The sequence below is a fragment of the Mus musculus genome, chromosome 15 (genome assembly GCF_000001635.26).
Source record: "Mus musculus strain C57BL/6J chromosome 15, GRCm38.p6 C57BL/6J".
NCBI lineage: Eukaryota > Metazoa > Chordata > Mammalia > Rodentia > Muridae > Mus > Mus musculus.
In genome coordinates this window covers 99,388,945-99,495,450 of record NC_000081.6, presented here as the reverse complement: position 1 = coordinate 99,495,450, position 106,506 = coordinate 99,388,945, and the positions used below count along the sequence as shown (strand labels likewise).

Here is a 106,506-nt window from a genome sequence, read left to right as displayed (position 1 = left end):
AAGTTGGGAGGAAAGGGTTTATTCAGCTTACACTTCCACACTGTTGTTCATCACCAAGGAAGTCAGAACAGGAACTCACACAGGATAGGAACTTGGAGGCAGGAGCTGATGCAGAGGCCATGGAGGGATGCTGCTTACTGGCTTGCTTCCCCTGGCTTGCTCAGCTTGCTTTCTTATAGAACCCAAGACTACCAGCTCAGGGTTGGCACCACCCACAATGGGTTGGGTCCTCCCCCCTTGATCACTAATTGAGAAAATGCCTTACAGCTGGATCTCATAGAGGTATTTCCTCACCTGAAGCTCCTTTCTCTGTGATAACTCCAGCTTGTGTCAAGTTGACGCACAAAACTAGCCAGCACAAGAGGGAATGCTGGACTCTCATGCTTCCTCCAGCCAGCATGAGCCCTACAGCCTCCCCAACTCGTCCCTAGACCGCCAGAGTTTCATTAGCTTCCTGAGGCTACAGTAACAGATGGTCATGAACTGAGAAGCTGAAAACAACTGAAATAGTCTATTCCACCACGGTTGCCGAGACCCAAGCCTTGCTCGCTCCCTTGGGAGGCTGTGACGACTGATGGTTTTCTTCAGCATCCTGTGGAACCTTCCAGTCTCTGCCTGCTTCAGCACGTGGGCTCTTCCCTGCTTCTCCTCCTTCCTTTACAGAGCAAGGCTGTGTCTGGACCTCCAGCCTGCAGCACACCTGGCAGGATGGGCTCATTCCCAGATCCTTATTCTGGTAAAAGATCCAACTTTCATGTACAGGTATGGGGGGTTAGGACTTGGACATATCCAAGTGGCCCACTGCTCAGCCCGCTCCATGAGCCAATCCCCTCTGGAAGCAGCTGCTGATTTCACACAACCCTCTCCACACAGCTGAGAGAACCTTCATTCCCATTGCTAGGTCCCCACTGAGGCTGGACAAATTCCACAACCTGACCCAACTCACATACAACCATTCATCTCTACTCAAGGATGTGTCTACTCCCAGAAAATCCATTTGCCAACTTCAAGACTATGCCCCACCCCTACCCCACCCCCACCCCACAGATGACCAAGACACAGTCCCAGCTCTCTCCAGTCTTCTCTTTGCTTGGACAAAACCCTGTCAAAAAAAGCCAGCCTTTTCTGTCCCTTCCTGTAGCACTTCTAGTGCCTTTGTCTGGCTTCTTCTATTTCTTGAGCCATTATATAAGAAGTCTGAGTGCCCTGGGCCCAGACTTCTTATATAATGCTGGAGAGACCATGGGTGGGTACAGTCTTCCTGCCGTGCCCACCAAGGTGGCAAGCCACATGAGGGAGGAATCCACCCTGGAAGTGGTCACTCTAACTTCAGCTTCTCCTGGCTCCAGGCACTTGAGACTTCCAGGTTGAGGTCCACCAACCTGGAACTCATGTGAACAAGACTGAGTCCCATCTAAATTCCTAATCCACGGATCCTATGAGCACAGTTAAGTGGCATGGTTTTGTGGCAGTAAATATGAAGTTATTTGCCAGGCAATGACAGAAACATAGACTGTGGCCTGGAAGTGGTGAACCTTCATACTCAGAAAACAAACAAACAAAGGCATTGGGAAGAGAGATACCTAAGGGGCTCCCTAAACTGTCCGGAAAAGCTAAAGGACCTGAGCAGGCCTGATACACCAGCCCTGGGGATGGAGATAGGTGGATTTAGGAGCCACTGGCTGGCCAGCCTAGCAGAAATGGTAAGGTAATAAGGGAGAAAGACACACAGCAGTGGTTCTCAATGGTAAGGGAATCAGGGAGACAGACAGACAGCAGTCCTTTTCAACCCATGGCTCATGGCTCCTTTGGAGGTCAGATATCAGATATCATCCTGTATATCAGATGTTTGCATTGTGATTTGTAACAGTAGCACAATTACAGTTATGAAGTAGCAATAAAATAACTTTGTGGTTGGGTGGGGTCAGCACAGCATGAAGAACTGTGTTAAAGGGTCACAGTGTTAGGAGGGTTGAGGACCCCTGCCCTAGAGGATGACATCCAATGTCCTGCTTAGGCCTATACATGTGCAGACATCTGCACACACGTGTTCACACACACGTACCATACTCACATACACACATCACACACACTCTCTCACACACACTCACACATATACATTCCCCCACTCACGTACATATGATCACTCACACACAGGCACTCTAGGCAATGGCTAGCTGCCTCGTGTACTTGGAGGGCTCCGTAGAGGGGAGCGGGGGAGTCCTAGACCCACAGAAAAGGCAGGCTGTGATGAAGGACCTAACACGCCCGAGGGAACTCAGTCCTGCAGGCAGGAGGCACACCAAGGGTGGGCAAGCAGAGGAGTAATGAAGTCAGATCTCTGTCTGGGAGACAACTCTGTGAGACAATGTATTCTCTGGCTAGAAATCACATTTCTAGGTGTTTATTCTAAATAAATAATTTCCGAAAAGGAACAGGGTTGTTCACAGAAATATTGTTCATCGGAGTAAAACTTGGGGAAAATAAATATTAAATAATGAAGGACTGTTTAACAAATCGTGGTGTGCATTCTATTAAATATTTAGCAGCCACAAAAGGTGACAAAAATGGGTAAACATTTACACAGAGGTTTTTTTTTTTTATTTGAATATGAAATATCTCCCAGAGGTTCCTGTGTTAAAAACTTGTTTCCCCGGTGGTGGTGATAAATTTTGGGGGATTGCAAGAGGTTTTGAGGTCAGGTCTAGATGCAGAAATTAGGAGCTTGCGCGTGCATTGCCGGACTGTGTCAGGAAGGACGTCTAGTCTGAGTCCTACTGAGTTGATTTCTCATGGCTGAAGTCCTTTCTGTCTACAGCCCCATCAGCATCCTGGCCTTTTGAGCTCCCAGATCACCCATGAAGCCCCATTACAGAATTCTAAGACGACCCGACCTCTTCCATTTCCCCTCTGCTTCCTTCTTGCCTGCCACCAGGTGGGTTGCTCTGCCATGGGCTCTCACTACGGAGCTCTGCCCTACTCGGGCTCACGGTAATGGGACCAGCTGACCACCGGGCAAAGCCACTGACACAGTGTGTGAAATACTGCCTTCCTGTCTTGAGCAGTTTGATGCCGGGTATTTGGCCACAGTGACAAAAAGATCTAGCACTGAAAATCGACAGTGGTAGTAAAAATATTTCTCTGAGGGCACAACCACGTGGATCCTAAGCCTTTAAGGTAATTTTGCAGAAGGGATTTGGTAAAGCTTAACCAGGCTCAAAGAAAGCAGTGAATGAGAGCTGGCAAGGGCAAAGGGGAAAACTGACGCGGAACCCAGTGCAGGAGGCCCCGAAACATCTACAGAGAAGGAAAGGTCCCATCCAGGCCGCCGGAAGCACCCCTGGAATTACTCTGCTTACTGGGAGCAAACTGGACATCCTGGCACTCACTACTGGTGGGCACGTGAGGCGGTTTGTATTTGGGCTGAAAGTGCTTTCCTGAAGTTAGAAGCTTCCGGAAGTTAAACGTGTCCTTGGCCCTTGGCTTAAGGCTCTTTCCCTCAAGTGTGACTATAACTTCCTCATCACAGGATAATAAAAAGATCTTTGCAGAATCTTGAAAAGCCCACAGATCCAAGGAGCCCTCTGTGCACCACGCAAGAAGATCCATCATAAAGTCCTGAAGAGGGGCTGGAGAGATGGCTCAGCGGGTAAGAGCACTGACTGCTCTTCCAAAGGTCCTGAGTTCAAATCCCAGGTGGCTTACAACCATCTGTAATGAGATCTGATGCCCTCTTCTGGTGTGTCTGAAGACAGCTGCAGTGTACTTACATAAAATAATAAATAAATATTTAAAAAATAAATAAAAATAAAGTCCTGAATCTGACAATCACACTGATGCTGAGCCTGTTAGGCAAAGACTGCAACAGGCCAGAGATGAAGAAAGTCAGGCAGTGGCAGCAGCAGCCACCAAATCAGAGCAGAGAAGGGGGCTGCGGGCAAGAGACCTGCAGAGATCGGGAAAGGAAAGGTGCCTGTGTATTCAAGGAGCAGAGGGAGAGGCTGCAGCTACCTAGAAACCAGCAGCAGAGAAGAAACCTGCCACGGAAGGAAGCTGCATAAACTATTAGACACAGTCTATTTGAATATAAACCTGACGAAAGAAAAAAAGTGTGTGACGTTGGTTCTAAAGAAGTGTGCAATGGCTGAACAGATGGGGACCATTTAAAAGAAACTAAGGCTAGGCAGTGGTGGCCCAAGCCTTTAATCCCGGCACTTGGGAGACAGAGGCAGGCAGATATCTGTGAGTTTGAGGCTAGCCTGGTCTACAGAGTAAGATCCAGGACAGCCAGGGCTACACAGAAAAACCCTGTCACAAACAAACAAATAAGTAGATAAAAAATAAACTAAATATTTCCCATTTGGACTGCTTTTTCAGGACTGCAGAAGGCAAAAGTTACAGGATCATGGAAGCCTCCACCTATATTTCAAAGGAAGTCATGTAGTGCTGAGGGTGGAGCCAGGAAGCTCTCTAGTGTCCTATTACTTTTTTCCCCTACATTCTACTACTTTGGTTTTTTTGTCTTTTCTCTTCTTTCTCTCTTCCTTTCTTTTCTTTTCTTTTCTTTCTTTCTTTCTTTCTTTCTTTCTTTCTTCCTTCCTTCCTTTTTTTTTAAGACAGGGTTTCTCTGTATAGTCTTAGTATGACTTAGTTTCTCTGTATAGAACTCAGTATGTAGACCAGGCTGGCCTTGAACTCAGAGATCCACCTGTCTCTGCCTCTTCAGTGCTAGGATTAACTGCCCTGCTTTTTTTTTTTTTTTTTTTTTGGAGATAGGCTTTCATTCTGTGGCCCAGGTCAGCTTGAACTCACACTCCTCTCAGCTCTGTCTCCTGAGTGTGGGGATTACAGACACATGCTTGCAGACATTTCCTTCTGCTAAAAGGCTTCGTTGATAGACAGCATGTGTGTATACATGCATACAACATGTATGTGTTGACTCACATACCAGGTACTTCCCTCATTTAAGGTGCACTTGCCGGTGTTTTTTGGTATATCCAAAACCTGATGCAGCCATGATCCCTCCATCGTGCTTCCCCAGCCACTGACAGCCACGTGTTTAATGTTCTGCATTCACAGGTTTACTTTATAGCCCAGGCTGTCCTTGACCTTACGAGATAGCCAAGGATAACCTGGAATTGCTGATGCTTTTGTGTCTGTCTCTCCAGTGTTAGGGTTACAGGTGTTGCCAACACTTCCAGTTTTATGCAGCACTAAGAACTGACCAGGAGCATCCTGAATGCTAAGAAGGAACGCTACCAATGGAACTACGTTTTCACCTAGAAATTTCCTTAGTTTGTATATTTCATGAACTATTCTACAGCATGAATCTACTATGTTTTAAAAATCAATTGAGAGACATTTGGGTTGTCACTTTTTTGTTGTTGTTGTTGTTGTTGTTTTGAGACAGGGTTTCTCTGTGTAGCCCTGGCTGTCCTGGAACTCACTTTGTAGACCAGGCTGGCCTCGAACTCAAAAATCTGCCTGCTTCTGCCTCCCAAGTGCTGGGATTAAAGGCGTGTGCCACCACCGCCCGGCGGGTTGTCACTTTTTTATAGGTAATATCATTATAAATATTCTTGTACATTGTTGATGTGGAAATATTTTCATTTCCTTTAGAATTATACTTAGTGTGGGCTACAGAGATGGCTCAGGGGTTAAGAGCACTAGGGTTCGATTCACAATCTTCACACGGTGGCTCACAACCGTCTGTAACTTCAGGTCCCGAGAACCAGGTCAATGACACCTTCTGACCTCTTGGGTACCAAGTGTGTAAGTGTTCACAGGCACTCAGGCAGGCAAAACACCCATCCATGTGAGATAAAAATACAAGTCCTAGAAATGAACTTTGCTGAGTCAAATGTTGGATCCTCAAGTGGCTCCAGAATGAATGAGATGATGGGAGAGACAAGGAAGTGACAGACTGACAGACAGGAACCGGGATCAGGTGGACCAGGCTCTTGGGTGTTTATTATACAGAGTTGAACAGGAAGGTGGTGTCACTGTCTATAGTTGAACCAAAATGTGGAGTTTTGTTGTGGATAGCCCTGGGGTTGCTTGTATTTTTATGCTAATTCCACTCTCCTGGGAGGGGGTGCAAATGAGGAAAGAGTCACATACACAGGTGACTTCTAAGGAGCCAATCACTGGGCAAGTAGGTGGGACTTCCAGGTTGGACAAAGGAAGAGAGGAAGCAGGAGAGAGTTAGGGCCTTTTGGACAGGGATAGAATGAGGGGAAAATGTAATTATGAGTGTCTCCGAGTTTCAACAGTGGATCTGTCAGGATTTGCCAGGAGGGTTTAGATTTAATAAGGCTTACAAGATTAGGATGTTAGTTGTTGCACCCAGTGATTGAGTTACCGTTGTTTCTGAACTAACATTGTGTTGCATTTTTCTTCACACAGAGGCTCATCTGGGTTCAAGAGGGAAAGGCACAGCGGCAAAGTGTGGGTTTGCCTGAGATGCACCACAAAGGCTGTGGGTGATTTGAAGCATGGGGCTGGCATGGTAGCAACCCACCAGTAGGAACTTAGTGAGCTGGGTAGAGTGATTTTGGAGCTCTGAGTCAGAGAATCTCCCGAGATAAAAACAGGTCGGCCATTGCCCACCAGTGCATGGCCTGCCAGGCCACTAGGCCATAGAGTTGCACTAGTACAGAAACGTGTCGGTTATTCTTAATATTTCCAACAGGGTTTATGGAATACAGCTGGATCAAAGAGGCATTTTCAGCTGATCTCAGTAGGAGTTTCTGCAGGGAAGCCATCTTCAGGCCATAAACAACTGTAGGAGGGCGGAGAACACTGCAGAGGACATTTGCTGCACACACTATCCATATCCGACTTGATACTTCCCTCTGGACCTCACCCCAGATGGGTGGGGGTGGGGTTGCTAATTCCCCTTGAGTCTAGGGCTAGGGTTCATGACGCAGTTGGCCCACATCAACAGCACACATTCCTTCAGAATGTCACACACTTGGGGCATCCTCCGCTCAGGCCCAAGTGTGTCTATGTTTAACCTTTTGAAGAGGTTCTGAGAAGTGTTGCACGCTTCCAAAGCGGCAGGACTAACTTAGACCCCTACCAACACCAAATTCTAATTTCCCCTCCATTCTGCCTCAGCCGCTCTGGCAGGGTGAAGAGGTGCCTCACTGTGGATTCTCATTCACTAATAATATTTATTTTAGGTTTGCAAATAACTCTCTCCACAGATTATTCCTTATCACAAAATAGAAAATTATAACATGACAGCGACTAGATTCTCCCATACTCACAAATAGAAGTTAATATCACAAACAGTCACACAAGCTGATGCCACGTACCTTCTGATCTATGTGCTGAAAAGGACACAGTAAAAACAACTGCAAGCCAGTGTGCACTGAACACCTGTCATCCATCGCCTCAGATGCACGGGCAGGAAGACCGTGAGTTCTAGATGGGCAATGTGAAGATGCCCTCTTTCAAAGAACCAAGGATTGGGAGCAGGGCTTTTCTAACATACTCATCTCTACTAGGTTCACTCTCCAGCACTGAAAAAACAAGCAAACAATTCCACCAGCACATGCAAAGCCTGAGTCTCATGAGAAAACATTAGACATAACCAAATGAAGGATACTCTGTCAACTGATTGGCTCATAGTCCCAAAGATGTTCTAGAAGTAGACCAGTCTGAAACCCTGTCTATTTTGGGTGCTATCTTCAAAGAAGAATACACCCAGAGTTCCATTTGAATGATATTAAAGGCTTAATTTGTTTAATGTTTACTGAATACACACGTTCTATATCTGCTTACCAACAGGGAAAAACGTAGAGGGGATATATATTAAAATGTTAATTCTGAAGACTGGAGAGAGTGCCCCACAGTAAAGAGCTTACAAGGAGGCCTGAATCCACATAAAGGAGACAGGTGTTACACAGCTGCAGGCTTGTGAGTCTAGTGCCAAGGGTGGCGCAGGCAGAGACAGATGGACTCTGAGGGTCATCAGCCCAGTGAGAAAACCTGGCTTAAAAAAATCAAAGAAGACAGCTGGGTGGTGGTGGCGCACACCTTTAGTCCCAGCACTTGAGAGGTCTTACACGCGTTCGCGACCGGCCAGGAAGAACGCAACAAACCGGAATCTTCTGCGGCAAAAGCTTTATTGCTTACATCTTCAGGAGCAAGAGAGCAAGAGCAAGAATGGCACAACCCCGTCCCTTTTAAGGAGAATTATCCTCTGCCTAGGACGTGTCACTCCCTGATTGGCTGCAGCCCATCAGCCGAGTTGTTGTCACGGGGAAGGCAGAGCACATGGAGTGGAGAACTACCCTTGGCACATGCGCAGATTATTTGTTTACCACTTAGAACACAGGATGTCAGCGCCATCTTGCAACGGCGAATGTGAGGGCAGCTCCCCACAGGGAGGCAGAGGCAGGTGGATTTCTGAGTTCGAGGCCAGCCTGGTCTACAGAGTTGAGTTCCAGGACAGCCAGGGCTACACAGAGAAACCCTGTCTAGGAAAACAAAAACAAAACAAAAATCAAAGAGGACAAGGCCGGAGAGGTGTGGTGGCTCAGAGCATTGACAGCTCTTCCTGATTACTGGGATTTGATTTCCAGCAACTGTGTGGTGGCTGACAATGGTCTGTAGCCCCAGTCCTGTGGGATTCAATGCCCTCTTCTTGCCTCTAATGATACAGCTACCAGGCATGCATGTGGTGCATAGACACACATACAGGTAAAATATCCCTAAGCATAAAACAATCTAAAAGAAACCAATGTAGGCAGCACCTGAGGGTGGTCTCCAATCTCCACATGCATGTGCACACACTTGTACACACGCACACGCACACACACACACACACACACACCTATGATTGTCTGCAGAAAGTGGATAAGACTAGGTGTTTTCTGTAGACTACGAAGTTTCCTATACTGAATTCACAATTTTTACTAAAGGATTTATTAATGTTTTTATACCAAATAATTATATAGCTTGTATAATAAAGTACACTGTGAAGAGAAGTTTAAAAATTATATAAATACACCTGGGTGTGGTGGTTCAGGCCATTAGTTTTAGTAATAGGAAGTTAAAACACATTGTTTTCAAGGCCAGCCTCGGCTACACAGTGAGTTCCAGGTCAACCAAGATTAAAAAGCAACCACCTAACCCCTGCCCCTCACTGCCATATACACAGACATTCACTTGCTGTGTTATCCAAGCTGGTTTCAAATTCTGGGGCTCCAATGATCTTCTGCCCAAAACTCTTGAGTAGTTGGGAGCAAGATGTGTGCTCCCATGCTGAGAACCCATTCCGTTGAATTAAATGTGGTTAAATAAAACCTAGCTGCAGGTTCGATACCCACCTCAATAGTTTATGTTCCCAAATGAAAGTCACACACTCAGATTTTACATTTTAACATACCTTAAATGGCACAATAGCTAGGCCACTGCCTTACCTCCATGCTGTTAATCTACCTCCTGCTGATAACCCCAAGTTATTACTTACTAATTCTGTGTTCTATCTTGGCAGCCCCGGAAAAAAACTGGGCAGTACTCTAGGCCACACTCTCCTGGCTCCTTCACATGGTGGCCATGCCTCTCTGTCTTCCACTCTTCTTAGGCATGGCATCTCTCCTCTTCTTCACACCCTTCTCAGCATGGCAGATCTCCTCCTTCTCCCTCTCCTTCTGGTCTCAAGCCTGGGAATCCTAAAATCCCGCCTCTGTCTGTCCTCCCCAGCTATTGGCTGTTGGCATCTTTATTTACCAATCAGAACTACCTGGGGGGCAGGTTCCCAGAAGCTATACACAGACCCTCTCACACAGTTTTGGGGGAGGGGGTGACATAATTAGCATTCGTAATACAAGCAGCTACACCATTCCTTTTGTGCATATTTTTAAAAATGCATCCTACTGCAGGTATGCAATGTCGTCTTGGGATACAGAAAACCTTGTCCAAACCCTCTCCTCAAAAACCCATCCACTCATTTAGGTGCCGTATCCATAGCTACCAGATACTGAGGACACTGGATATGGTCACACTCTTTGATGAGTTCATGAGAAATTAAAAATCCTAATATTGTGTAACAGAGGCAGTGACAAACAGGTATCTAGATAAAAGGAAGGTGCTTTGGCTTACATGTGATCTGAGGATGTCCCTCAGAGATCCGTGTTCTAGAGGCCTCGGCTCCAGCATCGCGGTGTTGAATCAGCCTTAAAGACCTTAAAGATGCAGTCTACGGTGGTGTGGCTGTGGAGGGTCTGCTCTTAGAGGAATCTGACGTGATACGACTCCCTCAACATTAGGCTGAGCCAGGCGTGGTACTGCTCTATAATCCCAGCACTTGAAAGACAGAGGCAGGTGGATCTCAGTGAGTGTGGAGGTCAACCTGGTCTACATAGCAAGTACAGGGCAGCCAGAGCTACAGAGTGAGACACTGTCTCAAACGCTAGAAAGATAAAAGAATAGGTTGCTATAGAGTCCGCTCAGCAGCTCAGCTATCCTTCGCTTCCTGTTTGGCCGGGTGGAGTCCCTTTCATGATGCCATGCAGTGATGAAATCAGAGAGCCCTCAGCAGAGTGCAGAAAACGCTGGCACCATGACCTTAACCCTCCAAACTATCAGCTAAATCAATTGTCCTTATCAATTGCCCAGCTGCTGGTATTAGAAATACTAAAAAAAAAATGTATTTAAAGGAAAGTGTTAGTTAAGTCTTCACGAAAGAGGACATATTGGGGAAGGTGTTGTGAGCAGAGGTGGGGGATGGGGGGGGGGAATACATGGATATATTCCGGGCACAGGGAACACAATATGTGTGAGGCCACGGGCGTCCCCTTCAGTGCGGTCAGGAAACTGAATGGTTCAGTCTGGCTAGAACATGGATATGATCGGGTTAGAGTCATGGAACCAGTGAAAAACGCAGAAGTCATCTGAGGCTTCACTACTCAAAAGCATGAGTAGGGCGGTGAGCTCTACGGAAATGGGGAAGCTCTGGCCTCCTCGATCCACAGTACAACAAGAGGTCAGGTGATTCACCTGCACATAAGCCTAGTTTAAGAACTTGGGCTTTATTCTGGATGTGCCACAGAACCTCTGAGGGGCGTGACAGTTTGCTCTGTCTTCTTCCCTTAGTGTCCAGGCAGGTGGTTCCTCATTTCTCTTCTCTCTGACCTCCAGGATCCAGTCCTCCGTGTTTCTCCATCAGTGCCTCTCTATCACCCTCCGACCTCCAGACTCTAATCCTCCTCATCTCCCCATCAGTGCCTGTCTATCACCCTCCGACCTTCAGACTCTACTGTATATCCTCTTCTGCCAGGCTACTTCCTAGGGTTGAGGGATATGGCTGGGCAGTTAAGAGCGCTGGCTGTTTTTCCGGAGAGCAAGGTACCATCTGTAATTAGTCTGAGACGGTCTGATACCTTCTTCGGGGCTCCTCGGGCACACACAAGGTACATACACACATGGGTACAAAATGCTCACATACATTAAACGAACAAGCAAAGCAAGTCTGAGGCCAGTCAGGGTAAGGAGACGACCCTGTCTTGTAAAAACAAACAAAAGAGAATGTCAAAATATTTCTCCGAGTGTCTGTGCCATGACATTTTCCCCAACGACGGGTATTTTCTCACCATCCATACCACTCAAAGCTGTTACTGTTGACGTTTCTTCATTTTCCCTGTCTTAACTGATCGGTAGGATCGTTTCGAGGAGATCTTAATTTTATATTTCCCCCCAGAATAATATGTCTAAAACCTTTCCATGTGTATCTGACTTAGTATATCCTCTTCAACGAGCTGTCTCCCAATCTTTTGTAATATTTTAGCTAGTTTTATTAGAATTTTTACTTTAGAGTTTCAAGAATTTTTTTATTTTAGATGGCAGTCCTTTTGAGAGATGTGGCTTGCAAATACTTTCTCCCTGCTTGTAGCTTATCCTTTTTATTCTCTTAATGAAGTTTTCCTCGGCTGAGGACTGTGCAGGAGGAATGTCATATGGCTTTAGAAACTCCTGGAATGTGGCTGACCTATTAGCACAGTCACGATAGGTGTGCCTCAGCGCAGAACGACCCCGAGGACCAAGTGTCTTGAGGACTTCGTGCTGTTATGGAGTTCTGCTCTGCTCGCTGCCTCACATCCCTCTTAATCTAAGAACTGTAGGGAAACTCTAAGGAGCTTCCAGCCCCTCACCGGGCAGCATCTCCAGCACTCACAACATTAATGCTTGATCTCTCAGGCATTGCTGCTGGAGCAGGTTAATGATTCTATCAACACCCTAGAAAAGAATTTAGAGATGTAGATTGTCAGCAATGACCACCATCCTTAGAAAGCATTTGGAAAAATAAAATATTTGTGAAACTAGGTTAAGATATTTTTACTAGTGCCTCTGATGTAGAAAATCTTTTTTCTTTCTTGTTTTTTTTTTTTTAAGATTTTATTTATTTTATGTATGTGAGTACACTGTCGCTGTCTTCAGACACACCAGAAGAGCACATTGGATCCCATTACAGATGGTTGTGAAACACCATGTGGTTTCTGGGATTTGAACTCAGGACCTCTGGAAGAGCAGTCAGTGCACTTAACCACTGAGCCATCTCTCCAGCCCCTGATGTAGAAAATCTTAGGGAACAATTCTGAAGTTCAAAAAGGCACATTCTTATTAGTTAAGTCAGGGACATTTTAAGGTCAGGGAACAAGAACAATGGCAGCACTGGCTGACATGACTCTCTGAGGCTGGATTGGTAATTTTTTTTATTACATATTTTCCTCAATTACATTTCCAATGCTATCCCAAAAGTCCCCCATACCCTCCCCCCCACTTCCCTACCCACCCATTCCCATTTTTTTGGCCCTGGCGTTCCCCTGTACTGGGGCATATAAAGTTTGCGTGTCCAATGGGCCTCTCTTTCCAGTGATGGCCGACTAGTCCATCTTTTGATACTGGATTGGTGATTGATTTCTTATATATTTCTTATATATATATATATTTTTTTTGCCCTCAGCTTCCTGATGTGACTTAATAAGAATTTCTGATGCGAAGATGTGAATTTTGAAGATTTAAAATAGATATGACGGATTCTTATATAAAAGTTTAGATTTGTGAAAGTTTAAATTTGCGATTTCCTTTAAGATTCTCATAAGATTACTTTTAAAGATAAATAATAAAACAATTATTCCTTCCTTTGTAACTGCACATTGCTGCCTGCCAGTAAGAGAACCTGGCTGAGAAAACTGTCCGGTTTGCTCACGCCTTGTTAATCTATAACAAGTTGCTTAGCTGTGAATGTATGTAGGCTCTGGGGAATAATTTGTTTTCTTTACCTGTACTACATAATGCTATTTTTTTGTGAAGGTATTGGGAAACACATTGTTATTTCACAATCATTCACTAGAAGAAAACTAGAATGTAATTATATTGTAATCTTATACTGCTTGAAAGACTTTGGTGGGATATATAAGCTACAGGAGAAAATAAATAAAGCTATCAGAGCTCTGTTCCTTCCAAGTATATTTGTATATATGTTCAAACCTTGTTCCGTCCATTAAATATGTTTGTATGTAAAGTTTGTGTGAGACTGTTGGAACTGTTTCATCCATCAAATTTGTGTGTATGTGTGTATGTATGTATGGTGTATGTATGTGTTTATGCTTGTGTGGGTTTTGTTGGAGCTTGCTCCATCCACCAAATATGTGTATATACGTGTACACGTGTATATATGTATCTGTGTGTATGTGTGAAATGCTTGGAGCCTGCTTGTTGGAACTCTGTTCCATTCACCTAGCAGGTATGTGTGCATATATGTGTGTGTGTGTGTGTGTGTGTGTGTGTGTGTGTGTGTGTGTATGCATGTGTGAAATGCTTGGGAGCCTACTTGCTGGAGCATTGCTCCATCCATTCAATGTGAGAATGTGTGTATGTCTACCAGCCTGCATGTATATATGAATGTATGTATGTGTGCATGCATGCATGTGTTTGCATTTATGAAGTTATTGATTGAAATCTGCCTTTTGCTTCATCTATTCTGTGTGTCTATGTGTGTGTGTGGGGGTATGTGTGTGTATGTGTGTGTGTGTGTGTGTGTGTGTGTGTGTGTATGAATTTTCTCTTTCCTTTTCTTTCTCACCAGCCTCTAAGAGTTAACAGAGTTCAGAGGGAGTTCTTCTCTGGCTACAGGGAGTGCCAGCCTCAGTGAATCAAGCTTTGTTCCCCCCGAGAAAAGTCTGCTGAGTAATTTCTCTAATCTCTGACTGCCTCTGAAAAGCAGGAGCCTCCATCAGCATCTGGACCGACCCCCATCAGCTGCTCTCAGAACTGCCCCCCAAGGACACTGCTCCTCCATACCTGCCTTGGTCTTTGGTATCCTAGACATATTTTTTAAAACATTTCTCAAAGTAAAATTTGCTTCATTTTGGTGAATTCCCATTCACTGATTTCCTTGCTGTTTAGACAGGGCCTCACCATGTAGACCAGGCTGGCCTGGAACTGAGATGGCTCATCTCTGCCTCCTACATGCTGGGATTAAAGGTGTGTGCCACCACGCCTGGCCTGCCTTTTTATTTTGTGAATCATGTTTTGTTTTACATATTACACTCATATTCTTTTTTTTTTCTTTTTTGGTTTTCAAGTCAGGGTTTTTCTGTGTACCCTTGGCTGTCCTGGAAATCACTCTGTAGACCAGGCTGGCCTTGAACTCACAAGATCCATCTGCCTTGACTCTGCCTCCTGAGTGCTAGGATCAAAGGCGTGCACTCCTATTTGTATTCTATTCTTGATCCAAGTAATCAGTTTGTATCTGTGGGTGCTCATGTGTATGTGCAGGTGGGCAGGAATATGTGTGCATGCGTGTGGAGGTCAGAGGTCAACTTCAGGTGTTGTTCCTCAGAACCCTAGGTGGCCTGGAACTCACAAAAGATCCTCCTGATCCGCCTGCCTCCCCAGGCCTGGGATTAAAGACACAAACCAGCACACCTACCATCATCTTGAGGTTTGAAACAGGGACTCACCCTTGAACATCCAGACCTCTTATTTGTCTGGACTAGCGGGCCAGCAAGCCCCAGGGAGCCTTCTGTCTCTGCCTCTCCAGGGCTGCGATGATAAGTGGGTACCACTGTACTTCATTTCAATATTTGTTTAAGTGTTGGGAGATTTAGGTTGAATTTCTCTCGTCTCCTCTTCCTCCTTCATGTTCTTTTTTTTTTTTTAAGATTTATTTATTATTATATGTAAGTACACTGTAGCTGTCTTCAGACACACCAGAAGAGGGCATCAGATCTCATTATAGATGGTTGTGAGCCACCATGTGGTTGCTGGGATTTGAACTCAGGACCTTCGGAAGAGCAGTCATTGCTCTTAACCACTGAGCCCCCTCCTTCACGTTCTTCCTCCTCTTTGTGTCTCTTGACATCTAGTTGCTCAAGCGCCATGTATTGAGAGGATTTGAAAATGTAACCCCTAGACTCAGAATGCTTGAATGCCTGGTCCTAGTTGATGTACTGTTTGGGAAGGATTAGGGAGTGTGTTGTGGCCTTGTTGGAAGAGGTGTGTTGCTGGGGGTGGGCTGTGAGGTTTAAAAGTTCCACACAAGGCCGGGTCTCTCTCTTTCTCTTTCTGTCTCTCCTCTCTGTCTGTCTGTCTCTCTGTCTCTTTATTTCTCCTCTGTCTGTGTGTATCTCTCTCTCTGTCTCTCCTATTTGTCTGTCTGTCTCTATCTCTGTCTCTCTCTGTCTATCTCTCTGTCTGTCTGTGTGTGTGTGTGTCTGCCTCTCTCTGTCTCTCCTGTCTGTTTGTCTGTCTGTCTCTCTGCCTAATGCCTGTGAATCAGGATGTGATGCCCTCAGCTACTTCTCCAGCACCATGGCTACAGCCTGCTACCACACTCCCCACCATGAAGATCATGGAGTAATCCTCTGAAACTATAAGCCAGTGCCAAGTCAATGATCTCCTCTGTAGGTTGCTTTGGTCATGGTGTCAGTTCACAACAATAGAACAGTGACTAAGACAGAAATAATCCTTCTATGTTTAAGATACATCTATTCCCTACATACCAAAGTGGCTGTTGCCACAGATTCCCCCCAAGCCCAGGGAGATTCTGCAGCATAGATTGTGTTGCTTGGTTTTCACTTGGGATGTCTTAAATGTCGTAAACAGATGCCCTCTTGGTCAGCTGGGTAGGGTGCCGACTTGCTTACTTCCTACCCCTCAACACAAACGTCTTTAGGGGACCTTTGATCACCCAAACCACAACAACCCATAATGTTTACACACACGTGTGAGGTACAACCCTATCTCACTATATGTGTATGATGCTGCTCTGTGTTGAAAATATTCCAAATGTTCTCGGAGCTTAGAAATGCACGACCAAGTGCTGCTAGTCACAGGCATCCTACTTCCAAAGAACATGAGAACATCCGACTGCAGCTGTGTACTCGTTAGCCAGCTCTTCCCCACCCCCTCCTCCCTGGTACAATTTCTGGCTTTTGTTGGCTACTAGTCTGCTCTCTGCTTCTGTGATCAACTCTTTATCCTTCAGTGTAATCAGGGCTGGAACAAATGACATTACATGATCCTTCTCAGACCGAATAATAATCCCATATGGACATAAGCCACACTTTCTTTGTTCACTCACTGATGGACACCTAAATATATGGAATCAAATTAGGGGTGCTTGTTGATTCCATAAGTTGAACACCACCATATATATATGTATGTGTATATGTATGTGTGTGTATATATATATATATATATATACATATATATATATATATGTGTGTGTGTGTGTGTGTGTGTATATGGCATTTTATATGTGTGTGTGTTTCACTATATATATTTTACTATGTATATTTCACCATATAAATTTTGCTATATATATTTTGCTATTTATATATTTTAATATATATGCATATATAAAAACACTGCTGCAGTAAATATGAGAGTGCAGATGTCTTTTTTTTTTTTTTTTTTTTCGAGACAGGGTTTCTCTGTGTAGCCCTGGCTGTCCTGGAACTCACTTTGCAGATCAGGCTGGCCTCGAACTCAGAAATCTGCCTGCCTCTGCCTCCCAAATGCTGGGATTAAAGGCGTGCGCCACCACCACTACCACCACCAACACCCTCCCCTCCCACACACGATGTCTCTTTAACATTCTGATTCCCATATATCTATATGTAGATATGTAGATATGTAGATATACATATGCAACACGGTGGTTCTACTTCCTGTTTGTGACAGAGTCCTGCTATCTTGCCCACACTGGCCTCACACTCACAGTGACCACCATGCTGGGATTTATGAAGCACCTCACCTGGATGAGAATTATATTATTATTTATTTTAAGACAGGATCTCACTATGTAGTCCTGGCTGCACTGGAACTCAGTCTGAAGACCAGGCTGACCTCAAACTCACAGATTTCCTCCTGCCTCTGACTCCCTAGTGTTGGGATTAAAAAGTGTAGACCACCACATCAGACTGAGAATTCTATTTTTAAACTATTTAAAAAATTACCTTTTTTTGAAAACGTATGTGCATGTGTGCATGTGTGTGTCACAGCCTGTGTGTGCAAGTCAGAGACAACCTGTGCAGTTAGATCTCTCCTCCCACACCATGTTGGTCCTGGGGCTCAAACTGAGTTGACTGGGCTCAGAGGCAAGCACCTCAATACTTGCTGAACCCTCTCATTGGCCCCATTCCTAACATTTTGAGCAACCTCTACACAGTTTTCCTTTATGGTGGTGATCCCTCACACTCCCACCAAGAGAGTGAGAGGTGCTGCTTCATCTAAACGGTGCTCAGTGTGTGTCCCGTGAAGGGCAAAACAGGATTCCTGTGTGGCTAGTGAAGCTCAAGCTTCGAAGTTTGTATCATCTGAGAACCTTCCAGGAGTCCAGCGATGCTCCAAAACCCACTGGGTTTTATAAGATTTCAGAAAGCGCTGTTTTGTGGTAGCTGGTTACGGCAGCTCTTACCCCTCGCTCAAGTGTCTCCCAGAGTTGGATGGCACAGTAGTGGCCATGGGTGTTCCCAGCATCCAATGAAGGTCAGCCGGATTGGAAATGCCCTCCACAGGGCTGTTAACACAGCATCTAGTCACAGGCGCAGTCACTACTCAGTGCACGTGTGTAGAAACACTTTCCTGTGTATTCGTATCCACCCATCATGTGAATCACCTGGGGCTGTGGCCTGTATGTACACATCTAGGTCAGATTAGAGCATTAAACGTGTCCAACAGCACCTAGGACTGGAAGTCTGTGGGAGTGAAGAAGAGTCAAGGTTTTAGCATACACAAAGCCAGAATCTGGTCTGAAGAAACATTTTCCAATCGCCAGCCACGTAAAGTTATTAACAGAGAGTTCCCTTGCATACTGACGTCAATGAAAGCAAGTTTATCCTATTGACAGTATAGCACATATAATTATAATAGCACTGTGTGTGTGTGTGTGTGTGTGTGTGTGTATCCGCATGTGTGCGCTGAACACCCAGGGTCTAATAATTGGTGAGCTATGCTCACCCCTAAGCTATATCCCCAACCCTTTTACTTAAGTTTGGTTTAATTGTTTAAAGATAGAAGAGGGTACAGATTTTGTCTGACCCATGTGGGGAATTCTGCCCTTGGTTCAGAACGAGTGCAGGGAAACAAGCAAAGCTGGGTGGTGGCGCACACCTTTAACCCCAGAACGCAGGAGGCAGAAGCAGGCAGAGCTCTGTGAGCTTGAGGCCAGCCTGGTCTACAGAGCAAGTTCCAGGACAGCCAGGGCTACACAGAGAAACCCTGTTACAGAGCAAGTTCCGGGACAGCCAGGGCTACACAGAGAGACCCTGTTACAGAGCAAGTTCCGGGACAGCCAGGGCTACACAGAGAAACCCTGTTACAGAGCAAGTTCCGGGACAGCCTGGGCTACACAGAGAGACCCTGTCTTGAATGGGGTGGGGAAGAAGAATGAAAAAGAAAAGAAAAAAATTGAAACAAATCAAGCAGAGATCAAAATATAAAAGTAAAACTTGGGAAGAAAAAAATAGGACCTTTCTTTTCAGTTGGACATGACCTATATTACCTATTATAATCCTATCATGTGGGAGGTGGAGGCAGGAAGATCAAGAGTTCAAAGCCATTCTCTGCTACATAGGAAGTCCAAGAACAACCAGGACTACTGCACGATCTTGTCAAAAAGTTAAGCCAAAACACATTTGTGGAGGTGGGGGGGGGGGGTGGTGTCCCTAGAGACCTGTTGGAACCCTGTCGGTCCTTGTATAGATGCTTCAGTCTCTTATAAAGTTTAGCAAATTTTTGGCTTAGTAAGCTGGGAGGTCTCCATAAAATGGGCTGGTCAGAACACAGTGCCATGGGTTGATTCTAACAGGCTGGGCTCTCCTTACCTCTAAACCGAACTTACTGCTTAGGCCATGTGGTGGTTTGAATAAAAATGGCCCCCATAGGCTCATATGTCTGAATAGTCACCAGAGGGTGGGACTCTTTGAAAGGATTAGGAGGTGTGGCCTTGTAGGAGGAAGTTTGTCACCTGAGGTGGGTTTTGAGGTTTCAGAAGCCCAGGCTAAGCCTGGACTCTCTTTTTGCCTATGGATCAGGGTCTAGCTCTCAGCTACTGCTTCCCACCATGATGATAATGGACTAAACCTCTGAAACTGTAGCAAGCCTCCAATTATTTTTTTAATGAGTTGCCATGGTTACCTGTCTCTCCACAGCAATAGAACAGAGACTAAGGGAGGCTGACTCCTCAGTCTCTCTCCTCACCAGCTTTCCCCACCCCAGACCACATTTAAAAAGCTTTTAAAGTATTACTATTTCCTAGCGTGTGTACACGTGTGTAGAGTCCAGAGGCGGATGGCAGGCATCTTCTTCGATCATTTCCCACCTTATCTTTTGAGACAGAATCTCTCAGTGGGCCTGGAGCACACACCAACGCAGCTAGGCTGGCTAGCCGGCAAACTTCAGAGATCTGCTAGTCTGGGATTACAGGCATACACCATTACACCCTGCTTTTTATGTGGGTGTTTGGGATCCGAACTCAGGTCCACGAGCTTACCCAGCAAGCATTTCCTGATTGAACCATTTTTACAGAGTTCGGCCCACTTTTGGTCTTAAGTTTATCTCAACACATCTCTTTCAATTTAACTCTGTTCTCCCATTTTCTTTCTTCCCCCAAACAGATACGGCTTAGTCACTTGCATCTTGTACAGTTTTCATTCAACAAGTATTTACTGAACAACCGTGCGCCAGGATTTATGATAAATATAGGAGGTTCACAGCTGAAAAGTATCAATGTAGCAACTCCATCCTCTGGAATGAAGTCTATAGTTACTATGTCTGTCGGTCCCCTTGTGGCACCTTAAGTGTTCTAGAGCTTCCAGCTACGTTTTCTAAACCAGGCTCAAGTTCCTGTGTCAGTGCATTGTTGTGTGACCCCGTCACAGGCCCCACACACACACATACTCCCCAGACAAGGAATCCCCCTTCCTTACAGCTCACTTTGTGTATCTGAAAAGAAAGAAACTTGGACCAACTTCACTTTCAAGACCCCCACAAACTCCTTGCTTTGGTCAGTGGCCCAAGGTTCAACTCAAGTTGGGCAAGTCCGTTAAGTAAGAGGGGACGATCACGGCCTCCAATAGGATACCGAAAGCCCCGACTAGGCACTGGGGTCTTCTCACCTACCTAAACTCACCTTCTTTCAGACCTCTACCCTAGGCGCATGCGCGCTGGCGCTGCGCTCGCCCCCTCCCTCCGCGGGCTCCAGACTTCCGGTTCCGCCCCAACCGAGGGACAGAGCGTGATGGCCGCAGACGGGACATTGTCAAGAGGGGGCGTTGGAGAGGCTGTGGAGGAAGAGCATCCGGGGGCTCTGGAACCCGGGGCCGCCCCGTTCGGAAATTTCCCTCATTATTCCCGCTTCCACCCTCCCGAGCAAAGGCTCCGCCTTCTGCCCCCGGAGCTTCTTCGGCAGCTCTTCCCTCCCGAGGGTCCCGAGAAGAGGCCGATCCTAGGGCTCGACGTGGGGTGTAACTCCGGGGTGAGTGACGCGGCAGGGATCGGAGCGCCGGGAGCCCAGCGATGGTCAGCCTCCGCGTCCTCCGTGGTGCTGGCCTGGGCGTGGCATCAAAACTCAAAGCCCAGAGTGGGCTTTTAAAGTATAGCCTTGACAGACACGTGCACGTCCCAGCCCTCCCTTTGGGGCCCCACGGCCGAGTGAGGAATTTTGAGCAATCCACAACTCATTCCAAAAATTCCCGCCAGACCGCTGGGGAGGAGGACCGTCTGATCTGGACTTCCGGCGTTTGCCTCCTCTCTTGCTTTGCTGGTCTTCTTGGCTGGGGAACGGGGATCCCCTTCCCTTCCCCCCCCCAAAAAATCTGGGAATCCTGATTCCTAAAAGATAAGAGCCAGGGTGACGTAATCACGGCTGAAACTTAAGGCTGTAGATATACAGTGCAAGACAGACCTGGAGCCAGATCCTTATTTACTTGTGCTAACAGAGTACAACGGTGAACAGTAGAGAGGGATCAAGAAAGAAAATAGATCATCCGGCCAGAGGAGGAAGCCTTAACCACCTTTCCCACCGCAGAGTGTTTTCAGACATGTAATGATTAGAGTCAAACCGCAGCAAAAATAAGGAAATAACAGTCTCGCCTATTTGTAGCTAGTTAGTGGATGTCCCAGTGAAGCGGGCAGTTTTATCCAACATTACAAATGGTTAGGACCCTCCGCCATTCGCTCCACATTCCATCACCAGAGTCCAGGGATAGACCTTTTGCCCACGTGTAATTCTAGCTCTCAGAAGACAAGCATTCCCACAAGTCTGAAGCTAGCCTAGGCTACTAAGACCATGTTTCCAAAAACGACAAAAAAGAGACATTGGTGGGTGGTGAAGACCTTTGAGGGTCTCAGTTGAGGAGAGCTTTTGGTTATAGACTACAGTAACCAGCTGGGTGTGTGTCCCTGTAAACGTGTCACCGTGGTATAGGAAACCAGCAGAAAAACAGAAAAGAAAAACATTTTTAAAAAAAAGATTTTAAAATTGTAAACAGTATATACAGAGCCACAGTAGAAAGGACACGGTTGCAATTGACTAAGGCAGTTGTTCTCAAGTTTACTTTTGAACATTTATTTATTTACGCATTTATCCACTCATTTTTGTTTTACACAAGTTCTCTCTGCCCTCAATATGGAGACCATGCCGGCCTCAAAAACAGAGTCCGATAGGAGGGAAGCAAATCAGGGTAGGAGGAAATTTAGTGGCGTGGTGTGGGTCCTTGTGCCTTCAACTGTGACTTTGAACAAAGTTAGTGTGACTGTGCAGTTTGTTAGACACACAGAATCTCAGCCTACCCCACCCCCACCCCCGTCTACTTAGCCAGCATCTGTATTTTAAGATGACCCCGGAGGTAACTTGTGTATTGTTAAGTTAGAAGGGGTTCTAGGAACTCAGCTCCATTCTTCAGAGCGCTGTTCTTTCAGAGGACCTAAGTTCCATTCCCAGCATCCTTGAGGGCAGCTCACAACCACCTGGAACTCTAATTTCAGCAGAGCAGAAGTCCTCTTCTGGCCCCTCTGGGCATCCGTACACATATTAGCATGTGTAAGCACTAAGACTCATGCATACACATACAAAAGATAATTTTTAAAAATAGTTAGAAAAGCCTGGTTTGAATAAAAGGAACTTTATGTAGCCGAAGTCTTATTATTAGTGTCCATGTGACTTTAGCTAACTAAGTAAATAACCTTGATCCATAATTTTTAAAATGTGGAGTTTAATGTGAATTATTCCATACTTTCATGAAAGTACATAAAACATAAGTCTGTACTGTACAAGTTATAAGGCAAACACCGTTGTGATCACTCTCATCGTCAGCCCCCAAAAACCTTTATATGTCGTTTCCTATTTTAAAAGCCCCTTTCACCCACAGGCAACAGTTAGCCTGTTATTGTCTTGCTTTTGTTTATATAATTCTCATTTTCTTTTTAAATTTATTTTTAAATTTATTTTTTAAATTTATTTTTATTTTTTTAAATCTTACTCATTTTCTAACCCTAAACAATATGGTTTAATTTTCCCACTTTGGGATTTTGTATAAAGGAAAACTTGTCTGACAGTAATACCAGCATTTGGGAGGCTGAAGCTGGGAGATCCCAAACTGTTAAGAGACCAGTCTGGTCTACATAGACTTATTTAAAAAACAAAAACAAAAAACAAAAAAGGAGGAAACTTGCCATCTACTTGATTTTCCTCTTCAGCAGTATGTCTTTGAAAGTTTTTGGTTTTTTTTTTTGTTGTTGTTTTTTGAGACAGAGTTTGTCTGTGTAGTCCTGGAACTCACTCTGTAGACCAGGCTGGCCTCGAACTCAGAAATCCGCCTGCCTCTGCCTCCCAAGTGCTGGGATTAAAGGCGTGTGCCACCACTACTTGGGTGTATCAAGCCAAGCTCCTCAGTTTTATGCTGTTATTGCTAATACCCCGTTGCCATGAATGAATGACTCGTTCACACTTGAACAGCCGAGTGGTTCCCGCCATGTGTGTTCTTCACCCGCGTGAGAAGTTGCAGAGGTGACAGAGACTGCACAAAACCACGTGTTTGAATTAGTTACAGTTAGAGGGAAGAGGTGGTGTCTCGTTTGAGAGTCAGAAGCGTGCTAAGATGGGTGGCCAGATCAGATCATCACACTCCCGGCTAGAAAGACTCACAGAGACTTTTAAGAGTGGTGGCTTCAAAGGCAGAGGCGGTTTCAGGAGGCGGTGCAAGCTCACACGGTAGAGGCAAGGCCGGGTGAGAGCTTCCTAGAGCCCAGACTTTGCCGACTCCGAGAAAACAGGTTTTTACCAGGTACTGCTTTATTCCCCAGCTTCCCGACGAGGGACACCACTCACACTTCCGGAGTACTTTCCTTTGGATATGAGACACCCAGAAAGGGATAATGAATAGAATATGCCAATATATTGTTTAAGCTGGGAAACACTGCCCTGAGCTCTTTGCTGGCCTTTGTCATATCGTTTGGTTTATAACTTTCAACTGTACAACTCAATCTGTTGTCAGGGTCAGGGTCCAGGTAGCCAGGCACGGGTAGGGAAATCAGGAGTTCAGGGCTATCCTCGGCTACATGAGTTTGAGTTGAGCCACTTAAGACTGATTTAAAAAGAAAGGAAGGAAGGAAGGAAGAAAAAGAAAAGGTAAAAACTGAATGTAGGGTACAGGGTGGGTGCATTATAGCTCGCAGCCCCTAGGGGGCGCTAAGAGTCTGCTCATGAAAAAAAATATCCTCTCTAGATTATTATGTTAAGAGCCTCACTTCCGGTACAGGCAGAGGTCAGTGGCGGTCTCAAAGGATGAGAGGTTTCTTTTCCACGCACTGTTAGAGAGCTGCAATGACAAGGCTCTTTTGGATTCCTCTAGGATCTGAGTGTGGCTCTGTACAAACATTTCCTTTCCCCTCGCGATGGGGAGACCTGCTCCGGTGCATCCAGAGAACTCCGCATCCTCTGCTGTGATATAGATCCAGTCCTTGTGGAGAGGGCTGAAAGAGACTGTCCCTTCCCTGAGGCTTTGACCTTTATCACCCTGGACATCATGGATCAAGAGAGCAGGAAGGTTCCCTTGAGTTCTTTCTTGAGCCAGTTTGGGCGTTCCGTTTTTGACATGGTCTTCTGCATGTCAGTAACCATGTGGATTCATCTGAACCACGGGGACCGTGGTCTGTGCGAGTTCCTGGCCCACGTCTCCTCTCTCTGCAGCTACCTCCTCGTGGAGCCACAACCCTGGAAGTGTTACCGGGCAGCTGCAAGGCGCCTGCGCAAGCTGGGACTCCACAGTTTTGATCACTTCCGCTCGCTGGCCATCCGAGGTGACATGGCCAAGCAGATCGTGCGGATCTTGACGCAGGACCACGGGATGGAGTTAGCGTGCTGTTTCGGCAACACCAGTTGGGACCGAAGCCTTCTGCTCTTCAGAGCAAAGCACACCCACGAGACTCAGGCAATCCCCGAATCGTCAACAAAAGAGACACGGACAGATTAAGATTCCGAAGGCCACGGGACACACACCAGTAAAGAGATACCGTGGAGCTTTAACACGGAGAATCGAGTTTGGATCCCAGAGACATCAGGCAGCCTTGAGACCTGGCAGGGGCTTTTGGCAAAGTGTCTGAAGCAAGCGGCTGAAAGGCACAGTCCGTGTTCCCTGTTGTTTGGAATAGCTCCCACGGGAATGAGTTCGCGGGACAGTGAACGAGGCAGCTGGACGGAGAGTATGTTCTTGAGGAGTGAAACTGCTCTTTGGGAAGTTGATTTGTTTCCTGAGAAGCATTAGGGTATCGGGTGTGCTCGGCAGCGAGTCTAACACCAAACCTCATCTCCAGCTCTAAGGGGTTATTTATTAAAAAAAGAAAGAACGAAAAAGGCTGTGTCGTTTCTTTGCTCTCCTTAAAATCTGATCTGGTTTCTTCTGGCATTTTCTGGGGATACAGGACCTGCCTTGAGGTAAAGCCTCACAATGAGATCTTCGTGTATAATGAGGTGCTGGCCTGGCTACAGGAAATGGCCAGTCAAGCAGATATCTAGAGCCAGACAGGCCTTGGCACAGTACTTACAGATACTAGAAGCTGGGCGTAGTGGTGGATGCCTGTAATCTAGGCACTTGGCAGGCAGGGGCAGGAGGATCAGGAGTTTAAGGCCAGCCTGGGCTACATGAGTCCCTGTCTTTAAATAAAATAAAATAGAAAGTAATGACAACAGATATTTATGGCTTGGGTAAAGCTTAATCGCAGAGTATTTACCAAATTCTTGCAAAATTTGATCCCTAGTCTTCTCATCCCCCACAATAAAGTAAAATTTAAATTATGAACCCTGAGGTAGATAGCAATTTGGGTCTGCAGTACAGCTCAGTAATCTCATTTTCCTTCTCTCTTTCCCCCTCCCCCTCTCTGATTTTCAGGGACTAAGGATCAGGCACAGGGCTGGACCCTGCAGACACTCTGCAATCACTCTGCCAGTGGGCTGCATCCCCAGCCTGATTCTATTGTGTTTTCCTTTTTATGATTTTTGGGGACTTTTTGTTTATTTGTTTGTCTTTTAAGACAAGGTATCTATGTAGCCTTGGCTGTCTTAGTTTATATATTTCCTGTGTATTTTGTTTTGCCTGTATGAATATCTATGCTCCATGTGCATGCAGTTCCCAAAGAGACCAGAAGAGGGCATCAGATTCCCTGGGACCGGAGTTAACAGATGGCTGTGAGTCACTACCACGTGGGTTCTTGTACTCCTGATCCTTCAAGAGCAGCCAGTGCTGTTGGCTACTGAGCCATCTCTCCAGCCCGCATGCTGGCCATTTTTAAGTATACAGTCCTATGGCATTAAGTACATTCACAGTGAAGGTCCTGTTTTTAGCAAGCATCTTGATTCTGACACAAGTGGACGAGACAATACTTTTGACAGCTTAGGATTCTGTCTAGCCTCCTGGAGAAAGGCCTTCTATTTCTGATCATTTCATGTATCTACACCCTACTGGCTCCTAAATATACTGGTAGCCCACTCCCAGGGTTCTGGGCCAATATTTTCCTGTTCTGTAATCATAATTCCCTCTGAAGTAGTTATTAGGCATCTTAATGATATATCACCTCACATCCCAAAAGCAAACTAACCCCACTTCCACGCCTAACCTCGGCCCCACTGTGGCATTTATTTATTGCACACCCTAGGAACTTCAGTTGGCATCTTTACACTCCCCATGCTGAAAGAGGCGCAAAGCCCAGCAAATCCTTCAGTAGCGTGTAAATCCCGTTCACAGCGTCCATCTGTCTGTCCGTGTGGCGGTACTTCCTTCTGATCTGTCTCTTGCCTGCCCTCACGCATACTTTTACAACCGAGACAGCGCCCTCCCCTTCCTAAGCCCAGAAGAGCTGAAGGATAAGCAAGAACTTTATGGAAGAATGCATTAACCAAGAACAAGGGTGCTGTTACTTGGTGACGGTGCTCGGTCAACACGGCACAGGCCGAAACCGCGTGCTTAGTTAAGACAGACAGGAGAACCGCAAAAAAAAAATGCAAATCTTACTGAATTACCTTTTTTTTTCCCCCAGGATAAGGAAGTGTTGCCATGTTCAGTTTGAGGGCCACCAAACATTTTAAATCAGGGTTAGGAGACAGTGGGAATGGAAGGATGGGAAAAGAGGCCAGCGTTGGGCGGTCTCAGATTGATTGCAGTGGGAGACAGAGCTAAGTCTCCATGTTCTCTGCACCTTGTGGCTCTGCCCAGCTCTCTTCACCCTTCACCAAGGCTGTGCAGCGGCTATATTTAACACCATGACAGGCTGTATAACTGACTCCCTCATACCATCCCGACAGCAGAAGGGGCTTTGACGATGTAATTAAAGATCCTGAGACAGGGCGGGTAGCTGGGATCTCTTTTAAAAGGGAGGCAGAAGGAGATCTAGCCACAGTAGTTGTAGTAACAGAAGTTTGGATGGTAACGAGGAAGGACTGCAAACTGAGGAATGCAGACAAGGGAACACATCCCTCCTGATTCTCTAGAAGGCACTCAGCACAGATACTGTAATCCTCCGTTTCTGGCTGGGATTGTAAACGTAAGCTACATTGTTTCAAAGCAAGCTAGTGATTTGTTACAGAGAGAAAACAGTACTCATAGGAGCTGCTTACTGCAGGACTGGCTCAAAAGGTCTCAAATGGAGCCAGGTCCAAACAACTGTTTTGGTTTTGGCTTTGTTTCTGTAGCCCTGGCTGTCCTGGAACTGACTTTAGGCCAGACTGGACCCCAACCCACAGAGATCCACTCCACTGCTTCTGCCTCCAGAGCGCTGGGATTAAAAGCATGTGCCACCATGCGCAGATGTCCCAAACAACCCAATGGCAGAAAATGGCCCCAGTGACCAAAGGATATGCAGGGGCTACACCTCCACACGTGCAATTGAGAACAAGTCAACCATGAAAGCCTTCAGGTCTGAGTCCAACCTGTTTGCTAGTGGCGAGCTACTGAATAGTTGGGTAGGAGGAACCATTTGTTGAACTTCATTACAGTCCGTGTGGCTGCCAGAAGAAAATGTGCAATTAGGGGGGGCTGGAGAGATGGCTCAGGGGTTAAGAGCACCGACTGCTCTTCCAAAGGTCCTAAGTTCAAATCCCAGCAACCACATGGTGGCTCACAACCATCTGTAACGAAATTGGATGCCTCTTCTGGAGTGTCTAAGACAGCTATAGTGTACTTACATATAATAAATAAATAATATTTTTAAAAATGTGCAATTAGTGCTCATAAAGATGAGGCCCTGGAACCAAGTAGACAGTGACTGTTCAATCCCCCAGGAGAGCCTCGAAGACCATGACAATGTCATCTTTATGTCAAACCAGCATAACTAAGGCCCCTGCACCAAGTACATTGAACCTTTTTAGGGCTCACGACAGACAGAGAAAATGAGCCTGGATATACTTTAACATTTACAAAATCATGAGCTGGGTGTGACCTCAGCACTTGGGAGGCTGAGTCTGGGGACAGCATGAGCTCCAGGCCAGCCCACACTGTGTCCATCCAGACCCTGTATCCAAAAGCAGATGCCGGCTAACAGGATCACAGAGCTTCAGAAAGGGAAACCCGTCCCCTGCAGCGCACACAGGAAGGAGACTCTCAGGGGATGCGAGGTGAGACGGTACTGAAAGGACGTGGAGTGGTGGGCAAGGGACAGTCCCCGTGAGCCTGGAGGAAGGGACCATGTGGCCAGAGCCCACGGCACAGAACACTCAGGATGCGCTCCTAACGGGCAGGCGTCAGAACAGAAGCAACTGGAAAGTTTGGAGTCCTGTCCACACAAGAAAATACTCAGAAGCCACAGGCAGAAAGCAATGTATCTGACTAAAGAGGGAGAGAACAATTTCATGAGAACCAGCTAAAATTATTTTAAATAACGCCGTTAATCCCAGCACTGGGAGGCAGAGGCAGGTGGATCTGTGTGAGTTCAGGGACAGCCTGTTTTACATAATGAGTTCCAGGACAGCTAGGACTACATAGAGAGACTTGTCTCAAAATGTTTAAAAAAAGGGGAGGAGGGGAGATCCTGAGATCAGTTCCCAGCAACCACATGGTGGCTCACAACCATCTGTGATGCCCTCTTCTGGTGGGTGTATCTGAAGACAACTAGAGTGTACTCATATACATAAAATAATGACGGGAAGGAGGGAGGGAGAAAGAAAGGAGAGAGAACAGAAAGGCAGCTCAACTCTGGGGGTGATGTTTATTTTGAGGCAGGGCCTTGTGACCTTGACCTTATTGGCAACCCTCCTGCTTCCTTCTCCCAGATGCTAAGGTTACAGTGTGAACTGCAAAGCCCGACTGGAAGCCTGCTCAATCTCGTTAATGACGTCACAAATAAAAACCGAGTCCATCTTTGGATTAGAACAGTGCTGACAGGCTTCTAGAGTGTGTTGTTGTCTCTTACCTGATGATAAGGAGGCTGGGGAGACGGCTCAGGGATTTAAGAGCACTGGCTGCCCTTCTGGGGTCCTACGTTCAAGTCCCGGCACAAGCATGGTGGCTCACAACCATCTATACCCAGGGGTTCCAATGTCCTCTTGTGATGTGCAAGACGTATATGCAAGCAAACATCTATTTACATAAAACACATTAAAAATAAATATTAAAAACAAAAACAACACTGCAACAACTAGTGGCCCATATACTTGGGAGGCAAAGGCAGGTAGATTCCTCTGAGCTTGAGTCTAACCTGGTCTACGTAGAGTTCCCAGCCTCCAAGATAAGAATGGTAAGCTGCTGCTGCTGGTCAGGCAGTGGTGGTGCACGCCTTTAATCCCAGCATTTGGGAGGCAGAGGCAGGCAGATCTCTGAGTTTGAGGCCAGCCTGGTCTACAGAGTTAGTTCCAGGACAGCCAGGGCTACACAGAAAAACCATGTCTCGAAAACCAAAAAGGAAAAAGAAAAAAGAAAACTAAAACTTCTACTTTTGGTTGGATGTGGTGCACGCCCATAATCTCAGCACTCGGAAGACTAAGGAGGCTTTCAAATTTGTGGACTGCAGGACAGCCTGGGCTACATAGCCAGAGCCTATGTCAAAGAGGAATGGAAGAGAAAAGGTCCTGTTTGGTTTTTTGTTTTGTTTTGTTTTGTTTTGTTTTGTTTTGTTTTAAGAGTAGACAACTGCAGTGCTCAGGAGGTGGGGCAGTGGCTCCAGGGCTAGCCTGAGCTACACAGTGAGATTCTAGCTCAAAAAACAAACTAGGGCAGACAAGCCAGCTCAGCAAGCCACCAAGCCTAATAGCCCGAGTCTGAGCCCCAGAACTCAAAGAGAACTAACTCCTGAAAGCGCCCTCATAGCCACACATGCTTGATCTGAAACACAATGGCATGTGCAACTCCGTTACAATAAACAGATAAATATAAGGAAAAAATTGAGAAGAATATACACATTCACAGTAATAAGCAAAAAATAAACAAATAAAAATAAAAGAATAAAAGCACCCATAGAAGCAAGTTCAGTCACGTCAAAGAATCAAAGGGTAAAGCCGGTCGGTGGTTGCCTTTAATCCCAGCACTTGGGAGGCGGAGGCAGGCGGATCTCTGAGTTCGAGGCCAGCCTGGTCTACAGAGTAAGTTCCAGGACAGCCAGGGCAGAAATCCAGGGACATAGAAAACCTGTTTTGAAAAACCAAAAAGAAAAAAGAATCAAAGGGTAAGATAGTTCATTGCTGGGGATGGGAAATGCAAGTAGATCCTAAAAGGTTTGTTTTAAAGTATACACGCTCATTTTTATTGCATGTATGTGTACAGGTGTGGGTGTCAGCGTGCACACAAGGCTAGAGGTTGATGTCGGGTGGCGTCTTCAATCACCTCACCTTATTTTTAAAATATTATTATAATTGCACAGTGTGTGTGTGAATGCACTGTGTGAATGCAGTGTGTGTGTGTGTGTGTGTTTGTGTGAGTACAGTGTGTGTGAGCACTGTATGTGAGTGTAGTTTATGTAAGTGTAGTGTGTGAGAGTGTGTATGAGCACTGTATGAGTGTAGTGTGTGTGTGAGCAGTGTATGAGTGCAGTGTGTTTGTGACTTCAGTGTGTGTGTGTGAATGCAGATGTGTGTGCACCATACAGAAGGACAACTCTCGGGCGTCAGTCTCCTTCCACTGTGGTTCCTGGTATCAGACTCAGGTCATCCAGCCTTCGTGGCAGTAGCATTTCCTGCTAAGCCATCTTGCTGGCCTTCATTTTTCTAGGAAGGGTTTCTCACTGAGCCTGGGGCCCACTGGTCAGTTAGACTATCTGACGGCAAGCCCCAGGGGTCCTTCTGGGCCCGTCCCTGCCTCTGCCTCCCCAGCACAAGCTGCCTCACACAGCCAACTTTTTCTGTGGGTACCGGGCATCCAACCTCAGGTCCTCATGCTGACTGAGAGAAATCCCCACCCCTATGTGCACTGTGTGTTTGTGTGTGTGTGTGTGTGTGTGCATGTGTGTGTGTGTGTCATAGTGTGAGTTCAGATGGGGTGTACGCAAACACAGTATATATATGTGTACATGTGCACATGGGGCTGGGGGAGGTGGGAAGCGCTTATGGTGGCCAGAGATTGACATCAAGCGTCTTCCTCTATCGCTCCATCTTATCTTTGGAGACACAGTCTGCCATTGAATCTGGACCACACTGACTGACTAGGCTGGTCAGTGAGGTCCAGGGGCCCCTCCGTGCACACTGCTGGGTTACAGATGTGCTTTTTTTCTTTCCTTTCCTTTTCTTTTTACATGGGTGCTAGTGACCTTAACTGCAGCCCTCGTATGCATGGCAGTTTACTGACTGAACCATCTCCCCGGCCCGGCGTGCACGTACTTCTAAAAGATTAAATTTAAACAATTTTCTAAATTAAGCCATGCCTCCCCATAGCTGACTAAAACGGCTCTTGTGGATATCCAATTGCCTTGTACATCTACATCTGCCTAGTCTTTTCCCTAACCACACAGCCAAGATTCTCGAAAGATCTGAGCGCTTTCTGACTCCATTACTTACTGTGTACGTCTTTCTCAACCGTTCAGAATCTGGTTTTGCCAGTCTCCCGTGACGTGTGGCTAAAGTCAACAAGAACGATTGTCCTGACCCAGCTTCTGGCTCACTGGAAACTGGCTGGTCCTTGGACATCTGGCTCGGACTCTGGCGATGGCATTCCTCTGGAGCCCCCTGTCGAATGCTTGTACTCCACGGGGTTCTGTTCCAGCACCCCCTCTCCTCCTGCACGACTTCCTCCACCCTGGCTCAGTTACCCCCAGTTTTAATGACTCATAGATTCCATTAGTCCAAATCCTCTCTCGAACCTCAAAAGTATGTATCCAAAAGCCTACATTACTGTTTCCAATCTTTTTTTTTTTTAATTATTTTTTATGGGTATGAGTGTTTGAGCTGTGTACTACATGCCTGCCTGGTGCCTGCAGGGCCAGAAGAGGGAGTCGGATCCCCTGAAACTGGAGTCACAGGTAGTAGTGAGCGCCCGTCAAACCTGAATCCTCGAGAAAAGCATATATTCATTGTCCACAACGCTGGGTAACATAAAGCCAGTTCATCCTTCCACACCATCCCTTCCCCATCCCTGCCAGCCTCCTCTCCCCCAGCCTCTCTCCCGCTTTCATCACATGCATCTTAGCATCCTAACCTTTCCACGTCTTGGAACGCAGAGGAAATGGTGGGATTCTCTAGGCTGGATGATGCACTACAGTATATATAGACAGGATTGTCCTAAGGATTGAGGTTAACATGCAGTGTATCTGTAGCCTCTCCTGAGGAACAGCAGCAACTGGGAAGGGAGCACTAGGAAGGGAGCACTGGGAAGGGAGCACTAAGAAGGGAGCACTGGGAAGGGAGCACTAGGAAGGGGGAACTGCAAAGGAAGCACTCAATGTGGATAGGCAATTTCCAGTAGGGTACCTTCTGGCCATTTCTGTTTGTTTGTTTGTTTGTTTTCAAGATAGGGTTTCTCTGTGTAGCCCTGGGTGTCCTGGAACTCACTTTGTAGACCAGGCTGGCCTTGAACTCAGAAATCCGCCTGCCTCTGCCTCCCAAGTGCTGGGATTTAAAGGTGTGCGCCACCATGCCCAGCTGGGCTTTTTTTTTTTTTAAAAAAAAAAAAAAGATTCATTTACTTATTTTACATATGTGAGTACCTGTAGCTGTCTTCAGACACACCAGAAGAGGGCATCGGATCCCATTACAGATGGTTGAGAGCCACCATGTGGTTGCTGGGAACTGAACCTAGGACCTCTGGAAGAGCAGTCAGTGCTCCTAATCATGGAGCCATCTCTCCAGCCCCACTTCTGGGCATTTCAGTGCCAACCTGTTTGGAAGCAAGCAGGCCATCTAAACCTCTTCTTCCCCAGCATCTTTTATGTCAGTGAGCAGCCCTCCTGGCTGCAAAGTCTGCCATTTAAAGGTCTTGGCCTCCTCTCTGCGTCCCTCCCCTTCTAACCCCAAGGTCCATTGCTTCTACAGCTATGTATGCCATTTTCTTTGTTTGGTGTTTGGTTCTTGGTTTATGGCGACATGGTATCTCTATTATGTAGCTCTGGCTGACCTGAAACTCAGAATGTAGACCAGGCTGGTCTCGAACTCCCAGAGATCCTTCCCAAGAGGTGAGATAAAGGCATGCAGCACATACCCAGCCTGCCATATTTTCTGTGTCTCTAATACCCATCACTCCTCTCACAGTCCTGCCCCAGACCACTCACTTTCCCTCCTTTTCCCCAATTATTATAAATCTTTCTGCCTGGTGGCCCTGACTTCAGTCTGTCCAGACTGTGACAACAGCGATCTTTCCAAAATACAGCTCTGAAGCCAAGTGTACTGGCGCACACCTTTGATCCAAGCGCTGGGAGGCAGGCAGATCTCTCCGAGTTCAAGGACAGCCTCAACCCATAGGTCATGACCCCTTTGGGGGTTAAATGTCCCTTTCACAGGGGTCACATATCAAATATTCTGTATAGCAGATATTTACATTACAATCCATAACAGTAGCAAAATTACAGCTACAAAGTAGCAATGAAAATAATTTTATGTTCCTCACCGGAGCATGAGGAACTGTACTAAAGGGATCGCAGCATCAGGAAGGCTTTGAACCCCTGTCATAGGGAACTCCAGGCCAGCCAGGGCTACACAATGAGACCCAGTCTCAAAAACAAAACACAAAATATTAGCCTGATTATGCATCCTACCAGCTCTACCCCAACCCTCACCTAAAACCACACAAGAGTCTGCTTTGCTCTTAGGATACTTCTCACATTGGTACGTCTGCAAGTCATCCCTACTACTTAGCCTGGTACCATATGCTCAATGCCTGGCATAGAAAAAAACGTGCAGTAAAAATTTGGGGGACTAAGCCCAGGACCTCATACATACTAGGCAAGTACTCTCCCACTGAGCAATATCCCCATCTCTTTATTTACTTTTTATTTTGAGATAGGGTCTCATTTAATTACCTAAACTGACATTTGAACTCACTCTGTAACTCAGGCAGGCCTTGAATTTGTGATCTTCCTGAGTAGCAGGGTCCTTAAGCCTGGACCATTAGGTCCAACAAGAAGAAGGGGGAGGAGGAGGAGGAGGAGGAGGAGGAGGAGGAGGAGAAGGAGGAGAAGAAGAAGAAGAAGAAGAAGAAGAAGAAGAAGAAAAGGAGGAGGAGGAGGAGGAGGAGGAGGAGGAGAAAAGAAAAAAATAATTAAAAGATGTGAGCAGATCCATCATATCTTACCAGTGAGAGATTTCAAAGTACATTGGCAATGCTTATTCCTGTTGAGAAAATTAACTGAGCACTAGCCAGCACCTTTCTCCTTCTTAGTAGGAGTAGTAATATCTAGACTGTGTCCTGAAGTTGACCCAACCTAAAAAAAATAGGCAGGTTAGGGTATTCTGAGAAGCTAGTTGACAACCCAACTATCTCTTAATTCCAGGAGTTCTAAACTTGGCCATCTTCTCAGCCAGCACGGCAGCAAAGTGATTCAACGCCAACCTCTGAAGAGGGAAGACACCCAGCGCTAAATGGTCAACCACACAGCATTAAAGCAGAGAATGTGGGAAGGCAGCTGAGTACCCTGATGCCATTGCAGAGGACCAGGGTTAAGTCTCAGCACTCACAAGGTGGCTCACAATCACCCATTATTCAGTTCCGGGAGATCTGAATTCAAATGCCACTGTGAGTAGTGAGGGCGTGGCTTTCTAGGGTCATCATCACTATATACGCAGTTATGCCACACCATCACACGGGTGTGTAAACAGCAGTCTACAGCCCCAGCCCCCAAGAAGTCTTAGCTCATCTTATTACAAACAAGGGAAGGATGTCATTAGTGATGCAGACTAAGAATGGAGAATAATCAATCTTGGGGCTTCAGACTTTTAATAAATTGATTAGTAAAACCGAGTCAAAACGTAGCAAGCCTCACCCAAGAAAATAACCGTGGAGCGCTGCTACAGCTTCACAGCTGAAGCCTGAAGCCTATCAAAATAGCAAGTGCTCCAGGGCCAGCCAGGAGGGCAAGGCCATGGACAAATGCTCTGTCTGTGCCTACTAAATAAGGGTGAGCACATGAAAGAGACAAAACAAAACATAAAACAAACACTCTAAGCCGGGCAATGGCGCGCACCTTCAATCCCAGCACTCAGGAGAGAGGCAAAGGCAGGTAGATCTCTGAGTTCGAGGCCAGCATGGTCTAGAGAGAATTCCAGTACACTCAGTCTCGATCAACCAACCAACCAAACAAACAAACAAAACAAAACAAAACAAAAACCCAACCAATCTAGATGTCATTTGCTTCCAAAAATTCAGTCACCTGCAAAACATTTAAAATAGTTAGAAATACCTGACGGACTTAAGATTTCCATCCCAAGACGCAAGAACCGCAGATACATCATTTGTGTTGGGCTTCAAAACCCTTTGAGGGGAGATTGTGTCTAATTATTGTTATCCCCCCGGGGTCAGCACATTAATCCCTATTCCGTAAATACGGGATGACTGGCCAAGGATTAATCAGTCCTGTAGTGTCCAAAGGCACCCTCAAAGAACATCAAGAAACAAGATGAAGAGGGAGTGGAAGGCTGTGGATTTGGCTCGGCACCAGAGTGCATGCTTGGTGTGTGCATGCATGCTCTAGGCCTGGTGGCACACCTGCGGTCCTGACACCCAGTACATGACACCTGTGTCCTGACACTGGGGGGCAGAGCGTTGGAAGTCTGCCTGAATTGCACAGCGAGACCGGAGGTGGTGGTGGTGGTGGTGGTTGTTGTTGTTGTTGTTGTTGTTGTTGTTGTTGTTGTTGTTCTTCTTCTTCTTCTTCTTCTTCTGTTGTTGTTGTTTAATCCAAAATGACTCCCTTATATAAATGCTCATTCTGTTTTCCAGATAAAACCTCTTGCATTGCCCCCCCCCCCCTACAAAAGAGGATTTGCTTGCTATCCCACTCTGGTAATTAGCTTCTTGCCAATCACTTGTCTTTATTCCTGCCTGGGTCCTACTCAAGTTCTCCATCTTTAGACTCCCACTCTAAAATGCCTTCTTCAGAGAGGACCCCTTAAATGCATCCCAGCCAACCTGACCACCCTACATTCTTGTAGGGCACCCGTTCTTTTACTGGACTAATTTTGCTTTAAGTCTCATTTGTACACCTAAGAGAGAAGCAATATTAATAAAATATACAAAGTGTCCAAAGATACCTCTGAATTCCCCTGTGTGCGCATCCAGGCCAGTTAATACAGTGCATATAGCTGAGGATTATAAGGTATCCACCGAAGGGCAAGGAAGTGTTTAAGGACCAAAATGGAGACAGAAGCTATAGGATCATGACAAGTTCAAGGTCAGCCAGGCCTATATCATGAGTTCCTGGCTAGCCAGAGTTAGAGATCCTGTCTCAACCAATCAGTAACAACAAACAGACCAAGGACAACCGTACTGAGCTCTTAAGTTGCAAAGGCCTGCAAGAGTTAGCTTGTTTCCTCCCGGTTAGTGAAGTGACTGGACTGTACTTTCTTCTTCCCTGACAGAAAGTAGCTAAAAACCAACCACAGTCTCTTTTTTCTGCACTACAGATCTACCTGCCTCTGCCTCACAAGTGCGAGGATTTCTCATGAGCAACCACGCCTGGGTCTGCCTTGCTTCTTAAACCAGCACTGCTTTCTACACATGTGCCTGTTCCTCGCTTCCAGTTTCCAGATTTCTGGGAGGTCCCCGACCTAGAGATGGAAAAGAGAGGCGGGTGCATTTCAGGCCAAGGAGACACTCAAGCCTCTTCCTGTAGATTTGCACCTAACACGTATGCAGCAAATTACAAACACGCTCTCAACCACATACACGTGCACGCCCAGACCCACGGAAGCAGACGCGCATGCCCGTGGGCCCGCGCAAACCTACTTAGTTTTCTCTGTTCTAAATGCCCCGGCTCCAGTCCCACTCGGCCGGGCCTGGCATCCCGATCCCCAGCACCAGGAGCACCGGGAGCACCGCGAAGGCTTTGCAGGTCAGCTCCGGCCTGAGGAAGAGTGTTTCTCCGCAGGGGGGAGGGGAGGGGAGGCCCTGCCCACTCGGGCGGAAGCGGCGCGCGCCGGCCGGGCAGACTTAGCTCTCGTCCTGGGAACATCTGGATAGAGCTGGGAGGGGCAGGCACCCAGGCTGAGCGTGGATTGGCTGAGCGGGAGGAGGGAGGCGGGGTCTGGGCGAGGGGCGGGGCTCATTGGCCCCTTTAAAGCCTTGACATCAAGAGGTGGCTCCGGTACCCCCCTTTTCCTGCACCCCCCTCGCCCTCCCGCCCCCGAGATGCGGCCATGGACCCTGTGGACCAAGCCAGTCGAGCTCAGCACCTGATTTCGGTAAGTTCAGGCCTGTTTGGCATTTAACGGGCTGAGAGGTGGGGGGCCGCACGCCCCGGGTGGGGGCCGCGGAGTGTGGAGTGAAAGGCTCTCGTGGCAGCTTTGGCTGGAAGGGGCAGCGAGCGAGGCTTCCGGCCCACACCTCGACGCCTGCCGGTCCCTCGCGCTGCACTCTCCCAGGAGGGGTCCTGTTGTGACTTTGTCCACCCCCCCACCCCACCCCCTCCCGCCCCCTGCGCCATCCTCGCGCACACTCGGTGGCCCCGGAAGGGAAACTTTCGGGAGTGGGGGGATGTTCCGGTGGCGGGTGTCCCTCCCTCTTTGAAAGCACTGACCTTGCCCCCACTGCGCATCCCACCCTCCCCGTATCCCACGGTCCCGGTAGCGTTTAGCGGTGCTGGGTTGCGGAGGGAGGGGGCTCTCCCCAAAGCGCAGGCGCAGACTGCAGCCCGGGGCACCCCTTCGCACTCCTTCCAGTCCCTGTGGCCCGGGGCTGTAGGGCGTGGGGGAGGCGGGGAAAGGCGGAGTGACCGGGTCTTGGGAACCACCCTGCTGAGGCTCTGAGGGGCTGTGGGAAGAAGGGAACCCGACAACCTGCATGCTGAATAGAGGCTGAGCGAAGGAGATGGGTTGGGCTGGAGTAAGGGACAGGGCAGCCCCGACTGAAAAGGTTTCTGGGTTTGGGCTGGGGTGCTGAAAAGAATGCAGAGAATTTATTTGTGCCTGACATTCCCTTGGTTTAGCAGGCCCAGGAGAGCGGCAGTTGGGACCCCAACTCCCTCTTTTTATATCCTGGGCGGAAGGCCCCTCTTGTCTCTCTAGCCTTGGCGCTGTCCCAAGGGCACAGAAGGCCTTCATCTCCTAAGCCTGGTTTTCCAGAGGGCTCACATGAACCCACCCAGCCTGCCCAACAGCTGCTTTTTAAAGACCGCCTTCCTCAGGAGCTGGAGGTTTTAGGCTTGAAGGCTTCCTTAGGTTTGGAGGCAATCTTTGATTTCCCTCTCCGCCAACTCTCCCGTTCTCCAGTGGGCCCTCCTGCTTAAACACAATTGTCAGCCAGAGGAAGTGGTTGGAGACAGAGGCCGGCAATCAGGACTGGTTTGAGGAACCATGGGGAAGGAGTCTCTCACTATTGTGTGCTCAGGCCTCTGAGGGGAAGTGAGCATTGTACAATTGCTTTGTTGTAGACCCTCTTCAATCTTACAGGACCCCCCCCCCTCCCAATCTGGCCTGAAAACCTGGCTCTCAGATTTTTAAAACCCATCCCTAGTGTGTGAGCAGAGTTCCTTGTATTCCCACATAGATTGTTTGGTTTTGTTTCCAGCACCTGTGGTCTACCTAAGGTGTCTTTGGCTGTACAGTATTCTCCAGCTCTAGCCTTTGGAAGAGTCGGGCTTCAGAGAAGGGATGCACTCCACCACATGGCAGAGAATATTCGTGTATGTGCACTGAGTTGCTGTCAGGATGGCCAGAGTCAAGAGCCCTGGGCCCTGGTCTTGCAGCCTGCGCTGTGACCTTGAGCAAGATGGTTTGCTTCTATTGAGCATAGTTTCCTTCATCTTCAGAGCTCAGCAGTAGGACCAGAAAGATCTAAACCTCCCATACACACACACACATACACACACACACACACACACACACACACACACACACAAACATGCACAGAGGTGGTGACTCGAGGGGTGAGGGGTGAAGGGTCCTCCAGCAGGCTGGCTCTGTTAAGAGAGCTAAACTGCTGGGCTACAGTTTATTAGGGTTAGCATTTTGGATTGAGAAAAACAGAACTTTGTTCCGCCCGTGAATAGGCCTTTTCTGCTCACCCCGGTGCCTTGGGGTATGAACTCCTGCTGGCTCAGGTTCGGCCCACCCATCAAGGTGAGACATCATGACTGGGCCAGTCTTTGAGTTGGGTCTTTGGGGAGGGTTTGAGAGAGGAGGAGGCAGCCAAGGGCCAGCAGGGTAGGCAGATTCCCAGCAGACAGTTTGCATCTCAGCTGTTGGGACTTGTTTTAGGATCCAAGCCAGGGAGGCCAGCACATTCATCCACCCTCTTGTGGGAAGAAGGCAAGGAGGGCCCCACTGCTGTTGCCCATCCTACCTGCTGTCTCCACACACTGCACCTCTGTACCTCCAAGCAACAGGGGGAAGCTGCCCCTGCCCTGCTTTGCCCAGCCCCCTTACCTCTGAGGTAGGGCTTTCTCGGGACTCTAGTGCTCCAGGTCAGGGCTTGCTTCCCAGCCCAAGAACCAAACAGCTCCATGTTCTCATTTGTTTTCGTCCTTGGGCTCCCAGATGAAGGAGATGGTGGTACTTAAAGAGGCTCCGGGATGTGAGGCACATTCTCCTGCAATGTCCTTCACTCTCAGCTTCCCTAGGTCCGGGGAGCCCTTTAGCCCCAGCCCTGCCAGCCTGTGTGAGTGAAGCATCAACAGAGGGCTTGTAGGTGAAACCCTAAGAAACCTCCCTCACTGGTGTGAAGCCCTCTAAATGGATAGTGGAAACTCCCAGGGAAGTCAGTTTCCCAGAAAGCAGTTATTGGTGGAGTCCCTGTGAGAGCAAAGGGTGCAGCTGTTGCTAGGCAGAAACAGCAATTCCATCTTGAGGAATGGCTCTGAGGCGGGCAGCCCGAGGCCCTGTGAAGGAGAAAGGACAACCTGAGTGAAGGGTGAGGGGCTCTGGTGTGTAGACACAGAGTCCCCAGAGCTGTATCTATCTCTCAGAGCAGGATCTCCTCACCCCTGCGGCCCCTCCCCCAAGTACCTTTGCTACCCCTGTCTGCCGTGACAGCCCCTTGCCTGAACCTGGCAAGCTCCTCCAGCCTGTCTGGCTGCAATAATGGACTGATTGGATTTTCTATACTTGTAGTTTGGGTTTGGTAGGTTGTTGGTGGTGGTGTTTTTTTTTTTTTTTTTTGATTGAACATGCAAATTTATGTAAATCAACCCAAGATCTGCCACTGCATCAAAACAACATAGAGCTTCCACGGGCTGGAAGGAATCCGAGAGAAAATCTAGTCTGGAGGCCCACCTTCAAGTCAAAATGGGGAAACTGGCCAGGCGATGGTGGTGCATGCCTTTAACCCCACCACTCTGGAGGCAGAGGCAGGCAGATCTCTGAGTTCAAAGCCAACCTGGTCTATGGAGTGAGTTTCAGGAGAGCTGGGGCTACACAGAGAAACCCTGTCTTGAAAAACAGAAAGAAAGGGGGTGGGGTGGGGGTGGGGGGAACGGGAAAACTGAGCTGGGCATAGTGGCTCGTGCCCTTAATCCCAGCATTTAGATTTAGGAGTCAGAGGCAGGTGGATGTCTGTGAGTATGAGGCCAGCCTGGTCTACATAGCCAACCAAAGCTACATTGTGAGACTCTGTCTTGACAGCATGCCCCTCCCCTCCACACACACAAATGAGGAAACTGGCAGTCAGGTAGGATGTGATTCAGGTGGTGGTGAGGATCCTACGTGGGAGTCCAGCCTCTGGTCTCTGCCTTCACATGGCTACTTTCTGCCTCAGTTTCTCATTCACGAGAAACCCGATTGTGTTCACAGCAGAGAAAGCCAGTTCTTGAGCCCAGGTAGCTGTAGAGTGTTGGGCTAGGGTTCTCCAAGTGCTCTCTCTGGTCAGCTTTCTCACTGCCAATGGAACTTGTAATGCCCTAGACGCTGTGCTGGAGCACCAGAAGGGAAGAAGGTTTCCTGGGAAATGCAGATTTGTTCCCAGCATCGACACAGTGCCAGGCACACAGTAGGACTGTACCTGCAGCATCTTGTTATCTGCATTCCTAGTTTGAGTTCTCGCTGCTTCTCTCCCTGGGTAAAAGTGGGAAAGATCCACTGTAGGTCTCTGCCTGCCCTCTTGAACATCACGCTGTCTGGGGATCCTCTGCAGTGTCCCACAGTAGTAACCAGACGGGCCTGGCTGTGGGAAGGATTTCATTATCTGAAAGCAGTTAGTTATTGGTGGAGTCCCTGTGAGAGCAAAGGCGGCAGCTGTTGCTAGGCAGAAGTGACAATCCCATCTTGAAGAATGGCTCTGAGGTGGGCCAGCCTGAGGCCGTGTGGAGAGAGGACAGACAAGGTAGATAGGTGTCACAATAGGCTTGATCCCAAGAAATGGTCTTCAGTGACATATTTCTTTTCCCCGTGCTGGGGATTGAACAAATGGCAGGCCCTGAACTAGTTCGGAGTCTCCCCACTTCCTGACAGGCACTTGCTCAGGTCCCCACACCCAGCTGCAAGTTGCGCACTCCCTGACACTCCAGTGCAGCCTCTTATACTGTGCTTGTGATGTGGCGTTATCTTACCTGTGGTCTCTGAGTGCATTCTAGGCATGGCCCAGGCAGCCCTTGGCCCTGTATTCCTGGAGAGTAGAGCAGGGACTCAAAGGTCCCAGTTCCCTACCAGGGCTGTTCACCTGGTCCTGCAGCGGCCTCGTGGGGTAGCTTGGGACACACATGGGGGAGGGGGGCTGTCTTTACCTTCTTCCCAGCCCACATTTGGAATGAATGCATCTGCCTTTCACATCTTCCCAAACTGCAGGGGTGGAACTGTTACCTCCAGTTCCCGACTGCCTCCCCAGCCGCTCTCCGCACCAGGACCTGGCCTCCACGGGAGCCAGATCCTTCTCCCTGGGCCTCAGTTTCCCAGCCAGTCCTCATGAATTAATAACACATCATCATTGGGGTGTGGCACCTGCTCCATAATTACCATTTTTCTCAGCTCTGGGAGTTGCACAGATGAAAGAAGCCTGAGGAGGCCAGGCTGTTATTAAGGTGAATTATCATCGCTGTCATTACTGATTTCTTAAAAACCCAGTAGGTGCTTACAAGAACCCAGTTAGGCACAGCACCCTGAGTCTGGTGCTGCTGGTCCTTGAGCTCTGTGAGTTTGGCAGTACTCAACTGAGCCTTTTTATTTAAAAAGGAAAAATTACAGGGCCAGTGTTGCAGACCAGTAGTCAAGAGCCTGAAAGGCCCTGGGTTCCATCTCAAACACACTTCAAACAAAACAAAACAAACAAAACAAAACAAAAGGCTCTTTTGGAAGGGGGTCGGATCCCATGCTGCTGTTTGTACTGTAGCCTGCAGGGCTTGGGGCGCTGTCCTGGGCTTCAGGAGCTAAGTTTCCAAAGGCTGGTTCACTTCACACCAGCTGGGTTGATACAGGGGCTGTCATTGGTCCTTGTGTGCAGAGATCTGTTGGGACACCTCCTAGAACCTGCCTACAGCAACTCCAGACATTTCCAGAAGTCGGTGTCCACCTTGTCCTCACCTGTATCCCCACCTGACTCTCAGGCATCTTCCCAGGACCCGCTTTCCATCTCTTAGCTCCCAAGCGGTGTGTAGCCTGAGGGGTGGTCTGCTTTCCCACTGTTGACTACACTCTGCTGCCTCTCCAAGGGTCTACACCAGTGGTTCTCAACCTGTGGGTCGAACAACACATTCCGAAAACACGGATATATATTTACATTACCTTTCATAAGGACTGGAGAGATGGTTCAGCGGTGAAGAGCACTGGCTGCTCTTCCAGAGGTCCTGAGTTCAAATCCCAGCAACCACGTGTTGGCTCACAGTATCAAAGTTAACAGTTATGAAGTAGCAACAAAAATAGCTTGATGGTTAGGGGCCTCCAGAGCATGGGGAACTGTATTAAAGGGTCACAGCCTTAGGAAGGGTAAAACCACTATTCCCCATGAACACAGCACTTACTAAAGCAGAACTAGGTCTCGCCAGTTTCTGGGAAATGGTGCTGCTGTTTCCACACCAGACTGGGGGTATAAAAGCCTCCTCTCTCCCCAAGGGAAGCAAGGAAGCAAGGCATTGGTGTCTATGGTCAAAGTCCCCCCACAAACCACCTCATCTGCTCCTGGGATGTTTCCTCTACCTATTCTCACAGGACTATAGATGGACACAGCTGAGAGAAGCTTTAGAACAAGCATAGCTAGGCAGTGTGATGGTACAGGCCGGTGATTCCAGCTGGACTGTCTCAAAAGGACACTTACTGTGTAACCCAGAATGGCTTCAGTTTTGGAGTAATTCTTCTTTAGCCTCCGAAGCTACTCTCTGCCTAAATTATTTCTGGAGTGCTGGTGACTGGACCCCAAGGCCTTAAGAACACATCCCAGACAAGGTTTTGAGCCACGTCCAGAGAATCCTTGAGACAGGGTCCCTCCATGTTGCCCTGCCTGTCCTGTAACTCTGTAGGCTGTGCTGTCCTCAAACTCAAGAGATCTGGCTGCCTCTGCCTCCCTCCCAAATGCTGGGATTAAAGGCATGCGCCCAACCTCAGACTCCTTCTAACATTTCATAAGTTATTTTAGCCAGGCATGGTGACATATGTCATTATTCTCAAAAGAAGAAGAAGAAGAAGAAGAAGAAGAAGAGGAGGAGGAGGAGGAGGAGGAGGAGGAGGAGGAAGAAGAGGAGGAAGAGGAGGAAGAGGAGGAGGAAGAAGAAGAAGGAGAAAGAAATATTATAGCAAGTGTCTTCCTCCTCCTCCTCCTCTTCTTTCTTGTCCTCTCCTTCCTCTTCTTCCTCTTCCTCTCCCTCCTCCTCCTCCTTCTCTTCCCCCTTCTTTTTTCCTCTTTTGAGGAAGGACCCACCTCACTGTAGAGCCAGCCAGTCTAGCCTGATCTGGAAATAGAACTGTCCTGCCTCAACTTTCCAAGTGTTAGCTGATCGCCATGTGTCGCCATGCTTGCCCCTGGCGTTTCTTCATACAAATTCTCTTTCCTCCCTCTTTCTAAAAGACAATGCCACCTGTACTGTCCATCTTACCTGTTGGCAACCCAAGTGTTGGAGAGATTTCCCAAGCCTCAGGCTTCAGGCTGCTGTAGTAAAACCCCACACACTTCAGATGTTAGCAGCAACAGACAATAACTCCAGACAGCTCCAGAAGCTGAGGAGACCAAGGCCAAGCCTGTGACACATTCACTGTCTTGCGAGGGACTGACAGATTTCAGGTTCAAAGACAAAGCTCACTCATTGTACTCTCCTGTGCTAGAAGGTGTCAAGAGGTTTCTCTAGGAGTTACACAGATGAGAGGGGAAGGTCTGAGGGGCTGGGCTCTCTCTCTCTCTCTCTCTCTCACTCTCTCTCTCTCTCTCTCTCCCTCCTAAGCATTGAAGTTGCAGGCATGAGTGACCATAATCAGCTTGTGGACTCTTTTTTTTTTTCTTTAGCATTTATTTATTTTATGTATGTATGTATACACTGTATGTATACTTTATGTATGTATACACTGTAGCTGTCTTCAGACACACCAGAAGAGGGTATTGGATCTCATTGCAGATGGCTGTGAGCCACCGTGTGGTTGCTGGGAATTGAACTCGGGACCTCTGGAAGAGCAGTCAGTGCTCTTAACCACTGAGCTATCTCCCCAGCCCCAGGACTTTGTGGCCTCTTTTTTTATAAGGGCACTTATTTCATCCCAAAGGGCGCTGCCCCTGACCGCATCACTCTTCAGTGAGCCTGACTCGTTTACTATCATGTTGAAAGTGAGCATTTCACAGGGAGTGGCTCACAGATATTCCAGCCACAGCATCTGTCTCAGGTTCCAGTACTGGAGTGCAAAGCCCTGTCAGAATTCATTCTCCAAATGCTGCTCCTCCCTCAGATGCCAGAATCCATGCCCAACCCAGCTGCTGGGGAGTTTCTAAGCTCTGCAAGGCCACTCGTGAAGCAAGCAGATATTTTGGAACTTCCTATCCAGAAAGTCCGAATTTATCAAACAGTTGTAAATAGCAAGCGCAGCTGAGATAAGGGCTGCAGAGAGAGGCCCAGGCAGCCTTGATGCGATTGTCACACCCTGCACCGAATTATGATACTGTACCCATAAGTCATTACAAATCCATGTCAGCTTTAAAGAAAACACAGGTACTTGAGGAGTGGGCACTCACAGGGCCTGCCCCCAGCTTGGTGTGCATTCACTCGAGCGAGCCGAGGCGCGTGCTGAGCTGTGTGGCTGGGCACTGCTGGAATAGGGCTGCTGGCCAAGGCTGAAGACAGGCACCACGTGGGCTACAGTGCTGGCTTCCACAGCCTGGCTTAGTAGTTCAGTTCTCTCTGCTTCCCAAGTGTGGGGATGTCCCAGGCCCTTGAGTTCTTCTGTGTCCAAGGCAAAGACTGCCCCTTCTCTGACAGATGGTGCTAAAGGTGCCTCCTTCCCTTTTTCCCACCCTGGGCTGTACCTTATGTTTCCTCAGCCCTGGGCCCATGCTCTGCCAAAGCTGAAACCTGCTTCCCCTCTCTGCGTCTGGAGGGAAGTTTGGGGGGGGGGTGCTTGCTTCTCATTTCCTGTGTAGACAGCACCTCACTTCCTGTGCCCCCTCCCCAGAAGAAGGCTAACACTCTTGGCTCTGCAGTCCCTTCCTCTCCTCCCCCACGGCTTTCCTGGAAAGCCTTCAGGCCTTGAGAACAGCAACATCAAAGGAGATGGCTAGTTCCCAAGGGCACCATGAGTGCTGCACAGACCACACCACCACCCTCTGTAGCCGGGAGGCTCTAACCATTTGTAGATCTCTCCATGATACCGTCTGTCCTTCTGTGCCCTGCTGGCAGAGATGTCAACTCGCGCTTACTCCCATTTTACAGAGAATAAAATTGAGGCCCAGAGGAGTTGATAGACTTTCTCAGTCTCTCCTCAGGTCAGGCTCTAGCCAGAATCAGAATCTAGAGATCACACTTCCATCTGTAGGCTGAAGGGGAAAAGCCCCAGAGAGGAAGCTGGTGAAGTAGATCTGCTGCCTCTCCCAGTTCGGAGCCGGCCACTTAGGAGGACATCTGGGCTTGCCCTGCTGGAGCTGCCTGAGGACGAGGCTGACCAGAGCCTGTTCCTGTTAGAAGAGATCTAGGTACAAAGCTTGGAGGAGCAGGTCCTGGGGTCAAGTGTGGGGAGCTGGAGGGGTACCTGGCTGCTTCCCTGGGACTGCGCGTGAGCCTGGGCCAGCCTCCTCGGAGCAGCCATCCTGGCTTCTGTCATCTATCTAAGCAGTGACCCTTGTTTGTTCCACCAGTCAGCTCTGCCGTGTATCACCTCCAGGGCCTCCGACTTTCCTGAAAGCCCCAGCATGTCTCTGATTACACCAGTATCTCCCCTCACCCCATTTTTATATGTTTGGTGTGTGTGCGCACATACATGCGGGCATGCACATGGCCTGCCTATCACTCTCTGCCTTCATTCCTTGAGACATATTCTCTCACTAAACCTGAAGCTCACTGGTTCTGGCTAGTCTGACTGGCCAGTGAGCTCCTGGGATCTCCCTGCCCCTGCTTTCCCAATGCTGGAGTCACGAGCAGAGGCGGCCATGCCTGGTTTATGTGTGTCTTGGGGATACAAACACAGATAGTGTCTACCCTAGATCAGAACATGAAAAATACTCACCTTTCGATACCCTTGGGTCTGTCTGTGCTGAATCTTTCTGTTTGCACATGCACCCAAAATTTCCTGCCTCCTTCCTTCTGTATGTGCACTTCTGTATGTACACTTCTGTATGTGCACTTCTGTATGTGCACGTCTGTATGTGCACGTCTGTATGTGCACTTCTGTATGTGCACGTCTGTATGTGCACTTCTGTATGTGCACGTCTGTATGTGCACTGCTGTATGTGCACGTCTGTATGTGCACTTCTGTATGTGCACTTCTGTATGTGTACTTCTGTATGTGCACTTCTGTATGTGCACTTCTGTATGTGCACTTCTGTCCCTGGAAACTAATCAGGTGTAAGTCACAATTTCATTTGCTTGCTTGCTTGCTTGCTTGTTTGGTTTGGTTTTTGGTTTCTTTGAGATAAGAGTTTCTCTGTGTAGCCCTGGTTCTCCTGGAACTTGCTCCGTAGACCAAGCTGGCTTTAAACTCAGAGATCCACCAGTCTTTGCCTACAATGTGCTAGGATTATAGGCATACGCCACCACCTCCTGGTTTACAATGTATTTGCTATTGTTTGGGTTTTGTTATTGTTGTTGTAATAGGGATTAAATCTAGGGCCTTACCAAGTTACCCAGGGTAGCCATAAACTCTTTGCAGGTCAGAACAGCCTTGAACTTCAAATCCTCCTGCCTCATCCTCCTGAATAGTTGAAATTACAGGACTGTGCCAGCAGGCCCAGCCAGCCTAACTAACATGATGGTTTGGTATGTTTTCAGATTTGCTAAGTCAAGCTGACTAGCATATATGTTGCCTCTCATGTAACTGAAATTTTGTGTACCTCAACCCGGGTGGTCCCACCAGAAAACCCTAGCCCCTGGTAACTGCCGTTTTGTTCTGAACTCTATGGAGTCCACCTTTTCCAATGTCACACATGAAGGAGAGTGCTTTACTCACCTGTTTATTTACCCTGACTCCTCCTCCTGGCTGTTGTGTATGGTGTGCAGTTAACTCAGGCACAGGTAGTCCTTGGCCAATCATTTCATGTCCTTTGGCTGCAGGCTCAGAATAGGATTGCTCGGACATAGGTTATTACTACTTTAATATTTTGACGAGCTTTGAACTGCTTCCGGTAAGTGAGACATCATCTATAACCCCGCCAGCCGTATCCCCCCTTCCGTGTGTTGCCAGCACTTGCCGGCTTTCACCCTTTCATAGAGCTGTTACAGCAGGTGGGTGGTGATCTCTTATTGTGGTTTGGATTTCTATTTCCCTGATGGTTAGTGATGGTGAGTAATATTTATACATTTACTGGCCATTTGCACATCTTTTGAGAAAAGTCGTTTTAGGCTGTCTTTTTTTTTTTTCAAGACAGAGTTTCTCTGTAGCTCTGGCTGTACTGAAACTTACTCTACAGATTAGGCTGGTCTTGAACTCAGAGTTCTGCCTGCCTCTGCTTCATGAACACTGGCCCCTTAACTTTTTGTTAAAGTTTAAACTCTTTTTCATGAGTTTACGAGGTTTGAACTTGTGGAGGGTAAGTGGTTGAGACAGAGTCTCACTGGGTGTCCTGACTGGCCTGGAATGCACAGGGATCCACTTGCCTTTTTTTTTTTTTTTTTTTTTTTTTTTTTTAGATTTATTTATTTATTATATGTAAGTACACTGTAGCTGTCTTCAGACACTCCATAAGAGGGAGTGTCAGATCTTGTTACAGATGGTTGTGAACCACCATGTGGTTGCTGGGATTTGAACTCTGGACCTTCGGAAGAGCAGTCGGGTGCTCTTACCCACTGAGCCATCTCACCAGCCCCCGCCTTTTTTTTTTTTAACTTTTAAAAATAATTTAGTTATGTTATGTGCATTGGTGTTTTGCCTGCATGTGTGTCTGTGGTGGGTGTTGGAACCTGGAGTTACAGGGAGCTGTGAGCTGCCATGTGGGTGCTGGTAGGATGTGAGGAAGTGAATACATTCTGTCATTTCATCTTCTAAAAATTGTTCTGCTTAAAGAAAAATATACACGTGGTAACTTGCTACTCTGTCTTTTAAGAACACACACACGCTGGGCGTGGTGTCGCACGCCTTTAATCCCAGCACTCGGGAGGCAGAGGCAGGTGGATTTCTGAGTTCGAGGCCAGCCTGATCTACAGAGTGAGTTCCAGGACAGCCAGGGCTATACAGAGAAACCTTGTCTTGAAAAATTAAAAAGAAAGAAAGGAAGGAAGGACGGAAGGAAGAAAGAGAGAAAGAAAGACCGCAGCCCTCAGACTTTGTTGGTGAAATGGTAACTGTTTCAGCTTTGGAAGGCAGTCTGGTGCTTCCTTGAACAACTGGAAGTAGGTCACATGATCCCTCAGTCCTACTCATAGATCCCTAAGAGAATTGAAGACATGCAGCTTTCCACAAACGTGCCCATAGATGATATGATTGTAATAGCCCCAAGGTGCAGACAGCCTGAGTGTATACCTTCAGGGAGCGGATAAACAGATGTGGGCTGTGCACACAGGCTTAGCCGTGAAGAATGATCAGTAATAAAGCTTACAACACGGTGAACTCTGAACAGACTGTAAGGGGGTGAAAGGAGCCAGTCACAGGAGGCCACTTACTGTGTGATTCCATTCAAACAAAACGTCCAGAATAAAGAAACATACGAAGACAGAAGCTACACAGTGGTCCCTTGGGCTAGCTGGGTGGAAGCTGCTAAGGAAAAGGCAGGAGTAAACGATCTAAGATTGATGCGATTGGCCATTTAGCTGAGTATAGTGAGATCCAATGAATTGTCTGAGTTCCTCTGTATCTTGTAGATGTGCTTTAAGACCAGGTCTCAGGTATCCCAAGCTGGCCTTCAGCGTGAGAGCCTCTCACCTGCGCCTGAGCATGCTCAGATGGTGTGACACCATACCCAGCGTATGCACTTTAATCAGGTGGGTTGTACAGGATGGGGATTCTGCTCTGAATCTTGCTGAAGTAAGTGCAGGTAGAAGGAATTCCTGGAGCCGAGAGAGGCCAGCGAAGACTGGGAAGTGTGGCTTGGATTTACTGCTGTGGCAGTGACCTGCCACTTGGGACAGGAATAAGGAAGGGGTGAGAACTAAGCCCTCTATCCATATAAGTTTCGTCCTTTAGGGTTTTTTGGTTTTAATTAATTCTTCGTGAATTTTACCTCTTATACCCCAATCCCACTCGTCTCTCCATCCCTTCATATCCACCCTCCACTCCACCCTTGCAATCTCCCCCCAACCAAAGAAAACAAAAATAAAAACAAAAACAAAACAAAGAAGAAAAGAAAATATCTCTCAGTGGAAGCTGCAGTGTATCACAGTGTGTCACAGTGTCACCCTTTTCCCAAAGGCTCCAGCAGTGCATAGATGGGGTGTATGTTGGGTTGGTCAACTCAAAACCCCGGGTCTGGGCCTAGGTGGAAGTGAGTTGGTCAGCCCGACAGCTCTCCTACACCTGAGTCTCCAGGGCCAGCTCTCCTGACTTGCAAGGGCCAGGGCTCTCACGCCTGAGGGCGGCTCCTTTGGGGTTTTTCTATTTTGTATTGTTTGCTTTATGCTTGTTTTCTTTTGTTTTTCTTTTTTTAAAAGATTTATTTATTTATTATATGTAAGTACACTGTAGCTGTCTTCAGACACCCTAGAAGAGGGCATCAGATCTCATACAAATGGTTGTGAGCCACCATGTGGTTGCTGGGATTTGAACTCAGGACCTTCGGAGGAGGAGTCAGTGCTCTTAACCGCTGAGCCATCTTTCCAGCCCCTTGTTTTTCTTCGTTTTTGAGACCCTTGGTGATGTGTGAAAAAACTTTCTGGGGAGACACAACACATACATATACTCACTCTAGATAGGGAACCCAGATTAGACCCAGGTATGGATAACACCAAAGTCCAACTTGGTGAACCGTTCCGTTTTATTGAAGTTACTTACAGGAGCAGAAATGACTGAGAGGTGGCTTCATCACCAAAGGGATGAGTGCGAGTGACCGCTGACACAGCTGGGAACCTGGAGCTCGCTGCTCAGCAGGCTGCAGAGTGTCCTTTCCAGGTGCTCTGAGGGTTTTAAACCTTGCCAAGCAACTCTGCTGGCCTCAGAAGTCCTCTCTGTAGCTTTTCTCCTCTGAGAGTCTTCATCACAGTGCAGTTTTCTTGGTCTGAGAGGGACCCTCAACTCTTACTTCACACTCTGCCGACAAGGGGCCTAGTAAATCCGGTCAGTTTTAGGGACTTCCGGAAGCTATTGTGAGTTGCTCACCTTCCTGTTTAAGGAATTTCCCTGCAGACTGGAATGTTTCAGCCTCACAGGAACTACCACATCTTAAAATTGCATGAGAAGTTTTTGAGCGGATGCTTAGCATGCTCGAGGCTCTGAGAGTAACTCCTAGCACATAAAAAAAGTGAATGGGAGAAATGCCTTCAGAAGGTAGATACCAAAACCAGGCAGGGATGTGTCAGTCATAACGAACTGGCCTGGGCAGGGAAGAGACAGCTCGCTGCTCTAACGGGTGATGAGCAGGGATGGAAGATTTGATTTTATGGCTCATTTTGAGACAGTGTCTCACCATGTAGTCCTGGCTGGCCTGGAACTCAGTATGCAGACCAGGCTGGCCTCGAGCTCATAGAGATCCACCTGCCTCTGCCTCTGCCTCTGCCTCTGTGCTGAGTGCTGAGATTAAAAATGTGTGCACCTAAGCCTGGTGAGAAGATTCTTATAGGGGAAAAGCCAGCAGCTGGAATCTCCCTCTGGGGAGATGGGATGGGTAGCTGAGCGGGAATCGTGGTTTCAAGATTGGAGAAGTAGCTCTGGCCAGAGGCCTTGATGGAGAGCCGGTGGGACCCATGGCACAAGTGACCCCTGAGTTGACACAGAAAAAGTGAGAAAAGTAGGTAAACAAAAGCTGGGGACAGGAGTGAGTGTCCGTCCTTTGTCTTTCCCTCTCCCATTCCCTGCAGAAAGGATATGCCAGAGGACCTGGGGGTCTCCGGCCACCAGCTATGGTGGCTCTTCAAAACTGGGTTCCATCTGGGCTTGGCTTGTGCTTCCCTGGAATCTCACAGCTAGGGAAGTGGGAAAGTAGAATATGGAGTTCAGGCTAGCCTCAGCTACTGAAGATGATAGATAGATAGATAGATAGATAGATAGATAGATAGATAGATAGATTAATTGATTATAGATGGTAGATAGATACATAGATACATAAATGGATGATAAAGATAGATACATAAACATATGGATTATAAAGATAGATTGATTATAGATAGATGATAGATAGACACATAGATAGATGATAGATAGATAGATAGATAGATAGATAGATAGATAGATAGAACCATAGATAGATTATAGATAGATGATAGACACATAGGTAGATGGATGATAAAGACATAGGTGATAGATAGATAGATAGATAGAACCATAGATAGGTTATAGATAGATGATGGATAGATACATAGATGGATGATAAAGATAGGTAGATAGGTAGTAGATAGATAGATGGATAAATGATAGGTGATAGATAGATGGAGGATAGATGGATTGATAAGCAGAAAGAGTGTAACTTCTCGGTTGGATTAGCCATCTTTCCCACCTGTAGGTAGTGCTAACAGTGATAAACTGAACTTTCCCTCTCGGCTCTGGATGGCTGTTCTGGACGGGATCCTCTGACTGTACAGTAGCGTGGTTGGTAGAGGGTTCATCCCTTGGCCTGATCCCGGGACTGCAAAAACAAAACTAAAAGCTAACCAAGCGTGATTCTCAACCAAGCATGATTCTCCAGCCTTTTGATATATGATCTCTATGCTTTCTTTCTAGGGAAAGATTTATTTAGTCTGTATTTTCATAGGCTTCAAACCATTGCTTTAGGCCTGTGGCAAGACAGAAACGTGGTAGCCAGGAAGCCACAGGAAAGAGGCCTCTATGCCCTCTGGCTACCCTTCCTATGCTGTGTTAGAACTGAGAGTTTAAAATGTTTATTCTGTTCACTTAAAGGTCAATGAGATGGCTTATCCTGGTAAAGGCATTTGACACTGAGCCTGACAGCATCTGGAGTTTGATCTCCAGAGACCTTAGGGTGAAGGAGAGAGACGACGCCCAAGAATTGTCCTCTGACTTCCACACATGCGCCTTCATGTGCATGCAAAAACAGACTGTTAGGCAGGCAGGTGTAAAAGCAGGTATATTGAGATGGTTTAGTGGGCAAACACTTGCCACCAAGCCTAATGGCCTGAGTTTGACACCCAGGACTAGAAAGGAGAGAAAAACAACTTTTGGTAGTCAGTTCTGACCTTCATACATGCACCAAAATGAGAACACGTGTACATGCATACACACACACATCGTCATTGTCATCGTTGTAATAGTAATTACACCACCTAGTTGTGCCCTTAATTCCAGTACTCAAGAATCAGGTAGCTCTCTGAGTTCAAGGCCAGCCTGGTCTACATAACAAATTCCAAGCCAGCCAAGGCTATATATTGAGGCCCAGTCTCAAAACAAGCAGACAAACAAATAAACAATACAGTGAAATAGAAATGTTAGAAATAATAACCGTGATGCCATATCTTATGAAAATAATTATATGTCCTAAAACAAAAGAGTGGAGAATGCCCGTGTTCTTACTGCTTGCAAATCTGGTGTCTGACTTTGTAGAGAGCAGAGAGATCCTCTTATCTGCTTCTGCGTCGTGGGAAGGGCCCCTGGAGAAGGTGGCGAGGAATGGGGGTAGACAGTGTCATGACTGGGGTCCCCAGGCCACTCCGTGAGAGTTACTCTTCTAGAACAATCTCTACATAGTGGGAAGGAACCTCTTTCTGAGAGACTGACTTGCCTGAAGTCACATAGCATCTCAGTTGTGCAGTGGGCTAGGCCTTACCTCTCTCTCTGCCTTCTGGTCTGATATTTTTTCCATCTCCTTAGCTGGGTTGGCTTAGCTCTTGGCTGGCCTTTTGGGAGTGGGGCCTCGGCTGCTTGGCTGCTGAGCCCCTGGTGTGTAGTCCTACAAATAAACCCATTGTGTGGGAACCCCTTCCTTCTCCCCACCTCCAGCAGCTGTTACCCTTGGACAGGGAACAGGAGATCTCTGAGCGCTGAGATGAGGAAGGTTGTAATTCAGACGTCTTCGAGGGGCTAACAACACCCCACACTGCTTGAATACTACACTGTAGGAGAAGCCTGGTCCTGCTCTTAGTTGGTTTGGAAGAACCTGCAGTCTGTGGTGGGTTCTTGGGGTACCCTTGAGTGGAGCTGGAGGGAGGATCCAGTAGGCATTACTGCAGAAGGGCCATTGTGTCTATGGACCAGCTTGGGGGACGGCCGCACTTTCTTGGCTTCTTTCCCCGTGGAAGGAGTGAATCCAGTTGGAATCCTTAGCTACTTTGAGCCAGAAATTAAGTGGGCTCTCTCAGGTCCCACCCTGTGACTGCCCACACTCTCTGCAAACCGGGGTTACTCTTAGCTTGCTCTGTGTCTGCTGTGGGTGCAAAGGTTGCTGTTGATAAGTGGACCCCTGGGTGTGACAGGCTGGGATTCCAGAGAGCAGCTGGCCAGGGAGCTGAACTGGCTGGTGTCACTGATGATTCTTTAAGTAAAGCCCCCATCCCTTCCTCCGTGCAGCTGCTCACTCCTCCCCCACCCCCTGCCCCTGGCTTTTCTCCCAGGAGGACTGTTCAGGGAACAGCTGGGGAATGAGGGGCTCCTCAGGGCCAGAAGGCCTTGGCTGATGGCCCAGGTGAGCAGAGAGAGAGAGAGAGACCAGGCAACCATGCTTCACACACACACACACACACACACACACACACACACACTGGAGAGGAGGGGCTGGGGCACTCCTTGGCTGACTCAAGGTCAGTATGGCAAGATCTGTGTTTGAGGTGCAGAAACTGTTGTCTGTCCTAGCCTTCTAGATTTAAGGGGGTGCAGGGCTGAGGGCTCAGTGCTTTGCATGCACAAGACCTGGCTTTGGGTTGGGGAGATAAAGGCATTTCTCTGTTGGCTTGTGGTAGGGTCTACTGTAGTCCGGACTGGCCCAGTTCTCCTGCCTCCCCCTTCCTATCCCTGGGTTACAGGCATGAGCCACCAGACTTTGGAGTTTAAATTTTTACTCTGTTGTTTTTTTGTTTTTTTTAAGGTTTATTTATTTATTTTATGTATGTGAGTACACTGTCTCTGTCTTCGGACACATCTGAAGAGGACATCAGATCCCATTACAGATGGTTATGAGCCACCATGTGGTTGCTGGGAATTGAACTCTGGTCCTCTGGAAGAGCAGCCAGTGCTCTTTAACTACTAAGCCATCTCTCCAGTCCTAAAGTTTTTAAAGTTTTACTGTTTGTTCGGGTTTTCTTCTTTCTTTCTTTCTTTCTTTCTTTCTTTCTTTCTTTCTTTCTTTCTTTCTTTCTTCCTTTCTTCCTTCCTTCCTTTCTTTCTTTCTTTCTTTCTTTCTTTCTTTTTTCTTTTATTTTCTTCCTTCCTCTCTTTCTTTCTCTTTTCTTTTCTTTTCTTTTCTTCTCCTTTCTTTTTTTAAGTTTTTCAAAACAGGGTTTCTCTGTGTAGCCATGGCTGTCCTGGGACTCTCTGTTTACCAGGCTGGCCTCGAATTCCCAAGTGCTAAGATTAAAGGCGTGCTCTGAAGGCTTGTTTCTGAAGGCTACTTTAGGGGAATATGTTCCTTACCATTCTGTCTTGTTTTTTAAAGACAGGCTCTTGCTCTAATCCAAGCTGGTGTGTCATATCTCACCACATAAGCAGTCCTCCTGCCTCAGCATCAAGATCACAGGTGCAAGCCACAGGCCTGACTGGCCAGACACTTCTCAGCAGTTTTCTCTTCCTGTCTCCCTGTTGCCTGAGAGCTTTCTGCTTGTCCTCCCTCCCCCTCCACACACACTAAAGTCACTTCCCTGTGAATCAGGCCCCTTAAGAAGGGAGGAGCCTCTTGCTCACCTTTCTAGCAGAAGCTTCCAGTCACATTAAGAGTCTCCAGAGCCAGTCTCTTCCCCACTACCCAGCCTGGCTGGCAAGGAGTTCTCTGATCCAACCTTTCTGATGCGCTGTGGAACCACACAGGAATGTTTGAAACTGGGGCCATCCTGGGATCCAAGCCTGGGTTTTCCCAGCAACTGGTGCGACTAAGCCCCAAGGGAGGAGGAGGAGAGTGCTTGGCCGAGGCTCAGCGACATCCCACATGTTCAGCATCTGGGGAAAAGACTTCTGCGGCTTCATTTAATGTAGCCCATTGTCAGGAGATCCAGGTGACCCTGTCACTATGCATCCTGGTGTTCCCTAGAGGGCCACAGGAAAGGTTTCGAAAAATCTTTAACATTTTTTTCAAAAGTAAATGACTATCTCCATGTGTCTGTCCCAGGCTGGCTTTGAACTCATGACACTTCTACCTAAGCTTCTACATGTTCCAGGCTTGTGCCAGCACATCTACCTTCTCAATAAACCCTCCACTTCCTAGGATGTAAGGTTGCTACCCACCATGCCTGCCAATCCAGGCCCACGTGGTAGAAAGAGAGAACCAACTGCTTCAAGTTACCCGCAGAGCTGACTTCCATGTGTGTGATGTGGCATATACTCAGGCACACAGACACACAAATGTAATACATACACATAGATGTTGATGCACACAGACACACAAATGTAATACATACACATAGATGTAGCTGTGCCCCTCCCCAGCACCAGTTTAAGTGTGGAGCTTTTCCTTGGACTCCTCTCCTGTGTAGCTGACAGCTTCTTGCTCTCTGCTAGTGGCAGCCTACAGACTCCACCCTGGGTTGGCCACGGCCTCTGGAGCAGGGTGCTGCATCGTCTCTTCCACAGTGGGAATGACTCAAAATTTTCCTCGAGGCAGCCATTGCAGAGAGCACTGCAGGAGCGACCGTTACTCTCACATAGTCTAGACACGTCAGGGTCTCCAGTGCATCCCCACGGGACTTGACCTCAAGCTCTGTCCCTCACGCCTGCCTGGCACGCTTTTTAATGGTTTTATGACGAGACATCCTGGTAAATCACCTCTATGCTGTTTTGGGGGTTTGTCTTGGGTAAAGAGCTGTTAAACTTCCCTTGTCTCAAGCTTTATAATTTCCAGGCGCTGGGCCTTGCCCTGTGTATCCCAGTCACCTTCCCAGGGCGCAGATGTTTGCACACGTGCCAACTGCTCTTCCCTGGGGGTTGCTGAGGTGTGTGTGTGTGTGTGTGTGTGTGTGTGTGCGCGCGCGCGCGCGCAGAGTGTAGCATTGAGGGGAAAGCTGATGGTCTCTGGTCATCAGGAGCTGCAGCATGGAGCTGGGGATGATAGGCAGACAGTGCTGGAGTGAGAGCAGATCTGTGAATGCAACCTGAGGCCTTTACATCTGTGTGTGGGAAGGGAAACAACTTTTTAAAATTGTTTTCATTTTTTCCCAGGCCCCCATTTCTAAATATATCAAATGAGATGATGTCGGGAACAAATCAAGTTAGACTGAGCTCACTTTACAATGTTAAAATAACAAAGGTCTTTAACTTAGAAAAGATTTATTGTATTTATTTTATGTGTGTGAGTGGTTTGCCTGCACTGTGTAAATGCACCACGTCTTTGCAATGCCTTGGAGGGCAGGAGAAGGTGATGAAGCCCCTGGAGCTGGAGTTACAGGTGTTTGTGAGCTGCCACGTGGGTGCTGGGAACTGAACCCTAGTCTTCTACAGGAGCAGAAAGTGAGCCATTTCTCCAACTGCCAGGGCTATATGTTTTTGTGGAGTGTTAAAAATTAGTATTAAGCCAGGCAGTGGTAGTGCACACCTTTAGTCCTAGGCAAGCCTATCCCTGAGTTCGAGGCCAGCCTGGTCTACAGAGTGAGTTCCAAGACAGCCAGGGCTACACAGAAACCATGTCTCAAAAATATATATATTACATAGTTCTTCCTTTTCTGCTTTCAGAGGCCCGTACCCACTATGGAATGCATACATACACCAAGAAGGAAGACATCAGTGGCAGAATGTTTGCCTGGCATGCCATAACGTCAGGCCCCTGGCACTCACACACACACACACACACACACACACACACATACACACACACACTAGCAAGGCTTCTCTCCTTTGCCTGTTTCCCTGGCCTCAGAACTTCTAGCTGACTCCTTTTGAGTGTTTGAAGAGACTGGGCTTGCCCTGTGCTGACAGGGTAGAGGCCTGAAAGGGAAGGTCCTCAGAGGTCAGAGCAGGCCAGGCTAGGCAGTGCCTAAGACATGTAGATGCCCTGCACCTAAGACTCCAGTGTGGGGGGTCTGGAACTCAGGTTCACTATGAACCCAAGACCACCGCAAGCTTTGTACTAATCAAAAGTGTCCAGTGAGCTCAGGCTAAACACTATTACTTCAGTGTGTCCTCCGCCTGCCCTTTGCACTGAGTAATCTTACCCGTTTCTCAAGCCAGGAAAGTTAATTCTCCCGAGTCAGGGTCTTAACCCAAGTCTGGCCAGCTGTAAAGATCTGGGGTTCCATACATCAGGCTCCGCCTACCGTGGCCTCAGGGGTGGGCAGAGCTTGCACATAAGCTGTCGGATGTAGCTAATGGTAAGGCTTGGATGTGTACAGCTGAGGCCACAGAGCAGGGGGCATCCACACCTGTCCCAGTGTGCGGTGTGAACCAGCCGTGGGATTGCAGCAAGGTCCTTTACCCTGAGAACGCTGGTAACCCCGGCCAGCATGGTTAGAGACATTAATGCAGGGGCACAGAAAAGCCTTCTGACACTAAACGCACACAGGGTAGATTCCGTGTTTGCTAGAGTTACTATTCCTTAATTTGCTCTAAATGCAAGCATTGATTATAGCATTTATCTCCTCCTGTGATGAGAAAATTAGAGGCACTGTGGGTTTGGAAGGGCACTGAAGTCTCACCTGGGAGGCAAATGACGTCTGGCTGGAATCTGGAGACCTCTGTGGGGCAAGCGGAACCATGTCACCAGACAAAAACTGGGAAGGTTGAACGGATTTAAAGGCTGCCACTGGCTCGTTGCTCTTCCTTTCGGGGGTTTCCTCTCAACCCCGTGCGGTCCTCTGCCTGCTGTCAGCGCTTAGCGCTCTCTCCCTGATGTTGTCTCCCTTGTCCGTTAGGTAGAAGCTTTGAAAGTAAAACGGCAGGGCTCTGGGCTTACTCCAGACCTACCATGCACTGAGGGAATGCCGCAACACCGTTCCTCTGTCCTTTACAGGTGAGGTGACCCATCTGGCTGCCAGAGTGAACGAGCCAGCCTGGTGAGGAACAGAGACCTGGTGAGGGACCCGGGGCCTGTGCGTGCTGGGACTGGGGAAGGAGCTGGGGCTGAGAGAGGCCACACTGTGTCTCACAGCGGAGGAGTGAGGGTTAGGTGCTGAGAGAGACTTCCCCTTCTCTGATCCACAATTTCTAATTCTCTTTTATGGGGCCTTTAACTGGGAAGGACGAAGCAGAGAGGCCCTTGGTGGAGGCTAAGAGGCATGCCCCCCTCGGCACAAAGGTTCCACATTGCGATGTAGTCATTGTTCTTGTGTCACCGTGCCCAAAATACCTGACGGAAATAACGTTGTGGGGTTTTTTTTTGTTTTGTTTTGTTTTTTGTTTTTTTTTTTTAAAGCCAGACTTTTTTTTTTTTTTTTTTTTTTTTTTTTGCTCTTGGCAAGGAAGACAGTGTTAAAGTGGCTTCATCTGTAGTGGCAAAAGTCTGAGGTAAAAACTGTTAGCAACTACTGGTCAGGAAGCGGCCAGCCGGGAGCTTAGAGACCGAGCTATATCCTCCGAAGGTCCTAAAGACTGCTGCTCAGGGAACATGGGCTCAAGATGAGCCTGAGGGGGCCTGGAGTGAGCGGGTGGGAGTGGGGGTGAATCAAGCAGGGCCCAGAGCAAGCAGGCCAGAGCAATGGGAGAAAGGGCAGGGTGGGGGTGGAAGATGAGCTCGTGGGGGACATTTCAGATTCAAGCTGAGACATACGTAACACAAAGGGTCTCAGATGAAAGATGAAGACTTGTCATTTCAAGCCAACAGCAACGGCAGGAGCCTCGTTGATAGGAAAGGCACAGCGCAGTGCCAGTCAGAGCCCTGCTGTGCTCCTGTGTGTTCAGGGTAGAATAGTCTCTGGTCTTCAGTGTGTGTCCTGCATGGCAGATTACACAGGAAGAGTGAGTTTGGTCAGGGAAGTGAGTACTGTGCCCTGTGCCCTGTGCTGAGAAGCTGATAGCCTTGGTCGGGGGGTTGGGGGGTAGGGGGTGGGTGGAGGGGACCATTATAGAACTGCTGAGAACAGCACACCAAGCACAAATAGAGCTCGAGAGCCTGTGGAACAATAGAAAGACCTGGCCGTGCTGTGAGGCAGGTGGCATCAAGAGGCACCAGCAGAGAGTGTGCAAAGCCCCCTGGCCCACTGGGACCTCGGCGGCAGTGTTTTAAGCCCTCTCAGAGTGCCTGGATCATTTGGAGCCAGAAGAGGGAGTGTGGGAGGCACAAAGGATGCTTCATGGTATGTCCAAGAGGAGACAAAGCATATCTGTGGTGTGGGTGCTGGGAATTGAACCTGGATCCTCGGGAAGAGCAGGCAGCCCTCTTACCTGCTGAGCCGTAGGTTGAGCCCATCTTTACTTTTCAAATACCCTTGGTGCCTGGCGTGGTTGCTGCACACTTTCAGTCCTCAGGAGACGGAGGTAGAGGGATCTCTGTGAATTCAAGGCCAGACTGGTCTACAGAGTGAGTCCAGGACAGCCAGGACTTGTTACACAGTGGAACCCTGTCTTGTATAAATAAATAAACAAATATCCCTTGGCAGACTTAAGTTTTACGTGTCAACAGTGAGTGACATTAGTTGAAGTTGGTGTTACTTTCTAAACAGGGACGTTGAGTCACAGGGCAGCTGGTTGACCAGTAAAAAATTCGGGCTCTAGGCCCCCATGCAGGGTGTGTGTGAGCGCTGGGGTTCCTATAGGCACAGTCTCGGCCTCAGGATGGGAAGAATAAACAAGAGTCACCCAGCCTAACCTTGAGCTGTTGCATTATCACCAGTATAGCAGAGGTCACTAGAGAGTTTTGTCACCCTCCTCCTGCCTTCTCTCCTTGCCTGTTCCTGGTCTGCCTGGGAGTAGCCTGCCAGGCCTCATTCCCAGAGCCTGACTCCCAAGGTCATGGACCAGCCGGCCGGAGGCACCGGAAAGCTGAGGGCATCGGCTGGTGAGGACGACAGCATGGAGCTCAGCACCTGCCAGGAGCTTCTGCACCGACTTCGGGAGCTGGAGGTACGCGGTGGCAGGCAGGGCAGGGCGGGGCATGGGGAGTCAGGGCTGCCCACCGCTGAGCTCAGTGTGGAGAAGGCTTGCCAGGCAGGAGAGGGCTGGACGGTTGGTTCTTTATTAAAGCTCCCCTGGGAAGCCCCGGTTCCTCTTCACTCTCCAGCTCGGGCGACAGTGAAGAGTACGTAGCTGTCCTATGCCACGAGTGTCTCTTCCCCACCCCCACCCCACCTTTACGACCCTACTGGTTCCAAGGACAGTGATATCCATAGAGGCTACTAGGTAAAACGGTCAGATAACCCTGGTCCAGGAGTTTGATGGACAGGGCAAAGCCTGTCCACTCTGCCACCCTCGCTCCCAGGGTACAAATGAGCCTCAATGATTCCCCTTTCCACCTCACCCTACAGGCAGAGAACTCGGCGCTTGCGCAGGCCAATGAGAACCAGCGGGAGACTTACGAACGCTGTCTGGATGAGGTCTGTGGGGTTTGCCGAAGGACAGGGCTGGGGACAGGGGTGGGTGGGCAAAACGCCAGCTCAGCTCCCGGACTTTGTGTCCCCAGGTTGCCAACCACGTGGTACAGGCTCTACTGAACCAGAAGGTGAGTGGATTCAGGACTGTCTCACACCCACCTAACTGCTGCAGGATAGACCCAGGGTATACACAGGAGGTACAGCCCTGGGACTCCAGAGACCTGCTCAACTAAGTCTCTACCACCACGGAGTAGCCTAGGAGGAGCTCCCTATTGGCCCACTTGGCCCATGCCACTACCTCTGATTGGCCCGTTATTCTCTACCAGGAAGCAGAGTGAGTTGTTAAGGCCAGGTCTCTGAACCATGGGAACTTTGATTTGGACTAGAATGCCTTCTCTTACCTGGAGCCCAGCTGATTTCTCTATCGCCTTCAAAACACTACCAACGTCATGAGCCTCTATGGCCTTGAAGTGTTTTCTTCAGATCGCTGTGATGCGGGCCACTTAGACGTCAGGGTTCTCCCACGCCTTAGATGCCCCTCCCTTTTGACATGGCTTCTAGGAGGGAGGAAGCCAGCTGCAGAAATGGTGGAAATGACAGACTGGCCTTTACCGTAGTTCATTAGGGTAGCAAACCTTGAGAGCTCATCCCCAGAGGCTGTAGGTGTGAGCACAGCTGGCGGGGGCGGGAAGTCGCTGTCCCTCTCCTGCCTCCTCACCTTTGCTTCCTGTCCTTCCTGGGTGGACAGGACCTGCGGGAAGAGTGTATCAAACTGAAGAAGAGGGTGTTTGACCTGGAGCGGCAGAATCAGGTGTTGAGTGCACTACTGCAGCAGAAACTACAGCTCACGGCCAACTCCCTCCCTCAGGTGGGCAGATCATTTTCCTGTGGGCCCCGTCAGCATCAGCTTGCTCTTCTGTTCACCTCATAGGAGCAGGGTGTCCGCTGTCCTTAACACAGGGCCTGTGACCTTGCGGTGAAGGTATACTTGGACTAACAGACTTGCATTTTAGCTGAAAGAAAACTTCCCGAGTCCCTATAGACTCATCTGTCAACGCCATTCCCAGGGTCTCCCTACTCAGGCAGACAGTATCTTCAGTTGTTGTTGTTGAAGGAGGAGGAGGGGGAGGACAGGGTCTCACTCTGCATCCCTGGCTGGACTTACACTCAGGCAGTCCTCCTGCCTCAGCTACCCAAGTACTAAGATGAGAAGCATGGCCCTCACTCCTAGTGTACCCCTTCATATAAGAGAAAGTTGAGATTCACCCTGCCCTGTGTGGGGAGTCGGTCGGGTGGAGGCTGCAAATGCAGTTATTTCCAGTTCCCTAGAGGCCCCTGTGGCCACTGACGTGGCTTCTTCCTGGCCAGGGCCAGGGCAGGGCTAAGCATAAGGAGCCCAGAGCTGCGTGTCACAGAGAGGACAAGAACGGCACTTCACCCCGTTCACTGGATATGGGTGGCTGCACATACTGGGTTTGAACTTCACAGGCACTGGTTTCTATTGGCAGGCTGGACCCTGCCTGCCCTGGGAACAGTGTGGGGGTGGGGGTGGGGCGCTGGCTCGGGGTATGAGTCCTGGGATCAGTTGTCATGGATGTCACTCTGTCAGGAGCCTCAAGGATGGAAGAAGATACAGAGATAAGAGTGGTCTGGAAGTCAAGGAGAATAGCAGGTTGCCTCTGAGGGCAGCCAGCCCCTGCCCCCATTTTGACAATGAAAGCAGCTTTATCAGCGTGGAGCTGAGCCATGTCTGTCTGAACATGTGTGTTTGTCCAAATGATCCAGCCTGGTATCTGATTCCCCGTGAACTGAATCTCGGGCAGCAATGGATAGTCCGCAGTTGCCCCTGCAGCTGTTGTGCCTCTGCAGGGACCCCTGAGGCCTAGCTGTCACCAGCCTTCCCCCACCCAGTGAACCACCCACAGTCACTTTTTCAAAAACCTGAATGGACTGTGGGATCACCGAGGGTCGGTCCAGTCAATCTCTCACCCAAGTTCCCATGATGCAATGGAAAATTACAAGCGTTAAATGTTGGCCTCAAGTAAACTGGGGTTGGGTTTCTAACTGAACTGCTTTTTAGCTAAGTGTGGCCTTGGGCAAAGTATCAAACTATATAAATGTTAGGTTTTTCCCTTACAAATGGCACAAAAACACTGGCATTACACATCCTTGCGAGGATTAAATGAGGTAATATATGGTGCTCTGCTCGCTGACAGTCGGCGAATGGCAGCGGTTTAGTAGTATTAACGTGACTCCCAGGGTGAGCTTCGCTGGGTTGAAAGCCCCATTGCGCAGACACTAATTAAGCTTCCCTTGGAAGCCATGCCTTTGCCAAGGCCTGAGGAACCGATCTCAAGGCCCTGTGGGTGTTACATCCTGTGCAGGGTGTGTTTCTGGACGGCTGAGACTGCTTAGAGGCAGCCCATGGACAGCCATGCTAGAGTCAAGTGTGGCAGCTCTGCTTGTCCAAGGGTACAGGATAGGGGCAGCTAGCCCTTGGAGGACTGGGAGGCCTGGGGGTCGGCTTGCTCAGTGGTAAGGGACTTGTCATGCAAACGTTAGGGCTTGTGCGTAGTTCCCCAGCACCCCATGTCAAAAGCTGGACATGATACTCTGTGCTTACGATCCAGGCTCTGAGGTGGAGGCAGGGAGGTCCCTGTGGTTCACTGGCCAGCCAGCTGAGCCCACTCTGTGAGCCCCAGGTCCCCGTGTTGAGCCCTGCTTCTAAGAAACAAGGCAGGTGACTCCTGAGGAGCAGTGTTCAAGAGTGTGAATGTGTGTGTGCATGCATGCACGTATGCACACGCATGCACAATGTTCACACAGACTTAAGGAAGTTCCTGCAAGGAAATGACATTGGACCTGTGTGCCGGGTGGAAAGGAGTCTGACAAAGAGTCTGTAGATGGCTGCGGAGAAGGAAGTCCCCATGGAAGGAGCACCCAGAGGGTGGCACACTTTCAGCTTGGGTAGATGAAGGATGCGAGACAGGAAGTGAGGAGGAGGAGGGGCAGGAGCTGCTTGAGGGATCCACAGCCCGTGGGGGGAGAGGATCTACGGTGGGGGGAGAGGATCTACAGTGGGGGGAGAGGATCTACGGTGGCCAGGGGAAGAGGCCTCACAGCACAGAAGCACTTTAGGAAAAGGTCACCTTAGCTTCCTTGTGCAAGACTAAAAGCCACTGAATGGGGTCAAGGGGATTGGAATACCAAGCACTGTCAGGCCAGGAGTGCAGCTCTGGGCTGCAGATGGCCAAGGGCAAGGCCTAGATGCTACAGGGATTTTAAGGCTGGGAATGGGGGGGAGGGGGGCAGCAACGAGGTGAGTGAAGGGTTAAAGCTGATTCATCCCCATTCAACATGCAAGAAGAACTCTCAAGGACCAAGAGAGTCTGCTCCAAAGTAGGTAGCCTGGGCTACATGCTCCTTGTACAATCTAGAGAGTAGATACCTCCCATGAGACCGGGGAACACAGAGTGATAGCTCGCTGCCTTTCATGTGTGCACGAGAGACACGGGAAAGGAAGAGAGCCTGTTGCTGGCCCCTTGCTAGCTGCAGGCTGAAGTGAACTGTGCAGGCCTCCGTGCCTAGCTTTTGGGGATGCGTTTGGGTTTTGTTTTTTTTTTTTTTGAGACAGGTTTTTCTCCATGTGGCCCTGGCTATCCTGGAACGTGTGCTGTACTATAGTCCAGGCTGGCCTCAAAGTCACAGGGATCCCCCAGCCTCTGCCTTCCAAGTGCCACCACCACTTGGCATGACTTTGTTTTCTTAGATCCTAGGTGGTCAGAATAGGAAGGGGCCTTCATGGTAGTGTTCTTTTTTAAGCGAGAAAGCAGAGTAGTTCTGGTGCCGAGCTAGGCGCACTGGGTTAGACCTGCCGCTGTCTGCTGTGCCCTGCACATGTCCCCCAACCCAATCCCTTTGCTCTAGTCTGCTTTCATGTCACCCAGACCTGTACTGTCTTCAGACTGTCCCCTGTGTTTAGCTTGCCTTATCAGCAGAAGGACAATGATAAGAGCCGTACCGTAGGCCAGGGGCCATCCCTGGAGGGGCACAGTGGGGCTGCCTGGCTCCGAGAGGGGTGAATAACACTGCATTCTCTCTGCAGATCCCACTCACACCACTCCAGCCGCCATCAGAACGACCAACCTCCCCAGCCCCAAATGTCTCTGAGGGACCAGCCACCTCACTGCCTTCAGGACTCTGTGCTGGGCAAAGAGAGGTAAGGAGGAGTAGACACTGGGTTTGTGTCTTACTGGCTAGAGGCTCCACCGCGGGTTCTTAACGAGTCTCAGGAACAGGCTGCTTCTCCTGCAGGCTCCTATCCAGGACGGAAGTGTGAGCCCTTAGCTGTCAGCCTCATACCAAGAAAAACAGGCTCCCTATCTCCCACCCCCCACCCCCCACCCCCCAGTCATGGCCTGCACGCGAATGTGTAAAGTCATGCAGCAGGAGTCACCGCACAGGCTTGCAGACCTTGCATTCTGTGCTGGGCACCAATTATGCAGGACACCTCGGTCAGGCTCTTACTTTATGGGGCTAAACAATCACTGTCTCATTTCGCAGCTGACACGGTGACACTTAGAGGTCAAACAACTTGCTGAAGGTCACGTGAAAGAGGTAGACCTGGGCTTGATACCCTGACTCCAGAGCACATGTAGTTAAGCTCTGTGTAGGACAGGGCTGGGTAACAGAGGTTTGCATGGGGCCATCCCCAGGCCTACTGCCACTGCTGCCTGCCACTCAGCTCTCTGACCAGACAAGGTCCATGCTTGCCTGACGTGAGTGACTAAGGTCTCGGCTGTGATACACCCTCTTCTTGAACTTCTGTACTTTCTAAAGCCAGAACACAGGCAGGCCTCCCTCCATCCTAGAACAAGCACAGGCCAGCACTGTAACTGCTCAGGCTAGCAATGTAAAAAAAAAAAAAAAAAAGAGTAGAGAGATATCTCAGCGGTTAAGAGCCCTGGCTGCTCTTCTGAAGGTCCTGAGTTCAAGTCCTAGCAACCACATGGTGGCTCACAACCATCTGTAATGAGATCAGATGCCCTCTTCTGGTGTGTCTGAAGACAGCTACAGTGTGCTTACATATAAAATAAATAAACCTTTGAAGAAAAAAAATCTGTTTTTTTTTTTTTTTTAAAGAGTAGTGGGGATAGGAGACTGGACATGGGGTACCCAGTCTACTCCGAGTGTGAGGTGTGACAGCCCGGCTCTGCAGGGCTCAACAGTGCTTGAGGAAGCCAGGGTATCCCATCCCAAGAGCTGTGGATTTGAATGTTTGTGGTGCAGACACAGGTGTGACAGCTTGTCCCTGGGATATCTCTATGAACTGTTTACCTTAAGGCCTGGGCCTCCGGCACCAGCCACACCGTCTCTCCTCCTCCTCACGCCTTCTCTCCTCCCAGGTGTGTTGGGAGCAGCAGTTACGGCCAGGCGGTCCAGGTCCCCCGGCTACTCCACCCCCGGCGCTGGATGCCCTGTCCCCATTTCTTCGGAAGAAAGCTCAGATTTTAGAGGTGCTGCGAGCCTTGGAAGAGACGGACCCTTTGCTTTTGTGCTCACCTGCCACCCCCTGGAGACCCACAGGCCAAGGCCCTGGCTCCCCAGAGCCCATCAATGGCGAGCCCTGTGGCCCACCGCAGCCTGAACCCTCACCCTGGGCACCCTACCTGCTGCTCGGTCCTGGGAGCCTGGGGGCACTGCTGCACTGGGAGCGGGTCTTAGGGGGCCCTGGGGAAGAAGAAGGCATCCGGCAACCCTGGGCTTCTAGCAGGGCCCCACCGTCAGCCCAGGGCCCCAGCTCCGGCCCACACTGTGCTCCAGGCAGCAGCTCCTCCTCTTCTTCTGATGAAGCAGGAGACCCCAATGAGGCCCCCAGCCCCGACACCCTGCTTGGTGCCCTGGCCCGCAAACAGTTAAATCTAGGCCAGCTCCTTGGAGACACAGAGACTTACCTCCAAGCTTTCCTGGCTGGGGCGACAGGCCCCCTCAGTGGCGACCAGCCAGGCCCTGGGAAGCCAAACTCACCAGATCCAGGACCCCCACAGGTGTCCAAGTCCAAAGGCCTCCCAAAGTCAGCTTGGGGTGCAAGTACCCCAGAGGCCACCAGGCTGGGCTTTGGTGCTACCTCAGAGGGCCAGGGGCCCCTTCCCTTCCTCAGCATGTTCATGGGTGCAGGGGATGCCCCGCTGGGGTCCCGGCCTGGCCATCCCCACTCCTCATCTCAGGTGAAAAGCAAGCTCCAGATTGGGCCCCCCTCCCCCGGGGACGCCCAGGGACCCCTTCTGCCCTCTCCAGCCAGAGGTCTCAAGTTTCTCAAGCTGCCTCCAGCCTCAGAGAAGGTCCCCAGCCCAGGAGGTCCCCAACTCAGTCCCCAGCTTCCCCGGAGCTCTCGAATCCCTTGTCGCAACAGTGGCTCAGATGGCAGCCCCTCCCCATTGCTGGCTCGAAGGGGTCTGGGTGGAGGAGAGCTGTCCCCAGAGGGGGCACAGGGCCTGCCCGGCAGCCCTCTGCCCTGCTCCGCAATGCCAGACTCTGCGCAGCTCAGACCCTCCCAGTCGACTGTGTCCACTGCTCTGTCTCCAGGACCCGTAGTGTCTCCCTGCTTTGAAAACATCCTAGACCTTTCCCGGAGCACCTTTAGGGGTTCTCCCCCAGAACCACCTCCTTCCCCGCTGCAGGTGCCCACCTACCCACAATTGACTCTGGAGGTGCCCCAGACCCCTGAGGTCCTCAGGAGCCCTGGGGCCCCCAGCCCTGGCCTTCCAGAATCTTGTCCCTACAGCGGCCCCCAGGAGAAGAGCATGGACAGGGCAGGCTCTGAGTCTCCCCATGCCAGCCGCAGGACCCCGGGTGGCTCATCCAAGAAGCCTGGCCAGGGATCTGGGCGACGACCTGGTGATCCTAGCCACACACCTCTGCGAGACAGATTGGCAGCACTTGGGAAACTGAAGACAGGCCCCGAGGGGCCTCTGGGTCCAGAAAAGAATGGGGTGCCAGCCCGGTCTAGCGCTGAGAAGGCCAGGGCACTAGTGCGGTCTGGTGAGTGTGCTGGAGACGTGCCGCCCAGCGCAAGACCTCTGGAGCAGCCAGAAGCTAAGGGTATCTTTCGGGGAGCAGTGGCCTTGGGCACAAGCAGCCTGAAGCAGCAGGAACCGGGACTTACAGATCCTGGTGCCAGAGTCTACTCCTCTCATTCCATGGGAGCTCGAGTGGACCTGGAGCCCATCTCACCGAGGAGCTGCCTCACCAAAGTGGAGCTGGCCAAGAGTCGGCTAGCAGGGGCTCTGTGTCCCCAGATGCCCCGCACACCTGCAAAAGTGCCAACCTCAGCCCCTAGCCTGGGCAAACCCAAAAGCCCTCACAGCAGCCCGACAAAGCTACCCTCCAAGTCCCCCACCAAGGTGGTACCCCGCCCTGTGGTACCCTTAGGCACCAAGGAGCCCCCCAAGCCTGACAAAGTGAAGGGCCCACCCTGGGCAGATTGTGGCAGCACAGTTGGCCAGCCTACATCCCCAGTAGCCGGCCCCGCCGACCCAAGCCAGGGCTCAGAAGGGCCAGCCCCACACTCGGCCATCGAGGAGAAGGTGATGAAGGGCATTGAGGAGAACGTGCTGCGCCTTCAAGGTCAGGAACGGACTCCGGGCTCCGAAGCCAAACACCGCAACACCAGCAGCATCGCCAGCTGGTTTGGCCTTAAAAAGAGCAAGCTGCCGGCTCTGAACCGCCGCACTGAGGCTACCAAAAACAAGGACGGGGCCGGTGGGGGCTCCCCACTCCGGAAAGAAGTCAAGACGGAAGCCCGGAAGCTGGAGGCTGAGAGCCTCAACATCTCCAAGCTGATGGCGAAGGCAGAAGACCTGCGCCGAGCCCTAGAGGAAGAGAAGGCGTACCTGAGCAGAGCCCGCCCACGGCCTGGGGGCCCAGCCACCGTGCCCAGTCCTGGTCTGGGGCAGGCGCAAGGCCAGCTAGCCGGCATGTATCAGGGTGCAGACACCTTCATGCAACAGCTACTGAACAGGTGAGGCCTGGGAACAGGGGTCAGATACTCAGTGGGCTGGGTCGGCCCCGGGAGTTCAGAAGTCATACAGTGCCAGGGACACACCTGGGAGCTGGTGACCTGGCCAAGACCAAACTTAGGACTCATAAAATGGGTTTAACTACCCTGTCCTCCCCACTGGCTGGCTGGTGTTAGCTCAGTGAGACTAGCTCTCATTTGCTGTATTACCTTTCCCAGATCCCTGTCTCCTGCAGCCCCTCAGGTACCTATATAAGGACACAAATACTGGTTCCTAGCCAGTCTGACGAAAGTCTACCTTGGGGAAGGGACAAGAAGGCTCCCCTTTGACTCCTGCCACTATGGTGTTGTGGTTTAGAGAAGGGGACCACGTTCAGTGTTTACTCTGTCTAGGCCATCTGGGTAAAAAAGCTAAAGAACTCAGGCCCTGAGAAAGGCATTCATTTTTGGGATACCCTGTTCTCAGAAATCCCAAGGCAGCAGGCCAGGATTGTGGTGCGTAATCCTGGGTGTGAACTGGTCTGTCAGTGAGCTAGGCACAGTGACCCTGGGAAGGTGGGCTCCCAGGATCTTCCCTGTCCCTCCTGTCTGCTTGCCCCTCCACCCACCCTGCCTTTCCTAAGCTTCAGGAGGTGTTGAAGAGGGTGTGCACAGGCCCCTCTCCCCAGGGTGGGCAGCAGTGCACACCTCTCTAGGGCCAGCAGTGTTGGAGGGTTTGTGGCTGGTGTGTGGGTCTGTTTCGTTTCGCTAATTAAATGTGTCTCTAAGACAAACTACTTTTATAAAGGGGAGGGGAGTCATTGTGGCCCATGGTTTCTAGAGATCTAGGGGCCACATCTGGTGATTGCCTTCTGCTTCCAGAGTCCTGTGGCAACCCAGAGTGTCATGGGACGAGGCACGGAGTGTGGTGCTTGGCATCTGCCTCGTGAAAAGCCACCAGTCACAGGGGTCTGTGCCCTCATGACCATGACTAATCCTAGTTGCTTCCTGAGAGGTTCTGCCTCTGAAAGCATTTCCATCTTGTGTGCTTGTGTGAGACGGGGTCTGAATAGGTAGGCTGGCCTGAAACACTCTGTGTAGACCAGGCTGGCCTCAAATTCAGAGCCCGACCTGCCTCTGCCCGGCACTGCCCAAAATCATCCCTACCCTAACGCCTCCTTAGGAAAGGTACTTTACAATACCTAAAGCCTTGATGGGCACCAGCTAAGCCTGGACCTTAGCAACTGCTAAGCCCGGGAAGCTGGGCCTCCCTCACACCCATCGCACTCTTGTCCCTAGGGTGGATGGCAAGGAGCTGCCCCCCAAGAGCTGGCGGGAACCCAAGCCTGAGTATGGGGATTTCCAGCCAGTGTCCACTGACCCCAAGAGCCCCTGGCCTGCCTGTGGGCCTCGGAATGGCCTGGTAGGCCCACTCCAGGGCTGCGGAAAACCTGGGAAGGTAAGTTCTCGCTCAGTGCCTGTGCAGCGGGGGGGCCTCGGGAGGCTCTGGAATGGACACTCAGGTCTCCTGTACCCACACAGCCCAGCAGTGAGCCAGGAAGGCGGGAAGAGATGCCCTCTGAAGACAGCCTGGCGGAGCCAGTTTCCACCACGCACTTCACAGGTCAGCAGGGTTCCCTTCTCTCCTCATTCCCTGCCCCCCCCAGTAGTGCCAGGTCCTGGGTAGCATCTTAGTGCTCAGCCATGACTGTTGGGGATGTAGATCTCGGTGGCGGTGGAGAAATGATTCTCCCTGCCCTGAGGGGCACCTGTGCGAAGCTGAGGGGGAGTAGCAGGGGTGGGGTGAGTTCTGCAGGAGGAGCCTTTTGGGCCAGGAAAACCCTGAGTGGGCTGGCCTGAGCCTGAGCCTGAGCCCCATTCTGTGTGCCCTCTCCTCCACAGCCTGCGGCTCCTTGACTCGAACCTTGGACAGTGGCATTGGGACCTTCCCACCCCCAGATCACAGCAGCAGCGGAACCCCCAGCAAAAATCTCCCCAAGACCAAGTCACTGCGCCTGGATCCCCCACCAGGGGCACCCCCAGCTCGGCCTCCAGGCCTCACCAAAGTCCCCCGCCGTGCCCACACACTAGAGCGAGAGGTGCCGGGCATAGAGGAGCTGCTGGTGAGTGGGCGACACCCCAGCATGCCAGCCTTCCCTGGACTGCTCACAGCTCCCCCAGGCCACCGAAGCCATCAGACCTGTCCCGATGGTGAGTGTCCCCTCAAGTGGTAGGGCATCCCTAAGAGGCTCCTTGGAGCCGGACCAATGCATCCACTTCCCCCTTCTTCTTGGACAGATCCCTGTGAAGACCCAGGCCCTCCCCCACCTGTCCAGCTGGCCAAGAACTGGACCTTCCCCAACACCAGAACAGCTGGCAGCTCCAGCGACCCCTTCCTGTGCCCACCCCGACAACTGGAGGGACTGCCTAGAACCCCCATGGTAAGGCCACAGAAGGGAGGAGAGAGAGGCCTGGGTGCCTGGAGGGAGAGACTGGGAGATGGATGTCTCTGAGCTGTGTACAGCCAGCCAGCACCTCCTCTGGAGGTGAGGATAAGTTCGCCCACCCATCCCATTTTGGAAGAAGGCTTCCATTATTCCTGCCTCTGTGGACCCCCACAGCAGTCAGGGTGGCTACGATTCCTCTCTGAGCAGTACCTCTCCTCTAGGCCCTGCCCGTAGACCGAAAACAGAGCGTGGATCCCAGCCGCACATCTACACCTCAGGGCCCAGCATTTGGAGGCAGTCGTACCCCCAGCACGTCGGACATGGGCGAGGAAGGCCGAGTGGCCAGCGGGGGCGCCCCCGGGCTGGAGACCTCAGAATCCCTAAGTGACTCCCTCTATGACTCGCTATCCTCCTGTGGGAGTCAGGGTTGAGGGACCGCACCCACTACAGTTCCTCTGGAGCTAGGGACCCTCAACGACCTGCTTCCGCGCTCCACGCCCCACGCCTTTGGGCCGGTGAAGCTTGACCTGAAGGGACCAAGGAGAAAGAGGATAAGAAGGCGATGGGGGGTCCCTGGCGTATGCCACTGCTGCTGTGGATGCGACAACCATGCTCAGCTCAGGGAGAGACCTCATCCCCAGTCCCTTGACTCCCCCAGAGTAAGGCTCTGCTCTACGGGACCGGGGGCTCCAGGCTGCTTTGTCCCAGCTCCCACTTCAGGCCGAGCCATCTTGCGGTGCTAGGCTTCCTGCCCGCCAGCTGTGCCACCTCTGCCCAACCTGGCTGCAACCCTGCCCCAAAGCCCCCATGGGGCTGATTTTGGAAGCCCCAGGCTTATGGAGTTTGGGGGTGAGGGGGACAAGTCGCCTTCACTCTGCCCTGGTCCTCCCTGCTGTCTGAATGGTGCTGCCTCCCTTCCCCACATCGTGGGGTCTGTTTGTCTGTCTTCATCTTTGTTTTTATATATATATATATATATAAGCGCCTGGCCCAGTCCCCACCCCTACCCGCACTGCGGTTAATTTATCTGTTGTTGAAAAGCAGCCCTGCTTCTGCAGCATCCCTAATAAAACGTGGAGGCCTCTCCCCACCGTGACTGTTGTGTGGCAGCCCCCCCTTTGTGCTTGCTGGCTTCTCTATAATCCTTCGGGTGGACTGGTGGGTAGGTCCAGGGACCCTCGGGTGCTCTAATGAGGCTCTGTGCCCTTCCCCTGGAGGAGCTGGCTAGAAGGTGACTTACAGTGACCTGTGTAGATCTGAAGCCCAGAGGATGTCACTGACCAGAGGGCACACAAGGCCATGCAGCCTTGGTGAGAAAGATGGGGAAGAGGCCTGTGATCATGCGCTCAAACCTCTCTATGCTCCAGGTTGGGGACTGGCCAGTTCGGAGCAGTCCCACTGGCTTTATATATAGACACGGGACAGTCAGTGACTACCCAGGCCGAGAGGGGAAGAGCCTGAGAGGACTACCCTCACACCGGCACACTATGCTGTCTCTCAACTCACTTCCTCGTGCTTTATAAACCATCTCTATATGACTCGGGAGCACTAGAAGCCAAGGATATTTATCACCAGAGCTGGCGTTCCTAAAAAAACCTATCACTACAAACCTTGGTTTTCCTCATCTGTATATTAGACTGAGAGGCCAGGTGGCCCCGCCCCATCAGCAGCCTGAGGCCAGGTGGCCCCGCCCCTGTTCTCCTTCACGCTCTACGCTCCGCCCACATCTGCCATCTTCCCTTAGCTGACGCCATCACTGAAGAAATTAACAAGACCAGAACAGGGTCTGACAATGCAGTTTTGTCCCTGCCCCTTCCTAGGTGTACTAACGGAAGTCTGCATCTTGGTTTCTGACCAACTCCTGACTGGTTTCTTGACCTGTTATTGCCCTAAGCCTGATGCATTACATCATTTCCTGTTAGAACTGCGTTGGCCTCCTAGATCCCATTCCTTCCTGGAAAGGAGTTTGGCATGGTGGGCTTTCATCTTCACTTCAAAGCTAAGACCAAAATCCATGTTCTCGACAGGGTCTGCTCAGTATGCTAGGAATTTGAAAATACCAGGTGCCACCTCGGTCCCTGGGTCAGAATGAGTTGACTGGAGAAATGTCCCAGGGCAGGATAGGCTGCAGGAACCATAGTGGTCCCGGGAGGCAGCCCTGCCCACCATGGTCAGCCATAGCCCACATGACAATCTCCCCCTCCCCCAACTCCTGCCTGATCCCAGTCAGCCATAGCCCACATGACAATGGCCCCCCTCCCCGGACCCAGGGCTCGGTTCCAACTGAAAGAATTTGAGGGCGGGAGCATGTGGGTTTATTGATACTCCAGGGAGCCCGGTTTCTTGGCGCTCAAGGAAAGCTTTGCTGAAAACCTCCTTGATCATGGCTGGGGCAGAACACTTGGTGTCTCGGTTTGCAACAGCTGCTTGTAAAGTTACTGTGACCTCACTCTCCTCAAGAACAATGGGCGAATGTTCATGTAAGACCTCAGCCGGGTTTCCCAAACACAGGAAGTTCAGACTGCCAGACAGCTGCCCTCCCCCAAAAGGCCAAAGCCAAAAGGCGGGAAAGAGGCGGGCTCCGCACACTGGCACCTCTCCTTTTGCAGGAAGCCCCCCGCCCCCACCCCTCCCTCCGCGACACCCACACACACAAAGAAAAAGAAAAAAAAAATAGCCTCTCTAAGGCTGCCAGGGGTTTATTTTATTTCCTTTTTTCTACTTTTCCCCCCCACAAATAGTATGTTTTGTTTCCTTTAAAAAAAAAAGTTTAAAAAAAGAAAACATGCTCTGTAGCAAACCCCAGCTCTAGATCCCCGCCCTTATTCTCTGGGGTAATTCAAGTGTATAAATAAATCTCTTAAAGCCAAAAGTTCACGGTAAGTACTTGTGGGGTCGTCTGTGATTTTAGGGAAGGGGACCAGCTGTTTTTTAAAGATTTATTTATTATTATATCTAAGTACACTGTAGCTGTCTTCAGACACACCAGAAGAGGGAGTCAGATCTCATTAGGATGGTTGTGAGCCACCATGTTGCTGGGGTTTGAACTCAGGACCTTTGGCTCGGAAGAGCAGTCAGTGCTCTTAACCACTGAGCCATCTCTCCAGCCCCGGGGACCAGCTTTTTAAAAACGTTTTAATTATTAAAGACCTACAAATCTGGGTTGATTCACAGCCCTCTGTCCAGTTTCAGGGTACGGTTCTTGCTTGTGGGAACATGAACCCTAGTTTCAAATAGCTGGCACCTACATAAAAGCCAGGCTTGAAGGTGTGTGTCTATAACCTCAGCACTTGGGGGTGGGGGAGGGGGCCAAGCCAGGTGGATATCAGGACTTGATAAGTAGCCAGTTGGGTCAAATGGTAAATCGCAGGTTCAATAATAGATTGTCATAAGAAGAAAGCAAGGCCCAGCGTGCTAGCACTTAGGAGGCAGAGGCAGGCAGATCTATGAGTTCTAGGACAGCCTGGTCTTCAGGGTGAGTTCTAGGACAGCCAGGCCTACACAAAGAAACCCTGTTTCCAAAAAAAAAAACAAAAAACAAAAACAAAAAAGAAAGAAATGGTCTTTTGGAAGCCAGGTGTGAGGTGTTGACACTTTGGCATCAGCATCTGGGAGGCAGGAGGCCAGGCCTTCCTGAGCTGCAGAATGTAGTAGCCTCAGCTACAGAAGACCCTGTTTCAAAAACAGTCAGACCCCTGTACAGACTCAGGGGTAAAAGGCCCTTGCCACCAAGCCTGACTCACTTCTCCAGGCCCACATGGTGGAAGGAGAGAGCAGACAGCCATCGGTTGTCCTCTGACTTCTGTGTGCTACGTACTTGCTCACACATAAATATATTTAATTAAAATAAAATATGTAAGTATATATGTTTTATAAGAATATATGGGGCTGGACAGATGGATGGCTCAGTGGTTAAGAGCATTGCTCTTCCAGAGGTCCTGAGTTCAATTCTCGCAGCAACCACACTGTGGCTCACAACCATCCGTAATGGGGTCTGATGTCCTCTTCTGGTTTGTGAAGACAGTGACAGTGTACTCACATAAAATAAATAATATCTAAATAAAAAATATAATATATATTTATAAGAAATATATAGAAGCCAGGCATAGTGGTGCACACTTTTAATCCCAGCACTTGGGAGGCAGAGGCAGGCAGATTTCTGAGTTCGAGGCCAGCCTGGTCTACAGAGTGAGTTCCAGGGCTGTGGTGGTCTACACCTCTAATCCCTGGTCTACCTCACAAGTTCCAGGACAGTCAGGGCTACACAGTAAGACCCTGTCCAAAAGAGAAAAGAAAGTAATGTGGTCTTAGTATTTTTAAGACTTTAGTTTGGATGCTTATTAGTTTTTTGAGACACAGTCGTGCTATGTAGCTCAGGCCTGACTCAGACTTGCCATTCCCCTGCCTCTGCTTCACCAGTGTGAGGCTCACAGGTGTGTATCACTAAGTTGTGTTTCTGAAGCGATGGCTTGTGTGAATGTTTCCAGTGTGGTATCATCTTGTCACTCTGCCACCTCAGGGGCAGCCATGTTTACAGTTTGCCCAGCAGACACTTTAAGCCTTTGATTTCATCCCTTAAGGGTAGAGGATGTGGGGGGGTCACCACAGATGGAGTTTTGGGGATACTTCCATCCCATCTTCACGGGGCTGGAGCCAGTGGAGGACGGAGGATGGGCGTCTCTGACACCAGACTTCAGAGAAAATGGGTTTTTGTGAGAGAGTATAGCAGGGGCACACACTGGTTTCAGGTCGAGAAAAGGAAAGTTGTAGGCTTAACCCAAGGGAAGCATTGCTGATGGGGGAACTGGGGTGGCGAGTGGAGGGCCAGTGGCGGTGATCTCTGGCTCCAGGGATAATACATAAGAACACTCACCCTTGACAGTGCGCCAGCACTACCTCGGGCGGCCATGTGTGTGGATACTCAGCTAATCCTCTATACAACCTCTTCATGTGGGTGATCCTGTTACCCGGGTCTGATAGGGTAGGGAGAGCCAGAACGTTTAAAACGTTAAAGCCTGTGTATAGATCAGCCGTGATTCAAGCCCAGACACGCCGGCTCCAGAGCACACTCAAAACGACACCAGATAACACTGGGGGGACTGAAGTGAGAGGACGGAGAGTTCCAAGCCAGCCACAACTACAAAGCCAGAGCAAGACCCCGCCCCACCCCACCCCGCCCCACCTACCACCAGGGCCCGAGAGCTGGGTCAGTAGTGCAGACTGAAGAGTCTCTTCCAGGAGACTCAGTAAGTCTGGTACACACGCTGGATGACTCCATCTCTGGGGAATCTGACACCTCTAGCCTCTCTAAGCACCTACACCCACGAGGAGCACACACACACACACACACACACACACACACATATTGGGGTAGTCACTCAGTGGTAGGACGTTTGTTTAGCAACAAAGTCCTGAGTTTGAAAAATGAAGAAGGAAGCCGGGCGTGATGGAACAAGCCTTTAATCCCAGCACTCAGGAGGCAGAGGCAAGCAGATTTCTGAGTTCAAGGCCAGCCTGGTCTACAAAGTGAGTTCCAGGACAGCCAGGGCTACACAGAGAAACCCTGTCTCAGAAAAAAAAAAAAGAAAGAAAGAAGGAAGGAAGGAAGGAAGGAAGGAAAGAAAGAAAGAAAGAAGGAAAGAAAGAAAGAAGGAAAGAAAGAAAGAAAGAAAGAAAGAAAGAAAGAAAGGGAAGGAAAGAAGAAGAAAGAAGGAAAGAAAAAGAGAAGAGAAGAGAAGAGAAGAGAAGAGAAGAGAAGAAAAGAAAAGAAAAGAAAAGAAAAGAAAAGAAAAGAAAAGAAAAGAAAAGAAAAAATGAAGAAGGAGAGGATGGAAGAAAAGAAAGCTTAGGCTGGGCTCCCACCCTACCCACCCCACCCTCATCCATCACCCCAACAAGCAAAGTGCGGGTGAGGAGAGACTGGGTGGTGAGCCAGAAGGATGAGGTGTGTTGTTAGCGGTGGAGTCTTGCCCATCTCATGCCAATGAAATGAGGCAGAGGTAAGAGCTGTCAAGGGGAGCGTGGGGGGTGGGGTGGAGTGGGGGTGGGGTATCTCAAAGTGATATGTGGAGGAGGAGCAACTGTGTGGGCCGAGGGAAAGCAGCTAGAGTCTTAGGGTGGAAGAGCCATCAAGAAATTAAATTTATCTTTTGTTTGTTTTGTTTTGTTTTGTTTTGAAACAGCGTCTCACTATGTAGCTGAGGATAGCCTTGAGTTCATGACAATCTTCCTGTCCCTACTGTGGCCTCTCCATGTCTGAAAGTGTTGGGTTGCCATATCAAGCCTTTCATTCTTTAAGCAAGAAAAAAAAAAAAACCAAACAAACAAACAAAAAAAAACTCCTTTCCCTCCACTTGAGAAAATGTTGCCAGTAGATGGCGCATGGGAGGCAGCTTCACGGTTTGCGGGGCTACACTGCCCTCGTGTGGCTATAAGAAGAAATACAGGGTGTCCTCCACCTCTTGACAGCTTTGGTAAGCCTTGGGTGAAGCCAGAGAATATGAATACCCTGTCCATCCCTGCCAGTTCTCCCCATCAGCCTTGCTTTCCGGGAGACACATTTCCTACTACCAGTTTCAACGTAGACGGGCTGTCAAGGCAGCTGAACTACTCTGAGCAAACTCTCGTGAAGGCATGACATCAGCGGGTGACCAGCCCATATCTGTCCTTCATCCCTGTCGAGTCTACAACAAACATTCACAGGGCACCCAATAGGTGGGAAGCACCGGGCAGCCTGTAGTGGACACTGAATGTGAATGGCGTTGTGGACCAGCGTGTGTATGGGGGGTGGGGGGGGGAGGGGGCTCAAGTGGTGAGATTCTGTCCCTCTGCTTTCCCCTCCCAAGTGCCCTCACTTTCTGGAAACCACAGGACAGAAATGCCTTCGGACGCATCTGAGTTGTTGCGTATGACATGGTTAATTTCCACACTGAAGATGTGCAGATGGTTTATTCAGTCAACAATGGAAGAATAACTGAATTGTTCCCAGTTTGGGGCTAATTAGAACTAAAACTGGAGCTGTGTTCACGAGGTAGAACCCCTGCCTAAAATGCACAAAGCCTGACCTGGGTTCAGTTTCCAACCCTGCATAAAAAAAAAAAAAAAACCGAGATGAGGTGGCAAGTGCCTGTAATTCCAGAACTGGCCAGAAGGGGGCAGGAAGATCAGAAGTTCAAAGTCATCCTTAGCTACATAGTGAGTTTGAGGCTAGCCTGGTCTATATGAGACTTTGTATCAAAATGAAAATAAGGAACTGGAGTGGCTGGAAAGGTTGCTCAGTGGTTAAGAGCACTGACTACTCTTCCAGAGGTCCTGAGTTCAAATCCCAGCAACTACATGGTGACTGGCATCCATCTGTGATGGGATCTGACGCCCTCTTCTGACATGCAGATAAGAGCACTAATATAAGAGAGAGAGAGAGAGAGAGAGAGAGAGAGAGAGAGAGAGAGAGAGAGAGAGAGGAAGAAAAGAAAAGAAAAGAAAAGAAAAGAAAAGAAAAGAGAAGAGAAGAGTTAGAGAGATAACTCAGCAGTTAAAAGAACACACTGCTCTTGCAGAGGACCTGAGTTCAAGGTCTAATTTAAATTTGAGTTTATAAGAAGCTGCCAAATAGTGCTGCAGAGGCTGCACCATCCTCCTGTCACCAGTGAGGGGCATGTTCCTCCACACTTCCAGCAGCACTCAGTGTTATCAATATCTACATATATGTATATATGTACACTTACACACACACATATATATTATACACACATTATATACATGTATTACATATATGTATTTGTGTAATAAATTCATATATATTATATGTATGTTCTATCCATATTTTATGCCTGCTTTAATTTACATCTCCCCAGTGTTTGATGAGCTAATTTACCATGACACCTAGACTGGCCTTGCTCCTAATCTCTGGCCTCCCTCCACCTCCCAAGTGCTGGATTTACAATTCAGGCTAGCATAGACCTTACTGAATAGCTCAGGATGGCCCCAAGCTCCTGGCAGTTCCTCTGAATTACCTGCCTCAATGCTTTGGTTACAGGCATAAGCAACCAGATCTGGCTAAAATTTTGTTTTTAAAATTATTTTAATGTTTTTCAGTGCAAAATTGAAATCAGGGTATTACACAGCCTAGGCAAGGGTTATACCACTGAACTCCATTCCAGACCCTAAAATTAATTTTAATTGACAGATAAATTATATCACAGTATGTGTCTACATTGTAAAACCAAGTCATGGGCTGGTGAGATGGCTCAGTGGGTAAGAGCACCCGACTGCTCTTCCGAAGGTCCGGAGTTCAAATCCCAGCAACCACATGGTGGCTCACAACCACCCGTAATGAGATCTGATGCCCTCTTCTGGAGTGTCTGAAGACAGCTACAGTGTACTTACATATAATAAATAAATAAATCTAAAAAATAAAACAACAAGTCATATCACATAATATACTGGAGGTCAAGCCTTCAGCCTCACCCCGGGCATCTTAGGCAGGTGCTCTGCCACCAAACACATGTCCAATGCCCCCAGCTTTCTTAGTGTCCCACTAAGTGCCTTTACATTTATTTTATTTTATTTTATTTTATTTATTTATTTTGAGACAGAGTTTTTCTGTGTAGCTCTGGTTGTCCTGGAACTCGCTCTGTAGAACATGCTGTTCTTGAACTCACAGAGATCCTCCTGCCTCTGCCTCCTGAGTGCTGGGCTTAAAGGCCTCCACCACCTGGCATATTTTCTTGTTTTTAATTATGTGTATCTGTGTATTTGTGTGTGGGTGGGTGTACATGAGTACAGTGCCCACAGAGACCCGAAGAGGGCGTCAGAGCTATGGGAACTGTATTGTGAGTGCTGGACAGTGATGGTAGAAAGGAGCCCTGGTCTTCTGGAGCAGAAGGAAATGCTAGCGACTGCTGAGCGTGTCGTGTCTCCACAGCACACCGCGGTGTTCCTGGTTTTACTTGTTACATCCTCTGGATGAAGCAGAGCACTAAGAGGTACTGAATGTTCCCGTAAATGGTCCTTAAACTTTAGAACTTCCCGTGATCCAGATTTCTTATTCACAAAACAAAATGACAAACTTTTTTTTTTTCTTCTGAGTATCACAAAAGTTTATTTAGCAAAAGGTTTCATAAGAAGATGTCCATGGGACCTGGTGAGATGGCTCAGTGGGTAAGAGCACCTGACTGCTCTTCCGAAGGTCCAGAGTTCAAATCCCAGCAACCCCATGGTGGCTCACAACCATCCGTAATGAGATCTGACTCCCTCTTCTGGAGTGTCTGAAGACAGCTACAGTGTACTTACATATATTAATAAATAAATCTTAAAAAAAAAAAGATGTCCATGACCCAATTCACAGTCAGACAGGCCCTTTAATTAATTAATTCATTAATTCACAGTCTAGACAGGGAGGGAGGTGGGCATCTCTGCTGAGCAGCCATTGTTTAGACTCTTTCCAAGGCTTCTAAGGTGGTGACGCTGTTTCCTGTGTGATTGCGGTTAGTTCCAATGCTATTCTGTTGCCCAGGAGTTCCTGCCTCCACCCACTCACCAGTCACAGGAATCATAAGGGGAGCGAAGCTCCTTAGCATTCCCTGTACATGTCTGCCACCTTCAATGATAACTTCTCCTCCATAAACTTACTTTCAGGAGGGCGGTGACTTCACTTATGGTGACTCCTCAGCGGGCTCCAGCAACAAACTTATCGCCAGTGTTAACTGCTCTGCCTGGGGGTGCATAATGTTACATTGTTTCTATTAAGATGACACTAGCGCCTGCTACCATCACCTATCTTCAGACAGGTTTTCAAATTAAGGATACATTAATATGGATAATTCCTTCATCCCTCGGTGAGGATATCTCTGTGGAGGGAAATACTTGCCCATGCATGCCCAAAATAAAGTTAGAATAGAAAAGGAAGGCTAAAATGCTGTTTCCCTTTCCGGGTACTTAGAGTGGCTGGTTGCTAGGTTCCTCCAAAGGTGGTCAGTATTTTAAGAGTATAGCAAACGAAATGGGCCTGTGAAATGGCTCAGCACGGCGAAGCTCCTGTCACGTTTAAATTGACAGACATATCAAACATGCGCGTGCACGCGCGCGCGCGCGCACACACACACTAACAAATAAAAACGATCCACATGCACCATGCTGTGGCTGAGGATGTAGTTCTGTTGGTAGAGAGCTCCAGGTTCAAACTGCAGCACCAATAAAGCGGGATGAGAGAGTGGCAAATGCTTGGGAGGTGCGGGCTGGAGCGTCAGAAGATCAAGGCCACCCTAGGCTATTGAGCAAGTAAATCCAGTTCCTAGTGTTTCCAGTGGCCTCTAGTGACATCCATTGATACCGGATACGTAAATGGTGCACACACATACATACATACTGGCAAAATATTCATATACATAAACTAAATGTAAAATGAAGTAAAATAAGACAGGCAGAATGCCGTCATCCCGTTGTGAGCATAGAGCGAGAATGAGGTCGTCCTGTCTCAAAAACCCAAAACAAATGAATAAAAACAAAAAACAATTTTTTTTAGTTGTTTTTTTCCATTATAATTCTTAGTGATCGTTAAATTGTTCCCTGTTGAGCGAGCCTCATTTCCCTAGGTTTGCCTTGGAGTCCTCTTGACTGATACCACTTGTCTTTGATAAAGAGTTCATTATGGTCGGGTAGTGGTGGCGCAAGCCTTTAATCCCAGCACTTGGGAAGCAGAGTCAGGTGGATTTCTGAGTTCGAGGCCAGCCTGGTCTACAAAGTGAGTTCCAGGACAGCCAGAGATATACAGAGAAACCCTGTCTCAACAAAAAACAAAACAAAACAAAAGTTCATTATGGAGCCTAAGCTGGCCCCTACCTCTACTAGGGGGAGGTTGGGGGCGGTGGCGGGGCTGCTGAGCTTGCTTCGGATGGAGCATCCCAGGCTCATTTCCTGCATCTCTTGTCACAGACTTCTCAGCATCAATGCAGACAGGTCTGATTCATTCCAGCCGGAAACAGGGAGTCCGAGAAACACGGCCTTTAGCCTGCCAGTCCTCAGGGTAGAAATTCAAGCCTAACCTTTTTCTGGCTTTTGGATCCCTCAGTTGCCTGCAGGAAAGTCTACTCGTTAGTGCCTCCCACTGGAGGCCTTCGTAAGCGATGGCCTACTTACTAATTATAACCCTAATTCCCATTTCCAGCTGTTCTAAAGCCTGCAAAACCTGTGCTTGCCAGGCTGAGGTGTGTGCGCGCGCGCATGCGCCTTGCTTCATTTCATTTCCTTAGCCGCAGCCTACGTTCCACTGCCTTTCCTTATCTCTTCTGTCTCACGTTGACTCAACCAACCTTCAGGATTCAGCCTTAACTCATCTCAGATGAGCATCCCAGATCCAGCGGGACTGTCTCCCAATGCTATCTCAACCCCAGTGTGTGTGTGTCCGGGGATTCCTCGTCTGCCTCCCAGGAGCTGCCCCCGCCAATTCTACTTTTCCAAGAGGTCTGAGGACGTGAACTGCAGCCTGCTTGCACTGACACACTGAGCCTCCTAAACGTGTAATATTTTCACGCAGCTCTCCTGTGCTATTGGACGACGACTGTCCATAATGAATCACCTTACTAGATCTCCACACTGGGAGAACTGACACCCCTAGTCCAAACACTGCATTAGGATCATCTTTCCAGAGCAGAAGCATCCGTCGCTGCAGCCTGGCTTCCTCCCTCTGGCTCTGGCTGGACAACGCTCCCACTTATTCTCCTCAGGCGAATGTTAACGGAGGTACAGTGAAAAGAGTGTTTGCTCTTGTAGCTCATACTAGTTACAAAGATCTGGGGTGAAGAGATTTTGCTGAAATTGGTGTACCTTTCCCTCTCGCTCAAAGGGCAACATTAATCCCGGGGCAGAAAGGATGACAGTCTCTGCAACTCTCTTCAGCATTGCCTGCACACACCAAGACCAGGGACCCTGGCATCAGTGTCGCCTGGTATGCCACCGGAAGTTAATGGCTGCTTTAGTAAACTCACTGGCCTTCCCTGGTTATTAAGACTACATAAAACAGGGTGATGAGATGTTCACTGGGTAAAGAGACCTAAGTTAGATCCCTGGAACCCATGGAAAAGTGGAGAAGCTGCCGCAGTCCTCTGACTTCCCCCCAGCTTGTGCTGTGGTCCTCACCCTGCACCCACCCCCCACCCCCAAGCAAACTCACATGGTTAAAATGAAGGAAATGGTGTTTAAAAACAAAATAAACCGCCTCACAGGTGCAGTTACAAGTCACTTTGGAGTGTCTGCCATTTGTAAGCAGTCAAATCCAGTGTGCTAGAGATGTGTCTGCAGTAGAGGCCCCAAGTTCAATTCCCAGCATCCACCCAGCAGTTAAAACTGCTCCAGGGACTTCAATTCTGAAAAGGGCTCTCTCACAGCGCATTTTACTGAAGCCAGCTCCAGGGACTCATTCTGTGCCTCCCTCCCACACGAGGATAAATACGCCTTTCCCTAGTTGAGAAAAGCAGCGGTCTTTAGCTGGGATAGCCTGTGGTGGTTTGAACATTCTAACACTTGGCCCTTCCTTGGTGGAGCCGTTTGGGAGGTGTGACCATGGTGGTGAGCTGTGTCATGGAGGTAGGCTTTGAGTTAGACTCTCAGCATTTTCTGTAAGTACCCTCCCTCCTCCATGGCACCCTGGTCTAATCTACAATCTACACTACGGCTAACCATGGTTGTGTGTCAGCTGAACGGGGTGAGCAGACTGAAGTCATCTCAGGCGCACACTCACCGGTGCTCCTGAGGAGGAGCCCAGCCACCGGAAGTGAACACAAGTACTTGCAGGGTGAGTAACCCTCTGCCCCAAGTCCCGTGGCTGGTGCACATCCTAACTTTAGCAGCCACCACCACAGACAACCCCAGCAAAGGCCAGGCTGAGCAGAGGGCTCTGGAGGAGGCCGGGGCTGGATAGAGAGGGTCTCAACACTAGTGGCATGGTGGGACTCTGGAGCGGGAGGCCTAAGTGGGCGCCTTGCTTTCTCCATGGAGCACACTGGGCCCAGTCAGCTCCCACTAGCAACGACAACTGTGCCAACCCTAACCCAGCATGCCCCTGATTTAACACTGAGACACCAGCAAAGGTTAAGGAATTTTCTTTATTTTTTACAAATTAAGACTATGTAGATATATTTTTTTTAATCAAAAACACGGTTGTCTTCACAGTATGAGTTAGAGAACGCAGCCTGAGCTGGGACAGAGACCGGGGACAGAGTGGAGATGGACACCTGTGTTAAAAGCCTGTTAGGCATCTTAGTTAAAAGTAGTTTATATCATTCTTGGCACTGTTTCTAAAGAAAAACTCCTTTTTCCCAAGCAAAAAAGCACAAGAGGTGGAGTCTGGCTTCAGGAGGTGGAACTCAGTCATGTCCCGAGGGCTCGCAGTGTCGTTTTTTTCTGGGGAGCTGCTGCCATCCCTTAGTAAGCTCAGGTCAGTGGGAGGCACCGGGCAGGCAGGGCGGCCGGCACCTTAGTGCACTGCGCCACTCTGGCTGCACCCGTCCAGTACAGTCTCATGGGACAGTAACCCAGCAGCCACTGTGTCAACTGCATTGGCTCTGAGCAAAGAAATCCAAACCGCCATCCTACTGGAAATGGGCTGCCCGTGGCTTGGTAGTGAGGGCCACAACCACTCCGGGTGCCACCTTTCTGTGCAGACTGTGGTGGCCCACAGTTGGTCAACAGGCTTCTGCCCAAAAGACCAAAACTTGCTGGAAACAGGTGAACAAACCCAGTAAGTGACGTGCTTCCGCGAGCGCCTGCTCCCTCCCAGCTCTGCCGAGACAAAAGTGCACCGAGGAGCTTCTGAGAGTCACCAGTCCCACCTCACCGACTCCTCGCGGTCACCGGGAGCTGCAGTCCTTACTCAGTACAATTAGCCCTGAGGCTCAGCCGGTCTCCTTTCCTATCCTCCCCCCAAGACTTTACCCACAGCCACCTAGTGGAGGCCCATCCGTAACAAAGGTTGATAATTTTAAGAACCAACAAAGAAAAACACACTAGGGAACCTTGGCATTGTGGCCTCCACCTTGCCACACATACTCGGAGCGAGCGCCCCACCCCACAGATGGAAAGCAGGTGGTTCCCCGAGGGCCACTCAGAGCGGAGAGAGCACTCACAAGTCTACACCTCCTCCTCATGGCAAGGCAGAAAGCCTGTGCCAGACTCAGTTAGGCAGCAGAGGAAGGAAGCACCCACCAGAGTCCACTCTCTGCAGGCCTGGCACCTCAGGACAGGCAAACACGCTGCCCAGTCTCACTGGAACTGTGAGAACCGAACCACAGGGCCAGAGAGGGTCCAGTCAGCAGCGGGGCTCCGTCTGCGGCGGCTCGGCAGGATGCAGACTTCTGCTCTCACTTCTGGTGCCTGGCTGTCTGAGCAGAGCAGGTGGCTGTGATGGGCTGACAGAAAAGGGACGGGGAAGAACCCAGGACACGAAGCCAAACTCCAAACTATATTCACTAATCAGTTTTTGATCAAAAAATTTCAAAATAGAGAAAACCACTAAGTACAAAAGCTTTCCTGATGCTTTCATTATCATAGAACACGACACCTGTGATGTGTGCAAAGAAACAGGGGTGGGGGGGTGGGGGGGAGAAGGTGAGCTGGGAAAGGCTGACGGCCAGTTGGTCACTTCTTTTCTTTCTTCTTGTCCTACAAATGAAGAAAATCAGCTAGGTAGTTTCCCCTCTGACGTACAAACCCATGAGTGAGCATCGGCCAAGGGTGTGGAGAGATGAGGAGCGCTCATCATGAGGGAGCCCTTCCAACCCTCCCGGCTGCACCCAGGACAGGACATCAGGGGCAGCAGCTGGGAGAGCCAACTGCACAGCTTCCCTGGGCCCAGCCCACACAGAACCAGCAAGCCTGTCACCTCTACAGCTCTGCGTTCACTGCCTGGTATTCCAAAATTAGGTTTATAAACGAAAGCTCAAAGGTTTCTCTACTGCTGGGCTACACTGACTATTAAACTAGTTTTGGGGAAAAGAATTAAGATCAACAAAACTGAGATTGAGAACTCAAATGGGGCTGGAGAGGCAAGCGGCGGTTAGGAGCACTGGCTGCACGGCAGACCCAGGTTTCATTGCCGGCACCCACACTGCAGCTTCCAATTCTAACTCCAGTTCCAGGAAGTGCAGTGCATGCAGTATACATGTATACATGAGCAGGCACTCATACATGTTCACTAAAAAAAAAAAATGTCTTTAAAAACTCAGGGCAGTGGTGCACGCCTTTAAATCCCAGCACTTGAGAGGGAGAAGCAGGCGGATCTCTGAGTTCGAGACCAGCCTGGTCTTTAGAGCGAGTTCCAGGTCAGCCAGGGCTACACAGAGAAACCTTGTCTCCAAAAACAAAATTACAAAAAAAATTTTTTTTAATTGAAAGAAATTAACAAATGGATAAACGGATCCACTGCTGACATTCATGAAATAACGGCTGTCACCACAGTCCTGTGTAACACCCTTTTCGAGTCCTGACAACCTCTGCCCTGCAATCCTCCTAAGGTCACACTGCTTTCACATTCTGAGTCCTGACAGTCTCTGTGCCCTGCAATCCTCCTAAGGTGTTACACGGACACCACAGCTGCTGCCACTGAAGCCACCCCGGGGATCAGGTAAGACTTAAGAAAGGTCTTTGACTCCGTTAGCACAGACCTGTGGTGTCCCCCTGCATGAGGGGCCTGCCTCTCACAGACCTGCTCTACACTGTCTACAGTCCACTTCTCCAGATCTCCCATCCACACAGAGGCTGGCGGGAGCCCCTCTCCTGCGCAGGCTGACTCACCTTCTCATTGAAGGCCAGGATCAACATGAGCTTCCTGAAGAGGGTAACGAAATCTAGGAAGAGGTCAACGCAGTGCCTGAAAGACAGGGGCCGCTCACTTCACTCTCCGCACCTCCCACTCTCCTTCAGCAACCTCCGGGGAGCCGCCCAACCTGGGCTCCAGCCCTCTACTCCACCCAACAAACAGCCAGAATCCTTTTCAACTCAATAAATCCACAAGGCAGCAGGAGGCCGGCCGCGCTCTGAATAGAGACCAGGTCTGAGCCTGGAACTACCCACTACCAACACCTAGTGATGAGCCCAAAAGGAGCTCTACCTGACAAACTAGGCATGCCCTCTCAGTACCACGGGAAACAAACTCCTGGCTGCCTGGAGAGGGAGGCTGTGAACACTGTGCCCTGCTTAGGGATGGGGCTCAGGGGCAGTCTGCCTGGCCTGCTGGAGGTCAGCCCCTTTGTCCAGAGAATGCTTGCCCAGCACTGACCAGGCCCAGTCTTTAATCCCCAGCACTGCATAGGCTGCTGATGCACGCCTTTAACCCCAGCACTCAGGAAGCAGAAGAGCAGATGTTCAAGGCCATCCTTAGCTACACAGTGAGTTCACACGGGTGTGTGGTTACGGGATGGAGTGGTGCGTCTCGCCAGGCAGAGCGGCTCTCCCACTTACCAGATGTAATCCTTATCTCCGTGTTCAGCCTTCTCAATAATGAGCTGAGTATCAAAGAGGACAAAGCCACACATGACCAGCAGTCCCAGGTACAGGTTTGCCTAACAAAAGCAAGAGATGATGTCACGTGTGGTAGTTGGTACAGTGGGAAAAACAACCAACTTGCAAATACATCACTCACACACTACCCAGAAGTCCATGTTATTTCCCCAAAACACACCACTGCTCTCACGCCTTGGGTAAAACCTGTTCTCCTAACTGGTTCCTAGCTGCTAACCATGTGTCTTCCCGCTGAGGCAGAAGCTGTCCTATCAAGGCTCTGAAGGTCTGAAGGGCACTGCCCAGAGAAAGTGAGTGTTCTAGCAGGTTCACCTCTTTTGATTTAGAGTTAGGTAAGAAAAGTGGACGAAGCAAACGGCTGCTGGAAAGTTCTCCATAAATCTCACCTGGAACAGCCAAATGGAGCCAAAGAAAAGGTTCCCCAGAGAGGACAGGAGCATGAGGCTCATGGCTGACATCAAGATACCTGGAAGACACGGCAGAGGCTGCCATGAGAAAAGCCAAAAAGCAGGGCACAATAACCACATCAAGGCCATTTCTAACCTCTTCCCAAATGAAGGCTTTTCATTTCACCCGAGCCCCCAAAGACCTGAGGTAGAAAACACGGCCTACTGCGCGCAGAGCTAGAGCAGAACCCGGAGCCTGTTTCCAGTCCATACCTCCTAAAAACAGGTAGCTCCGGCGCCGGGCATACAGGGCGCTCAGGCTGAAGCAGGTGAAGATCATGGCCGTGCCCATGAAGGCCGTGGGGAGGATGCTGTGAAGGAAAGGCCGAGAATGGGAGCTACAGTCACGTGGCCTGCTTTTAGAAGGCACATCACAAAGGTGTACAGACATAGACAACACAGTTACCTGGGGTTGACAGCGATGCACAGCTCCAGGGCAGGTCCCAGGCCGACTCCTAGAAGCAAATCCCCAGAACACAGATGTTCAGAACAGTCAGTTCTGAAGAGGGCCCTCATCCAAAGGCTGGACACAGGTGTTCATGCTCATTACAAAACCAAGCACAGGAGCCCAACAACCCTTCTCACTTTACCCTTTCCTCCTTTTAAGGGAATATATAACTAAATTAACTGATATATATGTCCTCTGAGCTCAAAACCATGCACGTCTTCAGGAAGACTAGAAATTAGAAACGAAAAGGCAAAAACGTCAAATGTATCTTTGAGACTGTAATGTGGGCCAGAACAGAGAACAGGACAAAAGCAGGCAGGGCTGGCAGCCAGCAGCAGCCTCACAGTCCTGCAGGATCAACCCCCTTGGCAGCAAAGGGCAACCAGACCAGTTGTGCAGGGCGTCACATGGCAACAGGAAAGCAACTTGTCCCAGCCAACACTTCTATGCTGGCTATTTCCTCTTCTGATAATCTACCCCTAATCCCGTAACGCCTGGCGCTCCCTGAGCCCTAAACCTTAATTCCTAAACTTCTTCCTTTCTAAAATCCCTCAACGCCACACAGGCGAGCCTCCCCGAGAGCCTGGTATGAAGCAGCGCTGCCTTTCAAAGTACTTTACTATACAGCTCCAGAGTTCTTTCCTTTCATGAGAACTTTAAAAGAGGTGAACTTTTTTCTTTCCTCAGACAGGGAGATTCTCTGTGTAGCCCTGGCTGTCCTGAAGCTTGCTCTGTAGAGATCTGCCTACGTGTGCCACCACACCTAGCAAGAGATAAACTTTTGCCTAGATTCTCTCTTAGTTCATGTCTACCATTTAAAAAGTCACGAACCTCATTCATTTGAGCATCTTTTTTTTTAATATATAAAAATAAATCATAGTTGCTAGCTACAAAGTGCTAGCTAGAAGGTGCTTAACTGTATATGCAAGGCGGACCCACATCAAACAAAGGAACAGTACGAAGCAAAACAAGCAGCCAGCCAACCAGCCTCCAATACAAGTCTATTACTGGTGAGCACAGAGCAAGGAGCCCGGGACGGGGAAACCACAGCAGTGGAGTGGAAGTTAGGGAAACTACACAGAGAGCTGCTGTGAAGGATTTGTACAAAGACAAACAATATATGCCAGCTGGGTAAGTCAGAGGCAACATTAGTACCCTCTCCTGCCCACGAGACAACCTGGTCACATACCTGTGAGGAAGGCGAAGCCAGCGAGAAGTCCCAGTCTCTTTTGCTCGGTCTCATGGCTGTGAGGTGTTGCCATCAGCCAAATCATCAAGGCCAAGGAGCCCAGGGCGGAGAGTAGGCCAGCCTGTCGGAGCCAGTCAAAAAATAAAGTAGTTGAAAGACTCACATTTACATGTATAAATCCTCATCTGACATTGCTACGGTCTGCTTCTTCACCTAGAGGCAGAGGAAAAGGTAGTGTGTCCTCAGAGCGAGGGGTAGGAAAACCAGAGGCCTCGAAGGAGAGGGCTAAGACCATGGTTGGTGATGCCAAAGGCTCTTTGTGGTCCATCAATTGAGTAGTTTGAATACAGAACTACTCAAGCCAAACCAAGGAGCGCTGGACAGACATGCATCTGTCACAAGCAGAAATGACCCCTTTTGTCCACTTAAAGGAAAAGGAGACACAGAGAACCACCTGATGACCTGCGCTATTTGGTCCCCAGGGCTCAGCTGTGTGCACACATCCTCGTGGCTGATGGATTATGGAAGACAGGCAAGTGGGGGTGTTCTCGGGGCCCTGCTGCCTCTGCTCTGCGGTGCCGGCACCACACACACACACACACACACACACACACACACACACACACACACGCACACACACACACTACCGTCTATCTTCTGGGTTTAAAGTCGCTCAGCTACTTTCGAATTTCTTACAGTAACATTAGTTTTGTTGACAAAAATAATTTTTTTAAAGGAAACCCTGCCCACAGACATTAAGAGGACTGAGGTGATCAGTGGCCCTGAAGGTCCTGCCCTTAGAGGCACAGCTCCCTTCTCACTGCTGAGAGCAGTCCTAAGTCCAAGTGGATTGAAGGAGGAACTGCGCTCCAGGAAACAGGTTTCTGCAATGCTCTGGTCAGTGACAAATGATTAACGCATAGCCTTGCTGTATGTGTTTCTTTCTAAGGACAATTAGTTGCCATATATTGTTGATTCCCAGAGCTGATTAAAACAAACATACTTTCTCCCCGAAGTAAATCAACCGTCATACTAGATAGCACTTCAGCACCAGGTTGTTTTTGGCAAAATCAGCAACAAAAACTTAAAACAGGGCAGGTCATGGTGGTATATGCCTTTAATTGCAACACTTGGGAGCAGAAGCAGGCAGGACTTCCAGCCAGGACTACATAAGAGGCAGCTTATCTAAGAGTACACACCAGGCTAGTGTACAACTCAGTGGTAGGAAGCACGGATGAATTCAACTCCCAGCACATGAAAAAGCACAAAGTGGGCACGGAGTCTGTGAGTGAAGCGTGTTCCGACCACCACTGGCCATGCCACCTTACATGTTTGCAAACAGTGCTGAGCAGTGACCCGAGAGTACTCCAATCCTCACATTCAAAGTCAGTCTGTTTGAGAACGGACTGCATTTTACATGACTTCAAACGACAGACAACCAAAAAACAAACCAACCTAGAATTTGCTTTAAACTCGAGAGTCCAAGCCTTGCCCTTCTGGGTGCCTAGAACCATTTTTCATAGAACCCTTGGCAGGACGGACAGTCCTCGACAGGGACAGACGCCAATGAACGCACCTCTGGACCTATGCTGAAAACAGGAACTCCACAGCTGGGCTGCTAGCAAACTTCAAACCTCTTAGTTATTCTATAAAAATTAAAAAATGTACCTTTGGGGCTGGAGAGATGGCTCAGCGGTTAAGAACACTGACTGCTCTTCTAAAGGTCCTGAGTTCAAATTCCAGCAACCACATGGTGGCTCACAATGGGTCAAATCTGTACAAGTCCCAATCTTTGTGTGTGTGTGTGTGTGTGTGTGTGTGTGTGTGTGTTTGAGACAGGGTTTTTCTGTGTAGCCCTGGCTGTCCTGGAACTCACTTTGTAGACCAGGCTGGCCTTGAACTCAGAAATCTGTTCTGCCTTCCAAGTGCTGGGACTAAAGGTGTGTGCCACCACTGCCCAGCCCAAGTTCCAATTGTGCCTCTTCTGACAACTAGTTACAACTGGTTCCAAGTACTCCACAGTCACTGAGGCAACAACAACAACAAAAAGGTGGGGCAGCACCCAGTTCAAGCTGAGGATGGAGTCTTGTGCATCAGCCAACATCAGCCGTATACCTTCAGGGTCAAGTGCCCAGCGGAATAGACTGCTGTGTTCACAGAGTGACTAGAGGGAAACAGTTACCAATAAATTCAAATGGTTTAATAATGTCCTCAATTACTGGATGGCTGAGTTCTGAAATCAAACTACTGACAAAGATATTAAAGAGGGGAACAGGAATAGGCTACCTATTGGAGTCTGTGCTGTTGTACCCAGAGAAAAAAATGAATGAATGAATAAAACAAACAAACAAACAAACAAACTTACCTGGATGAAGTGTGTGACCACATGGACATAGGCCCCTGCTGCCGCCACAAACATACATAGTGCAAAACTGGCATAGACCTTCTTTAGGTGCTGCTGTGTCGAGGGAGTTCTAGGAAAGAGCGTTTATAATACATCATTTCTGGATGTATATACTCACCTAAGCTTCAATTATTTCTATCTCTCCCTTGCCAGAGGAATAAGTGAAAGTTATGAACAGTTTGAGATACTTTGGGAAGAACATATAATAATAATAATAAAATGTTTGGAAAATGAGTTAACAGAATTTTTAAATGCTTGAGAAGAGCCCAAACCCAAAATACATGAGCACTGAGTAAGCAAACCAGAACCAATGACTTGCCAGAGCCCTCCCAGCATCCCCAGAACCTGACTCTCAGCGTCACTCACACTCGGCGTCTCTGGAATCTGGCCCATTTGTTACTGATGCATACAAAAGAAACTAGATACGAACAGAAATGCAAGGGCCATAGCAAGGTTAAAACACTTACATGTGGGAAAATTTTAAGAGGGCATCAAAGTTGATCTTCCGATCAAATATATTCATGGCTCCAAAGTCTGTTCAGCAGCCTCCGCTGGGAACACAGAAAAGCTCATTTATAGACACGAGGACACGCGAGAGCAAAAGACAAAACAAAACAGTATACAAGTCTTGAAAAACTAAAAGTTCCTCATCACTCTTCAAAAGACATGAACCGTCTCTCGTAAAAGTATTTTGCTATCATTTGATTTCTAAAGAACAAATTCATACTTGAAAAAGACAGTGTATAAGAGAAATTTTCTAGCTAAAGGAACCTACTACCATGAGGGCCTTCTTTTTGTCGTTTCTGGTTTTTATTCTTTGAGTGTGGAGGTCCACATGAGTAAGAGTGTTATGTGAGATCAGAGGTCAATGCGTGGGAGCGAGTTCTCACCTTCCACAGGCAGCACCAGTGTCAAAGACTGAACTCAAGGATGGCACAGCTAAGGGCTTCCATAGCCTTGCAACAATTATGCTGCCGCTTCAAGATACTAGAGAACTCGCTCAGAAAAGGAACCTTAAAGATTAAGGGCATTTACTTATTTCAGACATGGTCTCACTATATAGTCCTACCTGGCCTAATTTTATTGTTTTATTTTATGGGTGTGTGTGCACGTGCACATGTGAATGCATGGATGTATAGATGCATATAGGTACGTGTATACACACACACAAATATATGAGCATATGAGTACCACATGCACATAGTGCCCACGGAGGCCAGGAGAGAATGTGACTGCACAGAACTGCACAGAGATTATGAGTCACCTAAGATGGGTGCTGTAACCAGACAGAGCCTCTGTAAGTGCTGCAAGCACTCTTAACCGCTGAGTCACTCACTTCTCCTGCTCCCTCCAAGCCTTTCTGTTTGTTTGTCTAAGACAGGATCTTACCAGAGGCTCTGACTAGACTGGATCTTGCTATGTAGACCACCAGGCTGGCCTCGAACTCAGAAATCCGCCTGCCTCAGCCTGCCAAGTGCTGGGATTAAAGGCGTGCCCCACCATGCCTGGCTTCCTTGGAATCTTTCCTATAGAAATATTAATATCTACTTTCCCCCTCCTCCATACAGAGCAATATTTAACATAAAGACTTAAAATATGCTTCCTAAGCAGTATGCACAATGCTCTAATATTTAAGTGTGTATCCTGAAAACTCATCAAAACCAGAAATAATGATGTAGTGTTACCCCCAGGACAGACCCTGAGGACAGACCCTGAGGACAGACCCCGAGGACAGACCTTATTCCAGTTTCTCCAACAGTCCCAATGTTAGGCGGCACTGCAGAATCAAAGCAGGGCATCTACCACCCCCTTCCCACCGTGACCCTTGGGGAGCCAAGCATGTGGACGGTGTAACCGCCTCCCCCACCACCCCAGAAGTGTAAAAGCAAAACCCAAAACCCAACCGAACCACATCCAGGTTACCTCACGCCAATACCAGAAAGCCAGGTTAAGTGTTGCTCCTTCCCTCTCTCATGCAATCCCAGTCAGATCCAATCAAGGGCTTTTATCTTTTCTAAATATACCCGACTCCAGCTCTTACTAACACACAATGCTCACTCTCTTCCTAATCTGCCAAAAAGGGGGATGGGGAAAGGGAAGAGCCATTAACCTGCAATCCAAGTTACAATCCCAAAGCCAAGCCCTGAGGAACCGTGGAACAGCAGAAAGACGCATTCTTACAGTTCTCTAAGTCACCACAGCAAGGCTCTCTTCCTCTAGGTCACACTAGGCTGGCTTTCTCATCACAACCCTGCTTACCTTGACTCTTAATTCAGTTCCTAAGTAAGAGCAGATCTGGAGAAGCTGCAAAGCCCACTACAGCTGCTGCTCTCTTCTCCGAGTCCCCGGCCTCTGCGCCCTCTTGATCCAGATGGTGCAACTATTGCAGGCTGTTGCGAGGCCAAGCAGTCTTCCACAACCACGATGAGTTCACTCCCCTGAGAGCACACTTACAGGACGGGACAATCCAGCGACTGGAAAGTGTCCGTAAGGCTTCCATTAACACTGCTAATGACACCCCTAGGGAGAACCTGCAACCTACAGTCAAGTTTCTCAGCTCTCACAGTCCAAGTGCTAACGTATATCTTGCTTCCAATTTCAAGCACCAGCGGGGAGGGGACCTAAGATACCCAGGGGATCGTTAGTCAGAAAGGGGCAATACTCATGTAATCAGACCCCTCAGAGGGGAAACTGACAGAGCACAAGAACTCTCCTTTCCCAACTGTTCTTTGGCTTGTTCCTGAAGGTACCACCTGCCTCTTTCTGGTGCTTTCAAAAGGCAGGGGCTGGAGAGGCTCAGCAGGTAAGAACACTCACTGCTCTTTCCCAGGACAAGGTGTAGCACCCACATGTCAGCCTACAGCATAAGCCCAGTTCCAGGGGATGCCATGCCCTCTCCTAAACCCTGAGGGCACCAGACACACAAAACACTCACACGGTTTTTTAAACAAAAAACAAAAACAAAAAAACCCAGTAAGGGGTCTGGTGAGATGGCTCAGCGGGTAAGAGTATCCGACTGCTCTTCCGAAGGTCCAGAGTTCAAATCCCAGCAACCACATGGTGGCTCACAACCATCCGTAACGAGATCTGACGCCCTCTTCTGGTGTGTCTGAAGACAGCTACAGTGTACTTACATGTAATAAATAAATCTTTTAAAAAAACCCAGTAAGAGGAAGAGGAGGGCTGTGTGTGGGTAGCAAGCACTCAGTTGTACTTTACTTACTAAGTCACGAACACCACCCAGCTTCCTCGGGTATCACTGTGAAATGCAGTCTCATTACACAGCGGCCAAACCTTTCATCCTGAGGGCTTGGGTCTCTGTGTGTCCCTGGCTGTCCTGGAACTTGCTTTGTGGACCAGGCTAACCTCAAACTCAGAGAGCCACCTGCCTGCCCGTGCCTCCTGAGTGCTGGGGCTGAAGGCAGAACCACCACAGCCAGGCTAAGTCAATACTTGAGTGAGATATGTTAACTACAGCAAGTTTACTACTGTTCCGGAGGGCTGGGAGGGAGGGAGGGCAGCGAAGGGCTGAGAGATGGCTCACAGGGAAAAGCACTTGCTCTGCAGCCTGAGGACTGGGCTCCACCCCCAGGTCCCACAATAAATGAGACTGCTGACTCTCATGTCCTCCTCTGGCCTCCACATACATGCTGGGTCATGCACACACCCACGGCCACACAGAGCATGTACAGACACACAGTAATAAAACTTCTAAATTTTTTTAAAGTAGTAATGTACTTAATGTACATGTCATATTTCTCTCTCTCTCTCTCTGTTTCTTTAAAGATTTATTTATTATTATACCTAAGTACACTGTAACTGACTTCAGACACTCCAGAAGAGGCCGTCAGATCTCATTACAGATGGTTGTGAGCCACCATGTGGTTACTGGGATTTGAACTCAGGACTTTCGGAAGAGCAGTCGGTGCTCTTACCTGCTGAGCCATCTTGCCAGCCCCACGTCATATTTCACTTTGGGGAATGTTAAAATGGGGAAAAGAGGTCTCAGAAGGAGGAGCTGTTCCAAATTATCAAGAATAAAAATATAAACAGAGACAAAATGCTCCCCCGAGGTTATGTTTGTGTTTTTTGAGACAGAGTCTCACTATGTAGCTCTGGCTGGCCTGGTACTTACAAAAGAAATTCAACTGCGTTCGCCTTCAAGGTGCATGCTGGCATGCCTGGACTGGACTGGAGTATAGCTTACTTGCCTAGCACAAGTGAAGCCCTAGGTCCAATCCCAGATACTACAAAAAAAAAAAAAAAAAAAAAAAAAAAAAAAAAAAATTACCATCCCACTGTATGTGGTTCAAACTGCCCCAAAATTCACTATAGTTTTCTGATATACAACTAAGACTATTACAGAAACCAACAACTCAGGTATGGTGGCACTGCTCTGTAATATCAGCACTTGGGAGACAAAGCCAGGGTAAATTTAACTTTGAGGGGTAACCTGGGCTACATAGAGAAAATCACTGACCTATCTCATCATAAGCTCTTATTCATACAGAAACCTAGAAACAGATCCTTAGTTTTAGAAAAACTCAAGTCTTGAAGTAGCATGAGATTATCTACACAAAATTAAATGGCAGTGCCTCCTGGGGTCATGGGAAATTTGCTTATACTGCATGTATAAGCAAAAGAAATGTTCAAGTGCTTTAGTTACAATCAATACCCTTTGACATTAAAGGCCTCATTTTATGCCTGTATCCTTTTTTATGGGGGGGGGGGGGTGTTCAAGACACAGGGCTTCTCTTTGTGGCCCTGGGTGTCCTGGAACTAGCTCTGCAGACCAGGCTGGCCTCAAACTCAAGATATCCGCCTGCCTCTGCCTCCCACAACCTCCCGGCTTTCTGCCGCTATCTTTAAGGCAGCAGGAACAGAATGAACAGAATCTATCAAACTCTGTCATGCACATAGCTACAGCTTTGCTGAAGTGTCACCAAAACTGTGGCTAACAGGGCCAGCCTCCTGCCAAAGCCACCCCAGATTACACAACAAAGAGCAAGAGCTGGGAGAAACATACCATTTATCCTGGCATTCTGGAAGGCTGACTAGGATAGGAAGTTCAGCAATGCCCTGGAGTTCATAGTTGAGACTTATGAAAAACAAAACCACCCCCGGGCCGAGGGCATGGCTCAGTGACAGGTCACTTGCCTAATGCCATCAAGGCCGGCCCTACATTCAATCACCAGTATTCAAACACACACAGACACATGAATGCACAACAAAAACTTCCAAGTTTACTGCACAGCTGCACCAAGGAAGAGCCAGGTATTTCTGTGACCTCCTTGAGCTGGGGAGATAAGCCTATCCAGTCTTGTTAAATCCCTGGTTTCAGTTCCAGGTACCCTTTTTACCCTTGTCCTAAAACAAAAGACTACTATCTAATCATGGCCATGCCTTCCAAGTGTGCACACGCACACACAAAACCTGCAGCACTGGAGGCCAGACACTCATGATAGATGCCTTCAAAGCATGCAAAGGGCCCTGCCTACCACTGAACAAAAACTGTCATTTTATCATGAAGGCTTAGCAATACTTCTCTAAAGGAGAAAGTATTTAGATAAGGAGGAAGTATGAGAAAACAAGCTAAAATGTGAAGGAACTTGATCAAACCCACTTCTAGTAAGAACTCCCATTATTTAAATGGCATACCTTTCCTCAACACATTCACACTGTTCCCCTTGCCCCCGAGGGCTTTAGGTACTGAGACAGCCTAGTTACTAAGTGATAAGCCACCCAGGGAAAGTCTGTTAAAGTGCATTCATAGCTTGATGCTTTTCGTGCTACCCTAGGAAGTAGTCAGTCAATTTCAAAAAAATCCAAGGCATCCTGTTTCAACTAAGGCGGGGTCTCCATCATAAGACAGCGATTCTCACCCTTCCTAATGCTGTGACACTTTAACACAGTTCCTCATGCTGTGGTGACTGCCAGCCACAAAATTATTTTTGTTGCTAGTTCGTAACTGTGCTTTTACTACTGTTTTGAATCATAATATAAATGTCTGATATATAGGATATCTGCTTTGTGACCCTGGTGAAAGGGTCGGTCAATGCCAGGTTGAAAGCTGCTGTCTCAAGGAGACCTAAGTCCTAGAACTCCTACACGGATCAAAAACCCCGGGGCTAAGCTACCACTGGATTCATTTCTGGAGAGGACTGCACTGCCTCAGAACCAAGACAGACAGTGCTGAAGAAATGCCTACCACTCAACGTTTTTTTGAGACAGAGTCTCTCTATAGCCCTGGCCATTCTAAAACTCATAGAACAGGCTAGCCTTGAACTCAGAGATTGAACTGCCTCTGCCTCCAGAGTTCTAAAGGGACATGTGCCACTTTGCCCAGCTCAAATTAAACCCACTCTGAAACTACTGAATCTCCTTCTCCAAAACCACAACTCTCTGGCAGAAGTGAAGCATAAGGCTTCAATGTCCTAAGTACATAACCTTCCATGAGGAGCCAGCAATCCCTCCCCCACTGTTTATCCACCCCACCCCCAAGAACAAGCATAAATCAGGAACAAAAGAGACCTGCAACTTTAAGACTTATTTCCGTTTATGTGCACCGGTGTCTTCCCTGCATCTGAGCCGGGGGGCCATTTGCCACGGAACTGGAGTTAGGAACAGTTAAGAGCTGCCATATGGGAAGGGCACTGGAAGAACGGCAGTGCTCTTAACCACAAGCCCCAAGCCCCACAAGTTCAAGTCACCCTTCCTCGGCCAGCCCAGCAGATCCTACTCAGATGCAATCCCTTCTCTCTAGTCTTGACTGCTGTATTCAGGAAACGTGTACTACCATGAAATCTGGTTAGAAAGTCTCCGGGAACAAAAGAGGATGAACCAGAAGGCATCTGTACTGGAGCCTACAGCCAAGTCACAGGACCAGCACGTAGAAGGGAGAACGTGAGTGGCTGGTTCCCCCGAGGGAGATTAATACCCTTGGGTAGTTTATGAAATAAAATGAAACTCTTCAAGTCAGTGCATTAGCGCCGATGATAAGGACCAATCTGATCCCTTCTGGATGTCTAGGGATAGGGTTCAAGATGGCTGAATTAACAAGACAGAAGGGGGCAGGTAACTCACAGCCTACTATTTAATTAAATGTGTAAACTGCCTGACTTGCTAGTTTAGATGTTAAATGTATACACCAAGATACAACAACATTAGCTTCACATTAAGTCCAAGAGGAAAGAGTCGCACATGAAAGGTTTTTCTCTTTCTTAAAGGGAGTGTAACAGTGGTAACAGACCCAGATCTGGAGTTTCAAATCCTGCCTTTTCTACCACATAACTGTGAGAAAATAGTTTTATTCAATCTCACTCCTCTCTTTAACTCTAACATATGATTAATACCAGTTCTACTGACAATAACAAACACGTAGATGGCTCCACTGCAGGGTGCTAACCCGACAGTAGTACTGATCTGACCAACATCACAAAGTTAAAGCGGGGGGGGGGGGGGGGGGGGGGGGGGGGGGGGCCAGAACCGAACCAGCTTCAGGTCTCCTGACCTTTCCATTTCACCCACAACAGGAAAACACACTTTCAATAAGGCAGTTCCCTAACTCCGCAGCACATATGTCGGTTCCTCCCACAATGTATTTTTTAGCATTTCTACCAAGACCACGAATTTTATCTGTAACAAGGAGGAAAAACTGGAAAGGCTAAGTATCCGAATTAATGTCTCCCCTTCCTAGTCGTTAGGAAAGCAGGGCTTCATTCAGATGGACAGAGGGAGAGCAGGACCCAGGGGCGCAACCTGATTTCCCCATGATGAATAATGGAAGTGGAAAAGTGGATCTAAGTTACAGGCTGTGTTTCTCAAGGACTCCAGACACTCTCTACTAGGGGAAAACTGAGGGGAATCTAAATGTCCACTTGTTCAAGTCAAAGCAGAAAACAAATTAGACAATAAAGAAACACCAAAGAAAATAAATGTAGCAACTACTGACTTAAGTGTGTTAGCAGAAGGCATGAAAACGTGATTGGGCAATTCAGGGACTTCCTGAATCATACCTCTCTCTTAAGATACCCATACAGCCACAAGGTAAACCACATACAAATATTAATAAGTAACTACAAAGTCTGGCATTGACCTTCAGCCTTCAAATTCCTGTCTGTGTTTCAGGCAGTCAGCTCGTCCGAAGTGTTACACATTCACAGGTAGTTTGTGTAACTGGAGAGTCTCAAGTTCAAAGTGGTTTTGTTGTTTGGCCAACACAAGCCTGGTTGGACAGGCAAAGCAACCTGGCCTGGCACCAGACAACTTGTTTTTGTTTTTGTTGTTTAAAAAAAAAGAAAAGGAAAGAAACGAAGGCAGGCAAGCCAAAGCCTACTTATCAGTCAGTCCAAGAAAAACAGTACCCATCGCCGCCCTTCCGGGGCAGACTCTGGAACTCACCCAGGGTTCAGGACGAAGCAATCAAGGCCACCTCACCTGTCCAGAGGCAACCAATCAGATCAGAGTGGGGCTGCTCCGTGGGCCTGGGGAGCCAGGCTAAGCCCGGGGCTTCTCACCTCGGCCTCTACCATTGGCTTCTAAGTAACTAAGGAATCTCGAGTGTCATAAAGAAGTGTGACATCACCTGGCCCGCCGTGACAGGGCAGCCTTATAACCAGGCCTACCTCAAGTCCCCAACCCCGACGGCTCACCCAGGCGAGGCAGAGGAACCCGAGAAGGAACAGCCGAGAGGCGATCGCAGGGTGGGGCGGGGTGACCACAACGACACAGCTTTCTCTTTCGTTTACCTCAAAGTCAGGGGTGGGGGACCCGTCCCGAATTCAAGCCCTGAACTCGGCTGAGGGTGGAAGGGACGCAAGCGAGGGTCGCTAAGAGGCCTGCCTTCGCCACAGACACAGGTCCAACTGCCCGGGAGACCCCGCAGACTCGCCCCCGCCGGCGCTGCTGCGCATGCGCGGCATTAGTTCCTCCGCGTCCCTCCCCGCCCAGCTTTCCTTCGATCTCGACGCAGAACAGGCCGGGTTGCCTAAGGAGCTGATCCGTCCGAAAACGGAAGCTACTACCCTCTCCCGCGCTTGCTCCCTCCCTATCCCTCACTCCGGGTTTGCCCGATCCTAGTTTCGCACGTACCTTCTCAGCCCACCTCTCCGGAGCTTCCCTGCTCTGCTAAAACCGGATGTGCTCTGAGTCTCCGGGGGTTGGCGCTGGAAGTCTACCCACACCCGCCCCCTAGGGAAACCCCGCCCTCAGACCTGCCCAGGCGAGTTCTCATTGGCCCCCGGCTGCACTGCTCCTGTCCGTTATCTGCACGTTCATAAACAGCAGCCGCTTTCGTCAGAGTCATTGGCTAATACCCCTGTCAATCAAGACTGTAGCCACCAACCCGCACCTTAGCAATAGGCCTCCGCCTTCTTCCCCCTACATAGGAAGGATGGACGTCGGGCTTCAGACCCATGGAGTAGGAAAAGTGAAATGGGGCGTGTCAGGCTTAGACCGTTGTCATGTGAGACCACCCACCCATGACACTAAAATGTCCCAAGATGCTGGTTTTAAGCCTCTCATGGGATGGTAATGAAGGAAAGCGAGGCAGCTCTCCCTGGGATCTCTGTTTTGTTTTTTGAGACAGGGTTTCTCTGTCCTGGCCTTCCTGGAACTCACTCTGTAGACCAGTCTCTTAAGTGCTGGGATTAAAGACATACGCCACCGACACCCGGCTTTCTCGAGACCTTTTAACATTGAATATAATGGCGCTTACGCTTCAGAGCACCTTTGAAGGGCCAGCCATTCTACAGGGACCCAGGGACCCCAGCCTGGAGGGTCTGAGGCTACCCGGTAGCTCAGGAGCCCCAAGCAAACTGGCTACAGAGACCACAACCACCTGCATGGAAGTGAGTGGTTTTTGGTAGTTACCCAAGGCCCTGCAAGTCAGGTGTAACGGCCTCAAAGACCTGGTCTTGCAATCCTAACCAGCTCTTTAGAGACCTGGCCAAGGGCGGTCAAAGAGCAGGTGGTTCCCTGGCTCGCCACGTCCCTTAGGGCGTGTTCCCTAGTTGGAGCATAACCTAGTTGGAAGGAGCTGTGAAGCTAATTTTAAAAGAGAGAAAAAAACCAAAAACCAGGAGCCTTTATTTTCTTATTTTTATTTTTTGTGGCCTATGCTTTTAAAAATCAATTTCACAACTCATTAGTACTGTCTGAAATCACAAGTATAGAATGGGTTCCAGCTGGATCCTGGGTAGTTGAGGGCTGCATGCTGAATTAGGGCCCTGAAGGACTCCAGAGTGAGGCAGCCTGAGGAGTGTGTAGAGGAAAGGTGGAAGACCATCTGAGCCTCTCAGTTCTGCTTCCAGCAAAGCCCTTAGGGCTGACCATGGTTTGGGCCAAGGTAACTTTTACCTACTACACACTCAGGAGGTAGAGGCGAGCAGATCGCTGGTCTGAGAGCAGCCTGGTCTATAGAACGAGTTCCAGAACAGCCAGAAATACCCAGAGAAAGCACGGAGAAACGGGGTTGGGGGTTGGGCAGATCAGAGACAGAGACACTAGAGACAGAGAGGAGGAGGAGGGGATCGAATGGGAGGAGGTGGAGGTGGAGGTGGAGGTGGAGATGGAGATGGGGGGGGGGGGGACCAAGTAAGCCTGCACTCTGGAGGTGGAGGCTAGAGGATCTGAAGTTTCTGGACAGTCTGAACTAAGGACATCGTTTTTGATTAGTTTTTCCCAACTGGGAACTCTTGCACAGGTTATGCTCCAACTGGGGAACTAAGGGAGGTGGGGAGTGGGGAACCACCTTATGTAAGTTAAAATTAACACGTTTTAAAAAACCTGCCAGGTATTGGCATAGGCCCTTAAACCCAGTATTTAGGAGAGGGAGGGAGGCAGGTCTCTGAGTATGAGGCCCTTTTGGTCTGTATGGTGTGAGGCTCTGTCTCAAAAAAAAAAAAAAAAAAAAAAAAAAAAAAAACCGTAAGAGAAAATGAAATAAAAGGGAAAAGAGATGGTTCAGCAGTTGAAAGCACTGATTACTCTTCCAGAAAAACTGAGTTCAATTCCCAGCATCTGCTTGATAACTCAACTATCTGTAACTGCAGTTCAGGGGATCCAACATCCCTCACACAGACATACACGCAGTGATCATCTTGGCATTTCTGCTTCCTTTAAACCACAGACATATTATAAGACTGTGTTTTATTTTAGTCCCAGGTGTGGGGTATGGGGCTGCTTTAGACTGTCCACAGCATCTGACTAGGATTTACCTCCTGCTCTGGCAGGATCATGATTTTGCCAGCTGCAGATAGTTTTTACAAATTGTGTGACATTTGGAATTCTGAGGACTTTTCAGAGGACATAAAAATGCCAGAGCCTTGAAAGGTGGGGTGGGTTGTTATTTGTTGTTGGTTGGGGTTTGTTAAGTAGTCATTACCAAAGAAGAAAGGAGAAGAAATTAGATAATCTTGACAGCGAAGATCAAACTTGTCCCCAGAAACTCGACCCCCCCTAATCAGCAGGAAGTAGTCTAGCGATAACATGGCCTCCTTTCCTCTCCATCCGTTTTCCTCTCTTAGTGAGTGAGGGGGTCATGAGGGAGGATAAACAGGGAAGAGAGGAAACCACAACTTAGCAAGGGACAAGCTACACATGCATGCAGGCAGAATACCAATGCACAAAAAGCAAATATAAATTATTTTGTAAAAAGAAAAAGACGACTTTAATGTGGCAGTCTCTACCATTACTTTGTAACACTAGGTATTGCAAAGTTAAGAGGCGTGAGGGACATCCCTGGGCTTTGGCCCACACTGATTACACAGCAAGATGTTCCCTGTTGGGAAAAACTGATCAAAATGAACAAAAAATATTTAAAATTAAACAAGAAAGAAAAACTAACAAAACTGATTTTTCTAAGTCTGTGTAGCTCAGGCTAGCCACAAATTCATGGAGTAACTCGGACTAGCGCTTTGAACTCAACCTATTTACCCTCACTTTCCGACTGCTGGGATTTCAGACACACACCGACAGACTCCACTCCAGGGTGCTTTTGAGACCTGTTCCAAAGGGCTAATTTCAAACACTAAGATGGAATAAATCAACACACCTTTCAAAAATACACATTTCAGGCCAGGCATGATGGCACAGGCCTTTAGTCCCAGTACACGTAAGGCAGAGGCAGGTGGACAGAGTGAGTTCAAGGCCAGCCTGGTGTACATAATGAGTTCCAGGACAGCCAGGGCTACAAGGAGAAACCTGTCTTGAAAAAAAATAATAAAATAAACAACAAACAATAAATCCATACACTGAAACATGATTTAGCCAGGAAAATGGATGGCGGCTAAGTGTGGCAGTAATTCCAAACCTTGTGAAGTCCAAGTTAACTTAGTTTTAGTACTGTTACTTTTGAAACAAAATACCAAACATTAGATTTTACCAAATGAAGATTCAAGAGCCAGATGCTGTGATGAAAGCCTGCTAGCTCAGAGAGGCAGAGAAAGCACCCAGCTGACCCTCCTCCTCAACCCACCTCCCAGAAGGAAAAAAAACCCGTTCCCCCTTCCAACTGAAAGACCCTCCTTTCTACTTCCTGTCTGCCTCTCTGTCCTCCTGACTCCTCTCACATCCCTATGGGTTTTTCCTATGTTCACTACCGGCCAACTGGTTGCTTGCTCCGCCTCTTGACCTATGGTTGGTGTTTTTCAATCTGGTTTATGGGTTATGATAAACAGAAAGATCTTGGACTAAAGGTGTGTGCTAGGGCTGAGCCATAACACACTAGAGACAGGCTTTTCCAGTATAAGATCTAGGCCAGGCAGTGGTGGCACACGCCTTTAATCCCAGCATTTGGGAGGCAGAGGCAGGTGGATTTCTGAGTTCAAAGCCAGCCTGTTCTACACAGAGAAACCCTGCCTTGAAAAAAAAAAAAAAATCTAAGGGAATATAACCAGATATCCTGCAACAAATCACTGGTCTCTTGCTGTAAAGAGACACTGTGACCAGGTCAACTCTTGTAAAAGAAAGCCTTTAACTGAGGGGCTTGCTTACACCTCTAGGAGGTCAGGCCATGAACCATGAACGTCATGGTGGGAGGCAGATAGGTACAGCAATGGAGCAGTAGTTGAGAGCTTTACATTCAGATCCCCAGGGAGCCAGCAGAGAGGCAGAGTCATGAGCAGGATCCTTTTAAATCAATCATCAACCAAGAAGAGGCATCACCCACCGGCTTGCCCACCGAGCA

General features: G+C 48.9%; 3 protein-coding genes and 1 long non-coding RNA gene across 12 annotated transcripts, besides 1 other annotated feature; 2 read left to right on the top strand and 2 right to left on the bottom strand.

The window, feature by feature from the left end:
- The first annotated feature begins 20,720 nt into the window (after positions 1-20,720).
- On the top strand, positions 20,721-25,367 carry Bcdin3d (BCDIN3 domain containing). Its single transcript, NM_029236.2, has 2 exons — positions 20,721-20,995; positions 24,372-25,367. Exons 1-2 carry the CDS (start codon positions 20,759-20,761, stop codon positions 24,990-24,992), a joined length of 858 nt encoding a protein of 285 aa, NP_083512.2. The 5' UTR covers positions 20,721-20,758; the 3' UTR covers positions 24,993-25,367.
- A 12,145-nt stretch (positions 25,368-37,512) lies between these two features.
- On the top strand, positions 37,513-73,417 carry Nckap5l (NCK-associated protein 5-like). 3 transcript variants are annotated; one of them, XM_006521123.4, is made up of 13 exons: positions 37,513-37,819; positions 59,364-59,406; positions 61,262-61,411; positions 61,813-61,881; positions 61,968-62,006; positions 62,627-62,746; positions 65,984-66,097; positions 67,284-69,898; positions 71,174-71,333; positions 71,417-71,498; positions 71,777-72,085; positions 72,173-72,315; positions 72,543-73,417. In XM_006521123.4, the coding sequence occupies exons 3-13, from the start codon at positions 61,301-61,303 to the stop codon at positions 72,750-72,752; spliced, it is 3,972 nt and encodes a 1,323-aa protein (XP_006521186.1). In that variant the 5' UTR covers positions 37,513-37,819; positions 59,364-59,406; positions 61,262-61,300; the 3' UTR covers positions 72,753-73,417. The 3 variants fall into 3 exon arrangements, with proteins under 3 accessions (XP_006521186.1, XP_006521185.1, NP_001001884.1); NM_001001884.1 differs by having other exon boundaries at positions 37,703-37,819; positions 59,364-59,424; XM_006521122.4 differs by lacking the exon at positions 59,364-59,406.
- On the bottom strand, positions 49,078-62,639 carry Nckap5los. Of its 4 annotated transcripts, none has more exons than XR_003951477.1 (5): positions 62,597-62,639; positions 60,734-62,454; positions 60,120-60,282; positions 59,050-59,403; positions 49,078-56,452 (listed from the first exon to the last, which is right to left on the bottom strand). It is a non-coding gene; the product is annotated as an NCK-associated protein 5-like, opposite strand (long non-coding RNA). The 4 variants fall into 4 exon arrangements; XR_003951478.1 differs by having other exon boundaries at positions 60,734-61,908; positions 62,280-62,631; XR_001781770.2 differs by having other exon boundaries at positions 60,734-60,838; positions 62,280-62,631.
- Positions 73,894-75,497: an enhancer, noted in NCBI's record as "VISTA enhancer mm1635". NCBI's record gives its function as "enhancer in: limb[4/10]" and the evidence as "EXISTENCE:transgenic organism evidence [ECO:0001131][PMID:17130149]".
- Tmbim6 (transmembrane BAX inhibitor motif containing 6) lies at positions 85,402-102,504 on the bottom strand. 4 transcript variants are annotated; one of them, NM_001171036.1, is made up of 11 exons: positions 102,411-102,504; positions 101,721-101,756; positions 93,788-93,871; positions 93,282-93,390; positions 90,917-91,037; positions 89,686-89,734; positions 89,493-89,590; positions 89,220-89,299; positions 88,774-88,874; positions 88,108-88,183; positions 85,402-86,976 (listed from the first exon to the last, which is right to left on the bottom strand). In NM_001171036.1, exons 3-11 carry the CDS (start codon positions 93,841-93,843, stop codon positions 86,953-86,955), a joined length of 714 nt encoding a protein of 237 aa, NP_001164507.1. In that variant the 5' UTR covers positions 93,844-93,871; positions 101,721-101,756; positions 102,411-102,504; the 3' UTR covers positions 85,402-86,952. The 4 variants fall into 4 exon arrangements, with proteins under 4 accessions (NP_001164507.1, NP_001164505.1, NP_080945.1 ...); NM_001171034.1 differs by lacking the exon at positions 101,721-101,756 and adding an exon at positions 95,580-95,794; NM_026669.4 differs by lacking the exon at positions 101,721-101,756.
- Between the last annotated feature and the right edge of the window lie 4,002 nt (positions 102,505-106,506).

Bases quoted from the DNA above. Each gene is read 5' to 3' on its own strand.
- Nckap5l (XM_006521122.4), top strand. From the start codon at position 37,775: ATGGACCCTGTGGACCAAGCCAGTCGAGCTCAGCACCTGATTTCG. The intron at 72,086-72,172 runs GTGAGTGTCCCC...CTTCTTGGACAG, and splicing joins CCATCAGACCTGTCCCGATG to ATCCCTGTGAAGACCCAGGC. The intron at 72,316-72,542 runs GTAAGGCCACAG...CCTCTCCTCTAG, and splicing joins GACTGCCTAGAACCCCCATG to GCCCTGCCCGTAGACCGAAA.
- Tmbim6 (NM_001171036.1), bottom strand. From the start codon at position 93,843: ATGAATATATTTGATCGGAAGATCAACTTTGATGCCCTCTTAAAATTT. The intron at 93,391-93,787 runs GTAAGTGTTTTA...GCTCTTTCCTAG, and splicing joins CTCTTAAAATTTTCCCACAT to AACTCCCTCGACACAGCAGC. The intron at 89,591-89,685 runs GTAACTGTGTTG...TTTCCTTCACAG, and splicing joins TGCATCGCTGTCAACCCCAG to CATCCTCCCCACGGCCTTCA.
- Bcdin3d (NM_029236.2), top strand. From the start codon at position 20,759: ATGGCCGCAGACGGGACATTGTCAAGAGGGGGCGTTGGAGAGGCTGTG. The intron at 20,996-24,371 runs GTGAGTGACGCG...GGATTCCTCTAG, and splicing joins ACGTGGGGTGTAACTCCGGG to GATCTGAGTGTGGCTCTGTA.